We start from the raw sequence: 128,668 nt of genomic DNA, 5'->3' as shown, positions 1-128,668 counted from the left end.
CATTCAAACAACACATGCACAGCGAACACGGGATTCAAACATTTATGCCAACCAGAATATGCATTACATTACATGCCACCCATTACATTACTTGTTCAGCAGACACTTTCGCCCAAACTGATGTTGAGAATCAGAGTGCAAGATAAGCCACTCCGTGGAGCAACTGTACCTCAGGGCCCTACTTTAAAGTTACTCAGCCGACCACCGTATATGTAGGCGTATTTTCACGGTGTATTTTACCCGTGAAATTATTTTTAACTGACAATACTCGTAAAAATAACTAAAGATTATACTTGGGAAATGGGAAAATCATATCAAATTTAATAATTTAAATAAGTAATAATCTGAAACTACTGTAGTCTGCAATATGATGTCCCTACTCATATGCTACCCTCTTAACCAACCCGTGGCCTATGGTAAATAAAACTGCAAAAAGCTATAGGTATGGTTTGTAATCCTACAGATATTTTGGCAAAAAAATATCAACCGGGACATAAAATTAGAGAAAACTCTTGAAGTACACCCTATCTTTATTAAAAGAGAACTAAAATAAAAATTCTAAATTGCGCGGATTATTGTCCTTCATCGTTCATTAAAAAATTAATTTATTATGAATCAACATACATAGATACAGGTTTTTAGGTCACTCCGTTTTAGCTTTTTTTATTTTTTTGAAAGAATGTGTTCTAAGTCAACTGCTTTAACTGCAGTTTAGCCCGATCTGCAATTTAGCTTTAGCCCGATCTGCGTCTTGCCAGAATTACAACTGATTAAGGATACTAAATTACGTCCTGTTCTGGATAAAGTAAATATGTAGAATCTAGAACAAACAAAATAGTCCATCTCATTTATACAACAAATATTCTTGCACAATGCAACGTCCCCCATTTTCGTTTTTCTGTAAGTGATGTCGATCCTGAATTTACGCTGAGCTCACACTCATACTTATTATGTAATTTAAGCAAATGTGGTGTTTTTTATTCTGCTTAGTAAGCAGTAAGAAATAGATAGCAAGCTTAATTTTTCCTTTTCAGATTCTACTAATTTTAATGTTTCCGCTAAATATTTTAGCAAAAAATATAAATATCGATTGATCTATTTATAAACGTAATAATTACTCATCTCGCAATGGGCATGGGGCTTGTAAAAGCACATTTTAATAGTACTCTCTACCATATAACAAAATGGGGACAAAATCAACAGGTGATGTTTCATTTCTAAGGAACATTATTTTAAAATTAAATTAAAACATGAGGACGGTGTGTGTCTTTCTGGGTAAAGCCTCTGTACCTATGATCAGAAGGTCACCAGTTCAAGTCCTAACCCCTGCACAATAGTTGCATGTTTGTGGGCCCCTTAGCAAGGTCCTTAAGGTAACATGATTGTTAACACACAGTGCACAACAGAGATATGTGCCTTCTACATTTAACCCATATGTGACTGCGTGCCATAGAAGAGAGAAGCTATGTTAGCACCCAGGGAGCAGTGCTTAAGGGTGGTACTTTGTTCTGGGTACCTCAGCAGCAAAGATTTGAACCACCAATCTTAAAATTACAAGTGTGGTTCCCTAACCATTAAGGCACCACTAGTGCATGATATTGAACCCTTGATTGTGACACCCCCAAGCTTGATCTCACTTACATGTGCGTCTTGATGGGATAAGCGAAAAGGGACATTCGCTACAGGGATGAATAAAGTGCCACTATTCTATTCTACGTTAAGACACAAAACTCTACACTAACATCAAACTTCTGTTCATTTTATGCGCGTGGCATCTAAGTTGTTGCTTTGGCGCCCTCTTCTGTACGGTTGGCAAATAGCATTTCAGAAGATACAACGTCTACTATGATGGAGCATGGGTCAGATTTCTCACCCCCTACAGACACACGCACACACATGCGCGCGCGCGCACACACACACAAATACACACAAAATAAACTAGATCCTCTCAGTCCTCCTCAAGTACTCTACCACCACCTTGCATTTACAGCTGAAAATAGTTATTTCAAACTCGTAAGATTTATTTCCTTTTCTTTGCACTTGTTGACTACATACTACCTATTCTCCGAGCTTTTATTAAATAGAAATAAAACAACAGTTTCTAGTGCCTGACACTATGACAGTTGCTTGTAGAGTGTTTTCCGACTATTTTTCAATGTACTATTCAGTGTTGCATGTCCAATCCTTATCCCGCTAATGCCTCTCTCTTCCCTCCTGCTGGATCCATGAAAACTTATTTTACCTACTTTTCATTGTATACTTGAAATATAAATAAAATATATCTCTTCTATTCATGTTAGAATGACTTCGAATAAGCAGGAATTTTGTAAATTACAAAAATGATACTCGTTGTACGGAAGTCTGTAGAGGATGCTTAAACTTTTTTTTTTCTTTTCGTTATCTCGAGATCACGACTTATTATTCTCGTGATCTCGACATAACCAAAATCGTTATCTCGAGATCACGACTTATTTATTTCTTGTGATCTCGAAATAACCCATGTCACTTTCCCATGATCTCGTGGTTTAGTATTATCCTCATGGACGAAGGCATCAGAATCAGAATCATAATCGTATAATCAGAAGACTTTATTAATCCCGGAGGAAATTGCTCACATTGCGACTGCACAATCACATATAAACACGAAGACAAGAACAATACAATATCAGTATAAAAATAGGAATTAAGTGTAAAACAAATTACGGCACATTCTAATAAATACATTATTTATATTAAAAATAAAACAAGATAGAAAATCTCTGTACAGGAATCTAGAGTACCTTTGTCTAAAAGTTACAGGTGTACAAGTGTATATTGCACAGTAAAGTAAAAGTATATTGCACCAATATCTTAAGTGATTATATTGCACTTGTTTGTAAAACCAAGTTAGACTTCAGACTGTGGAAAACATCAAGGTATATTGCACCGAATCATGGATACGAGGAAATAACTCTGTCTGTCGGTGCTAGAAAAATGTCATATTGGTGTTCGTCATTTGAGAAGGAGGATCATAAATTTGCTGTTATACCGTCGAAGAAATTATACCGAGCCTGAACAAGTAGTCAGTTTCATTACCAACCAACTGGAGAGTCCGAGACGTCTCCCTGATTACCGGATGATGTTTGAAAGATTTCAAAAAATTAGTCGTGATCTCGAGATAACGAAAAGAAAAAAAAAGTTTACGCATGTCCTCTACAGACTCCTGTACGTTCTCTAATTTTCATTACTACTGTAATAATCTGCTCAGATCCCAGCACGTACTGAAAATTATAGAGGTAATTTTGATTGCTACTGTATATCTCTTATTTTTATCTTCACCACCCACCGTAATACCATTACTGTGATCTTTTGATCCATCTTCATAGCGTTCATTTTAAAATAAGACTTCCTTTCCCATCATGCAATGGAGACGCTTCGTTTTTGGAATAGACTAATACAGTCGACATTAAATTATTTTTGTTTCCAGTCCGATTTTATTTACTTCCAATGTTGTAAAACAATGCAAAAATGTTTTTACATTATTAATAGCGTGCTATTTTCATTTTATTATTTCTTAAAAATGTTCTGTTTGGACCATTTCATCTTGAACTTGGACTATGGCTCCTCCTTTCCCTCATAATGGTAGCGTCTTCCCCGTCCTCACTTCTTTCATTTTTCTCTAGTCGCTGTAGCCATGAGGTAAGTTATCCACAGTTGGTTTCGTGGGAATTAACTAAACTTATTTCAAGTAAAAGTGGGTATACTTTTTTCCTTATGAACGTTTTGCCTGCTCACCAATATTTAATAACTGAAAGGAAGGCATTTTTGTGAGATCGGCACTCTCGGCCTAGCCAATGTGGTTGGATACCCATGTTAAAGATGGTCGGTGACATGCTTGGACATGTCACCCTCACGTATTGCAGCACTGTTCCCATCGAAACTCAGTTTTAAGGGTGTTAAACTGTGTTAACGATTTTTGTTTGTTTGTTTGTTTGATCATTTGTTTAGTTGATCGTTGTGCAGGATAGATCATTTGTGATCTTGAGCTGTAGCACAAGCGTAAACTTTCCGGCTGCGTCTGCGCCGCAAAGGCCGCAGATCGCAGGGAGAAGTTTTCTTATCAGAAAGCTTCCATTTCATCCTTGTAACATTTGTCATCAACTTTGAAAGTTAGTCCAAAACGTGTGTTAACTCCACTTTAAGATACCCGTTAGCTCTAACATTTATCAGATCCTATGTCATCCTAATGAGAACTGAATTTATTTTCACTTTTAGAAGATAATACTATCGGTTGAGTTTTACACATTTACTTATTGGCAAAGAATTGTTAATCGATATATAATTCCGACATACTGTAACATTATGGTCAGTGTGACTGATGGCGTGAAAAACTTCTGTTGTCCTCATTAGGGTGCCTATATTTAGGCCAGTCATTTCTTGTCCCTTTCCAGTATGCTAAGGCTTCAGAAGCGGCTGGCGTCCAGTGTCCTGCGATGTGGGAAGAAGAAGGTGTGGCTTGACCCCAACGAGACCAATGAGATCGCTAACGCCAATTCCCGTAAGTCATTTTATACGATGACACACCGTCCACCCCTCTTCCAACTGAGATTCCAGTTGAGGTGGCATTCAAAAACTAATTTTTGTCTAGAATATCATTTGGCTGTATGCTTAAGATCATTGTTCTTTCAGGGCAGCAAATCCGTAAACTAGTGAAAGATGGTCTAATTATCAGGAAGCCTGTGACAGTGCATTCGCGAGCACGATGCCGCAAGAACACTCTGGCGCGGAGGAAAGGCCGCCATATGGGTGTTGGTGAGTTCTGTCTCTTGTCGACATGTGGCTGTGTCCATGAGCCTGCTTTTAAATTTTATCTATTAAAGACGAAATTGTGTCTGTATTGCTGGGCTGACACACCTGTGCCTCCCTTCTTCAGGTAAGAGGAAGGGTACATCCAACGCCCGTATGCCAGAGAAGCTGTGTTGGATGCGGCGCATGCGGATCCTGCGTCGCCTGCTGCGTCGTTACAGGGAATCCAAAAAGATCGACAGGCACATGTAAATGCAGTGATGCATTCATCACCTGTGTCGTAATGTAATGCATATAGAGGGATAGCTGTGTATTTGACAGGTGCAAATCTTTTAGGGGCTGTCAATCTATGTTACAGAACTGTTGGTAGTTTAGGAGATAAGAATAGGATTATGAATGATACTCTGCTTTTGGGGTGCTGCCATGATCAATACCACCTGCCTGAATGTGTCCTCCAGGTACCACAACCTCTATCTGAAGGTTAAGGGTAATGTCTTTAAGAACAAGCGCATCCTGATGGAGCACATCCACAAACTGAAGGCAGACAAGGCTCGCAAGAAGCTCCTGGCGTAAGTCTTGGATCATGAATGTGCATTATTGCGTAGCATGGTGACTAACAGTGGGAACTGGAGAATGGGAAACGAAAAAACTGCCTGTTTAGGTCTGCTCTCTTCTCTAAGGTACCTAACTTAATTTGCTTATTGCAATGCATTATACTGTTTAAAATTATAGACTTGTAAGTAAATTTACTTAAAGTACACTAAAGATTGGTGTATAGCTCAAACGACGACCGGACAAAATGTAATGAAATACTTTGGCAAGAACAGTCTGTCACATATTTAAAACATTGCTGCCACTATCTTTATTCTATGTTACACCACAACCCAGAATGTTTAATATGAAGTGGCACAGACAGGAGCCAAAAATTCACACAACTCTGAAGAAACAACATAAAACAGCTATGATATTTAGTATCTATATAAATGCACAAATACACATTAATTAATAGTATTTAGAGATATAAGTGGTGTGGCGCAAAAAATTTAATGCTTAATGTTATTATGTTATGTTTTTATTTTTCTACCAGGCTTCGGTTAGATTGGTGGGGGAATTAGTAAGGATAGTGTGAGATTGTGATCATTCTGTTCACCTCTGACTTTTTGTTCCCACCCCCCACAGTGATCAAGCTGAAGCTCGCCGCTCCAAGACCAAGGAAGCCCGCAAGCGCAGGGAAGAGCGTCTCCAGGCCAAGAAAGAGGAGGTCATAAAGACTTTGTCCAAAGAAGAAGAGACCAAAAAGTGATCCCATTTCTACTCTTTTTCAGTGCTAATAAAGTGTACAGAGATTTAAAGATGGCCTGCATTTTTTGCATTTTATTTCTATGACCCTGTTCTCTCCTGTTATTAACATGTGTCCTGGGTGATCTGATCACAAGTGAACACCGCTAAATACAGGTGTGAACGCAGGCAAAACGCATTGAAAATGTATCAAAATACGATCGATTTTGGTTTCTTCTCTTTTAATTTTTGGCTGATTTTGCATACGGAAGTCGTTTACATGATTAATGATAATAATAACAATAATTGATACGTTATTCATCCCTGTGGGGAAATTGTGTAAAGATACAAGTTGATACAAGTGAGATCCGATTGCAAGCGGTCAGTCAAGATGCATGTGGAGACGCATGTTATTGCCAGGTGTGAACAGGGCCTATGACACGGATATTCTCAAGTTCTCTTGGACCTTTGTTAAAGTAATTTCATTAAATGCAATTAATGTAGTTGGTTATTTAAATCCATTGCCTTCTAAAATGGTCAGTATAAGAGTGGCTAAATTTAAAACGGAAAGGGGTTTGGCAGGCAACACAAATAGTTTCACACTGAAGTGTTCTGGCGTCACATTTCTTGGATGGCATGCTCACTGGTCGGGTAGCATACTGTGGCCTCGTCCATGGCTGGGTTACCGTTTCAGCCCTTGGGACTCTGGTTGATATATGCGTGTTCTTTCTTAGTTTGTATGGGTTTCCTATGACTATTCTGACTATCTCCTACAGTCCAAACATAGGTGGTTAGGTGATTAGCAGTTCTTCATTGCCCGTTGTGGGTATTCCCTACGTTGGGATGGCACCCTGTTTGGTGTGTCACTACGTTGTGCCCTATACTTCCTGGGATAAGCTCCATGCTCACTGTGGTATTATATTGGATGAATGGTTCTAGATGGATTGAAAAACTAAAGTCTTCTTAAACGCCATTCTTTTAGTGGTGGTGTGTGGCTCTATGGGTTAAGCCTGTGCATGTGATCAGAAGGTCTTCAGTTCACTCTATTGCAGGGAGAGTGATGCTGCCATTAGGCCTTTGAATGTGGCTTTTAACCCCAGATGATCCAGGGACTGGGTGTCACACTGAAAAACTGAGAAAAATCCAACCTGTCATGGCCTGCTGGTGCCGATCCTCCTGTGTGCCACGCCCCCCTCGCTACCTCATGTGGAATCCCCATGTCATCAGCTGTTTCTCGTTGTGTTTCATTAGTTCTGTGTATTTAAGTTCGTGTTGGAGTATGTTTCCCCAGTCCGGTTATTGATATCGCTGTGTTTCCTCAGTGCGTTACCCCTTAATAAATCCCGTGTTTACCCCATTCCACGATTCCCTTTGCCTGCTTCCCTGGTCTGAACAAGACACAGCCTTTCATTAATATAAATGTATTCCAAGAAAAAAAAAAAACCTTAATCAAAAAACACGTCACGATTATTGGCACCCCTGGAAATTGTAGTGAACACAATGTAAGCATGTTTCCCGTGTAAATTGTACATCTTTGAATTGAGTGGAGTGAATAGGATCCTTCATGCTGTAATCCATGACTTCCTGGTTAACAGGGATATGAACACGAGGTGACACAGAGCCCAAATTCCCTTAGTTATCTATCAACATGGGAAAGGTAAGAGAACATACAAACCCTATAACTCAGGGAATGGGTTTTAAAAAATAGCTACTTGCCTTAAAATGCCTATTTCTACTGTTAGGGCAATAATAAAAAAGTGGGCAACAACTGTAACTGTTACAAACCTGCCTGGAAGAGGACCCAAGTTTATTTTTCCCCCACATACAGTGAGGAGGATCATAGGAGAGGCAAAAAAATCCCTAAGGATGACTGTTGGTGAATTACAAGACCAAGTAAGTTGGGTTTACCAGGTCTCTGAAAAAAATATCAGACACCCCCTTCATGCTAACAGATTATTCGAAAGGTATGCCAGAAAAAGCTTTTTTTGTCAGTTAACCACAAATGTAGGCACCTGGAATTTGTGAAACAGTACTACAACATTGACTGGAACCAAATTCAATGATCTGATGAAACAAAAATGGAGCTTTTTGGCAATAAACATAAGGTAGTTTTGGCGTAAAAAGGATGGCTATAATCAGGAGCGGTTCTAGCCTGTTTGGTGCCCTGGGCGAACACCCCCTCTGGCGCCCCCCCTCCCCTCCCCACCACACACACCTGCGATGGGCTGGCCCCCCATCCTGGGTTGTTCCCTGCCTCGTGCCCATTGTTTCCGGGATTGGCTCCAGACCTCCCACGACCCAGTAGGATAAGCGGTTTGTAAAATGGATGGATGGATAGAACTTTATATATAAAACAAGCACACAAAGAAGTCAAAATAAGACATACATATAACAATTATTATATTAAGTAAATATAAAAGGTAGATTCAATTAAAATAAGGCATTGCTAAATTGCACAATTAACATGATTGCACTTTGCACAACAGACACTGATATGAAATAATTGTTATCTAAATCAGGACCTTTCTTGCCTTGCTTGATGCAAAGTCAATAATGTCATCATATGAAATCTGGTCAGCAATTGCATGGGAAGACATCAGATATGTCTTCAGAAGTTTCAGCTTTGAAAAGCTTCTCTCTGCTGAAGCAACAGTTACTTTCATAGCCAAGTGGCTAACACATGTAAACAGAAGTTTTCCCTATCCCTACTAATTAATGTTATCTAGTTTCAGGATACATGTCATGCATAATACCTGCCATTATCCAATGACACATCTGCTTACCTTTATCTTTTGCTCATTTCTCCTCCTTTTCTCTTTTTTTATAAACTGAGCACCTGATGGCTTTCACCTTTTCTTGTTCATCTTCCATCGGTGTTAATTTTGCACTCCAGTATCAACACCCATTACCACAATGTAAACTAATAGACCTACACTTTTGGCGCCAGTAGCAGGTTTTACGCCAGTGGAAAACCGACACAAAAGAAGTAACATACTTTTGGCACTTTATGGAAGTACCGAAAGTATGGTACCTGGTACGGTGGAAAAGCGTCCTTAGTGAGCAGATTCGGTTTGTATAGGGTTTAGATGCCACTCCAGCCAGCCAGAGAAGCAAGCTATTACATGGATGACCAGAGATGCTATAAACTGCTAAGGGATTTTAGCACTGTGAAAGGGCTATCAACTTGATTTCTTTGGTGCTTTTATGAAAACCATCCAGAGCATTACTCTGATATATTGGGGGAATGACCTGGGGACCAAGGGTAACGTTGCAAAGTTTCTAATACACCTGTAAGGGGTGGTTGTGACAGCATTGTCCATGCTGGTGAGGACTGTTATCTTTACAGGAAGCTCATGCAGAGCAATGATTGATTTCAAATATCTGGATTTTGGTGTTATATGATAGGCAGAATAGACTGGACATGCTGGCTCAAGAGAAATCATTGGATATGCAGTCAGTAGACCGAATTGGGTATGATGACTCCAAGACATCAATTGGCTCACTTTTTAGCAGCTGTACATTGACAAATACTGCCTTGTCACATTACAACAAATTACGTATAATTGACCTTTTCTGATCAGAGCAATACTTACTGGTAACCTCAATTTATTTAAATTATGTTTAAATAATATAACAGAGATGCTCACTGCCATCTTGTACACATTCATATTAATACACTATATGGACAAAAGTATTGAGACATCTGACTATTGCACCAACAGGAACTTTTATGACATCCCAGGTCCCCCCTCCCCCTCCATGCAGCTAAGACAGCTGCCGGTCTTTTGGAAAGGCCTTCCACAAGATTTTGGAGTGTCTGTGGAAATTGTTGCCCATTCATCCAGATGAACATTTGTGAGGTCAGGCACTGGTTTTGGACATGAGGGCCTGGTTCACAATCTCCATTCTAGTTCATCCTAAAGATGTCTGATGGGGTTGAGGTCAGGGCTTGGTGCGGGCCAGCCAAGTTCTTTCACACCAAGTTCGCTCAACCAAGTCCTTATGGACCTTGCTTTGTGCACTGGGACACGGTCATACTGGTACAGAAAAGGGCCTTCCTCAAACTGTTCCCACAAAGTTGGAAGCACAGAATTGTCCAAAATGTCTTAGAATGCTAAAGCATTGAGAGTACCCTTCACTGGAACTACAGGAAGAGGCCTAGCCCAAACCCTGAAAAACAACCCCATACCATCATCCCTCCTCCAATGAACTTTACAGTGTAGTCAGTCAGGCAACCTTCTCCTGGCATCCGCCAAGCCCAGACTCATCTGTGCTGAGGATGGGTTTGAACTGGTGATTTTCTAATTACAGGCACACAAGCTTAGCCCACTGAACCACATGCTGCCCCAATTCAATGATTAAGTGGTGTGTCCCAATACTTTTGTCCATAGATTGTATTAATTTGCCATACTGCAAACTAGAGTACTTTGCAAAGCTCAAATACTCTGTTATCCCACTGCTGATTGAATATGCAAGTTTTACTACTGGCATGCCCCCCCGCCCCCGCCAAACCTCAGCATCCAATTAGACCTAGTTGTGCAGGGAAGGGGGAGGGGGTGTCACCAGTTGCAGACCTTCTGCAAATTTAGCATGGTTCTTACTAACCCATTTGAAGTAATGGCCTGTAATCTTCTGCTAATGTTTCAGATGATGGCTATTTTGATGTGCATGAAATTACATGTCATCAAAAACACACCCTTGTGAAAAGGTGCACTGTGCACAACTATCAAAGCGTCTCTGTGTGAGAGCATTGCAAAGTGCTCCAGCCACACTAACAAAATAAATAGATCTGAATATACAATTAGAAAATGTTCACATTCATTTGTGATCCAGCTAAAAGAAATGGTTGAAATCCTTCTTGAACATCCCGCACCCCCATAAATGCCCAATGCAACCACTGAAACATACTGCAGTAGGGGCCCTTCTCTTAGCTACAAAAGTGTCCAAGATGCTTTTTTCGTGCAGCATAACAAGCTGGCCGACTATTTTTAGATTCCTAGACAGAATGGCTGGCTACTGTCAATCAGTGCATACATTTGACACAGAAAAGACAGACTTAAAATAGTTGTAAAGAAAGTAATACTCTAGGTAATACATGTCCTAATACTGGTGAACAAGAAACAGATTAGTGGAGTGAGGGGGATCGTCATGTGACTTTTCATCCCCTGTCTATAACGTGGCAGCCCAATTTCTTCCATTAAAGTTCAATTTTTCAAAAACACATTTTTATAATTGGACAGCCTTTTCATTTTACAAAATCATTTTCCAAAGGTTCAGGTTTTCTGAACTAATCAAATTTGCAATAGGGTCAAAGAATGATTAAATATTTCTGGATCAGTTTTATTTTTGTTGGGGGAATATTTGCTTCCGTGGAGGTTGTACGCAGCTCCTGAGGGGAAAAAAATAATAGAAGAGACAAAAAATAAGTGCTTTTGCAAGATTGCTGTAAGGTTCCAATAAACCAGCAAGTGAATAGCTGGTGATAATTTAGCCCAATATGTACATTAAGAATTTATTTACATTTAACTCATTCATCTGATGCCTTTATCCAAAGCAACTTACAATAAAAGGAAATATCTCAGTTAATGGGTGCTATTTCGGATTTCAACCAACAACCTTTGGATTGTTAACACAATGCCTTTCTTGTCAAGCCACATTGTAATACAGACTCAGTCATGTTTATTTCAGTCCTGCTGGGCAATTAGAAACATTGCTTTGGGTTATTTTTTGCAGTCTAACTGGAGAAAGGCTTCATAAAAATTCTTACATAATCCATATAATAATGTATTCACAGCAGAGAGAATTCCCTAGTAACTGGGCAGCAAGTAATACATGGGTCTGTTCAGATGATTTCAATTTCTTTTTTTGGGAAATCTTAAAATGTATTTGCACAGGGTAACCTCTGCTTGATTAAAAAAGTCTTTAAATTGCAAAATCTCTAAATTGCAAGCTGGTGTGTCATTTCTTTGTTTTGCTATAGTTAAATTTCTGCCTTGTGAAATCTGTATGAGTGGGAGTAATAGACTTGGAAAATGTACACTATACATTTTAAAATGTAATATAATAGCTATTGTTTATTGTGTTTGAGCTGGTTTGACCCCATTGTAAAAATTTTTAAACATCGAAAGCAGTTTTGTCCTAATGGCTGTTCTTCTCCAGAAACAATACTTAGCAAAACAGATGTTATTACACTCATGAAGGAAACAAATCATTGAAAACTTAATTTATTACAACAAATAAGTCCTGCTCTTTCCTCTTACTTTAAACACAATGTACAGAATATTGTGTGTGTGTGTGTGTGTTTTTCTTAGCAATCATAATACTTATATTTCACACTGGAAGTGCTGGTTTCAAACTAATTTCTCTTGGGACAGGCATCAAGACCATTTTCTTGGCACTACAGGGTGAGTGTGTCTGGATGCATATGCTTAAATATCATTCACAGCAGGCAGAGCAGATCATTGTCTTCCCCTTCTCTCAAAGTAAGGTTGACCATAGGCTTCACCCCTGTTCTGTTCATTTTCCCTCTAATCCACCCCTTTATATTTCAGCGATTCAAACTGCTATTTTGGTACTCACATCAATAATAATTAATAATAATGACACATTATTGATTCTTCATGGGGAAATTTTTTTTGCCTACCCCATCTTCTCTCCATGACACCCATGTAGGTGAGAGCAAGTTTGGCAGGGAAGGGGAGCTACCTGCAGCAGGACCCATGGAGCTGGGGGTTAGGGACCTAGCTCAAGGGCCAACAGACATGTGGCTATTCTGCTGAAGCTAGGCTCAAACCAGCAACCATCCACTCACAGGCAGAGAGGCTTACCCTGCTGAGTCACATATTACATATCATAAAAGAGAAACCAACAGGCAGTTATGCACTTGCAGCAGTAAGTTGCCGCAATTCAGGTAATAAATACTCCCGATGTGGTATTGTAGTGCAAGATAATGTGTGGCATTCAGTCCTCTCAGATGATCAAGGCTGCAGCCTTATGAATAGCACTCATTACAGAATAACAGTCAGCAAGAATTGGCTAGTAAGCACTGTAAACACAACCCAAATCATCCTTTTCTCCTTCCTTTTGAAAAGGAAATCATAAGTGCTGGGTGCCACCTGCATTCAACACAGTCCAGTGCTTTTGCCTCATCTCCACACAATTCTGAACAACACACCAGCCAAACAAACAAACAAACAATAAATTAATAAATGTAAAAATGTGTGTAAACAGTACACATAGCCTGCATGTTTGTGGTTTGACCCCCAAACAATGCCAGGACATCAAGTATGTTGACAAATTCAGAATTACACCACAATGTTTGTATTTACATATTTAGCGCACCATCTTGGGAAAAGTTAACAAGTATTAAGCTAAAATAATAAGGATAAATTTCTTTTTAGGTATGTCTAAGTCTAAATGGGGTCAAATTGACTCTAAACATAATAGGTGAACAAAACGGTCACTGTAGGGTTTGGTTCAAATAGTGATTCACTTATTCAGTGAACTAGAACATGTCGATCGAGCACTAATACATCCTCTCTCATCTCTCACTCGTATACTGATGTACAGACGTCAATATAATTTAACATTATGTATAATATATCGGGACGCCTACATGTATAGTTATTTTAAATAACAAAAAAAATGAAAACAAAACTTTATTAAACATAAAAAGCACCCCCGGAAAGTATCCATTAGAAACGTGTTGAGAGTTAACTCAAAAAAGCTATTCACTAAAAAGAACCACCCTCTCCATCCCTAGGGACCAGAGTCGGAAAAGAGCGGACTTGGTAGACGGAGCCAAGCTATCTTATTGGCTGAAAAAGTCGGCCCTTTTAGCCTACTCACCCTATTGGCTGTTTAACAAACCGAACCAATCTTTCCCACCAGCCCCTCTACAGGATGATTCAGCGGGAGGCTGCTGTGTCGTCTATGGTTATGTGGGGGAGACGAAGCGACAGACTTAAAGCTGAGATTTATGGTACTGCGGAGTCTGAGACATGAAGGAAAGCAACGGTTATTTCGGAGCGACATAAACGAAGATTTTAGGATTTCTGTCGGAACTCAGGAATGTCACGCGACAGACGAGACAGAGGAGCTGGCGGGGCGAGTCGGATCCATAAAAATGGAAGAGAAAGCCGCTAATTTAAGAAAATAAACGACAGGTTGGTTAATTCCCGTGAGTGAGAAGCAAGAAGTTAAGCGACTCAAAACGGGCGAGCATATGAGAATGTCATATGACTGAGAAAGTGCCGAGGTTCTCGGCGTATGTTGGAAATAAGCAAGCAAGTAAAAAAAAAGAAGAAAGAAAGAAGGCGAAGTAGGTTAAAGAGCTGTTGTGGACAGTGAGAGGCGTATAATAGTGGATCGAAGACAAAATACTGGGGAGGTGAGAAGCGGCAGCTCAACTGCGGGTGGGGTCATAGAGATGTCAGCACTGCTGCAGAAGTTCATTATAGTTCTGATTTCCGCTACCGTCCTGATAGTGTTTATCTGGTGCTGCACAAATCAAAGGTGAGTCTCGCTACCAAGCAGGGCTATATAATATATATATATATATATATATATATATATATATATATATATATATATATATATATATATATATATATATATATATATATATTACATACACACACACACGTACATGCATGCATGCATGCATGCATACATACATACATATGTTCCAGTGTACAATTTCCTGTAAACACCTGCAGTTTGTTAAACAGTTAGGGGTACGTCAGATGATGGCAAAAGATGATTATGATCCCTTAGCAGGAACTTGCGGAGTAGGGATGATCTCGAGCACCATGGCATGCACTGAAAGATGGTGATGGTGTAGCTGTCATCAACAAAACCTTTTGCATATAAAAACCTGGATAGAATTCATGTTTGCTTCAGTCAATGGTGTGCTATGTTTTGGATTTATGAAACAAAATGATGCTTTATTGTGTCATTTACTCAAGAATAAGTGCAGATATATTGGAATTATTTAGTTTTCACATATATATGCCTATTATCTTGCTTTTTAATCAAGCATTGGGGTCACTAGGATCCTACACAAAGAGAGTTTGTGGGTTGTCTACACTACTGGCAATTGCTTGTTAGGCTAAAGCTTTTGTCAGACAGTGAACTTTATGTTGCTGTGAGCCCTTTCCACCTGCAGCAGTTTAGAGACTGTGTTCCTTTCAGAACATGGACATCCTGTAGAAAATGGGTGTCCAATCTTATACGCAAAGGGCCAGTGTGTATGTGGGTTTTCGCTGCAACTCCCGAATTGGATTACTAATTAGAGGACTGATTGGCTGAAGTCCTCACACCTGGGTTTGAACACCTGACCTACAGGTTACCCTAAAAACCTGCATACACTCCGGCCCTTTGTAGATAACATTTGACTCCCCTGCTGTAGGATTTGCTGAGATAAGGGATCAGTTGCTAATTTATATATGTTAACAGATTCTGTTTCCTTAAAAATTCTAGAATAACCTACCTGCATATATTATGGATGTAATGAATACTGAAGATCTTAAAATCACTGCTGCTCCTGGGGGAGGGGTTCTGTTTTTGCCTGTGTGTGAGAATTTGCATGGTCTCCCTACAAGGCACAGGGTCCCTCCCGGTGTCCAAAGACATGCAGCTAGACTCAATTAAGTCTCTAAATTGTCTTCAGTGTGTGCTTGTGTATGTTTATGTTTATGTGTATGTACTATGGCACAAACAGGCACCCTACCCAGAGTACACCCTGCTATCTATGCTCAGCCTGCGGCCCACCATAACCCTGTGGTTCTAAGGTTCTCATAATCATGATAAACAGCTGAAAGATGGATGATTATTTAGAGTAATAATTTTGAAAAGTACTTTGTTTCAATAGAAATTGTTGTCTTCAACAGACAACCAAACAACTCCAGCCCTTCTCGGAAGCGATGGGGCTCCAAACCGGATGGTATGTGCAAGGAATGCAGGTAAGAAATAATCTGTTTGCTATGTATTAGATCAGACTCTAAGCTTAGATGTATTTATCTTGTTTGCAAAGCACATTCAACCCCAAATCAGAAAAAGTTGGGACGGTATGTAAAATGAAAATCAAACTGAAAACAGTACTTTAAATTATCTTTGACCTGTATTACATTGAAAACAATGGAACAGCACATTATTTAATGTGTTCCTCATGAATTTTGTTTTTGTCAATATAAACACGTATTCCAAGTTTGATTCTTGCAACACATTTAAAAAAAAGTTGAGATAGGAGCAATTTAGGGCTAGTAATGAGGTAAATTGGTTAAATAATATGATTTTAAGCAGGTGATGTCAACAGGTGATTGTAATAATGGTTTGGTACAAAAGCAGCATCCAAGAAAGGTCTAGTCCTTTAGGAGCAAAGATAGGCCGAGGATCGCCAGTTTGCCAACAAATACGTGAGAAAACTATTGAATTATTGTCAGACTTTTTAAAATAATAATGAAATAAGTTGCATGTTAAACCTTTCTGGATAAGCAGGTTTTGTGGATTAGCAAGTTATTCTGTGGGGGACTTTGGAGGTCATTAAACAGTGGTACTAGTTTGTAATACGAGAGATACCAAATTTTAATGCACATAAAAGTTCATTTTCAACCCTTCAGAATATCTAGTCAAAAAACTTTAAAAGATTTCTTTCATTCAATGGTAGTTGTTAATTTCTGTCTGGAATGTACAGTAGACTGTTCACTATAACATCAGAATATTTTTTTTTGTTCTTGATGTAGCTGTCTGCTTTTTATTCAGTAGTAGTTAATCAAAAATTTGTTCACACATATTTCATTACAATGCAGTTGCACAGCAGAGGTGTCTGTATGGCAATGTCCGTTGGCTATCAGAACACAGATAGAACTTGGCTGGTTTTCAGAAGGCTGATTGTTCATAAAACCATGTTAAGCTGTTTCTGGGTTAAGAACATAAGAAATTTACGAACTAGAGGAGGCTGTTTGGCCCATCAAGCTCGTTTGGGGAGAACTTAACTAATAGCTTGGAGTTGTTAAAATCTTATCTAGCTCTGATTTAAAGGAACCCAGGGTTTTAGCTTGTACTACTTGCACAGGAAGTAGTACAGGCTAGTAGTGCAGTAATGGAGCCGTGTAGTTAGAGTACTCTAACTACACGCTGTGTAAGGAAAGTGTTTTCTCAAATTAACTTTATAATGTTCTCCTGCTAATTTCCACCTATGGCCATGAGTTATAGTATTTAAACTAATATTGAAGTAGCCATTTGGCTGAACAGCATCCAGACTTGGGCTGCAACGATTCGTCGAGTAACTCAATTACAAAAAATCCTCGATGCAAATTCTTTACTTCGATGCTTTGTGTAATCCGCACGACTATGTACTGCTTAGTGATCACCGTGTTTCACTCGGAGGATTATTACTGTCACACAGTGTGCTTACGCTGCATTACGTGTAGCAGGTTTGATTTGATGCCAAAATGGAGGAAGACAGGGAAAATAGCGAGGAAAGTCAGAGAAAAAGACGAAAAATGTTTAAAGTTTAGGACCGTTTCAAACAAAAGAAAATTCCATTGTGAAGCCGAATTAGCTTACCACAGTAGCACAACGTCAATGATTGAACATCTCAACAGAAAGCATCCAGTCTATGCATCCAATCCACAGAGTGGAACCAGTATACAAAGTAAGTGCGAGGGCTTCACTCACATTTGCCGCTAAAACAGACCTCTGATAGAAACGTATTTATGGGCATATGTGTGAATAAAAGAGTAACAAGATTCGGCCCAAGCAGCCCCTGTCGTTCCTCAAAAACACTGATAACACAACGACAGTGAAAATGATGCTGTCATAGTTTAATTAACATGGAGCTGGAGCCTGTCTCTACACTAACAGCAAAGAGACGGTTCCGTTATAGAGATGGTGAACTCAGGTGGAGTGAAGTAAAACAACAGCAGAGCTTGTGATCGCTACTAAACCTTTACTGGTAAAGAGCTGGCGAGAGTCCTTAACCAAACCAACCGTTAAACAAGCCGAAAGGTGAAGAAAAGTGATGTTTTCAGCTTCATTAGTCGCAGTGATACCTACAGCATGCAGGGGTAAGTCTAAAAGGAAGCATGGGGTGTACTCAACTTGATCTACTTTAAGGCTTTAGTAATATTATTTTGCAGATTAACATTAATCCATCCATCCATCCATCATCTTCCGCTTAATCCGGGGTCGGGTCGCGGGGGCAGCAGTCTCAGCAGGGAAACCCAGACTTCCCTCTCCCCGGCCACTTCATCCAGCTCCTCTGGGGGGAACCCGAGGTGTTCCCAGGCCAGCCGGGAGACATAGTCTCTCCAGCGTGTCCTGGGTCTTCCCCGGGGTCTCCTCCCAGTGGGACATGCCCGGAACACCTCCCCAGGGAGGTGTCCCGGAGGCATCCTAATCAGATGCCCGAGCCACCTCATCTGGCTCCTCTCGATGTGGAGGAGCAGCGGCTCTACTCTGAGTCTCTCCTGAATGACTGAGCTCCTCACCTTATCTCTAAGGGAGAGCCCAGCCACCCTGCGGAGGAAACTCATTTTGGCCGCTTGCACCCGCGATCTCGTTCTTTCGGTCACTACCCATAGCTCGTGACCATAGGTGAGGGTAGGAACATAGATCGATTGGTAAATCGAGAGCTTTGCCTTTTGGCTCAGCTCTCTCTTCACCATGGCAGACCGATGCAGCGCCCGCATGACTGCTGACGCCGCACCGATCCGCCTGTTGACCTCCCGTTCCATCGTTCCCCCACTTGTGAACAAGATCCCGAGATACTTAAACTCCTCCACTTGGGGGAGGACCCCATCCCCAACCCGGAGAGAGCATTCTACCCTTTTCCGGCTGAGAACCATGGTCTCGGATTTGGAGGTGCTGATTCTCATGTCAGCCGCTTCACACTCGGCTGCGAACTGCTCCAGTGAGAGCTGAAGGTCACGGTCCGATGAGTCCAACAGAACCACATCATCTGCAAAAAGCAGAGACCTAATCCTGAGGTCACCGAACCGGACACCCTCAACGCCCTGGCTGCGCCTAGAAATTCTGTCCATTATAGCTATGAACAGAATCGGTGACAGAGGACAGCCCTGACGGAGTCCAACCCTCACCGGAAACAAGTCCGACTTATTGCCGCCCATGCGGACCAAGCTCTGGCACCGGTCATACAGGGACCGAACCGCCCTTAAAAGGGAGCCCGGTACCCCATACTCCCGGAGCACTCCCCACAGGACCCCCCGAGGGACACGGTCGAATGCCTTCTCCAAGTCCACAAAACACATGTAGACTGGTTGGGCAAACTCCCATGAACCCTCCAGAACCCTGCTGAGAGTATAGAGCTGGTCCACTGTTCCACGGCCAGGGCGAAAACCACACTGCTCCTCCTGAATCCGAGGTTCGACAATCCGGCGGACCCTCCTTTCCAGGACCCCCGAATAGACCTTGCCAGGGAGGCTGAGGAGTGTGATCCCCCTGTAGTTGGAACACACCCTCCGGTCCCCTTTCTTAAAGAGGGGGACCACCACCCCGGTCTGCCAATCCAGAGGCACTGCCCCCGATGTCCACGCGATGCTGCAGATGCGTGTCAGCCAGGACAGCCCCGCAGCATCCAGAGCCTTGAGGAACTCCAGGCGAATCTCGTCCACCCCCGGGGCCCGGCCACCGAGGAGCTTTTTGACCACCTCAGCGACCTCCACCCCCGAGATAGGCGAGTCCACCCCTAAGTCCCCACACTCTGCTTCCATATCGGAAGGCGTGTCGGTGGGATTGAGGAGGTCTTCGAAGTACTCCCTCCACCGACCCAAAACGTCTCGAGCTGAAGTCAGCAGCGCACCATCCCCACCATAAATAGTGTTGATGCTGCACCGCTTTCCCGCCCGGAGCCGCCGGATGGTGGACCAGAATCTCCTCGAAGCCGTCCGGAAGTCGTTCTCCATGGCCTCACCAAACTCCTCCCACACCCGAGTTTTTGCCTCAGCGACCGCCAAAGCCGCATTCCGCTTGGCCTGCCGGTAGCTGTCGGCTGCGTCTGGAGTCCCACAGGCCAGAAAGGCCCGATAAGACTCCTTCTTCAGCTTGACGGCATCCCTTACCCCCCGCTGTCCACCAGCGGGTTCGGGGATTGCCGCCGCGACAGGCCCCGACCACCTTACGGCCGCAGCTCCGGTCAGCCGCCTCCACAATGGAGGCACGGAACATGGCCCATTCGGACTCAATGTCCCCCGCCTCCCCCGGGATATGGGAGAAGTTCTGCTGGAGGTAGGAGTTGAAACTCTCCCTGACAGGGGATTCCGCCAGACGTTCCCAGCAGACCCTCACTATACGCTTGGGCCTGCCAGGCCTGGCCGGCTTCCTCCCCCACCAGCGGAGCCAACCCACCACCAGGTAGTGATCGGTTGACAGCTCCGCCCCTCTCTTCACCCGAGTGTCCAAAACATGAAGTCCCCCAGCAGAACAAGGGAGTCCCCAGGAGGAGCGCTCTCCAACACCCCTTCCAAGGACTCCAAAAAGGGTGGGTATTCTGAACTGCTGTTTGGCGCATAAGCGCAAACAACAGTCAGGACCCGTCCCCCCACCCGAAGGCGGAGGGAGGCTACCCTCTCGTCCACTGCGGTAAACCCCAATGTACAGGCACCCAGCCTGGGGGCAATAAGTATGCCCACGCCCGCTCGGCGCCTCTCCCCGCGGGCAACTCCAGAGTGGAAAAGGGTCCAACCCCCCTCAAGGAGACTGGTTCCAGAGCCTAAGCCGTGCGTCGAGGTGAGTCCGACTATATCTAGCCGGAACTTCGCAACCTCGCGCACCAGCTCAGGCTCTTTCCCCCTCCATGGCCTCGCCAAACTCCTCCCACACCCTAGTTTTTGCCTCAGCAACCACCAAAGCCGCATCCCGCTTGGCCTGCCGGTAGCTGTCAGCTGCGTCTGGAGCCCCACATGCCAAAAAGGCCCGATAGGACTCCTTCTTCAGCTTGACGGCATCCCTTACCACCGGTGTTCACCAGCGGGTTCGGGGATTGCCGCCGCAACAGGCACCGACCACCTTACGGCTGCAGCTCCGGTCAGCTGCCTCCACAATGGAGGCACGGAACATAGCCCATTTGGACTCAATGTCCCCTGCCTCCCCCGGGATATGGGAGAAGTTCTGCCGGAGGTAGGAGTTGAAACTCTCCCCGACAGGGGATTCCGCCAGACGTTCCCAGCAGACCTTCACTATACGCGTGGGCCTGCCAGGCCTTGCCGGCTTCCTCCCCCACCAGCGGAGCCAACCCACCACCAGGTAGTGATCGGTTGACAGCTCCGCCCCTCTCTTCACCCGAGTGCGGCCGCAAGTCCGACGACACGACTACAAAGTCGATTATCGAACTGCGGCCTAGGGTGTCCTGGTGTCATGTGCACATATGGACATCCTTATGCCTGAACATGGTGCTTATTATGGACAATCCGTGACGAGCACAGAAGTCCAATAACAAAACACCGCTCGGGTTCAGATCGGGGCGGGCCGTTCCTCCCAATCACGCCCCTCCAGGTCTCACTGTCATTGCCCACGTGAGCATTGAAGTCCCCCAGCAGAACAAGAGAGTCCCCAGGAGGAGCACTCTCCAACACCCGTTCCAAGGACTCATAAGCACGTAAGCGCAAACAACAGTCAGAACCCGTCCCCCCACCCGAAGGCGAAGGGAGGCTACCCTTTCGTCCACTGCGGTAAACCCCAATGTACAGGCACCCAGCCTGGGGGGCAATAAGTATGCCCACGCCCGCTCGGCGCCTCTCCCCTTGGGCAGCTCCAGAGTGGAAAAGGGTCCAACCCCCCTCAAGGAGACTGGTTCCAGAACCCAAGCTATGCATCGAGGTGAGCCCAAATATATCTAGCCGGAACTTCACAACCTCGCACAACAGATCAGGCTCCTTCCTCATCAGAGAGGTGACATTCCATGTCCCTAGAGCTAGCTTCTGTAGCCGAGGATCGGACCTCCAAGGTCCCTGCCTTTGGCCGCCGCCCAGATCACATCGCAACCGACCCCTATGGCCCCTCCCAAGGGTGGTGAGCTCATTGGAGGGGGGACCCACGTGCCTTGTTCGGGCTGTGCCCGACCAGGCCCCATGGATGTAGGCCTGGCCACCAGGCGCTCGCCATCGAGCCCCACCCCCAGGCCTGGCTCCAGGGGGGGCCCCGGTGACCTGAGTCCGGGCAAGGGAAAACGTGGTTCCAAAATTGTTTTCTTCATAAGGGGTTTTCTGAGCCGCACTTCGTCTGGTTCCTCACCCAGGACCTGTTTGCCTTGGGTGACCCTACCAGGGGCATAAAGCCCCAGACAACATAGCTCCTGAGATCACTTGAACACGCAAACCTCTCCACCACGATAAGGTGTCGGCTCCTTAATAATAATAATAATAATAATAAGAATAATAATAATAATAATAATAATATCCTCCCCAACAGCCTTGGGATAGTGAAACTCTGAACTTTCCAACCACCACATGCTCCTCTAATCCAGACCTGTTAGAATCTTATATACCTGGATCATGTCCCCCCTTAATCACCTTTGTGTGAGGCTGAACATATTCAGCTCAGCTAACCTCTCCTCATAAGACGTTCCTCTAAGACCAGGAATCATTCTCATAACCCTATGTTACACCCTTTCCAAGGCAGCAGTGTCCTTTTTAAGGTATTGTGACTAAATTGCATATAATATTCTAGGTGGGATCTTACCAAGGAATTATATAATCATAGCACCACCTCACTTGACTTACATCTCTAGGTGTGTAGAGTTTAACATCCTATTGCCCTTTTTAATTGTTTCCCCACACTGGCGAGAGTGGGACCTGGAAGCATCAACATACACACCGAGATCATTCTTGTAATCAGCTACCTTTATTTCAGTGGAACCCATAAAATATCTGTACTTTTATATTTCTGCTCCCTGCATGGATTACCTTGCATTTATCTATGTTAAATTTCACCTGCCAGGTATCAGCCCAGTCGCTAATTAAGTTAAGATCCTGTTGTTGCCTCTCTGCTGCTATTTTAGTATCTGCTACATCACCCACCTTGGTGTCATCCTCAATTTTAACCAGTTTATGGTATGTATTGGTATGAATACCATTAATGTAAATTAGGAACAGTAGTGGTCCTAAAATTGAACCCTGCGGTACCCCACTATGAACGCAGGCCTACTGTGACATTGTGCCTCTAATAACTATCCGTTGCTTCCTGTCTGTTAACCAGTTTTTGATCCAAGCTGCTACAATTCCTAAAACCCCTGCAGCTTTGAGTTTAAGCAACAGTTGTTTGTGGGGGACAACATCAAAGACCTTCTGGAAATCTAAGTAGATCACGTCATAGGCCTTTTTGTGATCAATTTCTCTTGTAGCTTCCTCAAAGAACTCAAGTAAATTAGTTAAACAGGATCTACCTCTCCTAAATCTATGTTGGCTATCCCTCAGAATGTTATTTGAATCCAGTTAATCTACCATTTTCACTTGGATTGTAGCTTCCATTATTTTTTCCAGTAATGCTAGTTAAACTGATTGGCCTATAGTTTACTGGATTACTTCTATCCCCTTTTTTGAATATGGGCGTTATATTAGCATGCTTCCAATCAGAAGGTACCACACCAGCAGATATCGATTTCTGGAATAGTAAAGTTAAAGGTTGGCTAATATTATCCCTCATCTATTTTAAAACTATAGGTAAGATGCCATCATGGCCCAGCAATTTATTTATTTTGAGCTTAGCTAGGCTTTGTACCACATCAGCCTCAGTTATACATATATTGGTCATAGACGGTGCTGTATTTGTACTAAATGGTGGTAAGTTAATCATGTCCTCTACTGTGAACACCCGTATAAAATAATCATTAAACTCTTTTACTATATCAATTTCATTTTCAGTTATAAGCCCATTACTTACTATCCTGCATATTAGTGATTTCAGCCTTTACAGCTCTTTTGGAGTTAAAATATTGGAAGAAACTTTTAATGTCATTCTTAGCCTCCAATGTGATCTTCCTTTCTACATTCCTCTTAGCGAGTCATATGTTATTTCTTAACTCAACCTGTAGACTTGGATATTCCTGCTTTATTTTGAAATCGTTGGTTAATTTCCATTTGTGGAAGAGAGCCCTTTTCTCCTGACGTTATTCTTAATTTGTAATCTACCTTGGCTGCAGTTTAATATACTTAGTTTTGCTGGAAACAGGTATGCAGGCCTCTTGCACTTGCAACAATGTGCTTTTAATAAATTCCCATGGCTTTTCAACAGGTTTGCTGTTTAACTCCAACCAGTTTACAGTTTCTAGTTTCAGTCTCATTTTATTAAAGTTAGCCTTCCTAACAGTGTATATTTTTGTTTTGACTTTGCTCTTCGGACATTAAAATTAAAATTGACCTCAAATCTAATCTATGATCACTACTGTCTAGTGGTTATAAAACCTCTGATTTTCCAATCCTATCCTGGTTGTTAGAGAAAACAAGATCAAGAAGGGCTTCTCCCCTGGTAGGGGTATTAACAAACTGAGTTAAAATACAGTCCTGTACTTATACACCATCTCAAGTTCATTTACAGAAAAGCCAGAGACAGTGTCCCACTGTATCCCAGGTAAATTTAAATCACCCATAACCACCACATCATTTTTATTACTCATAATCCTGATATCGTCATATATCGGATTTTTCTCAACATATCAGTAAATTCACAGGCATTTAACGGATGTCTTTACACGTAGGTTCAGAGGTGAATTTTACAGAATTTGTGGCAGTGCACATTAGACCACTTCTGGCTGATGTTTCTGAAAACATGTTTCAGCTTTACTGTTGCGTTAAGCCTAATTACAGGTTTGAACTGGACCCTTCAGGTATGCATTGCTGTTAACCCCTGAGCTGTGTAGTAATAGTATTATTATCTCAAACTGTAACACACACACACACACAATACTTTTCTGTAAGATTATCAGTTACATCAATCACCACGGGGTACATTCCCAATATTTTTTTGTGATAATGTCTATTATTTGTTTTGTGAAGCAATGTATCTAGTTGCACATTTCTTAATTGACCTAAGGGATGTACAGTGCCCTCCATAACGTTTGGGGCAAAAACACATGCATTTTTGATTTGCTTCTGTACTCCACAATTTTAAATTTGTAACCAAACAATTCAGTGGCGGTGGGGATCTTATGACCTGGGCATATATGGCAGCCACAGATACTGCGGCACTTATCTTCATGGTACATCTGATGTACCTTCTGATTGGCAGTAGCAAAGTGAATACTAAGATGTACAGGAACGTCTTATCTGTTCAAATTTGAGCACAGCCTCCAAACTCATTGGCTGGCATTGACTAAAAAACTTAAAATGGCTGTAGTAGAGGCCCGCCAAAGCATCACCAGAGACGATACTCAGCATATGGTGATGTATGAGTCATAATGTGTCCCAAACATTATGGTGATCTAAAATAGGAGTCAATCAGGAAAATCAATTCAGATTCAATCTACAAATTTTAAAGGTGCTAATTTTTATGTCACCACATAGTTAAAACTATATTTTAAATGTATTTTACTTTTTATTATGTTGGTCACATAATTTCACACGTCCTGATTTTGTTAAGGTGTTATGGTGCTATCATGAATAAGCAAGTGTGTGTAGAGACTTTCCCAGCAAAGATTCAGTTTAGAGTGGGCAAACTTTAGATTCTTAAAGTATGTGGACACCTAGGCATGAGTGCAGCTATCTGATTGGATTCACAGTTCAGTGTAATTTTGGTACAGCAGGGAAACAAAATTTCTTTTGAAATAAATTAACTACATCTCATGTTCTCTTACTAAGTTTGATCGCATATCTGCAGATATGTACAGTAGTGATAAACATCCCTGTAACCTTAGTTTTTTTTAGCCTAGTCTGAATTTTCTGGGAAAAGTACTTTAAATGCCACAGGGAGACTAACAAACAGAAGCTGTTTCTGCCATATTACTATACCAGTATTGCTGCAATTTATGTAGACGTTAAAATGTTCTGAAACCTTTTGGAAAGATTTTGACTCTCCAGCACTAGCTGTGACCTACTCACAGCCACAGTTATAATAAAATTGTCATGTTGAACATCTATATGTGAATTTAGATTTCTCCTATGTCAAGAAATGTATTAATTCATTTAATTGTGCATCGTGACAAACCAAAAATGTTGTAACCAAACAGCACATTGCAAATGCATTTACTTGTGTTTACTTACTAAATGCCATCCTTAATTGGTTAATCTCGATACTTCTCACATTGATTTGTGTCTGCCAATTGTCACCCTTAGCCTGAAATGGGGGGACTGCATATAAAGTAATGTAATTTTTACGTGGGTCTTTTACATTTTACATGGGTGAAACCACCATTGGCTGTTTATAAACCCAGGCAGTGTGGATGTTGCTCTAAGAAGTTTCCATTTGTCAAGAAAACAAAACAAAGGACATTAGTTTAAATGTAAAAAGCAAGTTCCCTAAAAAAGTAGAAAATAATTTGCATTTCGTTTCTAGAGATGATGTCTGTCTGGGTGAAATTTATTAACAGGATGATCATTAAACGATTTTTTCTTTGTCTCATCTGATTATCTGACATTTGTATGTTTATTACATTAATATAAGGTAATAAAACGTACAGCATCTGTATTTACTTAATTTTTTTATTTCAAAATACAGTGTAGCTGTTTCAGATGCTTTTCAAATTACAGTACTGCATGAGTTAAATGACTGAACTGTGTATAATTCAAATACAATTTAATACTGTACTGTACAAGAAATATAGTTTCCATAATGCATCTCGGTGGCTCGTTTTTGACAGTTTCTCAAACTTTGAGTTTATATTTCTCATTGAGCGTAAACTTTTTTCCCCCCCATTATGTTTTCTATTTATGCAGCATTAGCCTCAGGTAGCTAGCCAGGAGCAGACATGTTACCACAAGACAAAGTAGTAAAGCAAAAGAAAAGAATTACCGTAGTTAAAATTTTTCCTATGTTATGTATAAAAAGACCCCAAATGAACATTGGACTATTTAATTACTATAAGTGAATTATTTAAACAGTATTTGTACAGGAATGATTATGTTCCAAGCTCTATGATCTATATAAGTCCTTGATCACTATAACCAACATCACTATACAGTACTGTGCAAAAGTCTTAGGCAGGCAAAGAAAATGTTTAGATTATCCTCGGGTTGGTGTAAAACTATGATATTATGCCTGTCAAAGTGTGTCAGCTTCGCCATTTCAGAACCTCTGTTAAAATCATCCTAGTATTTGCTGCGACCGTCCACTAGCACACCTCATACAGCTAGTCAATCTGTAACTGACTTTTTAAAGCAATATATTTAATTATTTAATTGAGCTGTTGGTGAATTTTAACAAAATCATGGAATGGCTGAGGTGCCCCTGAGGAGATGTTTGGGAACTGAAGCGGTGTTCATCTAGCCATCCAAATAGATATCAGTAACATTTTAGAAAAGAGAAGAAATTATTACTAGTTTTTGTGTTACTCTTAATTTGCACATGTTCTAATGTTAACTTGTTTTTTGTTCTAAGCCAAAGTACACTTTCTACCCAGATAAACAGCTTTAAACATTTCTTTGGACTGTCTAAGACTTTTGCACAGTACTGTATGTGGTTTCCACTGCATTTTAAATGTTGAAACCGATTGGTAGTATTACCTTTGGTAAATGAAACAGTTTTTTTGCAGTGTTTACATTTCACCATGTTGTATTCACTAAAGCCACAGTGTGTCCAAACAATGGACATGGTACTTTTCTTTGGTACAAGCTACTCAAGTTGCTCATTCAGCTCTGTGTTTGAGTCTCCTCCATGTTACTTTCATGTCGCAGACTGGGCGGGGTGGAGTCATGTGACAACACACACGGTCGGATCTTTTCAAAGGGACAGTACATGAACACACACTGGGGAAAGTATTAACAGAATTAAAAAACAGAGGAAAAAAAGGAAGTAACCGACATAGGTACAGATGTAGCCACATGAACATTCCCCTGTTTCCATGATGGGGCCTTGGCTGGTCTTTGGCTGTCCCCTGCTGGGTCCTGGGTGGAACCTTAACTATAATTAGATCCCCCACAATCATATAACGAACAAGGGGGCCGGCATGATCCGCCCCTTGTCTCTCTGTGTGTAAAGTACTTGCAATCCATCCACCAGGGAGAGCAGTGATTATGAAAGTATACATAAATACATAAGTAAGTACTATGAGGCAAAGATGGCCTAAAACTAGCAATATGTGTTTTTGGTCAGTTTATTGGTGAAATTAGAATTTTGTATTTTACTTCTCCGTTTGGATATGAGGTGGACCTAAGATGTGTGCAGTATAATAATTACAGGCCTAAACAAAGTAATAAGGTTAGATATAGGTCAGTACTTTATATTACTACATTGCACAAAGAGGATGGAATGATGAAGTAGCACTAGATAGATAGACTGGGAATTTTTTGTCATAGTACCAGACTCAAAAAGAGGAACATAAAAGAAACATAGCATAGTAAGCATTTACTGTAACCCCTTGGAGTCTGAGGCCTCTCACCCACTTTCAAAGTAGTCTGACATGCCTTGACATTTTACAGTTTTTCTGAATTGCTAAAACACATTTCCTAAAATCTCCTCTCCTTTAATCAAACTACTAAGCACAAACCCTAAAATTTAAGCTAAACTCACAAAGAAATGAAAACACTACCAGTCAAAAGAGTTGTTGTCATGTAAATTAGAAACTGTAAGACTATAATAAAAAAAAGTATGGTCGTCTTCTGCATGTTAATGAAAAAATGCCACATGTGAAGTGGTACCTACAGGATAAGTAATATAACTGTCGTTTTGAGTACCGTGGTGGAACAGTACTTCATACAAACAAGTAACCTGATCACCACCCTAACCGTCTGACAAACCACAAACACTCACAGGAAAAGCTACAGTAGACTAATCAAAAATGCTAACACACAAATATGCAAAAACAATATTTGTTCATGGAAATGGACTTAGGGGGCCAGCATAAACCAAATGCATATTATTAGAATAGACTAAAACACTTTTTCTTTTTACAATCATGTAAATATGAAGTACTTCATTCCCTAGTACACATAGAAGGTAAATATATACATCTACCATGTACAAAGTAAATCTATTATATAATTATATTTTCTGGACTTTGGGGAATACATACGGCTTTAGTACAATTCTGCCGATACCAGCACTGCAGACATTTTATGTGAGCCAGTACATCAAAAACTGTATGATGGATCTACTTCAAACTTTGCAGAGGCATTGAAAGCAGGAAGACCTAAAATATATTCAGTCTTGAAAGATCACCCCAAAGTTGAAGCAGTGCCACATAATGGTGGGGCAGTTTTGAGACTTGATCCCGTTAGCATGATTACTCAAAAACACTTTGGCAGACCCTTTTGCAGTCCCCTCAAACTATACAGAAGCATTGTATAGGTGCCAAACTAGAACTGATTAAATACTGAGACCAATTACCCCAAAATTACAGCAACACTGCACAGTGATAACAAAAAAGAGGTAATTTCAGACATTTGAAGTTATCACAACTAATTATCTGCCAGATCTTTTTCAACCTTTGTAGACATGTTGTAAGGTTGCAGATCTGGACCTGATCATTTTATGGCAAATCCCACTAAAATTGAAGCAATGGTGCTTAGCGACAGCAAAGAAAGAGAAGGATGACATGATTAGAGGCTCAGATTGAACAGGATCAATCTGTCTTTATTTATCAAACTTACCCTGTTCGATCTTTAATGGGTCACCCTACCACTTCACAAAAACACTCCATGAATGAAAATCTACACCTAAAATTGTAGACTTGATCAGATCTAAAACTAACTTCAATGAAAAGAGAACAGCATAATTGGAACTGCCATTTTTTCATTCCCCAGTAGGGACTGCATTCAAAAAACTAAAAATGTCAAATGTCTTGTATTTTGTATGGTTACTTATGGTTAAGGTTAGGGCTGGGTGGGAGTTAAAGTTGTCATTGTTAGGGTTAGGGTTTTTCCCATAGAAATGAATGGAAAGTCCCTACAAATTTATTTGTACAGACATGTGTGTGTTTGTCTGATGTGTTTGTGATGTGTGTTTTTTTTTTAAATTAACCATTCAAGTGAAAAAGCCAAGACTTAAACATATTTGATTTGCAAAAAATTGTTCTTGTTGACTGTAGATAATCCGTTGCATATGCTGGTAGTTCTTGCTTTCCAAGCTCCTGCTTTACGAGTTTATACCTTTCCGAGAATTTTCTTCAGCAAAAAGTTTTTGTTTTTCATATTTTCCTTAAAAAGTTTGCATGTAACTCAATGCACACTGCACAAAAATGCCATACGTGGCCCGGCAGTGTTTTCAGATAACTTTGAAATATCTGACTCTGCATGCTTGATTTGTACCTTACTCGTCCATTCTTGCACAGCATATTTTACGATGGTGCCGATGTGTACCACTTAGTTTCAAGACCCAACCTCCATCCATCCATTTTCCAAACCGCTTATCCTACTGGGTTGCAGGTGATCCGGAGCCTATCCCCGAAGCAGTGGGCACAAGGCAGGAAACAACCCAGGATGGGGGGCCAGCCCATCGCAGGGCACACTCGCACGCCATTCATTCACACATGCACACCTACGGACAATTTAGCCACTCCAATTAGCCTCAGCATGTTTTTGGACTATGGGGGGTACCCGGAGGAAACCCCACGACGACATGGGGAGAACATGCAAACTCCACACACATGTAACCCAGGCGGAGACTCGAACCCGGGTCCCAGAGGTGTGAGGCAACAGTGCTAACCACTGCACCACTATGCCGCCCCAAAGACCCAACCTGATCCTGTTAATATACCAAATAAATTTTACATACTGTCTGTAATTTCCACAAGCTCAAAATGGGGTGTTTTTTTTTCTTCATGTACCCCCATCTGCTGAAAATTAATGTGACCAAAAATAATTAAACATACTAATATTGCCACCTAATATCTAGGCCTAAAGTTATTAATATTAAAAGTTGGCAGCACCAGAATTAAAGACACAATTATTGAAATAATGGATATGATTACATTGAACAATCAGTCATTTTCCGTAGTAGATAATGAGGGATTTTATTTGGTTAATCACCACTTATAACAGGTCTCAAAAGACTAGCTCATGTCATGATTATAATAAAACGTATAATAAATTTCTTTTGGCTGGAACCAAAATAATTTTTTCTAACATTACTATGGGAAAATACCTCTCACTTTACAAGTTCTCGATTAACAAGCAATTATTTGGAATAATTTAGCAGAACTACCTGTACTGTAAATAAGAACGTTTTGGCATCCATCTTGCACATTGGACGATTAGCATTTTTTTCAAATACAGGGTAAAGGATAATTTAGTATTGTGTCGGCAGTTATCCTGTAGCTGAACCGATAGAACAGGGGTACTCGAATATAAACCTGAAAGGTCTACTTACCAAATGTCCAGTTAGGGCAAGGTCCGGAAAAGTAACAGAAAATTCCAAGTCCAGAACTCCAGAACAACTACAAAAAAAGCTGAGAAGTCCACAAACCCCTCGAACTATGTACAAAAAGCCACGTGGAAGGCCAGTTAGTGTGAGAAGTGACACCTTTTTTTTGCCACCAGTTGTTTAAACTTGGGCATAAAAGGTATGAGGGCCAGGCGCAGGCACTGTTGTAAGTGTTCATCGGTGAGTCTGCTGCGGTATGAGCTCTTCACTGTATTCACAACAGTATGTTGAGGGAAACATGGTGAGACTTTGAAGAGCCATCTTCTGCAGGACAGGAGCCACTGCTGCAGTAACCATCTTTGTCCAGAAGGTGACAGGGTCACAATGAGCCTCCTGCAGTGCAAGGTTTTCTTGAAGAACAATAACTTCTGTTTGCAGGCAAGTAGCATCAGCCCATGGGCAGACATTACGGGCCACAATTGAGAATTCAGAAACATTTCTGACAAGAAAAGGATTTTCAGTGCACAGTAAAACTTGTTTCCCCAGGACAAAATTTCCAAAGCGAGTCTGGAAATTTCCAATGAGCTTGTCCAGGAACTCGGCATGATCTTGGTGATGTTTGTCTGCAGTGTGTTCCAAAAGCTTTGGGAAGTTCACAAGGCCCTGCTGTATGTCACATTTGACTACCTCTAGCTTCCTCTGAAAAGCACGGATTGCTGATATGAGGTCACACACACTGTTATTTTTGCCTTGAAGCTTCAAATTTAGGTCATTGAGATGGGAAGTAATATCTGCTAGAAATCTCCATTTTCTCTCCATTCTTCATGAAATCCACAAACTGTTTTGCTTTTGGACTTTTTTGATCCAACAGAAACATCTCCAGCTCTTTTCGCAATGCCCAAAAATGCTCCAGTACCCTGCCTTTACTAAGCCATCGGACATCGTTGTGAAGGAGAAATCATCAAATTCTGCATTTACCTCTGTTAGGAATGAGCGCAACAGGAGATGCTGCAAAGCAGAGGATGCTTTCAAATAGTCCATAAGTTTCGTTACTGTTGTCATGACCTCAGAGTACCTTTTTTCAAGACTGGCACTCAAAACCATCTGGTGAATGATGAAGTGGTATGCGAAGAGGTCAGGGTGGTGAGCTCTCATGCGCGACACTAATCCCTTCTCTCTCCCAATCATACATAGAGCTCCATCAGTAGCAATGGAAACAACATGCTTCTGGTCTATCCTTCTGTCTGTCAACATCTGCATGACTGCTTCATAGATGTTATCCCCTCTGGTGTGCCCATGGAGGGCTGTGAGACCTAAAATATCCTCAATTAATTTCCCACTTCATTAAAATATCTGACAAAGACATTAGGCATTGTCTGTGATATCTGTTGATTCATCCACAGCCAGTGAAAGGACTTCGACAGTTTTAACAGCACTGCTAAGTTGGTCAAGTAAATCATTTGCAAGTATACTTCAGTTCTTCTTGCTGCCGTGGAATCTGACAACGGTATTTTGTTTGCTTTCTGTATTATTTCATCCCTTTGAGTCCCCTCCAACATAACATCCAGAACTTCATTCATACATTCTCTCTGACTATTTCAGCATCAGAGAAAGGCTTTTAGCATTTTCCTAAGACCCATAACACTCGCAGTGACGCCTCTGTTGTCCGCTCTTGTGCAGTAGTTGACTTAAGTATTATATTGCTGGTAGCTTTGTATGATGTACTGGTTTATTTTTGTGGTCCTAACCTCTGTGTTCTGGGGATAATTTTGTTCAAAATGCGCATGTTTCGTGTCATAGTGACGTTTCACATTAGCACTTTTCACAATGGCTACCATTTCGTTGCAGATTAAACACATTGGTTTTGTGCTTTCCTTGGGGAGTATGAATGTATATTTGTCAATCCACTTAGTCTTAAACTCACGGTTCTCAGAGTCAACATTTCTCTTCTTGCTCATGGCCAGTTTTGAGCACACCATGTCACATTCAGAATGAAAAATGCAGGATATTTGACTTGAATGTCTACGTATGCAGCTCGCAAAAAAGTGAAATGATTTTGCCCGATTGGTACATAAACTTTCGGTTGTGAGTGATGTTGCTGTAGTGATGTTGCTGTACACCTTCTTTGATTGGGTCTGAAGCTGAATGAAGATGAGTGGAATGGAATCTCTTAAAATAGCATTGAATCATTGATAATAATTGATTGGATGATTTTTTAAAATTATTATATATATATTATAATTTTTTTTTTTTTACAGATTTTCGTATTTTACAGAATTGAACTTTGTCTGGGTCCGCCTATTGAGTACCCCAGTGATAGAACATTATGCTAACAACAAATGTACTTTATATTGTCCCTGTCCAATGCTGCCAGAGAGCAAGCCAGATGTGGGATGGTGTGGTCCAGTAGCAAGCAGGTGAGAACAGCAGGTGTAGACAAGCTGGGTTGGCAGGCAGGGTACTTCCCACCATCAGGAACCCCAAGAGAGTGCATTACTAAAACTGCGTAACAAATAGTTGAAATTATATGAGGTACTTTGTTATAGCTCCCCGGTAATGCGCAGACAAGAAGTTTATTTTTAAATACAGGGAAATTCTTTATTTCTTCCTTGCTCGATTCATCCCGTGAAAACTGGTAATAAAACAACAATCAAAGTGATGATAATCTCACTGAACAGATATCGCTAAATTAACATAGCTAACTAGCAGGTTACATTAGCTAAATTATAAACATTAGATCACATACCTCGCTGGCAGCTTATTACCAAGGGAACTAAATTCTTAAGAACAATTCTCAAACACCAACGCCATACAGCAGCTCAGAACACCACCTTCACCGTCACACTCAAAACTTGCTTTTTTGCTGTTCCCTCACAAAACTACATCCTACCGGAAGTGACTCCCAACAAATGTTCCGCTCCAATACTCTATACAAACTAGGCACATCACATGTACATGCAAATACCAAAAACGAATTAAAACAAAAAAAAGGTAGCCTGATGACAGTTATACTCCCACCAAAAATCCTGTGTGATTTTTAAATATCTTAATGGAAAAATATATAAACTTTGCTATGAATTTGAATTACATCGTTCATACTCTTCTTTCATTATTTATTTCCAATTAATTACTGATCCAGACTAAAAGCAACAGAGAGCAAGTGCAAATACAATCCCTCACACTGCCTCCACTAGTGTGACAGTCTTCTGAACAGGGCGTTCAAGGTAAGTAGGCTTGGAAGTACGTCTACCCTTTGGATCAAGTGTAGGATCGCTGATCAACAGCTTCAGCTTTCTCACTCTTCCATCCCTTCCTGGTAGCGCTTCAGTGACCTTAGCCAACTTCCAGTTGCTGCGTGGAGCCATGTCATCCAGTAGAAGAACAATGTCATTAACCTGTGCGTTTCTTTGACCTTTGGTCCACTTCTGCCGACATTGAAGATTCAAGAGGTATTCCCTTTTCCATCGCATCCAGAAATTGTTGGCCAAAAACTGGACACGACGCCATCTTTTACGAAGATAAAGATCTTCCCTGACAAACCTTCCAGGAGGAGAAGCTATTATTGTTGACTTCATGGTCAAGATGTGATTTGGAGTCAGGGGCTCTGGGCAAGACGCATCACAGAGATAATCAGTGGTTAAAGGTCTGCTGTTAATAACAGCCATGACTTCATACAGGAATGTCCTGAGAGAGGAGCAGTCAAGTTGTCCGGATGACTGTTCAAGAATAGATGTTAAGACACTTCTGATGGTGCGGATTTGTCTCTCCCAAACACCACCCATATGACTTGAAGCCGGTGTGTTCATGATAAACTCACATCCTTCTTCCCTGAAGTCCTCTTTCTTCATTTCACCTAATGCCTCAGCTAACTCTCTTCTGGCACCAACAAAGTTCGTACCTTGGTCACATCTTAACTGACGAATTGGTCCACGAATGGAAATGACAGCGCGTAATGCATTAATGAAGGAGTCAGTGGAAAGATCTTCAAGCATCTCAATGTGCACTGCTCTAGAAGCCATACAGGTAAGCAGTAGTCCATAGCGCTTTAGCTCCTTCCTTCCTTCCTTAACGTAGAACGGTCCAAAACAATCCATCCCACAATAAGTAAAGGGAGGAGCCACTTCTGTGCATTCTACAGGAAGATCTGCCATTCTTTGTTGTTCCGGGGACCTTCTTAACTTCCTGCACATAGTGCACTTGTGAATGTATGATGACACTGCTTTGCTACAACCGAGAATCCATATTCCGTTGGCACGAAGATTGTTCATTGTCATTGCGCGTCCTTGATGGTACACCTTTTCATGATAATGCTTTATGAGCAGTGATGACAAGTAACTGTCTCGTGGAAGGATTGCAGGATGCTTCACATGTGGATGGAGGGCCGCATGAGTTAAGCGTCCTCCCACTCTAAGGATACCCTGCTTGTCCAGGAACGGACTCAATTTATGTAAATTGTTCCTTTCTTTAATGTACTCATCACTGCAATGTTTCAGGTGCTGGATTTCTTGAGAAAAGCTGCCCTTTTGGACCATCTTTATAATGCTCAGCTCTGCTTCTCTCCTTTCCTCCAAAGTTGTGGCTTCACTGGAACTCTGCTGAAGGCCCTTGGCTTGTTTTACTCTGCGCTTAAGCCTAGCTATAGCCCTTATTAGTCTTGACCAGTCTGAAAACTTGTGCAGACGATCTAAAGTTGACGCTTCTTCCTTGACTTTGGTGTCATGAACGTATGCCTTCTTGAGCTCAGGATCAGCACTTGAAACTTCTCCCACCATGACATCTTCACATGGGAGCTCCCTTTGCCACAGAAATGCTGGGCCTCTGAGCCAGTTGGATGCCTTTAGCTGCTGTGCTGTGAGACCCCTGGACGCATGGTCTGCAGGATTGTCTTCAGAAGCCACATATCGCCACTGAACAGATTCTGTGCTTTGTTTAATTCGCTGCACTCGGTTGGCTACAAAGATATGGAATCTTCTGGCATCGTTATTGATGTATCCGATGACAACCTTAGAATCTGTCCAGAAGTATTCATGTAAACAGTCAATTTCTAGTTCTCTTTTCAGTAAGTCACTGATACGAACAGCTGTAACAGCTGCCGACAGCTCCAGTCTTGGTATAGTAGTGACCTTAATAGGTGCAACTCTTGACCTTCCCATGATTAAGGAGCAATGAGCTTCTCCCGTTGTGCTCACTGTTCTGAGATACGAGCACACTCCATAGCCTGATGTGCTGGCATCCGAGAAATGGTGGAGCTCATAATGCTGGACATTAAAGCCTTTGGGAATATAGCATCTTGGTATCATGATGTTAGCTAGGTGTTGTAAGTCCATCAGCCAGAATTCCCACAATGGCCTAAGGTCTTCAGGTAAAGCATCATCCCAATCAAGCTTGTCTCGACACATCTGCTGCAGGATTTGCTTTCCTATCAAGATAAACGGTGCCGCAAAGCCAAGTGGGTCATACACTGAGGCGACTGTGGACAACACACCTCTTCTGGTAAGTGGATTGTCTTTGACAACTACTCTAAACTGAAACTGATCAGAGGCGACGCACCATTGAACACCAAGTGCTCTTTCTACTTGGGGCCCTCCAAATGCCAGGTCCAAATCTTTGGTTCTTTCTGCATGTTCTTCCTTGGGAATTGAGTCTAGTACTTCCTTGCAATTTGAGACAAACTTATGAAGATGGAGTTTACCCATGTTGCAGAGGTCCCTTGCTTCCTTTACTAACTGGATTGCTTGGTCTTTGGTTTCTGTGCTCACTAAACCATCATCCACATAAAAGTTCCTTTGTATGAACCGGATAGTGTCGTCACTGAACAGACCACGTCCTATTGCAGCAAGATGCTTGAGTCCATAGTTGGCACAGCCTGGCGAGGAGGCTGCGCCAAACAGGTGAACCTTCATCCGGTAGATGGAAGGCTGTGTCTCCAAGTTTCCACCATCCCACCAGAGGAACCTCAAGTAATCTTGGTCCTCTTTCTTGACATGGAATTGGTGGAACATACGTTCAATGTCACACATAATTGCCACAGGACCATTACGGAAACGGCACAGCACTCCCACTAAGGCGTTTGTCAAATCAGGGCCAGTCAGGAGATGGTCATTCAAAGAGGTTTGTTGAAATCTTGCTGCGCAATCAAACACAACGCGTATCTTGCCTGGCTTCTGTGGATGATACACCCCGTGGTGTGGGATGTACCATACTGGGGCTTTGCATAAGTCTTGCTCTGGGACCTTCTCAGCATCTCCACTTGCTATTATTTCGTTCATAAAGGTTGTGTAATCTTTATAGTACTGCTGATTTCGCTTCAACTTCCTTTCCAGACACGCAAGACGATGAATAGCACACGGCTTGTTGTCAGGCAATTTGGGTCTTTCTTGCTTGAATGGTAGTGGCATTTCATAGTGTCCGTCAGTCCTTAATCTGATACCAGCCTTCATTTTGGCCAGAAATCTGAGGTCCTCTTGAGATATCTGCCCATCATCTGGGTTTCTTTCAATAAAGTCTGATTCAAGAATGTTCATTATCTCTGAAGGTGAGACTACTTCCTTAATCTCCATTCTGTGGACAAAATGCACTTCACATGCAAGATTAGGCAAGGGCTGCAAACATGGCATCACCTGCTTCACAATGATATGGTGACTAATTCCAATCAAATCTCCACATTCAGTATGAGGGTCGCCACAACCAATCACACTCCAGCCTAAGTCTGTTTTTATTGCAAAGGGTTGATGTTCTCTTCCTGAAACGACTTGTCTTGGAACAAGAGCCTGAGGACAGTTATAGCCAATAAGCAGGCCGACATCACAGCTTTGCAGAGGAGCAATCTCATCTGAAATGTGTTTAAGGTGAGGCCATACCTTTGCAGTGTCCGGCGTAGGAATATGATCTCGATTTGCTGGGATAAATTCTCGTGAGTACGTTACCGGTAGGGGTATTGTTTTGTTTGAGTAGAAACCCCTAACTTGTAGATCTGTTAGTTTCTGACAAAACACTCTAGTGTTCCTTGAGGCTAGGGTTGACAACTTCAGCTGGACTGGCTCACTCCTAACATTGAGAGCCTCAGCAGTTTCTTTCAGAATGAACGTTGTATCACTTTGGGTGTCGAGAAGTGCGTACACAAGGACTTCATGCTCTGGTTCATGAGTAGCTGATACCCACACTGGTATAACTGTGGAGGTATGAGTGCCCTTGACATCTTGCACAATTCTGTTTGAAGTTGCCCCACTTGACACACTGACTGCTTTATCCTGGGTGCTGTACATCCTCTTTTCCATGGAGTTGTGACTACCCACGGGTCTAGCAAGGCTTGCAGAGTGCCGTGTATCACTGGTGCGATTCTCATGGAGGCATGTTGGATGTTTTTTGTTACACATGTCACAGGTACTTCGATTTTCACATTCCCTTGAGTGGTGCCCAGGCTTCAGGCAACCAAAGCACAACTTATTTACTTGTATAAACTTATGTCGTTCAGAAACCTCTCTTTCCATAAATCTGCTACAATTGTCCAAACTGTGATTGGTCTTTTCGCAAAGAATACAGCTTGCTGGTGCAGGCCTCTCATCCGAATTGGTTGCTAATGTCTTTCTGCTAGGGCTTCTGTTCCTCTGGGCCTTAGTCTTATCGCCTTCGCTTGATTTTATAGCATATAAGGAAGTTACAGGGTTACCTGGAATCTTGGCTTCGCGTGTAAGAAATGCTACAAACTGGCTGAAGCTTGGGAATATTCCGCTTTGTTCTTCCACTTCCATAACCTTTCTATTCCACCTTAAGGTCAACCAGTCTGGAAGTTTGTTGAGTATCTTCTGGTTTTCATTGCAGTCGTTTAGCACATCAAGCCCTTTGATCTGAGACATGGCTGCTTCACAGCTACGAAGGAAATCCACAAATTCCTGTAATTCCAGGCTGTTCTTGGGATTTAGTTTAGGCCACGCACTTAGTTGGTCTCTAAAGGCCTTGGTAATGAGGAATGGATTTCCATATCGTTCTTCCAAGATGGTCCATGCAGAAAGGTAGGCTGCCTCCGTACCCAGCATAAAGTGGCTTTCGATTGCTTTCTTAGCAGGTCCACCCACATACTTTCGTAAATAATAGATCTTCTCTTCGCCTGGTATATTCTTCCTATCAATGAGAGCTCGAAAGGACAACTTCCAGTCATTATATCGAAGGGGGTCACCATTGAATACTGCTGGCTCAGGTACAGGAAGTCGATTTGCAACAACTGATTCTGCAAGCGCTCTAATAAGAGCTGTAATGCTGTCTTCTTGTTTGACATGGTTTACAGCTTGTGGAATGGAACAATGCTGCCTTGGGTCGTATTGAGGTGTGACATCTTTCTTTATCCTCAGAGAGCCACAGCAATGCAGTAGCTCACCCATATCTTCATCTGAGCATACACTCTGTGCATATACCTGCTGCCGTGCTTTGGCGGCCTTTAGTTTCTTAAGTGTCTCCAGTCGATCTATCTCTCTACGCTTGGCTTCTAATGTCTGTCTTCTCTCTGCATTTGCAGCCTCTTGTTCAGCTTGCTGCCTCCTATCCTCAGCTTCAAGCCTTTGCAATTCTTTAAAATGTTGCTCTTGCTCAAGAAGGATTTCTAGAGTAGCTTCATTGGCAGCTGCTTCAGCTGCTGCATCCTGTCTCTTCACTGATGATAGGCCTGAGCATCCTGAGCTAATTACTGAGCCAACTCGAGAGAGATGGTCAGATTTCGAGCGGCTGGAGACTATGCTCTGTGTAGCAGGCAGTAGCTTAAGAGACCTTGCACTTCTAAAATCTTCTTCCTGATCATGGTTTTCCAAATAGCACCTTGCCGCTTCGATGATTTCCTTAGTCACTTCTTCACAAGTGTCTACTCTACGGCGTGCGTCCTGGTGTGGGGTATGAACACGGCGTATATCTTCATAAATCAGGTGTAACTCCATTGAGGCCTTTCCTATCTTAGCAGCATGCTCCTGCAACAGGTCATTTGAACAACAAGCATTCAAAGCTCGCTTGGCATCTTTAGCAATAGTCTTCCACCTTTCATAGTTTAAATTAAATCGGTGTTCAAGTTTTTTTATTTGCTCTTGTTGCAGTTCTTGGCCCTTTTCCGTTAACTTACGGACTCTTTGGCCTTGCCGTACTTCTTGAGGGCGGTGGGGATCAAATGCTTTAACTTCAGTCACATGTGGTTGTTCCTTCTCATCCAACTTAAAACCTTGTTGTTCTTCACAGGGTAACTGTACTGTTTGTATTACACGCTCTCTGACATCCTCCATTGGAGTATCTAATTCTGACATTTTAACAGACATCACCTGCGCTTACTTTGATATGAATTTAAATGAAGCCTTATGGATTAAAGAACTAATTTATCCTGTTTTTGCAGTTTAATGTTAGAACCAGCTCATTGAAATAACTAAACAAAATAAAATAGGGATCTGTACCAGAACTAGTGCTTAGCTAAATTATTCCTCTTCTGAGAACCTAACTTTAAGTTGAGTTTATAATAAACAAATTTCTGTTAAATGATATTACTATTACCCATAAACAATTAAGTGTTTGTGCACAAGGAGTACAACAGCTCACCACGTTAGTGAGATCGTTAGCAAAATCGCATTTAAACACTTAAGGCTAAACCAACAGTCTCTTACGGTAACGAGTCTCTGTCAAGCTCTTCGAAATGAACGTAGAGTCCTTGTGAAAGCCTGCTCAAAATAAGCATACAGCTAGCGATAACATAATGGCACCTGAACCCTCCTGCAGACCGTGCAGACACTCTGTCTGCCACTTGCTTCTCAAATGTGGCGCTGATAAATGCGCTGCGCAACGCTGCGTCTTCGGTTCTTCGTGCCGGCTTCTCCGTGTTTCTTGGCGCCGAGTTTTCACTATAGCTCCCCGGTAATGCGCAGACAAGAAGTTTATTTTTAAATACAGGGAAATTCTTTATTTCTTCCTTGCTCGATTCATCCCGTGAAAACTGGTAATAAAACAACAATCAAAGTGATGATAATCTCACTGAACAGATATCGCTAAATTAACATAGCTAACTAGCAGGTTACATTAGCTAAATTATAAACATTAGATCACATACCTCGCTGGCAGCTTATTACCAAGGGAACTAAATTCTTAAGAACAATTCTCAAACACCAACGCCATACAGCAGCTCAGAACACCACCTTCACCGTCACACTCAAAACTTGCTTTTTTGCTGTTCCCTCACAAAACTACATCCTACCGGAAGTGACTCCCAACAAATGTTCCGCTCCAATACTCTATACAAACTAGGCACATCACATGTACATGCAAATACCAAAAACGAATTAAAACAAAAAAAAGGTAGCCTGATGACAGTTATACTTTGTAGTGTAGAATGGAGATAATGATGCTTCAAAGACACTGATCCTCAACCAGCTCTGCACCGCCAACTATAACCTATGCTTGGGTGAAAACTAGCTATCAGCTTTGTCAACATATACTAGACTAAACAAGGGAGTGAATCTTGGATGTTTACTGGTAGACTATTCCATAACTTTGTAACAGATTGCCAGGTAACACGTGCTTTGAGAGCGAAATCAGTGGGAGGCTATACGGAAGCAGAAAACTACTAATATACTCTGGTGCTAGACCATTTAGTGCCTTGTAGGCAAGCAGTAGTACCTTATAGGTGATATAGAACCTAACCAGAAGCCAGTAGATTGAGACCAGTACAGGACTAATGTTCCCATGTTTCCTGGTCCTTGCTGGGACTCTTGCTGCAGTATTCCGCACCAACTGGAGTTTATTTAATGATGCAGAGGCACAACCAACTCATTGGGTGTTTACAGTAGTACAGTCCAGAAGTTATAAAGGCATGCACTACTTTTCTGCATCCTGAAGGGAGAAGAACTTTTTTTACCATGCTACTTATGTGTGCAACCAGAGACAAAGCTGAGTGTATAGTGACACCAAGGCTTTTAAACACTATGCCTACAATGACTAGGCAGCCATAAAGCTTTATGATGTCAAGAACACCCTGGGCTGTCCTAGAGCCCAGTAGTAGGATCTCTGTTTTGTCAGGATTTAACAGAAGAAAGTTACTGGACCTCCAGCTCCTAACTTCAGAAAGCATTCCTCAAACCTTGAGGAGGCTTGTCTGTTTTAACAGTTATGTACAGCTCTTTGTCATCTAAAGTGTAGAGTGTGGAAGTTTATTGACAAGAGCTACAATAGTAGAAGGCCTGATCAAATTACTAGACTAGTACTTAGGAGCTGACAGTGTTGTCTTGTCTGAATCTCAAATGTCATGATGTATGGTAAGAAATAGCTGAGTTTAATGGGAAAATTTCCACATGTTTTATAGAAATACCACAAATAACAACCAAAACTAGAGTATGATTAATCAGATGAGTAGGCTAGGGCTGGACGATTTATTGATTTCAAATCGAAATCGTGATTTGAAACAACGTGATTAGCAAATCGCAAAGGTTGCGATTTAGGATATACATTATACAGCACGTCAGACCCAGGGTTTAAAATTGCTGTGAGAATCGTTTTACAGATTCATACTGTGCTCCCTGTGTGACAGTTATTCTCACCAATCACAAGTGTTGTGCATCTCGCTTGCCAGTCATGCTCACCAGTCAGAAGTAGCCCAAGAAGATTGCGTATAGCCCCCCAAACAGAAAATACGTGAAACCCAAGGAAAATGTTACATTTGCGGTGCGGAAAAATACTGATTCTGCTACTGAGCTATAAGTGAATTGCCTTCCTATTTCATGGTCCATGATTGTTTCAGAAAGGTCCTTTTGATGGATAGAACCGGCAAGCTCCTTTTAAATACCAACTACGATATACTTCAGCATATTATACCTTTTGTTTTTGTTAATAGGCAATAGCATTAGTATACTGCTAATCCATCAAAACAACAATGAGACAGTCAGTAATTCTTGCAGCAGCGGAGTCGGTGACCCCCAAAAAAGCCATAAAACCCATAATACAGTTTTTATATAATACGTGTTTATGTTTTTGTGCTTATTAATTTAAGTATTTCCAAAAATTAATCTCAATCCCACAACCGCGATAAAATTAAAGCCTTGCTTTAACATAAATACTAAAAGAATAAATCCCGTTAATCGCTATTACAGTTGGGTATGGTCACACGGTCTTATTTAAAAAAGATACAAAAAGAGACACATATAATGTTTATTCATTCGTTTTGTATTTGTCCGAGTAACAAAGCAAAGGAATGGTAAGCTGCTTCAGTCGAAAACTGCATTTTACTTCTCATTACAAATAAAATGCAGGGTTGGCAACTTTAGTCAGTTGCATGGAGTGAGATTTTCTCTTCTCTGTTCTGCACATATATCTACATGTATGTAAGTTTTATTACCTTGTAAATAGCCTGTAGGGTTTGCAAACTGCCATAACGTTTTTGATGCAGCTAATTTTAAGTTTAGAATGGAATATACATTTGCCGTAAGATTTCTTGCGTGAGAGTTTGCAACCCTGAACATGTACATTTTTTTGTTTCACCTGAAAATAACAGTATACAGTTGTTAAAAAGCAGAAACTTTCACCAACATGAAATCACCAATAAGTGACTTCTATTTATTCAACATTTTCTAAAATGCATACTACGTTTAAAAATTTCCAGCTTTACAGACAGAACAGCCACTCTGTTATGAACATTACAGCTTTTTGAGTGTTGTTTGCTGCTGTTATTAACACTAATAACACATTAGCGCAAACAAAATACAAATACAATGCTGTAAGTTCTAACAGCACAAAAGCTAGTTAAATGACATTTATGTATTGTGTGATTACATTGAATTTCTTTAAATTTAATTAAATTCTCCTTCCTGTCATTCCAATTCAAATTCCAATGTACCATCTTGTGGGGTGTGGCCAATTCAATTCAGAGTCCTATTCATGAATGGAATGTGGCACAATTCACAAGTTCAGGAACAATCCTGGTACATAATGAGCTAACCAGTTAAACTGAAGATGCATTAAGTCACATCCTTTAAAGTTGGAAGGTGAATCACTTCTTGCTACCGTCAACGAAATAAAATCAAGTCATTCACTTGTATTGTCATGTCACTTGTCACCAGTATACAGATACTGTGCATGTGAGTGAAATGTATTGTGTGCAAAACCTTTTGAAGCAGCCGTAGTATGGCAACAAATTCACAGTCAATTTAAGTATAAATATTTAACGCAACATAAAATATTTGACAAATCTTTGTATTTACAAAAGTGTGTGCAATAAGTATAGACAGTTAAATAATGTGCAGAAGAGCTTCATGTGCAATGTGTGGTAAATGGGAGAGTGTTGGTGCTCATCGTTAATGGTAAGAGTTCAGCAGTCTGATGGCCTGGTGGAAGAAAATGTCCCTTGGTCTGCTAGTCTGGGACCAGATGCTACAGTACCATCTGCTTGATGGTAGCAGCCTGAAAAGTTTATGACTGGGGTCTTTGATCTTCCCCGTTTTCCTCAGGCAGCTCTTGATATAGATGTCCTGGAGGGAGGGAAGCTCACCTCCTATAATACCCACAGAACACCACACCACTCTCTGCAGAGCTTTGTGGTTGTAGGCGGCGCTGTTGTTGTACCAGGCAGTGATGCATCCAGTAAGAGTGCTCTCACAGCTATAAAAAGTTCTGAGGATGTGGGGGCACATTCCAAACCTCTTCAGTCTCCTGAGAAAGAAGAAATACAGCTGTGCCACCTTCACTGTTTTCATGTGAACTATCCATGTGAGGTCCTCTGCCAAGTGTATTCCGAGGAAACAGAAGCTGCTCACCATCTCAGCAGTGCCATTGATTGTGATGGGGTTTTTTGCTCCTTTCTGCTTCCTGAAGTCCACTATCCACCTGAAGTTCCTTGGTCTTATTGACATTGAGGGTGAGGTGGTTCTCCTGGCACCAGTGTGTCAGGATACTAACCTCCTCTCTGTATGCCATTTCATTGCTGTTGGTGATGAGACCCACCACTGCGGTGTCATCTGCGAACTTCATGATGATGTTCATGGATGAGCAGTTGTGGGTGTAAAGTAAGTATAGGAGATCCCTTGGGAGTGCCGGTGTTCTGTGTAACAGAGGGTGAGTCTGACTACCTGATTATTGAAGACTTGGGTACAGGGACAATGATGGCCAATTTGAAGCAGGCAGGAACCACTGACATAGGTTGAAGATGTTCATGAACACTTCAGCAGAGACGTGCATGACCTGAGGACAAGGGCAGGGATTCCGTCAGGGCAAGCAGCTTTACGAGCATTCACTCACCTGAAGCTCTCATGAACATCAGACGTGAGATATGCTATGCCGTCATCTGCAGTGTGCACGCTGACCGGTCTCACGCTGTTCACAGTGTCAAATTGAGCAAAAATCTCATTTAGCTCTTTGCACACGATGCTGACGATACTGTCAGCGGCCGTCTGAAACATGTCCCTGTCCGCATGATCAAAACAATCATATGGAGAGGATTCAGATTGGTCCATCCAGCGATGCACTGCCATGAGGGTTGGTGCTTCCCATTTCACCTTCTGCCTGTAGGCAGGCAGGAGCAGAATGGAGCTATGATCTGATTTGCCGAATGATGCGCAGGAAATGGCTTTGTATGCATCCTGGAAGGGGGTGTAACAATGGTCCAGGACCCGACCTACTATGGTGGTGTGCTGAATGTGTTGATGGAGTCTCAGTAGAACTTTCCTCCGGTTGGCATTTTTGAAATCCCCAGCTGTAATAAGTGCCACCTCTGGGTGAGCGGTTTCCTGCCTGTTGATCACACTGTACAGTTCCCTGAGTGCCTGGTCAGTATTGGCTGTAAAAGCCAATGTAAAGAGCCACAATAATGACTGCTGTAAATTCTCTTAGAAGCAAGAGGGGCCAGCATGAACCCTTTGGGCTAACAGAGAAATGCAGGCTGGCCTGGGGTGAAATAATGAGCCTCCTTGATCTAGTGCAAGATACATTGAAAAGGGAAATACACTGCTTTCTATTTTTATGCAATCGGTGGAATCCTGCAAACATCAGTGATACACAAAACCTCAGCAAAGCTGCTGTGTACGAATCTGTGCATGCATTGATCACATGTGTATTGCATCATGCACACAACTACATACAATTTTGAGCAGAAGGGGATGCCTTGCATGACACTAAAATTGGTTTTCATGTCATTGCAGGTATAACTGGCCTTTTAGGTTTAGTGAAGAGAACCGTCAACCCTATTCATACTCTCAACCTCTTTAATCCCATCTGAACCTATCAAAAAGAGTTCTCGGCGCTAGACCTAAATGTGACTTGCACTGGGTATGTGCAAGGACTCAGTGGAGGACTCAGATTTTCCCTTAAATCTGCTGTGCTGTTACTGTTGTGTATCCTATGCTGCATTTGTCACGATGCGGGTATCGGGTAAGGCGAACAGGCAGGCAAGGACCAGGCAAGCAGGTGAAAATCGGGGAAAACGGGGATTTATTCGAGGTATGGGCAGGGCAGGTCAGAAGAACAGCACTCAGACTAACTAACATCAATGACGGACAAAAACCAAGGCAAGACATGGACTCAAATAGACAAGACTGGGCGAAAATAATCAGACACAGCTGGGCAAGATCGGGGAGGCACACGTGGATAATCAGGGGGCGTGGCACACACAAGGATCGGACAAGCCGGGCATGACAACGTATATGTTTTATCCAAAATATGTGCTAAGTAATAACATCATTTTAATAACATTATCTAGAGTCCAGGGTACTAACATAAATCTAGAGTCTAGTGTGCCTAAAAAGAGCCACTTTGAACTTCCTTACCATGTATTACACTATATATAGGATATATTAATACATACCTCAAAATTATGTAAAAGTATGATGACGAAGTCAGTCATTTTTAATAAAAAAAAACTAAATGAAAACTATTTTTGATTACATTGTGAAGACAATAATATAATGTGAAGTTGCAACAGTCGTACAATTGCCTAATTTAAATACGTTTAACGTTTGCTAATAAGTATTATAGTTGTGCTTTGGTACTGGCCTTAATACAACATTTTTACTATGTTAAAAAAAAATTCTAAGGAGCTGTTGAGAATTCCTTTAAATTTCTACAAGAAAAACTACTATTCTAGTTATATATAAACTGTGTTGTTTTTAATAAAAATTTATTTTTTTCTCACAAAACGGCAAAAGGAAAGCTGTTTATTTTTCAAACCCAACAAAAGACAGTATAAAACAACACTTAAATATATTAACTAATTTTAAAATGACGACAAATACTATATACAAACAAAAGAGATCTTTGAAAATATATAGCAATTTAGAGTACTGCAATCGATGATTAAGAATTTTTTGCTAAAAACAGATCCATGTCCTATAACTAATTTATAAAATAACGTAATGTACTGTACACATGCAATGATCCTTGAAACTACATTAAACAAGCTACATTAAACTACAAAACACGATTAAGCCCTTGTCCGTTGTGTTTTCTAAAAACAAATGCATATCCTTAACATTTGAAAACCGAAATAAAAAGGGATAGACAATGGTTATATATCAAAATGTTCATATTGATCTCTACTGCTGGAATTCCGAAACTAATTATAAACTCTCCACCTGATTGCTGTAATTCCCGAAACTCAAGTAACTAAGATTCTTATATCTATTTTTAATCTTCTTGTTATTCTTTATCTTTATGTTTATCTTTAGGCAAAAATGTATGTTTTATATGTATTATTTATATGTATATTTTAAGTGCCTTTTCTTGTACTGTGTAAAGCTGGAGACTCGTCTCGTCTCTCTATATACTTGTATATACAGTAGCTGAGATGACTATGAAGTTTACTTTGACTTTGGCTGACATTATTATGTGACCGAGCACTAGTATTAGGACTTTTTTAAGGTAAACACCAGTTGCCTGTAGTAAGGAGAGTTCAACACGTGCTGTGTGATGATTAATTTTTAAACTGTTAAGCCATACATACTGCGTTTTAAGAATTATATGTGTGACATGATGGATTCTATAGTGGCAGTTGGCAAGTCGTAATCTATCGCAACAAGACGGATTCTGTTATTCGACGGAAATGATGTAGGGGCTTGAGAGTGGATGGGGCCTGACAGACGACACGCACTCTCAGGCCCCTCTGCAGCCAGACACTCGTGGCTCATAACATAAAATAACATGGATTCCAAAGTGCATTTTTAAATTATTACAGTAAAACTTGACCAAATTTTGTCTAGAAATATCCTTGGATCTTGCCTTTCAGATGCTTTTTACTTGTTTATACATTGAAACCATGGTTTGTCAAACCTGGCTCATGTAGCACAGAATAACGGATTCAAAGTGGATTTTCTTGAAAATGGTACAGTAAAAGTTGACTAAATATTGTCTGAAAATAGCCTTGGACCTTACCTTTCAAAAGACTTCTCCATGCATTATAGGAAAGTACGAAATTAATTGCATTTAAGTACATCCTGCACTATGAGTATACATCACCCTTTTATAAACGCGATCTGATACTGTAATGTTAAGTCTATGTGTGCACCACATATTTTAAGTGCGGATAGCTAAAGTTTTTTTTTTATTTTTTATTTTTTTGTCTGTCTTCATTTTCTCTTATCTTTCATGGATTTTTCCTCTAGATTTCCAGCAGCATTGCTGGTCTTTCTTGCTCTTGCTGTTTCTCCTGCTGGTTAGTCAGGACAGAAGTTAACATCATCTTGTAGTTCCAGGTTTCCACTTTCCACTATCACCATGCTTTTCTTTCAGGGAATTTATCCTCAATCCAGGGCAGCCTAGGTTCCTTAATTTTGTGAGGTAATTTTTCATTTTGTATTTTGCATTTCATAGTAAATTTCCAGCTGCAGTAGCCAGGAACTGATCCTGGCTCCTTTAAGCAAGGCTGCTTTGTTATCAGCCTGATCATCAAACTCTGAACTTGAAGGATGCACCTTATATTTTATTATTTCTGAGGTAACAGTAATAAGATACTGTCACGATCGGCGTTGAAGCGGGTGATCGCTGGGCAGGCGAGTGGACAAGGAGCAGGCAGGCAGGCAGAATACGGGGCAAACTAGGGGTTTATTAGAGGGATCGGACACAGGGAACATTGAACGCCAACTAACTTCAATGACAGACAAGGAACTGAGGTAAGACACGGACTGAAATAGACCAAACAACGGGGTACAGCTGGGTACAATCAGGGAAGCACACGTGGATAATCAGGGGGGCGTGGCACACACGAGGATCGTACGAGCTGGGCGTGACAGATACAGCATATTTTGTTTATTTATTTAAATATTTATGGGCCTCCGCAAAAAAAAGCTCCCATAACGTCAACGAAAGTGAGATGGGATTTTTGCATCCAAACCTTCCACATACCCGGAAAATTCAGTCCATAACTGATATTGTTTTGTCTAATATTGCTGGTGCCAGCAGTGAAACAGCTAGCCAGCTTATTAGCGGAATAACTTTAAATTAAAACCATGCCTCAGGTCTGAATAAATAAAATATTCTGGCGAAGAGATTATGAGCTGGACTGTAAACTTCAGTTATTAGCAGGCTCTTTTACTGGACAATTCTTTAAAGGACAGTGGTAAAACTGCAAGCGAGAATAAGATCACTTACACACAGAAGGGGAGCCTTTACAAAGACAAAAGTGGATACGGGCAGTAGAGTTGTATTTTGAAAACATTTTTTTCGGTTCAACATCTTACATTAACTTGAAAATCTGAAACAGATTAAAATAAATCCAACATAACAGAATACATACAGTATTACTTTACTCTCATTTTGGCCTACGTTCATTTTGGAAACAGTTAGAAATATGGGCAGGTGCTCAAAAGGCAACAAGCAACAATCAGCCCAGCACCAGCTCCCTGCTGGTGGAATGAGGCATATGTACCGTTTTTTAGATAAACCTGTAAAGCAGAGTGATACAGTTGATGTGAAATGTCCCAGTGTGGTTATACTCTGATAACCGCACTCATAAAACGCCTCTTGTCCAGTCAGAACTCTTGGTCGGAACTAACTGTCGTATAATTGTTTTTTCCAAAGAAAACCTTAATAAAGTAAACATTTAAGTGTGTATAATGCATCAGCAGGATGTCATCACTGGTCCATGGGTGCAATGCCTCAATCCACCCTACCCACCTAACCCTCAGGCCCCTGGCACTGCAACCTCTGAAATTTCACTCCACGTAATACCATAGTTATGCTCCACCCAGCTTATCTGGTGGCTTTATATCCAGTCCTGAACCTTGGAGAGCACTGCATTGATGTTTGTGACAGTGTTGCTAGCTCTTCATGAAGCTCCTTTAATATGATAGCAGTACCAGGAATGTCCGTGGCATCAGCTTGTCTCCAGCTTCCTGGAGTTGTTGGAGATTCATTCACCATCTACCACATCGACATGACCTGTACCCATTTCTGAAGCAACTGCCACTTGGCAGGGTTGAACTTGTGCTGCCATCTCTAGTGGAGCCTCGTACATATTCCAGGGACCCTGCAAATTGTTCAGAGTCACTGGGCTGCTTGGTTTTGCCTACTCTTCGGGCTTTTCCACACTTTTCAGTCCCTTAACACTGATCCTGTGGGATTTCAGTCTTAGCAAATCACTCTTCAGTCTTGGGGGGGATTTACACACGATCGTCCCTCCTGCATGGATGACACAGGGAACAGATATCTTCCATCCCATTTTTGGCACTACTGTGGTGTGGTAGAAACCAAAAAAGGGCCACATTATTTTTCTTTTTTGTAATGATAGCACATTTTGCTACAGGCTTCACTGACCTCGCCATAGGCAGCAAACTCTCTATCTACCCTGTGCTATCACTATTGAACACTTTCACATTTACGTTATGTACACAAAGTGTAATATTACCTCAGGGGAACAGATGTAAGTGGTCTCTCTACTTATCTCCCCCCCCCCTCCAGCTTCCTGTCCAGGGTACTGCCATGTGGCCAGCTCATCCACTTCATCCTCATTTTCTGACAGAACAGATTGCCTGCAACAGCAAATTGTAGGCAAAACTCCATTGCATTACTGATAATGCTTTGGGTGGGTCACTTCCCCACTCAAGCTGCCAGTATATCTCACTGGCATTAACATATTCTGGGAGCACCATCACCTTGCTTCTGGCTCACATGGTAACTCCGGGTATGCCCTAAAAGCTGGCTGCCACTCATCTGTGTCCGTAGGAATTTCCAGAGGGTTCCTTAAGGCCCCATGTCTGATTAGAAATTAAAATGATTAATTCTCATTTTTGATACACCACAGCACAACTATGAAATGTGTCCTCTGCATTTAAACCATATGTGACATAGCCTCAGGCAGCTAATTCAGTCCCTGGGTAGTAGAGCTTGGGGGCAGCCCCTTGTTCAGGGTACCTCAGTTATACCTTGTTGGTTGTGGAGTCAAACCTGCAACCTTTAAATCACGTGCACTTTCCTAACCATTAGGCCACTACTGCACCCGAGGGCCAGCTTGTGACTTGGGACCTGAAAGCTGGGGTAGAAAAGGAGCAATAAGTACCTCATTCTCACATAACAATTTAAAGGTGACCACAGTTGGTGCAGACCTAATAATGGGGACAGCTACTGTAAAGGCACGGTCACCTCTGAGCATAAATCTGTACCTCGGCACAATGAGCAATGTGCTGCTAGTCAGACGACCTACAGGTAAGTGATTGGGAGGAAGAATAAGTCTGCAAAAGGTCTGCAAGACACGAGGAGGCTAAACCATTCAGAGACTAAAAAACAAACATTTCATTTAAATCAGTCCTGTAGTGAAAAGGAAGCCAGTGAAGATTGGTGTGATATGATTATGCTTCCATGTACCTGTCAAAAGCCTGGCTGCAGTATTTTGGTCTAATTGTAAATGAGCAAGGGACAGGTGGCTGACTCCAGTGTATAATGAATTGCAGTTATCTAGCCGAGAGGAGACAAAGGCATGAATTTAGTTTTTTTTTTAAATACAAAAAGAAAAGGCTTAACTAAAGCTAATTTCCTGACCTGATAGAAACAGGCCAAATAATCCACTAAGACCAAAGCCTGACAGGCAGCTCCTCTCCCACCCGGCCTCACCAGTTTGGAGTGAAAAGCCTCTCACCTACACACACTTTGTGAGTTGCTCTCTTCTCTCTCTCTCTCTCTCTCTCTCTCTCTCTCTCTCTCTCTCTCTATATATATATATATATATATATATATATATATATATATATATATATATATATATATATATATATATATATATATATATATATATAATAAATAAAATATACGCACACACACATACCTCTCCTGGAGCCGGCACCTTATCGTGGTGGAGGGGTTTGCGTGTTCCAATGATCCCAGGAGCTATGTTGCCTGGGGCTTTATGCCCCTGGTAGGGTCACCCAAGGCAAACAGGTTCTGGGTGAGGAACCAGACGAAGTACGGCTCACAAGACCCCTAATGACAGACAACATTTTGAATCTGCGGTTTTCCTTGCCCGCACGCGGGTCACCGGGGCCCCCCCTTGGAGCCAGGCCTGGGGGTGGGGCTCAATGGCAAGCGCCTGGTGGCCAGGCCTACACCCATGAGGCTTGGTTGGACACAGCCCGAACAAGGTACTTGGGTTCCCCCTCCAATAGGCTCACCACCTATAGGAGAGGCCATAGGGGTCAGGTGCAATGTGAGTTGGGCAGCAGCCAAAGGCGGGGACCTTGGCCGTCCGATCCTCGTCTGCAGAAGCTAGCTCTAAGGACATGGAATGTCACCTCTCTGATGGGGAAGGAGCCTGAGCTGGTGCGCGAGGTTGTGAAGTCGGGCTCACCTCGACGCACGGCTTGGGCTCTGGAACCAGTCTTCTTGAGGGGGGTTGGACATGGGGGTTTTCCACTCTGGAGTTGCCCGTGGGGAGAGGCGCTGAGCGGGGGTGGGCATACTTATTGCCCCCTGGCTGGGCGCCTGTACATTGGGGTTTACCGCAGTGGACGAGAGGGTAGCCTCCCTTCGCCTTCGAGTGGGGGGACGGGGCCTGACTGTTGTTTGTGCTTATGCGCCACACAGCAGTTCAGAATACCCACCCTTTTTGGAGTCCTTGGAAGGGGTGTTGGAGAGCGCTCCTCCTGGGGACTCTCTTGTTCTGCTGGGGGACTTCAATGCTCACGTGGGCAATGACAGTGAGACCTGGATTGGCGTGATCGGGAGGAAAGGCCCCCTCGATCTGAACCCGAGTGGTGCTTTATTAATGGACTTCTGTGTTCATCACGGATTATCCATAATGAGCACCATGTTCAAGCATAAGGGTGTCCATATGTGCACTTGGCACCAGGACACCCTAGGCCGCAGTTCAATGATCGACTTTGTAGTCATGTCATCGGACTTGCGGCCGCATGTCTTGGACACTTGGGTGAAGAGAGGGGCGGAGCTGTCAACTGATCACTACCTGGTGGTGGGTTGGCTCCGCTGGTGGGGGAGGAAGCCGGCAAGGCCTGGCAGGCCCAAGCATATAGTGAGGGTCTGCTGGAAACGTCTGGCAGAATCCCCTGTCAAGAGGAGTTTCAACTCCTACCTCCGGCAGAACTTCTCCCATATCCCGGGGGAGGCAGGGGACATTGAGTCCGAATGGGCCAGGTGACCGGAGCTGTGGCCGTAAGATGGTTGGTGCCTGTCGCGCAGGCAATCCCCGAACCCGCTGGTGGACACCGGTGGTGAGGGATGCCGTCAAGCTGAAGAAGGAGTCCTATCGGGCCTTTTTAGCCTGTGGGACTCCGGAGCCAGCTGATAGGTACCGGCGGGCCAAGCGGGATGCGGCTTCGGCGGTTGCTGAGGAAAAAACTCGGGTGTGGGAGGAGTTTGGCGAGGCCATGGAAAACGACTTCCGGACGGCTTTGAGGAGATTCTGGTCCACCATCCGGCGGCTCAGGGCGGGAAAGTGGTGTAACATCAACCCTGTTATGGTGAGGATGGTGCGCTGCTGACCTCAACTCGGGACGTTTTGGGTCAGTGGAAGGAATACTTCGAAGACCTCCTCAATCCCACTGACACGCCTTCTGATATGGAAGCAGAGTGTGGGGACTTGAGGGTGGACTCGCCTATCTCTGGGGCGGAGGCTGCTGAGGTTGTTAAATAGCTCTTTGGTGGCCGAGCCCCAGGGGTGGATGAGATTCGCCCAGAGTTCCTCAAGGCTCTGGATGTTGCGGGGCTGTCTTGGTTGACACGCATCTGTGGCATCGCATGTTGCCGGGGAGAGGGAAGTCTGGGCCTCCCTGCTGAGACTGCTGCCCCCGCAACCCGACCTCGGATTAAGTGGGAGATGATGGATGGATGGATGGATGGATATGTATATATACACACACACACAAAAGAGTTTTTGTGGGTTATTTGTATTCCCTGGATAGAGTGTACATTATATTGACACCTATGGAACATCTAGCCATTATACCTGTTAGAACTTTTATGACACCCCATTCTAAATCCATAGGCATCAATATGGAGTTAGTTCCTCCTTTTCTTATGAGAAGCTTTTCCTCAAGATTTGGGAGTGTGTCTGTGAGAATTTTTGCCCTTTCATCCAGAAGAGCATTTGTGAGGTCAGGCACTGATGTTGGACGTAAAGGCGTGGTTCACAATCTCCGTTGTAGTTCATTCCAAAGGTGTTTGATGGGGTTGAGGTCAGGGCTCTGTGTAGGCCAGTCAAGGTCTTCCAGACCAAACTCACCCAACCATGTCAATATGGACCTTGCTTTGTGTACTGTGGCACAGTCATGCTGAACAGAAAAGACCTTCCCCAAACTGTTCCCACAAATTTGGAAGCACAGAATTGTCCGTAATGCTGAAGCATTAAGAGTTCCCTTCACTGGAACTAAGGGGCCTAGGCCAACCCCTGAAAAACAACCCATGCCATTATCCTCCACCGAATTTTACAGTTGGCATAATGCAGCCAGGCAAGTAACTTTCTCCTGGCATCTGCCAAGCTCAGACGTGTTCATCAGACTGCAGACAGAGAAGCGTGGTTCATCACTCCACAGAACACATCTCCATTCCTCTAGTGGTGGTGTACTGTACACCACTCCATCTGACACTTGGCACTGCACTTGGTAACATGAGGCTTGAATGCAGCTGCTCGGCCATGGAAGCCCGTTCCATGAAACTACTGGTGCACAGTTTTTGTGCTGATGTCAGAACAAGTTTGCAACTCTGCAGTTACTGAGTCAACAGAGCGTTGGTGGCTTTTTTGTACTATGCATCTCATATGGTCTGCAACTTTGTTAGCAGCACGTCCATAGATAAGTTGGACGGTATAGTGTGTGCGACCGACTTAATGAGCCACAAATTAGAAGTAGTGCTTAAACAGTATAAAACTACAACTTTCACTTCTGTTGATATAGGGCGCAGCCTTCTTGGATTCTGAACTCGGGATCCTTTGTGCTGCTCCGAGATAAGTACCTGGAGTGCACGTGTTGTCACTTCCGACTTCAAAACTTGGAATCTGACTCGTAATCCAAGTTCCGAGGGCAAATAGAACACACCATAATGCTCTCTAGTGGCAGCAAAGGGAAGAGTAATTGCAGAAGACACTTGACTTTGTGATTGTAATAACTCAAAAAGTCCTGTTACCACTTCATAAGAGTGTAACAGTACACAGAATTCATGGTTATTAGGTTCACAGTCTAATGCAGTATCGGTACTGCAGGGAAATTTTGATTAGAGATTATTTATTAAAACTGCAAACATAAACACGATTCGGAACAGTTTTAATGCATCTGTCAACATGTATGAAGAGCAAGAAAGGCTTATTTGCTCATTGTAAATATGTAAAATAAAAAAATCACAAAAGTAACCTAGCAATCATGATGATCTAAATCCCATGTTCTCTGCTACTGAGTATGGTCGCATATCTATAGCGATAAACACCCCTATAGCCATAATTATTTGTTTAGCCAGGTCTGAATCTTTAAGGCCTTTACTGGCTAGCCACGCAGTGGAGTACTTTGATGCATGTGATGTAGCATTGTCCTGCATAAAAATCATGGTCCTCTTGAAAGATGCTGACTTTTTCCTGTACCACTGCTTGAAGAAAGTGTCTTATAAAAACTGGCAGTATGTTTTGGAGTTTGAGTCCATCTTCAACCCGAAAAGGTCCAACTAGCTCATCTTTAATAATACCAGCCCAAACCAGTGCCCCACCTCCACCTAGCTGGCGTCTGAGTCGAAGTGGAGCTCTGTGCTTGTTACTGATCCAGCCATGGACTCATCCATCTGATCCATCAAGTGTCACTCTTATCATCTCATCAGTCCAGAAAACCATTGAAAAATTTGTCTTCAAATACTCTTTGGCCCAGTCTTGACATTTCAGTTTATGTGTCTTGTTTAGTGGTGGTCGGGTTTCAGCTTTCCTTTCCATGGCCATGTCTCAGCACAGGCACACCTGCCGCAATTAACCAAAAAAGAAGGCATGGCTGTGCAAGAAATATATATATATATATATATATATATATATATATATATATACTCAACAGTCTACAGAAACATGTTGTTTGGCAATTTTTGGAGAAATGCATCCAAATGAATCGGGAGGAACTAGATTATGTAGCGAGACAGTAATGCAAAACACTATCATCTCAGCAAAGGACTTCATCAGGAGGAACAAATAGATGTTTTCGACTGGCTAAGTCAATCACAAGATCTTAACCCAAGTGAATATGTATTTCACCTCTTGAAGAATTTCACCTCTTGAAGGGAGAAACACCACAAAACAGAGAAGAAGAAAAAGATACTGTGTTGAATGCCTTGAAAGGCATAACCAATGAAGAAACAATATTTACACACATAATTCACTACATATATACAGTCCAGGCCTCTTGTTTCTCATTGCTCTCCATCCATCCATTTTCCAAACCACTTATCCTACTGGGTCGTGGGGAGTCCGGAGCCTATCCCGGAAGCAATGGGCAAGAGGCAGGGAACAACCCAGGATGGGGGGCCCATCGCAGGGCACACTCACACACCATTCACTCTCACATGCATTCTATGGGCAATTTAGCAAGTCTAATTAGCCTCAGCATGTTTTTGGACTGTGGGGAGAAACCGGAGGAAACCCCACAACAACATGGGGAGAACATGCAAACTCCGCACACATGTGACCCAGAGGAGAGAACCCGGGTCCCAGAGGTGTGAGGCAACAGTGCTAACCTCTGCACCACCATGCCGCCCCTCATTGCTCTCTGTTTTGCATATTAAGCTATTGTGAAACTCTCCCCTTTCCACTTGCTCTTTGTATCTTACACTGTGGTAACAGACAATGTTATTTCATCCTACCTTTGTATGGATGACATGAAAACAAAACCCACTCTACCTGCAAAGGTCAATTTTAATTTCCAGTCAAGTAGTAATGATCTGGTATCACTGGCAGCAGGTAAGGACTGTCCAATAGGAATGTCACTTATCTCTCTTCCTACTATTAATAATCCCGACTACGTATCTATGCTGTTTATCACCAGCACGCCACGCCCCTTGTAGGTGGAGCCTGCATGTTAGTTATAGCTGAACCAAACTACATCAAAAATCGGCACTGGGGACCAAATTGTCCATTATAAGTGAAATTCTGTTATATGCAAGTCCACTATAACAGGATTTTACTGTATATGTAAATTTAAACCACATCTGGGAGATTCCACAAAGCAGGATTTCCCAGTCAGTTAAATAACTTAAGCCAAACATGTATGTGTGTGTGGTGTGTGTGTATATACAGATAATGTGCATCTGTTGTTCTGGTTTGCCTTAAATATCTCACTCAAGCTGGAAATCTCGCTTTGCATTTCCATTTTCTCACAACTTTGTAGAACTGTCACGACTGAGCGGGACTTGATGAAGATGTACAATCCTTGGTGGAGAAAAAAGGAGGATCGCTCTGCTGAGTTTCGGTAGGGGAAATTCTATAATGGGTAACATGATAAATAGAGGAGAAACATTTTCATCTCTACTGAATTAATTCTAAATTAGTATTGAGTCTTGGGCCATAAGGCTGAAACATAACTGCATTAAGGCTCATTAGTATTTCGAATGCTGAATTTGTTGCTGTTACAGATTGTAACAAAACCAGCTGCTACGAGTGTGACTCACAAACCATCTTTTGAGGCCATAAACATGACCTCAGAAATGCCTGTCCACCAGCTCTAACCTGACCAACAAATGCAACGCAGTATCCAAAGCCATCATCACTCAGGCGAACACCCCAGTCGGAAAGAAGGTCGTATACGATGGTGAAAAAGCAAAGATGGAAGAAGTAACACGCAAACTCTTCAGCATCTTTGTTAAGGTACATGCGGATTGGGGTTGGGGTGGGGTGGGGGGGGGGGGGGTCAGCTATCATTGTGTATGCATTTGCTACTGTGTTGGCATGGTCACACATGTACCAAAAAATATAATAATTATAGTAGGTTTTGTATTTTTGTGATGCAATGTGTTATCATGGTGGCTTAGTGGTTAGCACTGTTGACTTACAGCTGTAGTATTGGGGGTTTGAATTCTCCATCTCGCCCCCGCACTGGCCAGGAAAAGTGTCTGGAAGCTGAATAGATGCCATGTTAGTTTAACTGATTCAACAGTTTTTTTTCTCTTTTGTATTATAATGTTTTTTCATATTTTTATTTAATTCTTCACCTGTGATAGTTGTGTTTATACGGGAGCATTGTGTAAATGGAAATGCATTCTCAGAGTGGTGGTGTGAATTAGTGGGTGGCTGTCATAGGTGTCACCCTTTGGGAATGTGACATGGGAGACATGTGCTGTCGTTGGAAATGGCGGGATCCTCAGCAACAGCAGCTGCGGACAGGAGATAGACTCTGCCCAGTTTGTCTTCAGGTAAGTTTTCTTTACCCCCCCCCCCCCCCCCCCCAACTTTTATTAGGTTACCATTCAGTACAGAAAGCACTCAATACAAGTGTGCTTCTTTGGCCTGACACAGGTGCAACCTCCCTCCTCTGGGTAAGGATTTCAAGAAACATGTCGGCAACAAAACAAACCTTGTGACAGCCAATCCCAGCATCCTTTTGGAAAAGTGAGTCAAAGGAGTGTGGCAACATCACTGTAATCTAAAATGTCTCTCTTGCCCACTCCATAGAGTCTAATCGGATTTATGGTGTTCCTATATGGTCTAAGGCCCTTCACAGGTTAGTGTAGGTTTCTGCAGCACTAATTTGCCTTCTTGCTCCTCTTCTATCTGCCAAACATCTGAAGGTTCGAAGGACTCACAGAAAGGCGCCGACCCTTTGTGGAGAGCATGGCTAGCTATGGGGATGCCCTGCTCCTGATTCCTGCATTTTCTTACACGCGCAACATGGCTGTGTCACTGCGTGCTGCCTACACACTAGAGGAGTTCCAAAGCCCGGCACGGACTGTCTTCTTCAGCCCGTCATATTTGCGGAGCCTGGCTCAGTTTTGGAAAGAACAGGGCCTTCAGGTCCCCCGGCCCAGCAGCGGGCTGATTGTGGCCAGCCTGGCACTGGAGCTGTGCAGCGAAGTGAGGCTGTATGGCTTCTGGCCGTATCCACTGCACCCTGACACTCACCAGACTCTCACAAACCATTACTATGACAACCAGCAGAGTATGCGGACAGTGCACAATATGCCTGCCGAATTCAGGCACCTGCTGCGGCTTCACAGCCAAGGTGTGCTTAGGGTTCACCTCGGGGAATGTGCAGCTAGAAGAGCAATGAGCTTCTATGAGGTTTGACAGCTTGGCAAAGCATAGCTTTCTCTGGGATTTTTTGAGTAAATATACTCTTCTGTTGTATATTGTCTCCTGATGATGGCCTCTCTGTTAAATTGTTTCCAGGTACACATTTAACACTAAGGACTTGTCTGTAAAGTTGTTTTCTATTGCACTGTTGATATTTTATCAGTTTGATCCAAAGTTGTACAGGGAAAAAAAATCTAATCAGAAGAATTACTCATAGATTTTAAAATGACCATGTTAAATCATTGCAGGATGCAGTCATTCTAAAGCAGCATATCAGCTCATATGTTCCGGGTACTGTGTGATGGATGCTAAACCGGCCAAAGATTTATTTTAAGGATAAAAAGGTTTGGAAATAATTTTAACAAAATGAACTTATTTTGTACCACATAATATTACCTAACCCCAGGCAAATTTAGCCATCCATTTTCTGTACCCGCTTGTTCTATTTAGGGTTGCAAGATCTGGGCACGAGGCAGGGTACAACCCAGGATAGGGTGCCAGCCTATCATAGTACACACTCACACATTTTCGCATTCACAATTTGGTAACTCCCACTGACCTCAGCATGTTTTTGGATTGTGGGGGGGGAAACTGGAGTGCCTAGTGGAAACTCCACGATGACATGGGAAGAACATGCAAACTCCACACACATCAAGCCAGGGTGGAGACTCAAACACTGGTCCCAGAGGCAACAGTGCTAACCACTGCACCACCATGTCATCCTAGGCAAATTTATGGAAAACATAAATGGGAAATTTTTCCTTTTACAATCTATAGAGAGGGGATGCCCAATATTGTGTAATGTAGCCATAATAAGTTACCCTCCATCCAAACTCAAATAATATTGGTGCAACCATTAAGCTTATGACCACTAAAGGGCACCAATTCATTATTTACCTAAAGTTGTTAGTTGTGAAAGTGCTTCACTGCAACAAATATGATTTAAAAATCATTATTGGGTTCTCTTATAATGAATAGTCACAAGAACATTGTTTAAGCGGGTACCATTTTTATGTTTTCACAGCTCTTTCCCTTCATAATTCAACTATTCATGAAACTGAATAATCCCTTAACATTGCTGTACATAGACTACTCTCCAACCTTTTTCCCACTGGATGATTATATTTTATGCTAATAACTATAACAATTTAACATGTCAAAGATGTCAAATGTCATTCTGAAATGGGTGTTTTGGCATATCTGTGGGTTTATAGTAAATAAGTTATCGCCAGACTTATTTTGGAGTGTACTTTCTCCTCAATGAGCATAGGATATATTTAAGCTTAATGTAGTCAACACGTAATTTTAACTTCCCCGGGGCCTTATTTATCAAACTTTGCGTAGATCTCATCATGAAAAAATGCATACAAACAAAAACAGAATTGTGTATGCACAGAAAAAAAGGATTTATCAAACCTGGTGTATGCACGAATGGAATTTCCCCTTGATGAATCAGAACTATCTTGTAAATGTGGGTACATGGACAAGCCTGAGTCCCTTCCCAGTTGCCACCCACAAATGTCCATAAAAAGTCAATGGAAAGGACCTGCATGCTCATATAATTTGCAAATCAAGCATGTCTGAATTCAAATTCCGGCAACAGGAACTGTAAATTTTTAAAAATAAGGAATTTTGATCAGTGACTTGTAGAGGCACTACATTGTTATATTTGAGGGCATAAGCTCATTTATCACAAACAAGAAAATATGTAGACATACATTTTCTAAGTATTTATTTTTCACACATGTATTTATCGTACAGTTGTTTCTAGCACTTTTGTGCTATTTTGCACTTTTGGATTAGATGCCAACCTGCATTACATTGTCTGAGTGTATGTTCTTTGTGCAGTGGTAATAAAGTTCAGTCTAAAATAGTGTTTTGGCCAACAACACATTGATCTGAAGATAGAGGGAAAGAAATGACTCACTGCACCTTGGGCCAGTGTGACTAACGGTCGGGGGCACACCCACATCTCCGCCCTCCAACTCCAACATGTGCAATAAAGGAAGCTCTATTATTATTGTGCCAAAGCTGTTAGGAGATATTGATGTGGTACGTGAACGGATAATGAGTTGACCCAGGCCATCAAGCAACTAAATTTGTCCAGCATCGCAGATTGACTTGTGCATTAACAGAATGAAATGGTTTTTAACTGATGAAAGCAGGTTCATCGGCACTCATTTCACTGCCTGCGTCTGCTGCTTCATGTTGTATCATTATGCATATGATAAATTAACAGATTTGAGGTGTTCATACACATTACGCCCTGATTACATTAGGAAAACCGAACATCAGAAAAAAATATTATATAAAATAAGCAGAATATAAACAAAATAAACAGAACACAATATAAGTAAACAGAATATAAAATTGAATATAAAAGCAGCAATAAAAAATGTAAACAACGTATAAATAGAAAAAAATGACACAAAGGTGTTTAAGTGATAACACTCTCTGAGAGTAGTCAGAAAGTCTGTGATGTTGGTTGGGTGGGTATGTATATATGTATTAATTAATTAATTTATTCAATTATTTCATTCATTCATTCATTTAGCCAATGACAGACAGGTTGGAAACATCTAGTCTAGCCTGCTAGAAAGAAAAGAAAAAAAAAAAGAGAAGCCTTGCATAGCCCACCTGTCATTAAAAATGGGTCAGAGCTATGTGAAGAACACCTCGGATCACAGATCATTTAAAAGAACTCAAGCTGCAATAATCCATCCATCCATTTTCTGAAACTGCTTCTCCTATTTTGGGGGGTCCGGAGTCCATACTGGAGGCTACAGGCACAACGCCGAGAACAACCCAGGATGGGGCAGGCTGCAATAATTTGCTGGAATAATTAGTAATATGGATTGATCTTTTGTTTTTATTTTGTGAAATTTGTATTTATTATATTAATAAACTGTATTTGTCCTTGATAAATGTTGGATAATGATTTGATGAAATGTGAAGATTCTCAGCTCACTGAACCCTTTACCAACTTCTGACCACCATAGACAATGACTCCAGGCAGAGGAGTCTGTTTAGTGGCAGACTGCAGTCACAGTCCTGCTCGACAGACAGACTGAGGAAGTCTATTGTACCCTGGGACACATAGCTCTACAACGTGTCACAGAGACGGAAGAGCAAATCAAACCTTTAGGCATGAGGCTGCTTCTCTGTTCCCTCTGTATTTCTACAAAAGTGTAGAAAAGTCTCCGCCTGGGTCACATGTGTGTGGAGTTTGCATGTTCTCCCCATGTCGTCGTGGGGTTTCCTCCGGGTACTCCGGTTTCCCCCCACAGTCCAAAAACATGCTGAGGCTAATTGGAGTTGCTAAATTGCCCTTAGGTGTGCATGTGTGAGTGACTGGTGTGTGAGTGTGCCCTGCGATGGGCTGGCCCCCCATCCAGGGTTGTTCCCTGCCTTGTGCCCATTGCTTTCAGGATAGGCTCTGGACCCTCCGCGACCCAGTAGGATAAGCGGTTTGGAAAATGGATGGATGGATGTATTTGCATATCATATCATATCATATATATATATCCACCTACTCAAAACTATTTAAAAAAACTATTTTCCTGCCCTGACCTCTTAGGGCTTCTGTAGCAATATATCTGTCATGCCCGGCTCGTCCGCTCCTCGTGTGTGCCATGCCCCCTGCTTACCCACGTGTACTTCCCTGATCGTCTCCTGCTGTGTCTGATTACTTTGATTAGTCTTGTCCTGTTTTAAGTCCTGGTCTTACCTGTGGTCCTCGTCCATCATTGATGTCAGTCAGCGTTTGATGTTTCCTGGACCCTGTCCTAAGAATAAACCCCGTTTCCTCGTCTTTTGCCTGCCTGCCTTTTCCTGCTTGCTCGCCTGCCCACCCGCTCGCCCTGCGATCGCGAGCGTATCATGGCGTCCCGTGACAATATCATTAATCTTGAACAAATATTGATGAAAATAGGTTCACAGAGCTATTTATATTAATTTATATATACTGGATATATCTAGTCATTATCTTGTGCTGTTGACGTACATCATTTCTGGAGGCATAAAAAGGGCAACACGCACACCGTCCTCAGGCAAATAAAAGTGCATGCGGAAAAAATAAATAGCATAACAAATAATGGATAAAAAGCATAACAAATAATACCTAGACAACAATATGCAACAGCCAGCAGTTGGAGTACATCTCTCTAAAAAAATAAAAGTATTACACAAAATACATTCAATTTCTTAATTAAATAAACATTCATCCATCCATTTTCCAAACCGCTTATCCTACTGAGTCACGGGGGGTCCGGAGCCTATCCCAGAAGCAATGGGCACGAGGCAGGGAACAACCTAGGATGGGGGGCCAGTCCGACGCAGGGCACACTCACACACCATTCACTCACACATGCACTCCTACGGTCAATTTAGCCTCAGCATGTTTTTGGACTGTGGGGGGAAACCTGAGTACTCAGAGGAAACCCCCACGATGACATGGGGAGAACATGCAAACTCTACACACATGTGACCCAGGCGAAGACTCGAACCCGGGTCCCAAAGGTGTGAGGCAACAGCGCTAACCACTGCACCACCATGCCGCCCCTATGACTTTACATATTCATTTAAAAGAAAGATACATTTTCCTTAAATTAACTTTTTCCTTTCTCTTTTCTTCGTTAGTCTTTTAAGGTCACAAGGGAGGAATATAACATTACAGTTTTGACAGCTTTGGCATTCGTGGACTGATGGAGTGTCCATATCTGCAGTAAATTCATTCCTAAAAACAGGGAAGAAAGGCTTGTCATTGTTTTAATTTAAACATGTGGATATAATGTTTTATAAGTAAAAAATAAAATCTGTTATAAAATATTTGTATAACTGGTAAAGTTATGGAGGCTATAATCAAAGAGAAAATGGTAGATTACCTGGACTCCAATAACATTTTGCGGGATAGCCAGCATGGATTTAGGAGAGGTAGATCCTGTTTAACAAATCTGTTGGAGTTTTTTGAGGAAGCTACTCAGGAAGTTGATGATAAGAAGGCCTATGATGTCATCTACTTAGATTTCCAAAAGGCTTTTGATGTTGTCCCCCACAAGAGGCTCCTACTTAAACTCAAAGCGACAAGTATTTTAGGTACCGTAGCGACCTGGATTGATAACTGGTTAACAGATAGGAAACAGCGAGTAGTTATAAGAGGCACGATGTCACAGTGGGCTTGCATTCATAGTGGGGTACTGCAGGGTTCGATTTTAGGACCACTATTGTTCCTAATTTACATAAATGATATGGATACCAATATATACAGTAAACTGGTGAAATTTGCAGATGACACCAAGGTGGGTGGTGTAGCAGATACTGAATTAGTGGCTCAGCAGCTACAGCGGGATCTTGATTTAATTAGTGACTGGGCCGATACCTGGCAGATGAAATTTAACGTCGATAAATGTAAGGTACTCCATCTAGGGAGCAGAAATATAAAGTACAGGTATTTCATGGGTGTCACTGAAGTAAAGGTAGCTGATCATGAGAAAGACCTTGGTGTGTATGTTGATGCTTCCATGTCCCATTCTCGCCAGTGTGGGGAAGCAATAAAAAAGGCCAATAGGATGTTGGGGTATATCTCCAGGTGTGTGGAGTTTAAGTCAAGGGAGGTAATGCTAAGATTATACAATTCCTTGGTGAGACCTCACCTAGAATATTGTGTGCAGGTTTGGTCACCATATCTTAAAAAGGACATTGTGGCCTTAGAAAAGGTGCAGCGTAGGGCCACAAAAATGATTCCTGGTCTTAGAGGAATGTCATACGAGGAATGGTTACTTGAGCTAAATCTGTTCAGTCTCAAGCAAAGGAGACTGAGGGGGGACATGATCCAGGTATATAAGATTCTAACAGGTTTGGATGCTGTTCAACCAAATAGTTACTTCAGCATTAGTTTAAATACACAAACTCGTGGCCATAGGTGGAAATTAGCGGGAGAACATTTCAAGCTGGATTTAAGGAAGCACTTCTTTACACAGCGTGTAGTCAGAGTATGGAATAGCCTTCCTGATAATGTAGTGCAAGCTGAATCCTTGGGTTCCTTTAAATCAGAGCTAGATAAGATTTTAACGACTCTGAGCTATTAGTTTAGTTCTCCCCAAGCGAGCTTGATAGGCCGAATGGCCTCCTCTCGTTTGTATAGTTCTTATGTTCTTATGTTCTTATTTGCCTTCATCATCATGTGTATAGCTGCAAACACCAAAAAAGACATCTTTAAAACGGGTATTAAATGGGTGTGAATAAATATTAAAATATCTCACCAAAATTTCATAGTGTGGGTACATTGTCAAAACAGTTGTTCTACATTTTCTATTGCCTTTTTACAGAATGAGTAATTTGAGTCTATGTCTAGCTTGTATTTCTTAATAAGACATCTGTGGATTAGTTTGAAAGTTACTTCCTTTACTTTGTTTGTGATGAGATATTTCATTGATACGGCCCAAACCTTTTTCCAAGATATATTCTCTACAGCACTATTCCAAAATGATATTGAGCTTGGAACTGTAATAATGTTTTTTTTTTTTAATCAAGGTTGTTATTGTCACGTTTCGCTCGCGATCGCTAGTAAAAGCGGGCGATCGCTAGGGCAGAAAGCAAGCAGGCAGGCAAAGTCGGGGAAACTGGGGATTTATTCAGGGACGGGAAACAGATAGCAGGAAGCATCTACTGATGCCAACTAACATCAATGACGGACCAGGAACAAAGGCAAGACATGGACTGAAATAGACAGGACTGGGCGAAAATAACCAGACACAGCTGGGCTAGATCGGGGAAGCACACGTGGATAATCAGGGGGATTGGACGAGCCGGGCATGACAGTAATATTTCTGTTACTGCATTTATGCTTTATGAAGAAGCAAATATCGCCAATACTTGTGTCTAATATGTTAAATGTATAATCAGAAAATGGAAAAAATGTTGTGCCCTTTAAGAACATTCTGGCTCCAGAGGGAATTGCATCAGAAACAATTACAGTCTTTAATTCAATTTCAATTCAATTTATTTGTATAGCGCCATCTCACAACATTACATTGTTTGAAAGCACTTTACAGTATCCCCACCTAAAGCCCCCAGTAAACAAGCCAGAGGTGACAGTGGCAAGGAAAAACTCCCTAGAAGGAAGAAACCTTAGAAGAATCCAGACTCTGAGGGGGAAACCAGACTTTGAGGGGGACCCCATCTTCCTGGGTCTGGCAGGGAAAGTCAAAGTCCCAATTCACAATTTCCCAATCTTAACATTTGAGTACAAAGCGGAAGGCAGGGAGGTGATAACAGGCAAGTGCTGGAGCTGTTACCTGTCAGAGGAATATTGTATTTCTGCAAAAAGCCAGAATAACTCTAAGGTTTACCACTGGAATCAAGAAGTTACCCAACTAATTCAATGTTGTTTTGTAACCAGTTTTTTAAAAGAATGTCCTTATTATTCCAGATGTAGTACCTGTGTGTGGAAAATTGTGTTTGTATATGAGACACCATGTCAGTTTTATCTGTTTGTGAAAATCTGGTAATTTGATAGGGATTATATCATAATTGCACATTAACAGAAACCTCATGCCACCAGTTCTAGAGAAGATTTGGGATGATCTTCAGATAGATGATGAATGGTGGATAAAATGCTTTAACCATTTAATCTTAAAGGTATTGTTTAAAGTTGTGAAATCTAAAAAATCTAAGCCTCTATATTGATTGGAATTTGATAACCCAGATTTTTTGATGAGGTGAGTTTCGTTTTTCCATGTTATCATAACACGCTATCGCTTTTAAAGACTTCATACAAACATCCAGAGAGTGAGCCACATAAATGAGTCTGGATAATACTTCAGCTTTTGAAAGCAATATTCGACCTCTAATTGACAGGTTGATTTGCAACCACAAATTCATTTTTCTATGTTTTTTTTTTTGATAATATGGGTAAAGTTTAAATGACACCTGGTGTTTTGTTCTTTGGTAATTATTATTTCTAGGCAAGTAACCTGGTCCTGTACTTGGATATCACAGATAGATTTAACGACAGACTCCTTAATAGCCATCAGCTCACATTTTTTTATAGAAAAAAAAGATCAGCTCTAATGCTATTGGAACTTGGAGAGCATTCCTCAGGAGGAGTGCGGTGTCATCTGCTAGTTGGCTAATAACAATGTTTCTCCTATCAATTGTAATGCCGTTTGATACACTTTCAGAGATATGGATAACTAGGAGTGGGGAGATTAGTAAAAATAAGTATGGCAATATACAGTAGGGCACCCCTGCCTTATACCCCTTGATACACTAAATGTGGGAAATGTGCCAAGCCTCAATTTAATACAATTAATTTTTTTATAATCCGAATGATTCTACAGAAAAAAATCCCCAAAGCCAGATTTCACAAGAGTTTTAAATATAAATTTGTATTCTAGTGAGTCAAAGGCTCAAAATCTTTAATTAGCTCATTGTAGTCTAAAAGATGTAATATTAGTCGTATATTATTTGCAATGTATCTCTTTCTCATAAAGCCTGATTGTGATTAATCTACAATAGAGTTCATAAAGCCTTTAAGCCTGCAAGCAAGAACAGAGGCCAATATTTTCTAAACATTATTTAAAAGGATGGCTGTATGCCAATTTTCCAAACTCTCCTTGCCTTTGTTAGGTCTATGAATTAGGGTAATAATGCCCGAGTCATGCAAGGGGGGAGTGTTTTTATTTCTATACTTTCCATGAAAACTCAGAAGAAGGGTGCTAAATCAGCAGCAAACAACCTGCAGAATTCAGATTTCAAGCCATCAGATCCTGGGCTTTTATTAATTTTAAGGTTCTTCAGCCTCTGTTTTAAACAAATCTTCCTGGGAGATACAATAATTACAATAGGCTCTGTCTTCTACTGAAATAACATTATTGTGATTGATTGATTCCAATTGATTCTAATAGTACCTAGACATATAAAGACTGCTGTAAAAGGGGTGCTAATTCTTTTGGATCTTTGACAATTCTTTCTTTCAGTTGATTAATTGTAATATGTTCTGCATTAGGTCTCTCCAGTCAACAAAAGAGAGTTTTGTTCCCCCTTCTCTAACCATTTTTTTTTCGAGTTCAAGCATACCTCTATGCACCTGTCACTTTCATTTTATAAATTTCATCTAATTTGTTTTGCATTTTAATATATTAACATCTTTCTACATTAGACAACAAATCCAGCTGCGAAATTACCTCCTCTTCTACTATCCTATTATTTTTAGCTAGAATACTCCCAAACCTCAAGAACTTACCCACCTCATATTTTATTAATCTAAATCTGAAGTAGAACTGTTGGATATGTTTATAAATACATGGATTGCTTTATGATCAGTTAATGGACTATTGTTATTACTAACTGAAAGAATTCCATCTTTAAGCTCTCTGGAAACTAACCATTAATTAATTCTAGATTGTTTGGAAAAGTCCTTGTTTGAGCAGGTGAGTTTACGTTTATCTGGGAACATCTCTCTCCAAATGTCAAGATGATCAAATTTTTCAACTAAACATTTTATCCGGGGATTAAGAGCCACAGATTTTCCATGTGGGTACCTATCCAACATATTGTTCTTTGTCATGTTAAAATCACCACCCACAATCAGTTATGGCAAATAAACATAAAGCTTTTTATTTTACATTATTTTTAATACCCCTGGCATTAATAGAGAATAAACACATGTAGGAAAAGAACACTTAACTATAATCAATACTAAGTACTGCACAATACTATGAAAAGAATATGCTAAGACATCTATAAAGTATAATCAAACTGAAAATGGAGTATTCCTTTATTTGAGCAGGTCTGAGGCTCTTGCACCTCTTCAGATTCTCTTGGACGGTGCGTGACAAGAGCTGCACAGTGATGCAGTGATGCATGTATCGGGGTCCCAGTCTCTGAGCAACATCCACGAAGTGGGTCAAGTGATCTGTTATGTCAGGTGAGACTTGATAACTCTGAATAACTCTATGAGGATCCGGGTAATATTCTCTCTTGGTTTTTCTGGAAAGTTTGACACTCATAGATTCTATCTTTTGTGTAGAGAGACTGCATTCACCCAAGTTATTCAAGTTGCATCTCTCCAATCCTTTCTATTACTGCAAGCAAATGTGAATTCGATATAGTGTGATTCTCAGGTTCACCCTTTTTCCACTTATTAGCAGGTGGTTTTGGAGTTTATGGACAAGGAGTTAGCTCAGGATCCACTGGTTCAGGCACCATATATGCCATAAAATCACTTACAAGTGGTTTCTTGGCATATAAGTGCATCACATCTCAAATATCTTCCATATTTGCTAGTCGCAAAACTAGTTATTAAACAAAAGAGCAGAGGATGGTAGAGGAAAAAAATACACACAAACACAGTATATAAAGTTGTAAATCTTTACTCTTTCTAATTGTCATGCCCGGCTCGTCCGCTCCTCGTGTGTGCCACGCCCACTGATTACCCACGTGTATTTCCCTGATCGTCTCCAGCTTTGTCTAGTTACTTTGATTAGTCGTGTGTATTTAAGTCCTGGTCTCCCCGGTTTCCCTTGTCCGTCATTGATGTTTGTGAGAGTCAATGCCTGTTTCCCGACCTGCTCCAAATAAACCCCCGTTTTCCCCGTATCCCGCTTGTCTGCCTGCTCCTTCCACGCCTGCCCGCACGATCGCCTGTTTGCTCGCTCCAGATCGTGACACTAATGTTTTCGTAAACTTCTTTCTCCAAAAAGTTAGAGTAGGTTTTATTCATCCTATTGCATAGTACGGCAAGAATGATCTTGTTCCAATGGCGCCATCATGGCTCCTGAAAATGTGAAGTATGAATTGGGGGCGCTCCACATTATGAAAGGTGGTGGAATTTGAGGCTGTATGGCTACTAGTATGTGAACGAATGAGAACGTGTGTGCACAGGCAGTCAATATATGTCAAGAGGTGCTACCCTCAGAAAGGGAGAAGTTTTGACACCGCAGATATTGTTCATCATGTAGGGAAACTGCTACGAGACAACCAAAAACCCAGGTGGCACCGGGATGCAGTTTGGAAAGCTACCAAAAATATCAGTTTCATTCAGAGCAAAGGGCTGCGTATAACTGAAGATTTGTCAAAAGTGGACAGGGAAAACAGAAGTAAACTGTGACCTATGATATAGAATGTACAAGTCAGGTCAAGTTGAGGAGCATACACTAAAGCACTGCGTTACCGCACCCACCACACAGAACTCCTTGGGATCCTGGCTGGCAACCCCCCAGGTAGACACACAGTCCAGTCCCACCAATGGCCATGCATCTGCAGCTGCCAGGTGTTACATAGGCTTCCTCTCAACCTGGTCCAGCTGCTTGGGTCCTCAGCAATGCGAGCCGGATCACCCTCGGGGAAATGTGCTACATGGCCGTAGTGCTGTAACTGATGCACCCTCACAATGCAGGTAATGTGCCACATTCAACCAGCAACCGGTCGTTCAACACAAAGTCAAACCAGCGATACCCAGGGATTCTCCAAAGTGACACAGTACCAATGGAGTCCAGTCTTTGTCTCAGCTCACTGGATAGGGTCCATACCTCACAGCCATGCAGCCAGACCGGGAGCACCAGGACTCTAAAGACTTAGACCTTTGTCCTCTTGCAAAGATATCAGGAGTGCCACACAGCCCTTTCCAGTGACTTCATGACCCCCCATGTTCTCCAATCCATCTGCTAACTTCATAGAAAGAGTCACCAGAGACATGAATGTCGCTGCCAAGCTTAAAAAATATCTCGACAAGGTCGATATTCTCCCTGCAAGCAAACACACTACTGATGGCTGCATTAAATGTCTGGATCTTGGTTCAGGACACCCACAATCCCCAACACTCAGTCTCTCATGAGCCCTGATCAGAGCCTCCATTGACTCCATTAAGATCACAGCATCGTCGACAGAGTCAAGATCAACAGATCTTCTCCAACAGATGCCCCACAGCTGCCGGACCCCAGGACCCTGCCCAAAACCCAGTCCATACAAGCATTGAACAGTGTAGGAGCAAGAACACATGCCTGGTGAACCCCAGAATCACACACACGAGGCACACACAAGGATTGGACGAGCTAGGCGCGACAGAACCCCCCCCCCCAAAGGCGCACACTCTGGGCGTGCCTCAGGGGAGGCGACGGATGAGACGAGACCGGGGATACGGGACCTGAAAGACAAGAACAAGATTAGTACTGGGGAACAGGGAACAGAACAAAAAAGGAGAACAGGCACAGGGATGGGAAGTAGGACAGGACCTGAGCTGGAGGAGACCTCTGAGGGGCTGAGGAGACAGGCCACGGGACAAATGCAGGGGACGAGGAGGGAGTTGGAGGGGGCACCAGGGGAGGCGATGAGGAAGCTGGAGGGGACCCTGGCAAAGGCAAGGAGGGAGGGGGAACCGCAGCAGGCGACGGTGTGGCCACAGCTGGCCAAGGCGACGTCCCCTGTCGCGCCGGAGTGAGGGGACCCGCAGGCAATGGAGGAGCTGCAGCGGGGGAAACTGCAGGTGACCGATGAGACATCAGAGGCGGGACCGAGGCAGCTGGACAAGGCGTTGAAGGGGGACCTGTAGGCGACCGCCGACCCAGAGCCCTAGGACCCACAGGTGCCCCGCGCGCCCTAGCCAAGGCGAGGGCGAACCAGGGGGCAGGGCGGGTGAGACTCTAACCCTGCGCCTGTGTCCTCTCCCCTTCCAGGACACAGACATATGGGGTATAGGCCGGGGTCGACCTTGCCGGGGCGAGGGAGGAGGAGACACTAGGGAGGTCCCCGAGAAGTCCCATGGAGCTCCTCCTCCTCCAAGGAGAAAGGAGCAATAGTCCGATTGTCCGGGACCTCCTCGGGGACTGGAGCGGAGTCAGGGGCCGGGACAGGAGCCACACAGGCAGCAGTCACAGGCGCGGACGGAGCCATGGGCTGAGGCAGAGGGGCCTCGAACGTAGCTGCAGCAAGCGGCTGCTCGGGCTGCGGTACTGCAGCAGGTGGCGGAGGCGGCTGCTCGGGCTGCGGTGTTGCAGCAGGCGGCGGAAGTGGCTGCTCGGGCTGTGTTGCTGCAACAGGCGGCTGCTCGGGCTGCGGAGGCGGCTGCTCGGGCTGCGGTGCTGCAGGCAGCAGGGACGGCTGCTCAGGCTGCGGTGCTGCAGGCGGGACAGGACGGTCGTGCGCAGGCGGGACAGGCAGGTCCGGCGCGGAACAAATGGAGTCCTGGGGATTCGCGGAATGGCGTCCCACATTGCTCTAGGTCCCCAGTTTGCCAGCCGTGCTACCCGATAATGGTAAGCCGCCGGAGGCGGCGGCTGCTCTGTGGCGGCAAAATCAGGGGCAAGCCATACCTGTGCTTTGAGAGGGAGGTGTTCCTCCCGATACTCCGCCGGGAGAAAGGCAGAAGAGAGAGAGCAGGCACCCAGGAGGATCGTCGGGTCCTCCGCTGGCCTCCCCTTCGGTCTCCTCCTCTTCTTCCAGCCTGCAGCAGTTTCCTCCGGGATGGGAGGTGGAACCGCAGCCTCCGCAACACACCGAGCGGCCAACTGGGCTCTCCGCTCAGTAAGCCGCTGCAGCAGCCGCTGGAGATTTTCGCGTACCTCCGCCAGCAAGTACGCATCTTCAGCTGGGGACATCTGCGCCAGCAGGTCGCCGCTCTGCTCGACCACTTCCAGCGCCACCGGGTCCTCCTGGACCTCGGGCTGTTTAAGCTAATGGATTACCTCTTGTGGCAGACCAAGACGCTGGCTCTCAGTCTGCTGCGGCGGCTTGGCTTGTGAGTCAGTCATTCTGTCAGGATCCCAGGAGAACGGGCAGGCTGGAAGTGGCGAATGATGAAGCAGACAGGCAGAATAAAGGCAGACAAGGGGAACGGGGGAAGAGAGACACACATTCCAACCATAACAATAACAATGACCGAAATCAGACAGGGCAAGACATGGAGTGATATACAGAAGACAAGCCGAAAATAACAGGCAACAGCTGGGCACAATCAGGAAAGCACACGTGGATGATGAGGGGGCGTGGCACACATGAGGATTGGACGAGTTGGGCGTGACAATTAGTGCCGACATGGATAATATTAGATTATTTATGCTTACTGTTAGCCAGCATTTTTAAATATTTAAAGATGTTGGTCGCTCTGGCACAAGGGAGACAATTTACTATGGTTGCTGGAGTCGCTACTCTCACATTTCTTAGCGTAGAATCGCCAATTACTAGAGCCCTTCCAACAAGTGTCTCAATGGGAGTTTCACTGTGTGGGGAGAACCTGTTGAAAACGCGAATGGGCGAATGTTGCCGGCGTGAGTTAGGTTTGGATTTACGACTATGCCGCTGGGTCGTCACCCACTCACCTTGCTGCGAAGGCGCTGATGCTGGAGCGGGGGAGAGACTGACTAGCTATTACGAACATATCTGGAGCCGCTAACACTGAATTAATAAAACCCTCATTCACCTGAATGTCCCGTAATGTCCGGATACGTCCCTCTAACACTACAATCTTCTCCGTCAACTTAGCAACTAACTGACACTTCTTACATGTAAACGTAGCCCTAATGATTGGAGAAGAATAACTAAACATATTGCACTTGGAACACAGAACAGGAGACATGGCATTGTATTCCAATTCGACTGACAAAATTCTGAGTCGGATAGAGCCCTACAGCTTTCGCTACCTACAGCTGATTCACCACCCTTGCAATCTAAATGAGTTTGAGTGGGTCACATATAATTGGAGGATCAGCCTCAAGAACTGTGGACCCAGAGATCTCAACATCCTAGCTGGAGGATCGACTTTAAAAAAAACTGCTCAAAGTACCCAGCCCAGCAGGTCACAACTGCAGTGTCATCTGTAAGGACTGTTCCATCAACCACACTGACAAGTCTCAGGGGAACAGATTAAGATGTGCGTAATGCTTTGATTCCTCTGTAAGCAGGACGTGAGCAGGCAAGCTTTTGGGTCTTATCAGGGAAGGTCTCCCACATCACATTAGAGTCAGCAGTTGCACCCAAATCTGCTAGTTCCTCACACAAACTGCATGCAAACTCATCAGAAACAGCTTGATCTTGAAGTCTGGCCAAGTCCAGCCTCACCCTCCTAGTAGGTGGTAGCCTACTGGATCAAGGCTGATTCTTCAGAGCAGAGTAGTCAGAATTCACAAAAAATATATCAAACAGGTAATCAGATTAGTTCTGCATATTTTGGATTACTCAGATTTGGTGGATGATAATGGCTTTCTTATTTTTAGATTTTTACATGTTACCTGTGTTCGTGTACTTGTTACTTAAGTGAATTAATTACACATGTAGTCAAAGGTAATGCCTTTTTTAGATGACCGCACCACCATCTATCTATGACTCGGGTTACCATATTTGTCGAGATGAAAAAGAGAATGTGTCCGGGGATCAGAATACTAGTAAGTTTTCACTCTCACTGGCCAATAGGGAAGTGCTTCTCTATGAATATTAATGAGCTTTCCCATCGGGGGAAACCCGGACGCATGGTAAACCTTACAGTTAACTCTCAATTTACAATCTACACACAGTTGAAACAATATACGTGTATATATTTTTCAACATAAGTTACAAAACACTAAGCTAAAGTTTGTTAAACTTGAAGCAAACGGCACGATTAATTGTTTACACAAACACAAAAAGTGTGTTAATGGTAACAAAGTGTTAATGGTTTCTGGAAGTTGACGTCACTCGTGAGGAGTGTATCACGTAGGGGATGTGCATATTGTTTAATAAACAATTAGTAAATGTGTACATATGAGCTTAGTAATACGCTACGTGATGATAGAATGGTTGCTATATATTGAAATTAGTACCTTTTCCTTTACTTGGTCCTCTTCTGTAACTTACAATATTGCGTCATACGGGTTGCAGCACTAAACTTGGACAAACCGATTTTTGAAAAACCGCCCGAACTAGGCACCAAAAGGAGCACGTGTCTACTAGCTATGACTGTGGAAATTATGTAAAGGCAATTTTACTTTTTCCCAATAAAGCCACCCAGATAGCAAAAATCATTTGGCCCAGATCCTTCCTAAGTTCTGGGCCAGATCTGCACAACGGACTTGGGCCGGTGTCCTTTGGCACAACGGGCCAATACCGGCGCGGATCCGGTTTTCTTTATCTGAACCAGAACTGGGCCAGCTCCAGACCAGATGAGGATTCTTTTATAGTGATTTGGCCCAAATCTGGGCCAAATGTGGACCAGTTCTGTAGTGAATCTGGTCCACATTTGGGACAGATCAGGGCAAGTCTGGTCCAGATCCGTATTGAATCTGGACCAGCTCATTTCGTGGATTTTATAAATACTTAATATTACTAGTAAATCAAGTAGTAGCATACATTTGCTGAATGTCAAGCTAATTTTATTATGCCACTAATTCAAATTAGTAACTAAATCACCACTAGGAACTAGATGCTTGAGGAACAAACTCCTTTACGACAATAAAGTGGCAATTCTGGGAATTTAGCAACATGACAGCACCACCTTGTTAAAATACATTTATATTTCAGATTGGAAACGTAGCATTTCTGGCATTATGAAATATGACTCAAGAAATTTGAACATTTGAAATTTATTACAAACAAAACTATACAAAATTACAATGGTTTTACATAAACATTTTGCTTCCCAACGTAGTGATTAATCCCCAAGAGGCATCTGCAAACAAAAAGACCAAGAAAAAAAGCTGTTAGTTGAATATTAAAGATTTCAGCCAAAAACAATTCAATTTCAGGGCTTCTTAAGTTTCAAAAAGTTAAATTTAAGACTAAGATCTCTTTAGACTCTTTGGAGACATTTCACATTCATACTGGCAAAAAAGTACAAAGGCTATGAAACAAAAGTGATCTGAAGTTTTAATCAAATTTGATTTATAGGTGACATGAGGGAGAGGTGGGTGATTAACCGATGTTCAATCATTTCAGGCAAATGAAGTTTTTATGTCGTCCAGCTCCTGTTTCTAAAAGGGTTTACACGGGTCCTTAAGTCTTAAAATATCTTATTTTTATAGTTCTTAATGTATTGATCATGTCTTACGAACATGCTTTTTAATGTTATGTAAACTTTACCTCTATAATGTTGCATTAAATGACGTGACACCTGTGAGCTAATTCAGGCAGCCACACTTGAATCCTGCACTGTGCACTGCATTCACATGGCACTTCCTCTCATTGAAACATAAAACATCAAAGCGCATTAACCATGGCAGCAAGGTAGAGCACTGGTGTTGCTTTGTCACCCGGGCCCAAGATAACGGTGCATTTTGCTGGTCCAGAATACAATTTACGGTAGGCTAAAGTTTCGCTCAGTGTCAAGTGGCTGCATGACCCAGCTACAGACAGCCGTTTAGGAAATACATTTTGTATGGTTATACTGTAATATTATATCTTGCCATACAAATGTGCTGCAGCTGCATTCAGGGAGCACTGTTATTGTAGCAGGGTATGACATTAAATGCTAAATGTCCTTTTCCTTTTGGAGGTCAGCACCTATTGCTCAGAATATGATTCCACATACTTACTGTACTATGTTGTGAACACGAGTCAAGTCTAAGTCTCAGACTAACCAAGACAACCCAAGTTACATTTTTAAAATTGAACCAAGTGCAAAAATCAAAGCTAAAAAAACACACACTGCCATAATGCTTCTTCCATAGAAATTTCACCTCAGTTGATGCCTCTTTGGCTCTTGCACGTTCTTTCCGGCCACCTCCACGGTCAGACGCCAGGTTAAACCAACGGATGGTGTAAGAATCGACCTCACTATCTGCTACACCGGAGGAAGACTGGTTCTTCCTTACAGCTCCTGTTGAGAGAAAACATGCAACACTTGAGAAGCATCCCTAAAACCCCAAGCTAATAAGGCCTTGATTGAAAGCTCTGGTGTGATGTAGTTCAGGTAAGGAAAAAACAGCTATGTCAGTGATTAAAATATAAATTTTAATTGATCAAAATTGATCACATGATGCGCAACTTGAGGAAATACTACACATGATGAATTACTACATGCTGTGCCTTTCTGTTTGCAAGGACAGAGTTAGAGGTTTATGGACTCGTGTTGTTTTGCTCTCCAGGGCTAATTCTTTTGGCAATGAGTTGGTTCATTATATTTTACCTGTACAGAAACTCTGTATAGAAATAGAAACTCTCAACCATCAGTCAACTCAAAGACATGCATAACCTAATGCTGAGACAAAACAGAGCTGCCCAAGAAACATTTATAGCCAATTGTCCAATTATTTGAGTTCTTGCAATGTTGAAATGTTTAAAAGAAATACTAACTCGCATAGTTAAAAAAAACTGTTTTAAAAAAGTAGCATCTTTGCCCCATGTACCATGAAATTCACATCTTTTATAACAGTCCTGCAAGAAAGGTGTCTAATACCCAGCTTCTCTGTATATACCATACTTACTGATCAACAAACTTCTTGTATGCATTTCTTTAAAGCACTTTTTCCCATTAACTCCTTTCCAGTTTATTTTTTTGGCTACTGCATCCGAGAAAAGCCTTGAAAGTATGTTCCATGTGACTCGTTTAGCGTTTTGTCCTCCTGTAGCACCCAGAGCAGAAATCTGAAGACAAAAATATTTCATATAAAAAGGCAAAGATAAGTATACATACTAACTGAAAACCAACTGTAGAAGATCCTGATCGTACATCAAATCATGTCATACAAACAATTCAGGGTTTATTAAACCTAATTTATTATTCGGTTTTGCTGTTTTCATTAACTATGTTAAAGTTAATCGATGAAAGAAGTCAGTTTTCAGAGATCTGATACAATAAGCAGTATATTGGCCCAGCAATGATTGTTTTATTTAAAATTAAAATTTAAAAAGTTACAATACCATGTTTTGCTTAGCATGCGAGTTTCTTGAATCTTTAAGCCACTCCTCCAACTCCTCAACTTCAGACATGGTGGCCAGTGGCAAACTGATATTGGGAGGCATTTCAGCAACAACAGTGTCTGTCGCCATACCTGCAGCAAAATTATTAACGATAGCAGCAAGCTGCATCTGCTGTTCCTTGATATGTTCCAACAATGTTAGGATGTGCAGTTGAGCGGCTACAAAGAGTTGGGAAAGTATTTAATTAAAATAGTTGATTTACATATTTTTTATAATGTGGTCACAAGGTCAATATTATCTACCAAGTTCTCAACATTTATTATTTTAAACATCGTTTAGTCACAAACTCAGTTTCCAAATTAAAAGAATTTTACCAGAGCAAGGAATAGGTCCAGTGCCTGTCCTCCCCAGTCTAAACCTGGGGTTAAATGAATGGTCTTGATGTTCTTCAGAAAGAGGTATAGCAGAGACCTGGCTCATAGAGCTTGAGGGCATGTGAGAGATGGGGGTGGTAACTGCATGCACTGGAGCTGGAGAAAGAAAAGCAGAATGCATGTAAGTGATCGCTTTCATGAGCAAAGCCTTATAAAGTAATCATAAAAGTATAGTACCTGTGTAACGGCCGTGTTCAGAATGTCTAATGGAGAAGTGGTGAAGAGGACTGGAAGGCATGCCAAGTGTCGTAATGGGGGCAGGTGGCACAGCTGGGAAAAATGACAATCATTATTTTTATGTGAATATTAGAAATAAACACAGCTATTCGTATATAAAATAATTCACTATCATAGCAGTAAATTAAGTTTCAATGACTCATCTGGCTGAGTTCTGCTAAGCACATGAAATTACAGTAACTGTCAGTCCTTCAGAACTAAGGTGACTGAATAGTAATATTAATGTTTAATAGGTGGATATTAGCATAACCGGTGCTTACAGAATAATTCAATGAAAACAGAGGAACATACTCGTAAAACAGGGATATTCAGTATGCCTCAGGTTTAGCAGAGGTCCAGTAGAGGTCTGGCAAGCTGAATCAGAGGGTATGTCAGGAGTAGGTGGAGGAATAGGTGGTGCTGGTGCAGAGGAGATACCGCTGCATCTCCTCTTTTTACCCACTTCTAGTTCATTGTCTGAGTCTGTATCACCAAAAACGTGCCTAACAAACAAAACAAATCAAAATCAAGCACAATTAATTTTTTGGCAGGACTAAAAACAGTCAAAACCGACAGAGACTCCTTGTATCAGACTGTGTTCAGTTTGTTTAAACTACATCAATAAACTACATTAAAATGAGTAAGAATTGCTTAAATTCAACCAGGCACTAAATATTCAGTCTACTCTATAGATCTTGTCAATGAATCCCTGTGTCATTTGAAGTTGTGCAGAAGTAATAACCACACTACAAACTACCTTTTACTTAATTATTTGATAATTAGGGAAAATTACCGTAGCAGCACAACATATCAGTTTTGCAACACCTAGTATGTCCTCTCTGGTTAAATATATCTGCCTAAATGTTCTTATATTTTCAAATGTTGCCTATGTCTCACATATCAAACCTTGGCTTAATTTTTCTTTTCCTAATCACTTCTTCCTCATCGTCTGTTTGTAACTCAGACGTGTTACAGGTCAGTGAGGCCCTCAGTTTCTCTCTTGCCTTTCGATAATCACCTGATCAGAATTCACAAAATGTCAATAAATGCAAACTCACACATAAGAAATGCTTAAATGTATCACTTTACACAAAATACACAAGCAGTTCCATTTTGTGGCATGATCTGGCCCTTTAAGTAATGCTGTTTTCATGCATGCGAACTCCAACATGAAGGCTACAACCTTACCTGCTGTTGTGTCTTGCAAAGCAGATTATTTACACACTGAGCTCTAGTTGAACTATTATTTTCTATTGGTCACTATACTAGCTAAGTAGTTTATTAAGCAGAGTACATTTTTAAGATTCCATTTAAGAAATAATTTACACTGCTGTCATTTTCTCTTCTTTGAAAAGAAACTAATGCCAAGTTTATAGCAAAAAAAATAGTATGTGTTCCAACTCAACCAAATGCAGACTTAAATTTATGTAAATTAAGGGATACATTAACATAGTAACAGACATTTGTATAAACCAAGTAAGCAAATCTTGGTAAAGCAAGTTCATAATTAGAATTTTAATTGTGTTCATAATGGAGTCCGTATATTTCAGAACACAGTTGGGTTGAATTTTGTCTCTACAAGAGATCCTTACCAGTTCTTGAGAGGCCTCGAACATCATACTGTTTCCAGCCTGTTCTTGGTTCCTCACACTTTTGTACAGCTCTGTTTATGCGTTCATCATTACTATAATTTGGCCACCAAGTGACACCATCCTCCAACCATGACTCGGCTATAATATTAACAGTCTTGGTTTCCAGAAATTCAACAACCAAAAACATCTGAAAAAGAAATTGTTATACATTTAAATACACAATCCATAAAATATTACTACCCCTTTTGAATCTATGCTCAAACCTTTTTGACCAAACCTCAACATTTTCTTTCAATAGTAATTTCATGTCTTTACATTCTGTGATGAATTCTATTACAAGCAGAGTCTGCCTTTTGTTGCAAACGCATGCACGCATGCACACGTACAAGGAATTGTACAGTACAATGCTGAGCTGTACAGAATTGTACAGCTCATCGGGTAGTTGAAGAAAGTTTCCATCTGTGTAAAAACTTTAATTACTACATATATTCTGTCCACAGACTGAATGATGTTATGTATGACACAAATGTCTCCATCTATAGCAAAAACATTATCACCTGTGGAAACTTTCATTGACCATTGCTCAGTCTGCAGCTCCCTGTACTGTGCTGTTGCTTGAAGGCCATCAGGAACAGGTCCAACATAATGTTGCATCCTTAAATTCCTACAGGGTATCTCAATAATACTGATCTTTTTAACCTCAGATAACCTTCTTATAATTTGTGCAAGGGGAAATTCTGGCTTTCGTACAAACCTCTTCAATTTACGGAGATAATTTTCATATGGAAAAGCTGAGACAGAGTCCAAACAACCATGCAGTTGGGCATCTGCAGATAGGTGGACCAATGCATGGACGTTATACACTAAGGCATCCTTGCCATAAAGTTCCCCAAAATGACTTACAAATGTTGTAAGTAATGTGTTTGCATAGTTACAGTACAAGGAGCACAGCTGAGGACTGACAAGGATGCAAATACCTGTATAAAATAACACGAAATTGTTATATAAATTACTATCTAAATGTGGTGCCAGAGCAATAGAGCCAGTATACAACAGAAACTGCCTTAGTTCAGTTGCTGTCCAACGGTCTCTCTCTCTTAGAGACCTTGGCTTCCTTGCAAACTCCACTGGTATATATGTACGCATCTGAATCAGACTTTGAGAAATTCTATCAACGACATTAGAGGATAAGCGAAATTTCAAAGGCCCCCTCAGCCAAACATTTAACAATCTACGTGTGACACCTAAACATGCGAGGTGCATGTAATCTAGAGGGAATCTAGTTACCATACCAACATCTAGACCAGAAAATCCATGTGGTCCATTGTGGTGATGGTCCTTGTCAACTCTGTCTAAAAATGATGAATCATTGCGCAATACAAAATTATTTATGGGGTATGTCATTCTGTTGTTAACGTAAACACCTGGCTGGCAACACTTGTCACATCCATGATATGCATTGTGAGCCTTTGTGTTTTTTACAAATGCCCTAGCAGGTATATCACATACAACCGAAGCCAGTTCAATGAAGACCTTTTTCCCTCTAAAATTAAATCCTTCCTGCAGCTGCTTTAGCTCATGGGTAAAATCACTTAAAAATTCATCAGGGGCATTTGGTTTTTTTGTACCACAAAAAAGGCCAATAACAATGGGTTCCTTCATCGGGACACTTAACAAAAGTCCTAAAATGGGCCATAACTGTATATTTGTGCTCTTGAACAATGGCAAGCCATCAATATTTATCTGTAATCTAAAAGTAAAGCCATCTGCAACATTCTTAATTAGCTGGGTTAGTGTGTCATGCAGTGCTGTCAAGATACCTCTATAATGATACAAACCACCACATTTTTGTTGGATTTTATATTCAGTGTTTGTTTGAAGGATGGTTCGAGCATCCTTGGGCAGTTCTGGGTGGTACACTCTCAACAAACTAAGGAGGGCTGTGAGTGCTACTAAAGAAACTCCAAACTGTACAGACCAATTGGCTAAGCTTGCAACAAGGCTGACTGGCTTATCAACAAACTGAGACTCTGACTCAGAATCAGAATCTAAAGCATCTAGTCTCTCTGCCTCTCCTCCAGTATCATCTGTGCAAAGTGCATCTAAATGGTCATCTATCGGAGAGAGACTTGAGTCACTACAGCTATCGGTGTCATTGGTGGTGAACTGAGCGTCAACTCTGTCAGCTGTTGTTTGCTCTGATTCTATCAGACAGTCTTCTGCAATGTCATGCAGTCGTTTTTCTAAAGAAATGCGAGCCCTCCGCCTGACTCCAGAGCTTGTTAATGGAGATTCCCTCCTTTTCATTGTCTCTAAAAAGATTTAAGAAAAACAGCTTTACAGTGCATATGTACTGTAGGAATATGTTGCCACTAGCCAGTATAATTTAGCTGCACGTGCCTTTAATGCATGTGTGTGTGATATATATCTCAATGACTGAAGTCATTTTTACTCTGTAAAAAAAAATTTCACATTCAACTAAATGAGCAAAGAAATATGAAGAATAGAAAGCATGAAATATACAACTATGGTACAGTTACAGAAAAAACGTGAATGGCTTTTTCACTCAGAACTGATATCACAATTCTCTCACGATTCTGCCTCGAAACGCTAATTTATAATGTTCAGTATAAATACAGCCTTCAATACATGTCTGTATGATTTCTGAAGGTATATGCGAGTGGAGCATCGGTTTGATTTACAGGCGAATCTAGCCAATAACACTCAAAACAAAAACCAAATGACACAGACACTGACCGTGCACTGAGATTCTGACCTATTCATTAACGTTTAAACGTTTCCCCCCTAATTTGTATTGTATAATTATCAGACAACAGTTTTACACGGTGGTATTTCTAATTTTTCCAGATAGCTAGAATATTACAATAAAAAAACACTTACCCTTGGATATGTGGTCGAACCTAAAACGGAGACAGAGTGTGCTATTGAATGTCAAATGTCTGCACTTTCTCTCGATTAATCTACTAAATCACCCGAAGAACACAATTAATTGAAATACAAAACATATTTCATGGTATTATAACTCTCAGTTACCTTTTATTAACCGACCCACGCTTATTTTAGTAAGAGCTATAACTAACAGTCAGATCAGTTGCCGGTTAACAAACTATATAGCGACAAAAGTCACACATTTTAAGATTAACTTAACAATTAACGACCCACCATAATCAAAAAGGTATTAATTTACTTCTAACACAGTTTAACCGCACTGTGTGTCTTGTACGTACCGGAATAAAACTGTTTCCTCAAACTTTTCCTGCGTCTCGACCCAAGCTGCGGTGATCCTGTCAGATTCCAGAAAATGAAAATTCGCGCGCTCGTTCCCCGGATCCGGCCCGTAGCTGCTTTGATTCTGCTGACATTATTGCGTTCCCGCCACTGAAGCCTAGGTCCGGCCCTTGTCCGTATCGCAGCTGTAAAACGGATTTGACTGTAACGCGGATTTGCCGGCTTAGAGGCGGATCCGGATCGGAGTCAGCTGCTGTCTGAGGCATCATCTAGCTACTCGATAGATGACTGGGGTAATTATAACTTTAAATATTAATCAGCCAACAAGTGTGTTTTTTAGACTATAAATAAGATATTTTAATACTTAGTTCCTTACAAAGACAGCATGGGACGAAGACTTAAGCACGTGATGGTGTGGCCAAAGCATCCGATCTGTCCGGAGGTGTTCCGCTGAAATCTCACTCCTTGTCAGAAATAAGGATGGACATTGTTTTCTTAACTTATATTATTTTAAACACGAGTTTTTTTAGTACCGCTCAAACACAGAAAAACTATTTTCTACAGATCAATTTGTTTGGCGGGAGATTGTGTTTAGAGAAGTACTGTCTTAGCTTATAAGTAAATCTTACTGATTTTATTAAAACAGCTATGAAGTGATGTCCGGTTATTTTCAGTGTATGATACAAATACACAAGCTTTCTTACACGTTTTAGCCAAGAATTAAGAGTGGCGCACTCAGCTGCGGTCAAGCTATCCGCGCTTTGCCGATACACGATCAAATCATCCGCGTTTAAAATGTGTGGTGCACGCATAGACCTAACATTACGGTATCAGATCGCATTTAGAAAAATAACACTGGATCAAGCATCTGAGAAGGGTGATTTATAGTCATAGGTATGAAGTACAGGATGTGTTTAAATACAATGAATTTCTGCTGTCCGATAATGTATAAACAAGTCTAATACATTCTGAAAGACATGGTCTTAAGCTATTTCCAGACAAAATTTGGTAATCTATGTGACAAGACGTAGTATTTGAAATAGCAAATTAAATCTTCGAAGGCAAATAAATGGAACAACAATAAATCCTACTTAACTTTTTTTCGATACACTTTGGGTTGGTGATATGAATTGTTGGGATGCTCGCGGTAATTTCATTGGTTTACCTGCAGTTTGTTTTGAATGCCGTCTTTTCCCGATTTGTCCAAAATGTTGCGTACACCAGTTGCCTGTATTACGAAGCTGGGTTAATGGCTTATCGGTGTAACTTGTCGGATTAAAGGTAGTGTGGGCAAAATTCAAGTGAACGAATATTAAGTCCATTTAAACTGTGGTACCTTAAATCCGACAAGTTACCCCCGATAAGCCAGTGACCCCCATTCGTAGTACAGGCCACTTTTCACGAGTTTCAGTAAATATACGCACATTTTTGCGCGTTTGCAGCTTTGTTAGATGAGGCACCTGGTGTTGTGAAGATAGATTGAATCAATTACATGACGTTTACGTTGTATCAATGTTTTGCGCGTTTACAGATTCTTTGAATATTTAGGCCTACTAATTGCCAAAACACAGCAAATTACTAGTAGGATATTCTACCATTTTCATTGATTCAAGTCATCCGATACGTTAATATTTTTAAACACTGATCTAAAATAATTAGGAAGAGAGGTGCAGGTGACCTTAATAAATAACTAATGAATCCCAGGTTTCGGTTTAAAAAGTATAAAGCCGGGCCAAATGGCCACTTATTTTCCTAGAGGCGGGTTTTGTTCATCAGAAACAGGCGAAGCAGTCGTGTTATTCTGGCTTGTGGACAATGTGCAGTGTGAACATCAGCGAAGTGGAATTGGTTTCAGGTTTACGGCGGTTCGCCTGTCTTCATATCGATTGCGAAGCGAAGTTTACCAAAGAGTGGCGTTTAAAGGAACACCAGACTCTGCATACCGGGGAGGTAAGTGTTATAATTTTATGATGTAGGCGTAGCTGTTTAAACTGGTTACCGAATTTTACTTTTGCTGGATTAAATGAGCTACCTTGAACGATCGTGACTTGTTGTTTTAACTATGGGTTCCCAGACTTTTTCAACCCACCATCCTAAATACTGGGCTCGCGGCCCCCGTTCTCCCGGCCTGGGTTGCGCGTAAAATGGAGATTTTCCGAATCATTTCACGACTCCCGTTTTGGGAACCCCTGGATATAACATGGTACTTCTAATGAAGTTCTTTAATAATAGTTTGTGGCACCCGACAGCGGCCTTTGCTATGCCGGGTACCGGGATGCGGTCACCGTTTCTCTCGGAAGTCCCACCTGAGGCGGCATCATCTCTGCCACAGCGGAGAGAAGCGATTTAGGTAGTCTTACTCGACTGCGCTGCATGAATTCCGTCCTGTTGGCGGTAACTGAATACTTGTCTGCTTCAAATAGGTGTGCCGATGTTAATTGTGCCATGGCCTTCTTTAATGCGGACAAATTGAGGAGACATGTCCGCTACGCCCACGGTGATAAGGATAAGTATTTTAAGGTTTGATCACTAAGAATTCTGGTAACCCTGGCCTTTAGTGTATGTGGAAGTTTTGCTAGTTTTCTTTAACGTTGTCTTTTGTAGTGCCAATACCCTGACTGCACAGAGACCTTTAGTAAAAGGAAGGCATACAAGAGGCACCTGAACCTGCATAGCCCCACACCCAGCTTCAAGTGAGTGGTTGCTACCTGTAGAGGGTGCCAAGAGAACATAAGTTTATCATTGCAAGCAAATTCATCTCCCTCGGTCCCTACAAGCTCAACATAGCCAGATTGGAGAGGTTTATCAGATGAATATTCTCCCAAGACTGGTAGTTGTCTGTGGATTGTGCCAGAATACATAACCCAAATTGCACTAGGGGAGGGCTGTTAAATTTCAGAATGCTTTAACAATGTCAGTCACAGGTGTTGCTTGAAGCAGATCTGTTTTGTCTCTACACTATTGTCATTTTATGAAATGGGGTTATGACCTCATAGTTTCACTAATTTGTATTATGCAGGGACGGATTATGTGTTGTGTGGGCCCATGGGCAAAATGTTCGCGAGCCCCCCCCCCCCCCCCCCCCCAGCACCACAACCACCACAATTCAAGGGCCCTTGGCAGCCAGACGCCCTCCCTAGTGGGTCAGGGGCCCTTGTATGCAGAGGATCAAAGAATGTAGGCCCTCTAAAATAGACAAACGAAAATACATTGTTGATAAGCGTTGCAAATTGTTTTGGGCTAGGGGCCCCACTGACCCCCTGCACCCCAAGGGCCCCTGGGCAGCGGCCCCACTGGCCCGGTCCGTAATCCGTCCCTGCCTGGATGCCTAAAGAATAAATTGTACAATTGGAGGCTTTGGTGATTGGCCTAAAGGGCATTGTGGAGGCACTAAATGGACTGACTGCAGGTCCATAATTGGATCTCACTTTAGGGTTTCTACTTAGGATGGATGTCTTGGGTGAAGCGTTTATGGGTTAAATGGTGAGGGTGATCTTGCCACTTGGGATTAACTCGTTTTTTGCTTATGACTGGGTTAGCTCTGGTGGGGAAGGATCAGTGAAGGCCATATAGTGAACAGTTGACTTGTCTTTTCAGGTGCACAAAAGATGGATGCCAAGCAATCTATACCACCATTGCTGCTCGCCACGCTCATGAGAGAACCCATGCAGGTGTGGTTTGCATTTCGGTGCCCCCTTTGGAAGGGGGGGGGGGGGACTGCTCAGATGGCCAAATTTGCTTTTATATATATATATACCCCCTGACCCCCCCACTTGGCTCGCTGTTCCAGGATACGCCTGCCCATATCCTGCCTGCCATGTAGTGGAGTATACCTGGGGAAATCTCTGCAAGCATGTTAAAAGGCACCCAGGTAATCTGATATAGCAGGGGCCTGTTCATTGTGCTGTATTGGTGATAGCCAGTTGTGAAACTAGTTCAAAACATCTTGGCATAATACCCAACTTCAGAATAGCTATTCACTGTCTCCATGGACAGTTACTTTCTCCTGTAAGAAATGTGAGAAGACCTTTGGAAAAAGGTCTGCGCTGCGGAGGCACGCCCGTTGCCATGCAAAGAAGCCTGTACTGCTGTGTCCCAGTGATGATTGCCACGCCAGCTTCTCCACCCCCTTCAACCTGGAGCACCACATTCGCAAGGTGCACCTGAAACTCTTGAAGTTCACATGCTACTACCCTGACTGTCATCGTGCCTTTGCCATGCAGGTAAGGGTCTACTCTGCCCTTTGGTCTACTGGTGTGTAGTGCTTGTATATGTATTACAGGGAGTCCTCGGGCTATGATGTTGAGTTTACACCGCTCACTTCCTTAACTTAAAAACAAAAAAAAATGAGGCTTGGGTGTTTTGGCTTACACCGTTGGCATCGTACTTGCTGCGCACTATGTGGGCGAACTAGTGTGGTTGCACGGAGTGGAAGAATACACAGTAACATGGCGTTTGAGTTGGCGTCCCCAATATGCTTACCTATGCCATTTTGGACGGGTAAAAGCAAAGTGTTCTGTGTTCCATCATGATGGAAGTGAAATTAGACAAAGACCAGAAAAAGGGTGTGTTTGACTTGCAGCAAAATTCACAGTATGTCACTGTTGTAGGAACGGAACTGTTGTAACCCAAGCACCCCTTGTATATGTGTTAAACTGGTTTGTGTAAATATGCCTAATTGAGGTGAAGTGGTATTTCAGTTCCTGTTTGCAAGATCTGATTAATGGCTGACCCTCTGTTCTAGAGAATTGGGAGTTGCTTGTACCAGTCATGATATGCTAGTGTAGCAGTTGCTCATTGGTTTATCACTCATTTGAGCTATTTTGTTGTACTGGAAAGCCATAAATCCTGGGGGGTTTGGATGAGCTCATTAGGCTGCCTGTGAACTTACTCGTATGCTTGATTTCAGTCTTGCTGATTTTTGTATTGATTAACATGTTTTTAGCAAGCTGAAGTTGTTGAATAGTCACTAATGTTTTAAATCCAATTTCACCCCCCCTGTCCACAGGAGAGCCTGAACAGGCATATTCTGCACCATGATCCAGAAAGAAGCACGGTTAAGGTGAGCCTGGCACAATGGGCTTTGGGAATCTCTCTGCTATTGTATAACAGTAAGGAAATGCATCTTAGGATTGGCCTAACCTAGGGCTATTATGCTATAATGGTAGTCATGTTAACTGGATTTCAAGGTATACTGTCTGCATCTTGTAAATCTGCTTTCCCATTATCTTAAAACGTACCTTGTAGGTCCCTTTCCAGGGTAATGTTTACAACCAAAATCCTGAAGCAATGTGCAAATCTCAAGATGGAGATGTACACCTCCAGTAGCTTATTCCTTAATGGGTATTTTGACTTTTCCACCTGGCTTCATAAAGTTCCTTTTGGATTGTGTTGCAGTAAATGACAGGGGTTGGTTTTTGTACTGCAAAAAATGGTGACTTTCAAGTCTCTTCTGTACCAGCAGCTGCCAGCCCAGAGAGACCGTAAGATTTGGCAAAAGTCTCACCAACCCCCCCTAGTGGAGGATGACCTCCGGCGCCTCTTCTCCCTGCACATGCGATTTACTCGCCGGGGGAAGCTAGAGGCAGACCTTTCTGGCCTTTTCAATGAGCGAAAGATCCGTCATCTTGTTGACCCAGAGGTCAACTTGCATGATCTTTTCAGTCTTAAGCCTCCATGTTCTGTGGCACCTGACAATGAGGCCATGCCTGTCAAATGTTAAGTCGAACGTACAGCTAGCATGCATACGAGATGCAGAAGGTACATTCAGCAACATCTTAATTTTCATGTTTTGACAATTGCAAGTTTCAGTAGAAAACTGACTTGGAACTGAATTTCTTTTTCATGTGAATTAGTTTTAGGTTCAGCATCAAAGGCTTTTTTTTTTTTTTTTTTTCTCCTTTAAGGATTTAGGTAGCAATGGCTGTAGGATGACTGTCTAGCTTGGTTCAAGGTTTAAATTTAATTTGCCTAGCCATACAGTTCTATTCAAATGTACAGTAAACTGATCTGGAACTGGCCAAAGACTGATCTCCTTGTTTTCTGACAAAATAAAATGAAGAAATGGTAATGCTTCAGGAGTCCTTGAAGGCTTGAGCTGTGTGAGGGACTACAGAAGTGTTATCACAGAACTGTGAAGTGGTCTTCTGCTCCCCTTCAGGGTCAATTTAATGTCATTTAAATGCCATGTTTGTGCCCGTTGCCTCATCCTTTTCAATTATTTTTTTTTTTTTTTTTTAAACTTGTAAACTTTGAATGGATTTTCTAAACAAGTTTCTCTAACACAGCTCTGGTTCAATGCGATTGCATCGCCAAGTACTGATGGGGCTGGATTTAAAAATTAGTATTTAAAGTCTTTGAAAGTTTATTCTTCGGTGGTCTTCTAGTTTTGGTTCTAGTAATCTCTGTAGCAGTGTAATTGGTTCAGGTTGCTCATGCAGTGTGTCCTTAGCTGAATGAGCGTTACACCTCACATGAGTCTATTATTTGGGGACCTGGGGCCTCATGTATAACGACGTGCGTAGGATTCACACTAAAACATGGCGTATGGACAAAACTAGGAATGTGCGTAAGCAAGAAAAAATTCAGATGCATAAAACTTTGCGTAAGCACAGATCAACGCACATTCCCTTTATAAATGCCAATGAGCGTGAAATTTTACGTACGTGAAGGAGCCCACAGCCACCCCCCCGACCCGCCCATGATTATGCATATTTGCATATGTAAATCTGTATAAATACCAGCTTTGTTCTGTTTGTCTTAAACAACAATGGATAAACCACGTGGGAAAAAAATTTAGTGAGTTTGAAGTGGAGGTCATGTTAACAGGAATCGAGAAGTTATATTTGGTGGTTTAATTAGTGGCATCAGCACTGAAGTTGACGGAGCGGCAGAACGTGGTGGAGTTAAGTGTTTTTATCTATTCGCACGCTGGCCGAAATTGAAGTCGACTTGACAAAACAAGTGGCCGCTCACCGTAAGAGTCTTAACAGCACAGGCGGAGGGAGTGGAATCCCCGGTCTCTCACTTTATCGGGTGAGGGGGACGCCGATGTCAGCGCGGGTAAGTTTTTCTCCTAGCATACTTGTTTGAATTACTTGCATGTTTATGAATAACAAGTAGGGCGCAGATGCGGTGTTACTTTTGTTTGTTCTTGCAGACAATAGTACAAGAGGTGCCCCCAATGCGGAGGATGACACAGGCGCCGATGGTGCTGCTGGGCCGAGCACATCTTTGGGCGCTGGCTGCACACATTCCTGTGCCTCGGAAACCGGGGGGCGACCATCCAGCCATGTACTGACTGAAGCTGTGCTGCAGTCACAAAATGCAATAGCACACGCTGTAAGAGATGTTGCCAATGAATTAAAACATCTAAATGATACGATGTGTGATTAAAAGAATTAGTTAAATAAATGTGGTGATTGGCTACCTGCTTCACATTCATGCTATTACATTAATGAGAAGCATGTTCAAATCGCACATAATTTGTACATTAGGGTGAAAGTGCTTCCTATTTACATAAGCAAGTTCGTTCTCTGAAGGCTTTTTTATAGCAATGTGAGTGAAGTCGATGGCTCCGATTACATTGGGAAAACCGGACATCGCTGCAAATTACGCTTTAATGTTTGCCTGTTCAACCACAGTGTAAGAATTTTATATATCTTGGTGACAAGTGGATTATGCCGTCGCATACAGCAGGCATGGCGCGACTTGGTGTTGATTAAATCACCTGACTATGATCCCTGAATACGCGCTCTCTTCCAATTCTTCCATAAGCTACGTCTTCCAATAACGCAAGAGCTGTCACAGCAGTTGTAATAGTTCGGTCATTTTCTGCACCGTTTTATTGTTACAAATTGAATAAAAATCAGGTTCCGTATATTTGTAAACAACATACAATTAATGTCGGTGTATTGGATAAAGTCAACGTCATGATTGTGAGTTAAAAAAGGAAAACCACAGTAGCAATGATTTACCACTGAGAGCCGTCCGTGTACAAAACCGAGCAGAAACGTGCGTAGGCCATGTGGGTAGCTGTCGTGAGAATGTGCGTAGCGGTACGTCAAGTTTCGTTTTTATACATCTTGACGTGAGCGTGGAAACGGACGTACGCAACATTTTCGTACGTACGCACCGTTTATACATGAGGCCCCTGGTGAGTATGTAAACATGCTATAAATTTGTTTTGCAACGCTGCATTGTCTCAAAGCGCTTCACAGCATCCCCACCCAAAGCCCCCATTGAGTAAGCCATAGGTGACAGTGGCAAGGAGAAACTCCCAAGAAGGAAGAAACCTTGGGAGGGACCAAAGTCAAAGGGGGAGCCCAACCTCCAGGGGCCAGCAGGGAGAGTCAAATAGAGTTAAGTTCCAAGTCAATCTGAATCGTAAGATTTGAGAAGTGGGGAGCAGAGGTGATCACAAGCCAGTGCTAACTCTCCCTCCAATCGCCAGGCAACTAGCAGTAAGGCAGTGGGTCATACTTGCAAGATGACAGGCAGAACGTCCTCGCATCCAGCTTGCCGTCATGGGTAGAGGCGACGTCACATGGCAGGGTGTGCTGAACATCTTGAGTGTTCCAGGCAGCACACCCCAGGAGGGTTAAGGGAAATAAAATGTGCAATCAGTCAAAGCAGGGGGGACTATAGGCAGTGCTAATAGTTAGGTGAGTGCAATATGAAGTGCAAAGTGTCACTCTAGCTTTGCAATCCCACCATTAAAAAATGTAATAGTCATCACTCTTAACAGCTTAAGTTTAATGAATTCTGTACTAACCAAGACATGGATTCAAATAGGAGTTTAGGATTGGTTTTGTTCACGTCTATTAATCTGGAGAGATAGTGACCTAGCAGTCACTAGTGCTTGTCTATTTAGAGAGGCTCTTTTTCCAGGTAGATTTGAAAACTTCTAGTTGAGCGCCGTTTGCTCTCTAGCTTGCGCGATGCCTGTTTGAGTTCATATGTATGATCAGAGTACCAGGGGGCAGGTTTGTTATCACTATGCTTTATCTTAAGTGGCGCTACAAGATCTAGTGTGCTGCGAAGGGATTTTTCCTTTTTTGTTGTTGCCTGTTCAAGTCCATGTGCACACGATGCTTCAGATGTAAGGTTGACGGACTGGAAGTTGTTTCATAAATGTAGTTAGTGAGGCATTGGAACGTCTGATTCTGTACTTTGGAGCTGTAGTCGGAAGGAGGCTATACTGGATTTCAAACGTTAAGTAAGCTGAGAGCAGAGTCCTCTCAGGGATGCTTTTTAAAGGATCACTATCGTTCTCCATATGAATGTTAAAGTCACCCACAATAACAGCTTTGTCAGTACTGACCACCAGGTTTGTTAAAAAATCAGCAAACTCCTTAGGAAAATTACTGTACGTCCCAGGCGGTCTGTACACAACAACAATGGGGATTTGGGGTGAAGAGCTACAAAGAGATGATCCCGTAAGGCTAAGAAGAGTTTCAAATGTGCTGAAGCTCAAACTACATTTCTCAGACACTCAGCACGCAGCAGTACCACAACCTTTGCAATTTGGTCGAGGGTTATGCTTATAACTGTGTTCAGGTGGAGTAGATTCATTTAGTGCCATGAATTCATTCGATTTAAGCCATGTCTCAGTAAGGCATAGGGCACCAAGAGTAAAATTGGTAATTTCATTTATTAATAATGCCTTAGGAGCCAGTGATCTTACATTGAGAACTTTAAGTTTGAGCCTTTCTAGTAACAGATTCATTGTAATTTTTAGGCATTTTAGGCTTCCATGATTACAAACGCGGGGAACAGACAGTCTCAATAAAATGAACCATAGGTGACGACTCTAAGCGACTGGCAGACGGTCACTAATGCTAGTTTGCCTGCCGCCTGAACTTGGCTCTAGTTAGCCTCGAGGCAAATCGCTGACTATGAGCTATCCTTATGGACAGGGGATCGGCACCAGCCTACGAGGGGCGAATACCATTCCTCTTCAAAAGCCCAGGCCTATCCCAGAATGTCTGTCAGTTGCCTATATAACCCACACCATTTATCGGGCACCATTCCAACAGCCAGCGATGTAGCGACAATAATCTGCTGTACATTTCATCACCATGCCTAGCAGTGATGGGGCCAGAGCACATTACTGACACACACATCTTCTTCGCAAGGTTGCACACGTCTTTAAAATTTGCCTTAGTGATCTCCGATTACCTCAATCATTAGTGCAGACGTGGATAATAATCTGAGTGGATTTACGCTTACTGTTTGTGATGCCCGTCCGCTCCTCGTGTGTGCCACGCCCCCTGATTACCCACGTGTTCTTTCCCGATTGTACCCAGCTGTGTCCGATTATTTTCAATCAGTCCTGTGTATTTCAGTCCGTGTCTTACCTGAGTCCTTTGTCTGTCATTGATGTCAGTTGCCATCCTATGTTCCCTGCCCCGGATCTCCTAATTAAACTCCCGTTCGTCCCGTATCCTGTCTGTTGCCTGATTTTTGATCGCTCTCTGAGCCGTCCAAGCCGCGATCGCCCCTCGCTTGTCTCCTAGGCGTGACACTGTTAGCCAGTTCTTTTAAATTTGCCGAGATGTCGGTCACTCTGGCACCAATGAGACAATTTACTATGGTCACTGCTACTCATGTTTCTTAGCATAGAATCGCCAATTACTAGAGCCCTTTCAACAGGTGTCTCAGCGGGGGTTTCACTGAGTGGGGAGAACCTGTTGGAAATGCGAATGGGTGAATGTTGCCAGTGAGAGTTAGGTTTGGACTTACAACTATGTCGCCGGGTCGTCACCCATTCACCTTGCTGCAAAGGCTCTGATGCCGGAGCAGCGGGACTGACTAGCTATGGCGGACATATCCGGAGCCGCTAACACTGGATCGATAAGTCTCCGGAATGTCCCGTAACGTCTGGATACGTCCCTCTAACACTACAATCTTCTCCGTCTTAAGCTTGACCACAATTAAAATTTTGCCAAGAGATTCAGACGGCTAAAAAAAAAAAATGGCTATAGAGGTGTTTATTGCTACAGATATACAATCATACCCAGTAGTGGAGAACGTGGGATTTAGTTTATGATGATGCTGTCTTATTTGAGGTACTCATTTGCACATTGCAAAAATAAATGTTTTAGGTCTTGTTATACATGTTGGCGTCAGACATATTGGTTTATAACACTGCACAACAATTTTTTAGAAATTTGCTTTCTGGAAAATTTTTACTGATTGAGACAGGCACCTGTTGGGTATGCACAAATATAATTTTGGTTTTGCTGCATCATGTAGGAACTTTGAGAAGTAGGTAACTCTTTACCAGCAATAACTTACTGTGTTTCTCATACGCTATTAAATTCAACATAATTAGAAGTGTTTTGCTTTTGATTTTCCCATACATCACGTTGCAGTGTTATACCATAGTTGGCAGAAATATTCGTACCTGGTGACATCAAACTACATTCCAACAGTTGCAAACCCAACAATTTGGCTTTTGCTTTTGACAGACCCAAATCTGACAAGATTGTTTAATTCTGACTGTGTTATGAGAGGTGGATCACCTGAGGAGCATGGTTCAAAGTCTGGATCAATGTCCCTGCCAGTTCCCTGCATTGCAGTTTCTTTACCTGGCTCGTCTAAGGTACATTCCTTTGGTGGTTTCGGGATTGGAAAACTGTGGTTATGTGGCACGGGTCTCATTGCTGAAGGCAGATTAGGGTATTCTGTCACGGGAAGGCTCGGGTGGACAGGCGATCGTGCGGGCGGTGGTTCAGAAAACCAGGCAGACGAGCAGGATCGGGGTAATCGGGGTTTATTCGGGACAAGGAGACACGGGAGGCGAGGGACCACCAACACCATGTGCACAGATCACGTAATGACGGACAACGATCACAGGCAAGACTCAGACTTAAATACACAGGACTGATCACGGTAATCGGACATAGGTGGAAACAATCAGGGAAACACACGTTGGCAAGCAGGGGGGCGTGGCACACATGAGGAGCCGACGAGCAGGGCATGACAGAACCCCCCCCCAAAGGCGCGCTTCACCGGGCGCGCCAGGGAGGAGGCGACAGACGGAACACGGGAACCCGGACCTGGAACCAAACGGAACAATCACCGAAGCACAGGAAACAAAACGGAGACGCAGAACACGGCAAGGGACAAGACGTAAGACAGGACCTGACAAAGGGCAGGGAACGCAGAGAGACAGACCAGAAAGGGCGGAACAGAGGGAACAGGCGGAACAAAAGGAGCGGGAGTGACGGGAGGGAACGACGGGAAACCAGGAACCGAGCGGGGCAGAACAAAGGGACCAGGAACAGAGGACGGCGGGACAAAGGCAGGAGGCGGAACAAAGACAGGCGGGATAGGGGCAGGAAAGGGAGAGAAGGAGGGGGAACCAAGGGGAGCCCGTGGGAGCCCCAGCGGGCGACGGGAGGCAGCCGGAGGGGCCGCAGGCGGCCGGGAGGCCGGAGCCGGAGGGGACCTCGGAGGGGCCGAGGAGCCAGGGCGAGGGACCCGCGGAGGGGCCAGGGAGGGAGCAGGAGGGAGCACCGGGGAAGGGGACGAGGGAGTAGGAAGGGGCCAGGGCGAAGGCCCGGAGGAGGGGGGAGCCGCAGCAGGCGGCGACGTCCGGGAAAGGGCCGGAGGTAAGGGCCCCGCAGGCGACCGAGGAGCCGCCGTCGGGGAACCCCCAGGCGACCGACCAGGACCCAGAGAGGGGAGCGAGGCAGGGCGACGAGGCACCGGAGAGGGACCTGCAGGCGACAGCCGACCCGGAGGGCCAGGACCCGCAGGCGCCAACCGAGCCCCAGCGCAGGCGAGGGAGGGCGAGCCAGGGGGCAGGGCGGGCGGGACCCCAGCCCTGCGTCTGTGTCCCCTTCCCCTGCGGGACACAGACAAGCCGACCCTAGTTCGGGGTCGATCTCGCCGGGGCGAGGGACAAGGGGCCACGAGTTCCGTCCCCGAGGGGTCCCATTCCAGCTCCTCCGCCTCCGAAGAGGGAGGAGCCAAGATGGAGTTGTCCAGGACCACCTCGGGGACTAGGACAGGGACTGGAGCTGCTGCAGGCGGAGGGGGCGCCTCTGGAGCTGCTGCAGGCGGAGGGGGCGCCTCTGGAGCTGCTGCAGGCGGAGGGGGCGCCTCTGGAGCTGCTGCAGGCGGAGGGGGCGCCTCTGGAGCTGCTGCAGGCGGAGGGGGCGCCTCTGGAGCTGCTGCAGGCGGAGGGGGCGCCTCTGGAGCTGCTGCAGGCGGAGGGGGCGCCTCTGGAGCTGCTGCAGGCGGAGGGGGCGCCTCTGGAGCTGCTGCAGGCGGAGGGGGCGCCTCTGGAGCTGCTGCAGGCGGAGGGGGCGCCGGGACAGGAACACGGTCAGGTCGCCGGGGCGCCGGGACAGGAACACGGTCAGGCCGCCGGGGCGCCGGGACAGGAACACGGTCAGGCCGCGGGGGGGGGCGCCTGCCCGGGAACTGGAGCGTGGTCAGGAACTGGAGCGCGGTCAGGAACTGGAGCGCGGTCAGGAACTGGAGCGCGGTCAGGAACTGGAGCTGGCTGCAGTGGGGGCGCCTGCCCGGGAGCTGCAGCAGGTGGCTGCAGTGGGGGCGCCTGCCCGGGAGCTGCAGCAGGCGGCTGCAGAGGGGGCGCCTGCCCTGGAGCTGCAGCAGGTGGCTGCAGTGGGGGCGCCTGCCCGGGAGCTGCAGCAGGTGGCTGCAGAGGGGGCGCCTGCCCGGGAGCTGCAGCAGGCGGCTGCAGAGGGGGCGCCTCTGCAGGAACAGGAGCACAGTCAGGAACAGGAGCTGGCTGCAGTGGGGGCGCCTGCCCGGGAGCTGCAGCAGGTGGCTGCAGTGGGGGCGCCTGCCCGGGAGCTGCAGCAGGCGGCTGCAGAGGGGGCGCCTCTGCAGGAACAGGAGCACGGTCAGGAACAGGAGCTGGCTGCAGTGGGGGCGCCGGCCCGGGAGCTGCAGCAGGCGGCTGCAGAGGGGGCGCCTGCCCTGGAGCTGCAGGTGGCTGCAGTGGGGGCGCCTGCCCTGGAGCTGCAGCAGGCGGCTGCAGAGGGGGTGCCTCTGCAGGAACTGGAGCGCAGTCAGGAACAGGAGCTGGCTGCAGTGGGGGCGCCAGCCCGGAAGCTGCAGCAGGCGGCTGCAGAGGGGGCGCCTGCCCTGGAGCTGCAGGTGGCTGCAGTGGGGGCACCTGCCCTGGAGCTGCAGCAGGTGGCTGCAGTGGGGGCGCCTGCCCGGGAGCTGCAGCAGGCGGTTGCAGAGGGGGCGCCTCTGCAGGAACAGGAGCACGGTCAGGAACAGGAGCTGGCTGCAGTGGGGGCGCCTGCCCGGGAGCTGCAGCAGGTGGCTGCAGTGGGGACACCTGCCCGGGAGCTGCAGCAGGCGGCTGCAGAGGGGGCGCCTCTGCAGGAACTGCTCTCCGGAGAGAGATCAGCTTCCGGAGATCCTCGGCCAACCTCTCAAGGTCACTCAGAGGCGAGGTAGGGGAGAACGCGGCGAAAGCCTGCCCCAGGTGCACGGCAAGTTGTTCCCCCTCCGGGAAGCCCCGTGTGGCAGGTTCCTCCATCATCCTCCAGTACAGCCCCTGGAGGGCAAAGAACCGATTGGCGATGGCCAGGGGCTCACTCGGGACCTCCAGCCGGGACGCAGCGCATGGGGGAGGCAGCGGCGAAGGAGGCGACTTGGGCTGGGGGGCTGTAGCAGGCAGAGCGGTTGCCTGCTCGACCTGAGCAGGGGCTGCAGGCACAGGGGTGGCCTGCTCGGCCTGAGCAGGGGCTGCAGGCAAGTGCTGTGGGGAAGCTCGCCCGGGAACTGCAGACCGTCGTCGTGGGGGCGCTCGCCCGGGAACTGCAAGGGACTGCAACGGGGGTGCCTCAGGAGCGGCTGCAGCAGGCGAAGACGGGAGCGGCTGCGCGAGCGGCGCAGGCGGCTGCGCAGGCGGCTGCGCGAGCGGCGTAGGCGGCCGCGTGGGAGCAAAGTCCGAGGGCGGCGGCTGCGTGGGCGGCAAGAGCAGAGGGAGCTCCTCAGGCTCACCAGCTGGGAAGGAGGCGGGGACGAGAGCGCACGCCCCTAGGACGATCGTCCGGGCGACCGTCTGCTTCTTCCTCCTTCTCCGCGTCACCGTCAGGGGGGTAGGCTGCGCACTGTCCGAGAAAGCGGACGGCGGGAGGATGGTCCCCGGTTCGCGTGGCGCAACCCACCGCTCTTTACGGAGCTCGGCCACCCGCTGGAAGTTACCGCGCACCTCTTCCGCGAGGTGCGCGTCCCTTTCCAGGGACAGCCGATCCAGGATGTCCCAGCTCCGGCTGATGAGATCCCAGGCCGGGGGATCTTCCCGGATGCCGGGCTGGGCGATCCAAAATAGCAGCTGATCGACGTAACTGCGGTAGTCCTCCACAGTTACGGAAGCTGCTTGTTCGTGGTCCGTCATTCTGTCACGGGAAGGCTCGGGTGGACAGGCGATCGTGCGGGCGGTGGTTCAGAAAACCAGGCAGACGAGCAGGATCGGGGTAATCGGGGTTTATTCGGGACAAGGAGACACGGGAGGCGAGGGACCACCAACACCATGTGCACAGATCACGTAATGACGGACAACGATCACAGGCAAGACTCAGACTTAAATACACAGGACTGATCACGGTAATCGGACATAGGTGGAAACAATCAGGGAAACACACGTTGGCAAGCAGGGGGGCGTGGCACACATGAGGAGCCGACGAGCAGGGCATGACAATTCAACTGACTACTTGTTTTTGGCAGAGAAACCAGACACATTATTCAAACAGAAGTAACAGTCCGTCACATAGTCTTTCTGTTCTTGCCATATCGGACAGCAACCGACATTGTGTTTCGAGTGTCTCTGAGGCAGGGTCTCAGACAGCACATGTGGCACAACAAATATGAGGCGCCCATTACTTGTTTTGATCACTGATTTTACAGCTGTACAGATGATATGCTTTCTTCACAAGAGCAGTTATTGAGCATCTGTGAGGCACAAGCACATATTTGCAACAAACATAGCAGAATGTATTGGGGCTGTTAAGACATTAACAAGACGTATCGACTGAAACCAATCGTCCTGAAAATATCTATAGCATCTACCTTAATTGTGACATTGCTACTGAGGCAATGCTATATTCTGAAACAATACATACACACTATCAGTTCTATATTAACCCAATGAGCAGCATCTGTGTATGCAAGCCACTTTTATAGTCTGCAGAGGTAGTGTCAAGCTGGCTCCGGCCTGTCCAGGCATGCCCAGGCTGCAAACATCCACAGAACAGTTTCCAATCTGATCTGATTCCATTCTCAGACTGTACAAAACATTGTTTATAGGTCTCTTACAGAAATGAAAATTTTTGGACACAAATATGAGAAAAATACATGACAAAACTGAAGATTTCAATGAACTGGTATGTGATGGGCAAATTTGGATGTGATTTTCATGATCAGCAGCCAAAAATCTATAAGGAACACCAAACAGTGTTCAGGAAGCAATAACTTTGTTGTGCAGTGTAATTTTACTGATTGTTTGTAGTTTTAGTAATACAGACGTTCCACTACTTACAAACTTTCAACTTACGAACTTTCAGACATACGAATGAAAGTTTGTATATAATAATAATATGACTTGAAAATTAGCACTAACACTGACAGCTCTGCTTAAAACTACAGCCCCTGGACAACAAATCCTAACTGTATGCATGCATAATGGAGGGCTCTAGCCATAAAAAGATGAATGATATACTCATTCCTCAACCCGAAGTGCAGACTGCTGCTGTAGTTAAGTCTGCTTGAGCAGATTGACATTGCTACAATGTGACAGAGAAAGGTTTTATGAAGCATTGTAATTGGAGGATGCAGAATCCATTGAATACAGGGTTCCCTTAACTATTAATCGTTTTTATCGTAATTTAAGATTTTCCCTGTAATTTTTTTTGTGTGTGTAGTTCCAGAATCCTGTCTGGTAGTACGGGATTCCACAAAAGTACTCCTCTGACAGTCTACAGAGAGCTTTGTCTGCAGTCACTCTAAATGTGTGTATATTTCTGGGAAGATTGTGGGTCACCATGGCCAAGCCAAAATACGTAATTTGGGTTATGGTAAGATGGAAAGTAACTAGAGCTAGGCATCAGGGTGTGTTTGTCAGGGGCTTAAAGAAAATTCAATCTCCTATAGCACGGGTGTCAAACTCCAGTCCTGGTGGGCCGGAGCCCTGCACATTTTTGGGTTTCCCCTCATTTAACACACCAGATTCAATGACTTATGCTAATTAGATGCTGTGTTTCCTCCTTTTTATTGCTGTGCCAGCCCTTTACTGCAGCAGCTTCCAGTTGCTGTTTGTTTGAGGGTCTTTCTGTTTGTAGTTTAGTCTTTAGCAAGTGAAATGCATGTTCAATGGGGTTGAGATCTGGTGACTGACTTGGCCATTCGAGAATATTTAATTTCTTTGCTAAAATAAAGTCCTGGATTGCTTTTGTTGTGTGTTTTGGGTCATTGTACATCTGTATTATGAAACGCTACCCAATGAATTTGGCTGCATTTGGCTGGATTTGAGTAGACATGTTCTATAAACACCTCAGCATTCATTCAGCTGCTTCCATCCTGTGTCACATCGTTAAGAAACACTAAAGACCCAGTGCCACTGGTAGCCATGTGCACCCAAGCCATCACACTGCCTCCACCATGTTTTACAGATGATGCAGTGTTACATAAGAGTATAAGAACATAAGAAATTTACAAACGAGAGGAGGCCATTTGGCCCATCAAGCTCATTTGGGGAGAATTTAACTAATAGCACACAGTTGTTAAAACCTTATCTAGCTTTGATTTAAAGGAACCCAGGGTTTTAGCTTGCACTACACTAACAGGAAGACTATTCCATATTCTAACTACACGCTGTGTAAAGAAGTGCTTCCTCAAATTCATTTTAAAATGCTCTCCCGCTAATTTCCACTTATGGCCATGAGTTCTAGTATTAGTTTAAATATTGAAATAGCCATTTTGCTGAACAGCATCCTGACATGTTAGAATCTTATATACCTGATCATGTCCCCCCTTAGTCTCCTTTGCTCAAGGCTAAACAGATTCAGCTCAGCTAACCTCTCCTCATAAGACCTTCGTCTAAGACCAGGAATCATTCTCATAGCTCTATGTTACACCCTTTCCAAGGCAGCAGTGCCCTTCTTAAGGTATGGTGACCAAACCTGCACACAATATTCTAGGTGGGGTTTTATCAAGGAATTTTATAAACGTAGCATCACCTCCCTTGTCTTAAACTCCACACACCTAGAGATGTAACCCAACATCCTATTGGCTTTTCTATTGCTTCCCCACACTGGCAAGAGTGGAACATGGAAGCATCAACATACCCACCGAGGTCTTCCTCGTAATCAGCTACCTTTATTTCCGTGGAACCCATAAAATATCTGTACTTTGTATTCCTGCTCCCTGCATGGATTACTTTACGTTTATCTATGTTAAATTTCATCTGCCAGGTATCAGCCCAGTTGCTAATTAATTCCAGATCCCATTGTAGCCTCTCCACTGCTAGATCAGTATCTGCTACACCACCCACCTTGGTGTTGTCTGCAAATTTAACCAGTTTACTGAATGTGTTGGTGTCAATATCCATCCATCCATCCATTTTCCAAACCGCTTATCCTACTGGGTCGCGGGGGGTCCGGAGCCTATCCCGGAAGCAATGGGCACGAGGCAGGGAACAACCCAGGATGGGGGGCCAGCCCATCGCAGGGCACACTCACACACCATTCACTCACACATGCACACCTATGGGCAATTTAGCGACTCCAATTAGCCTCAGCATGTTTTTGGACTGTGGGGGGAAACCGGAGTACCCGGAGGAAACCCCACGACGACATGGAGAGAACATGCAAACTCCACACACATGTGAGCCAGGCGGAGACTCGAACCTGGGTCCCAGAGGTGTGAGGCAATAGTGCTAACCACTGCACCACCATGCCGCCCCGGTGTCAATATCATTAAGGTAAATTAGGATCAATAGTGGTCCTAAAATTTAATCCTGCGGTACCACACTATGAACGCAGGTCCACTGTGACATTGTGCCTCTAATAACTACCCGTTGCTTCCTGTCTGCTAACCAGTTTTCGATCCAAGCTGCTACAATTCCTAAAACCCCTGCAGCTTTGAGCTTAAGCAAGAGCCATTTGTGGGGGACAACATCAGAGGCCGCTTGGAAATCTAAGGCGATCACATCATAAGCTTTTTTGTGATCAATTTCACTTGTAGCTTCCTCAAAGAACTCAAGTAAATTAGTTAAACAGGGTCTACCTGTCACGACAACCAGGACTGAGCGATCGGGATCCTGGTATGCAAGCCGCTAAGCACTTGATTTGGATAAACCAAAAAGAGGCACTGAAAGGGACAGGCAAGAGGCAAGGTCGAAAGACAGGCAGGGAGGTCGTAAGCCGGGGGGTCAGTCCTACAAGGAAGCTCAAGACAGGAACACACGAGGGTGCAGGAACAGGACGAGCAGGAGCAGGCTGGGAGGACGGGTCAGGTACCGGGAAGGGTCTGGAACGGGAGAGAGAGACGGGTAAGGAGAAGACACTAGGTAAACAGGCAGGGTTGGGTATCAGGGAGAGACAATCGACAAGAAAGTGCTTGGTATGGCTTCTATACATCAGCGCAATACTTTGCAATGTGTAAGTGACGTCTGGCTTGTTTTAACTCTATACTCATCCTGCGCAATGAGCCGCAGCCGGTGTTGTCCGCCTCCGTGGGCGTGACACTACCTCTCCTAAATCCATGTTGGATATCCCTTAGAATGTTATTTGCATTCAGGTAATCTACCATTTTCACTTAGATTATACCTTCCATTATTTTTCCAGTAATGCTAGTGAGACTGACTGGCCTGTAGTTTGCTTGGTTACTTCTATCCCCTTTTTTGAATATGGGCGTTATATTAGCACGCTTCCAATCAGAAGGTACCACACCAGCAGATAACGATTTCTGAAATAGTAAAGTTAAAAGTTGGCTAATAATATCCCTCCTCTCTATTAAAACTATAGGTAAGATGCCATCAGGGCCCTGAGATTTATTTATTTTGAGTTTAGCTTGGCTTTGTACCAAATCAGCCTCAGTTGTACATATATTGGTGAAAGACAACGCTATATTTGCAGTAAAACGTGGTAAGTGGTGGTACTCATGCTCTCTACTGTGAACACCCATGTAAAATAATCATTAAACTCATTTACTATATCAATTTCATTTCCAATTATAAGGCCCTTACTATCCTGAAAATTAGTGATTTCTGCTTTTAGAGCTCTTTTGGAGTTACATTATTGTAAGAAACTTTTAATGTCATCCTTAGCCTCCAATGCAATCTTTCTTTTTACATTCCTCTTGGAGTATCTAATGTTATTTTTTAACTCAACCTGTAGACTTCCATCCTGACTTTATTCTTAATTTCCTTAGTAAACCACCTTGGTTGTAGTTTCCTAGATGTAGTTTTGCTGGAAAAAGGTATGAAGTCCTCTTGCACTTACAACAATGTGCTTTTAATAAAATCCCATGCCTCTTCAACTGTTTTTGCTGTTTTAACTCCATCCAGTTTACCGTTTCTAGTTTCAGTCTCATACTATTAAAATTAGCCTTCTTCACATTGTATATTATTGTTTTGGACTTTGTTCTTTGGACACTAAAATTAACCTCAAATTTAACCATGTTATGATCACTACCGTCCAGTGGTTCTAAAACCTCTAATTTTCCAATCCTATCCTGGTTATTAGAGAAAACAAGATCAAGAAGGGCTTCTTCCCTGGTAGGGGGTATTAACAAACTGAGTAAAAAAACAATCCTCTACTAATTCCACGATGTCAAGTTCATTTACAGAAGAACCAGAGACTGTATCCTATTGTATCCCAGGTAAATTAAAATCACCCATGACCACCACATCGTTTTTATTACTCATAATCCTGATATCGTCATATAACATTCTGCTTTCCTCTGCAGCTACATTAGGTGCTCTATAACAAATCCGAACAATTAGGCCATTTGAGTTTTTAGCATCTAGTTTTATCCATACAGCTTCTGTACTTTTATTTATATCAGTGAGCTCCCTTGCCTGCAAGTTTTCTTTTACAGTACGTATACTGCAACACCACCTCCCTCCTTGCCTATCCGGTCTCTAAAGAACAACATATAACCATCTACATTATATTCTTCTCCATCATTGTCACTCATCCATGTTTCAGTTATTCCTATAATGTCGTAACTATCTCATGAAGTTAAAGCCTCTAAATCATGAATTTTTTTTCTAATACTCCTAGCATTTAGAGGGTAGGCCTTTTAGAGTGCCCATTTTTAATATCATTTGGGGCTTTCCGTCTCCCTCCACCTATATTCTTAACTAACCTCCCTGCCCCCCCAGTCCGTAGTTTAAACATTCCTCAATTATTCTATATATACGCCTCCCCAATACACTGGTTCCCCTCTGGTTCAGATGCAGCCCACCCAGCTTGAATAGGTCCCACCTGTTCCAGAAGGTCTTCCAGTGCCCCATAAACCTAAACCCCTCTTTCCTATGCCACTCTTTTAGCCACATGTTTAATCTCCTTATCGCAGTTAACTTAGCCTGGTTTGTACATGGTATGGGAAGTATTCCAGAGAATACCACTGTGGATGTTCTGCTTCTAAACTTATCCGTGACTTCTATAAATTCTATGGCCTGTTAGAGAGGCTGTGTACACTTCCACGTCAACACAGTCCTCCACTCTTTAAATACTTAAAAATATCATGATGGATCTGGGATGAACTCATTAACTGTAGTTAAATTGTTGCCAATGTGTGGTGCTGCAATGTGACCGTTTTCACTTGTTGGGGTTTAGAGGGTAGTTTTTAAACTGGAGAAATGGGGGACTGAGGAGAGAAAAAATGAGCTGCTGACACCTTTGGCAGTAGCTTGACAGTCTCTCGGGGGCAATGAAGATATTTAGCACACTGAGGATGTATTATTTCCATATGACCGATGACCGAGTAATGCAAGCCTAGCCAGTACAATAATTAAAAATAATATGACTATAATCATTTAGATTTATGTTTCTAGCAGATGAATAAAATCTAAACTGATTCACAAGAGAATTGGAAACCTAAATTAACAAGCAAGGCACTAATAATAATAATAACTAATTTCATATTTTGCCATATCAATATTCATTCATCTTATTGAGAGACATCAACTCAAACTATTTCCAAACACTTGAGGATCACCTCTTGTCATTTCTAGTGCTACTTTCCATAATGAATCAAAAGATGTTGTATGTAGGGAGCTAAGCCTCTGAGCCTGTGATTGGAAAATCGCTGGTTTGAGTACAGCCTTAGCACGTCTGTGGGTCCTTGAGCAAGACCCTTAACCTCCAGCTACCTAGGTGCTGCTATGAGTGGCTGCCCATTGCAGCCAGCTTGCTCTCATCTACAGGGGTCAATAAAAAGTTTCTATTACTATTATGGTGTGTTCAATTATCTCTACAAAGTCAGAAATTCCAAGGTTGCGTGACGTCATGTCTGACCAAGCTCCCGCTCCCGTTCGTTTTTGGTTTTCTAATGAGCCTAATTAGCCTTAGTAGCATTCCACAGAATGTATTTTCACATGAACATCATTTCTTATATGACAGGACAAACCTACTCATCAATTTTCTTCCAAAACACATACATAGTGAATCTTTCCAGTGTTTGGTAATTACCATTCAGTGATGAAGCTGAATTTTATTCCTGTTTCTGACGGTTCCAGTTCTATTACTCGTCGGGCCCTATCATCTGCCTCAGAGACACAAACACAATTCCCATAATCAAGAGTGAATGTGCAAGGAATAAATATTGTACAAATCTTTAGTACCTTCTGAAAGTATTCACCACCTTGATTTTTTTAACAATCTGTCATTAAAATCTAAAAGCAGGAAGGTTAATGATGCAAAGAAGGGTTCTTTATACCACAGATTTTCAAGGGTATTTTCAAGAGTATTGTGGGCAGTGGTGTCCTAATGGTTGTGGAAGCGCACTTGGAATTGAAAGATTGCTGGCTCGAATCTCTGACCAACAAGGTACTGCCCCCAAGCACTGCTCCCCAGGTGCTGAATTAGCTGCCCCCTGCTATGTCACGTATAGGTTAAATGCAGAGGACACATTTCATTGTTGTACACTGTGTGCTGTGGTCTGTCAACACTGATCACTAAATTCTTTGACTGGGTCCTTCTGGAATGCTGGTCTTCTTGCTTTAAGCTATTTCTTTATCATGTTTTGTTGTTTTGTTCTGTTGGAACTTATCTTATCACTCTAAATACGGATCTCCTCTTGGATATGCTTGTATTTGTACCTCCATGTTTCCCGTGATATCAATGGACTGCCAAAAAAACAAGCGTGGTACCACAGCACTGTGCCTTACCACATTAACTTGGTGTTTGGTATATACCAGTGCTTGAAGTGGGCCAGTACTCACCAGCACATAGTTTCAGCACTTCTCTGTTTTTCTCTTCAGAGTTATGGCATCTGGTACTGAATAAGAAGGGGAGTATCAGCACCTATTGCTAAATCACAAGTGTAGTTCCAGCATCTGTTTTTCCCCGCTACAAGCATTGGTTTATACCAGACATGTAACTTCATTTTCAGGGCAAAGAGCTCATGACTTCACCTGACCATGACCTAAACGTGTTACCCTTGTTTATCTCTCTTGAGGCAAAGCCACGACAGCGCACGAGCATCAGTACGCCAGTTGCTACCATTCAGTTAACAACCCGCGCTATAACTCTCTTTTCATTTATTTCATCTAATTGCTTTTGTATTCATGTATTTTAGTATTAAGCACTGTTTATTTTATACAACCCTGACTGTCATGCCCCACTAGTCCACTCCTCCCTTGTTGTTTTCTTATTAAAATCCCTCGTTTGTCCGATTTCCGGGCTCCGTGCCTGAGCAATTTCAGGAGACCATCAATGTATAAAATGCCAATAACAATAGGATTTTTTTTTTCATGGGAATGGATTGATCATTTTCCCTTTATTTCTTATGGGAAAAATTTGTTTGGTATAAGTCCAAGGATCTGGAATGGATTAAGGATGTACACCAAGGTACCACTGTAGCTCTGAATTTTCTTATAGCTCTGAACAAGTCTTATACTTTCTGAAAGGCATTGTCCCAGGCTATTTCCAGACAAGATTTGGTTAACTTTTACTGTTATATTGTGTTATATGAACCAAGTTTGACAGGTTATTCCTCAGAATTTTCTGAAAGGCAAGGGCCTATGCTATTGCAAGATAAAATTTGGTCAACTTATACTTTAAAACTAACTTTAAAAAAGGCACTTTGAAATTCTGGAGTTTATGTGCACTTGGTTATGAGGCAAGTTTGACAGGACCTTAAGGTCTTAAATCTTCTGATAGGCAAGGTCCCAGCCTATTTCCAGAGAGAATTTGGTCAACATTTACTTTATTATTTTCAAGTAAATGCACTTTGAAATCCATGTTATTTTGTGTTGAGTCCAACTTGATACAATAGCTGAACCGCGATATAGTGGGGGATCACTGTACTCCTAAAAATATAACTGAGACAAAGTTTCCTGAGATATTGATGTTTATTGTTTTGAACTAAATGAATTGAAAGTATACAGTTTATATGGAAAGTTTACAAATCTCAAATCTAATGTGCTAATTCTTGAAAGTACCATGTATGTTTGTAGTAGGGATGTACTGAACTACACAATTTTGTCTTTATTTAGAAAATAATGCTCATGGATGCCAATGCAATACCACATTAATTTATCTTGCGAAAGTCCTGGGTCAACGTGGTGATAGTATCACTACCGTATATGTACTGCCATCACACAGAATGGAATCCTCCACTGTCATGCCAACCTGGGTCACATATTCAGATTTTTGGATAGAATAGAAAACACAACATTGTTACAGCAGAAGGCCAAATGGAGGCAGAGCAGATACATTGTCATCTGGGACAATGTATATTTCCATCAGTCTCCTGTGGTATAGAACTGAATTCATCAGCATCCACAATTTGTACTGCAATACCTCTCACCATACTTTTCCTTCCTGAATTCCACTGAAGGGTTTTTTTCAGCATGGCGGCAAAAGGTTTATTACCTCAAGCCAGAATACCACTCATTCAAGCCATGGAGGAAGCTTGTGAATAAATTTATGCTGGGTCTGTGCAAGGATGGATTTTTCCTTCATTGTCTTAAGAACATAAGAACAAAAGAACATAAGAACTATACAAACGAGAGGAGGCCATTCGGCCCATCAAGCTCGCTTGGGGAGAACTAAACTAATAGCTCAGAGTCATTAAAATCTTATCTAGCTCTGATTTAAAGGAACCCAAGGATTCAGCTTGCACTACATTATCAGGAAGGCCATTCCATACTCTGACTACGCGCTGTGTAAAGAAGTGCTTCCTTAAATCCAGCTTGAAATGTTCTCCCGCTAATTTCCACCTATGGCCACGAGTTTGTGTATTTAAACTAATGCTGAAGTAACTATTTGGTTGAACAGCATCCAAACCTGTTAGAATCTTATTTACCTGGATCATGTCCCCCCTCAGTCTCCTTTGCTTGAGACTGAACAGATTTAGCTCAAGTAACCGTTCCTCGTATGACATTCCTCTAAGACCAGGAATCATTTTTGTGGCCCTACGCTGCACCTTTTCTAAGGCCACAATGTCCTTTTTAAGATATGGTGACCAAACCTGCACACAATATTCTAGGTGAGGTCTCACCAAGGAATTGTATAATCTTAGCATTACCTCCCTTGACTTAAACTCCACACACCTGGAGATATACCCCAACATCCTATTGGCCTTTTTTATTGCTTCCCCACACTGGCGAGAATGGGACATGGAAGCATCAACATACACACCAAGGTCTTTCTCATGATCAGCTACCTTTATTTCAGTGACACCCATGAAATACCTGTACTTTATATTTCTGCTCCCTAGATGGAGTACCTTACATTTATCGACGTTAAATTTCATCTGCCAGGTATCGGCCCAGTCACTAATTAAATCAAGATCCCGCTGTAGCTGCTGAGCCGCTAATTCAGTATCTGCTACACCACCCACCTTGGTGTCATCTGCAAATTTCACCAGTTTACTGTATATATTGGTATCCATATCATTTATGTAAATTAGGAACAATAGTGGTCCTAAAATCGAACCCTGCAGTACCCCACTATGAATGCAAGCCCACTGTGACATCGTGCCTCTTATAACTACTCGCTGTTTCCTATCTGTTAACCAGTTATCAATCCAGGTCGCTACGGTACGGTCTTGTAAGGGACACCATAGCCTGTGATGCAGATGAAGTGGTGTGGCCAGATCCAGCAAGGTGAAGAGATGATGCTTGGGTTTCTTTTTTCTCTTATTTTGTCTCTACATTTTTTTGTTGTTTTTACATAGTATGTACAGTCATACCTCAGCTCAAAAACTTAATTCATTCAAGGACTCGGTTCACGACCTGAAAAGTTTGTGACCTGAATCAATTTTTCCCATTTAAAATAATGTAAATACAAATAATTCATTCAATCCGCAGAAACACTGAATTGTTCAGTTTTTTATGTTTTTTTTATGACCAAGAATATAGACTTAAATTAAAAGAACCTTAAACAGCAAAAAAAGAGAAAAGAGAGATGTTTACAGAAGGCGGACCAGTACACAACTGAGCACGGGCTGGTCGCTCGAAAGACACAAAAACGGAAAAAAAACACAAAACATCCCCTCAAAAAAACTAAACAATTAACATTAAAAGACTGAGTAACAGTCAAAAACAATACAGTAATTTGGAAAATGTGTTTTTTTTATTATACTGTACATTATTTTCATATGCCTATATTTTTTTTGTACATTTTGTGATACCATGCGTTGTATGGTGATGAACTTCTTTGTACTGCAAACAAACAATACGCAGTTGCCACTATGTGTGAATGGAGAATATATCACTTAAATAGGAGTTACTTAATAATTTATGTTATTAATGAAGTACTGGAATTTTATGTATAGATATGTGACTGTTAAAAACCATCACAAACATGTTTATCAATCACTGAAAGGTTCTATAACAGAATGTTCTCTCTCTATCCATTTTTTTCCTTTTTCAGACATTCAACCTCTGATGAGATATAGTACATATACAAGACATATGCAAGAAGTTTTTTTTTATACATTCCACAACCGTTCTTGGGCATAATGTACATTTCTTCCTGTTTCGGATGTTTTCAATGGACCCTTTTGGGGGATGTTTGTGTGTTCGCAGCCTGAAACACGGTTTGCGAACCGGTACAAATTTTTTTCAAATATCTGGTTCGTAACCCAATGTGTTCATGAACAGGACTGTTCGTGGGTTGAGGTACCACTGTACTATATCTGATTTGTATAGAATATATTCTATTCTGATTTTCAGTGCAAAGTGTACATGTATGAATGTTTTGACTGATGCCTGATTTGTAGAGAGAAATAAATATTTTACGGTGCACTATGGCCTTGTGGGTTGTCGTTAATATAGTTGGACTTATTGTGAAAGAAATCCCCAGCAATGATAGAAAAGTGAAGAAAGTGGAGGTGAAAATTATGAAAGATGGCAACCCCAAAGTATATCTCAGACCTGTAACTTAAGTTATTGTTCTTGTTAAAGGTGGTAAGTAGATTATTAATAGTGGTATTATAATTATCATAATAGGCGTGGAGTGTTTTGTCTCTTAAAATCTTAAAATTTTCTTTAAATGTTATATACTGCCATCTAGTGGATGTTTCCTTAAAAGAAAAAAGGAAGTAGGTTTCGTTTATCCAGGAGGACAAAGACAAGGAAAGTTGCTTTTGTGCCAGCCACGCTGTTCCTGTTTTCTACACATTTTGAGCCTGGGAAATCATATGTATGGAACTACAACTTATATGTATATATGTATATTTTATTTTCTGCCAATTATAAGTACAAAAAGTCCTGTGAATGCATTCACTGGGTTCTAAAAATATTTTTTTTTCTTTTCAATTTTACAAGTATAAGAATACAATATTGGTATCTTGTACAAGAAAAGCTGTCGTCAGACATTGCCACAATAGAAGTAAAGGCAGTGCAAATAAATAAACAATATCCTTTGCTGTTCTTGTGATGTTGGCTGTCTGTCTAGCCTTGTAAGGAATTACACAAGTATGAGTACAGAACATGTCCCATTCAGAAGGCTCCTTGAAATGCTATGTAGGAATGCGTCCTTCTTCTGTCAAGTCACAAAGAATCCGCATACTGGATCCTTTGCTGCCCAATGTATCCCAAGATTCATTGCGTGGACATTTGAAGGATGCATCTTACAAAGGCTGTCCAAATTCAGGGGCTGCAGTCTACAAAGGTGTAGCCTTTGTAGGATGTGGTCTTTGAAAGTCGAACAGAAAGCATTGGCAAATGGAGTGGTCTGGCCTACGGAGAATTTCCTATTTGCATCACCAGCTGTTCCTGCCCTTACCCTTGAGTCACAAAGCACCACTCCTATTGCCTAGCCAGGTCACAACCACTTCACCTCTCTGCAATGAATCTTGGGATATATTGGGCTGCGAAATATCCATTGGGTGCATTCCTCTCAGAGTGGGACAAGAAGGACAGATTTCTAGACCGCTTTTGAAGGAGCCCTTGAAATGGGACAGTCTTATGGCACTGCTGTGATGCATTCAGTCTTTGAAAGCAGCCTTAGAAGGATATAGCCCCTGAATTCAGACCCTGTCATAGACCGCGTCCCTGAATTGTTTCAACTCTGAGCATGTTCGCAATCCAAATGCATACATGTACACTATAGATGAACCACATCTGGTAGGAACAGATTGGGTAGCAACAATGCTCTGCAGAGCTTTCGTTTGTGTGCGGAGGCTGGAGATGGTAAGCTGTAGCTTTTTATTGAAAGTTGTGATTTTTAAATGTCTATATTGTAATTAGTAGAAATTACGGATAGTGGTTGAAGTGTTGGCCATGTGGAGCTTTTCCAGCTCCCATGTCCAACAGTATTCTAATGTTAGTTTTAAGGTTTTTAAATTTGTGACTTGCATTTATTTGTTGCATTTAGAAAGGCTTATGAATAATTAAACGTGTGCACATGGTTTTACGAGTACTATTTGCAAGTGTGTAGTGTTTTAGTTAATTGGTTGGTTTTGTTATGTTGTGTATAAATTGTGGTGGTATGCACAAAAAAGCATTGAGGCTGGACTAATCATTCAAAATAAACACAGTTATGTTATTTTATCTTTGCTTTTGTGTGCTTTTATGAGCTCTTCTATTTACTTATCATGCAGCACTTGTACAACTTACAACGGAATGAGGAGTATCTGGTGGGGGATTAATTCATCTGAGTAGGTAAAAGCCTGGCAAACAGACATGTGGTATTGATTAGGCTTGCTTCCTGTTTCTGAAACAGGATTTCTTGGTAGTGTGGGCAGTTGAGGGGGCATGAGAAGTACATACAGGTAGACACCTTGGGGTCTAATTGGATTCCCTTTCTGCACCTCTTTCATCACAGTTGTCATGCAGGTGTCAAAGTTCATTGGACTCTGAACAGAGGAAGAAGACACACTTCTGTGAGTGTCAAGTGGCACAGGGCTATGAAGCCAACAGTTCCCGCCAGGAGCAGGCTTCAGTTTCCATTTCATTGCATTGACTCATCACATCTTGGCCTGTGTGTACACCAGGGCTGGACATCATATGAGAATGCAGAGCTGCTATGGTTACATTTCACTTCCATCTCATACAAAAAAAAGCAATAACCTAGTTTGTTTTTAGGAAGCCTGGAAAATTTTTAGGTCCATACATGTGTCACAGCATGACAGTCAGAGAAAAGAACATTCTGCATCATGTCTTAAAGAGCTTTTTTACATTAATTTTAATAAATTGTACCTCAATTTACCTGAATGTTCTAAATCAGAGCTATAAAAGGAGGGGAGAGAGTGATCCAGCTTGGAGCACCAGAAGTTTAGCGGCTAAAGCAACTCTGCTGCAAAACCTAAGCATAGTTAAAAGCTACATTCTTCACCTTGACTAACTATAATGATGGGACTGCGAAGGAGGATGTCTGAAAATAGAATCTAAAGATTTTCTGAAAGCTCCTAGGTGCTGAGCGGTACCAAAGAGACAGGAAGCCTGAAATGAAGCGAAACATCTAGCCAGGCATTTGAGAAAATGGGGTTTTGCTGACGCATTGAGATGCTGCCGCAGAATGAAACTCCTCTGTGGGCTGGTAACCAAACAGCATCATCAAGGGGGGCTGAGAGCAATAGCATATCAGCAATATATATCATGATCCTCGAGGTTTGCTGCACACATTAATTGGAATCGGGCAATGCATTCAAACATGACCTCCTGGCTGACTAATTAAACAGGCACTAATTGGGATGCTTGTGAACTTACATACCCATGAAACCCAGAGGGCTCAGGTAGGAAGACATCTGATCCACAAATGATGCCCCCTACTGCTGTTATACAGGGTTTCATCTGTTATCACTGCTTAATGGCACCTCTGGGTATCTTTCTTGTTCAAAAGTCACAGTTATTGTCCATGATCACTGAAACATTTGAAGCAAAGCAGCACTAAATTAGGATTCGGTTTGGCAGGTTGACTAGTTTCCAGACACCAGCAAAGAAAAAAATCAAGGAGCAAGACATCAACCAGTCCTGATCTACAGTCCCCCCTCCCCCCCTCCTTCCATATCTAGTGCTGAGACTGACAGGTCATACATGACTCCATAACAGAGTGCTCAGAAGGAAGGAGGCAGAGCCGCACAAGCAGGGGGCAACTGTGGCAGGAAGACCTGTTGTTTTTGTTTGCCTCTGCTTTTACTGCCTTTGTATTCCTGTGGCTGATGTATCTCCCCAGCCCCTGACTTATTACTTGCTCAGTGTCACTGAGCGCAACATCAGACCATCCTCTGGACTCATTCTGCCCAAACTGCACATATAACTCCTTCAACGAGATTCACTCAGAACTGAAGACGGTTATAGAATAAGTTGATGTGTTACATATAAGATGTAGGGTAAGGTGGGATAATTCTAGCCCCTGGCCTGTTTTCTACTCTGTACCAGGGAAAAATGCCATTAGCTGACCTTCTTGTAAACAATTTCCAGAAATAGAAATACTTGCTATCGGGATCAGATCCATGTGTCAATGCCTACAACCAATATCGCATAATGACCTGTCAAATATATCATTAATGGGCAAAATAAATGGGACAGAATACCTGTGGTGTGGAAAAACTTCAAAGTTAAATGAAGTACCCAATTAGGTGGGGGTTTGGGGAATTTCAATATTAATGATCATTCCAATATTTTTAAGTTACAATATTACATATTTTTACTGCACAGCCCTAATTTGCTTTATTCTGTTCATAGATGGCAAGACTTGTGTTGAAGTGAGTCATTTCTTAGTTGGTACTGCACACATTCTTGTAAATAATAGTGAAAGGGGGGCTAGCATTACTCCTTAATTAATCTTGCCCTTGTCTGCTCAAGTGACACCCTGCAAGGCCCTAGCTATTCAAGTTTAGCTCTTAACTTGGCCAGATCTCCTGTATGGACAACCTGGGTGAGTGCCCATGGCTCTGTGTTTTAAGAGGCCTTTATATAGGTTTTGGTGATATAAAGAAAATACAGGGCTCCTGCATCTTATGCAGTCAATTGGTTCTACAACCCACCGTGATGTGTCAATATCCTTATATTTCATACATGTTGCATAATTTCAATCAAGCCTTAATTCCAAGTACCCATGCAATGTAAATTCTATATAAATGCAGTACAGTAGTTGTTATGATGTAATAAATGTTTTGAGAAAATTAGTACACTACAGTGCATGTCCTATACTGTACTGTATAATGTTTTTTCCCTAAAAATACAATATAAACCTATTAAAGCGCATTATGGTACACTAAACATCAACATTGTTTCCCCTTCAACCATTACTGAATCCTTTAGTAATGTAACATTATGCACAGGTTTAACTAAACCTCTGTTTTTTACACATTTTCGAACTGTGATCATTTAAAAACATATAATATGAGGTAAGAAAAGTTAAATGAGGCAGTGAGTGCCTCAGTGTGTGATGTACAACAGGAATGGAGGAGGCAGACCCGAAGTGCAGTGGCCAAAAGGTTTATTGAATAAACTGAGGGTAATCAAGTCCGACAGGGCGATCCAAAAGAATAGTCGAGGGGCAGGCAGAGGTCGTTCACCGGAGGGATGAGTCCTACAGAGAGAGACGAGATGGGGAGATGACGGGATAGGGAGAACAGGATCGACGAGGCAACAGGGCAGGATGGAGCAAGCGGGTTGGGCAGGTGGGGCAGGCGGAATGGCAGGGCAGGATGAATAGGACGAGACAAATTAAACGTTCGGTACGGCACATTGGAAATGGCAACAATACTTCGCAACGGTGTTCCGGTGTAGCTATCTTAAAAAGGGGAGTGATCAGGCGTTAATCATCAGCAGGTGTTGGTTCCACCCGTGTGGGCGTGACACAGTGGGCTAAAGGCCAGGTCATATGTCACATTTTCGCATGAGCCCTCATGCACTTTTGGCCTGCGGATGGTCGTGTGCACAGCAATTTGTGTTTATGTTACATTTGACTGTGGATGCAGATGATTGTTGTCAGTGCATGCATACAGCAGTGATATTCCACCAGACCAGGGGCCCCACGTATAAACGGTGCGTCTGCATGAAAATGTTGCATACATCCATTTCCACGCTCATGTCGAGATGTATAAAAATGAAACTTGGCGTAGTGCTACGCACATTCTCACGGCAGCTCCAGACATGGAGTACACACGTTTTTGCTTGGTTTTGTAAACAGACGGCACCCAGTGGTAAGTCCTTGCTACTGTGGTTTCCCTTTTTAAACTCACAATCATGATTCTGACTTGATCCAATACACCAAAATTAATTGTATGTTGTTTACAAATGTACGGCACCTGATTTTAATGAATTTGTAACAATAAAACGGTGCAGAGGGGGCGGCATGGTGGTGCAGTGATTAGCACTGTTGCCTCACACCTCTGGGACCCGGGTTCGAGTCTCCGCCTGGGTCACACGTGTGTTGCATGTTCTCCCCATGTCGTCGTGGGGTTTCCTCCGGGTACTCCGGTTTCCCCCCACAGTCCAAAAACATGCTGAGGCTAATTGGTGTTGCTAAATTGCCCATAGGTGTGCATGTGTGAGTGAATGGTGTGTGAGTGTGCCCTGCGATGGGCTGACCCCCCATCCTGGGTTGTTCCCTGCCTCGTGCCCATTGCTTCCGGGATAGGCTCTGGACCCCCCGCGACCCAGTAGGATAAGCGGTTTGGAAAATGGATGGATGGATGGAAAACGGTGCAGAATATGACCGAAATATCACAACTGCCATGGCAGCTCTTGCGTTACCGGAAGGCTCAGCTTATGGAAGAATCAGAAGAGAGCGCGTATTCAGGGATCATAGTGATTTCTTGGCCTATGATGATGACTAGCTTCTAAGTTGATTCAGATTTCCAAGAGCAATCCTTTTGGAGTTATGTGCTGAACTGGGGCCAGCATTACAAAGGCAGACGATGAGGAATTGCGCCATACCTGTTCCTTTACAAGTTCTGTCCACTCTCGGGTTCTTTACCAGCGAAAACTTGCAGACCGATTGGGTATTTCTTAGTCAACACTATGTCACGCCATGCCAGCTGTATGGGATAGCATAATCCACTTGTCACCCAGATATATATCCTTACACTGTGGTTGAACAGGCAAACATTGAAGCGCAACTTGCAGCAATGTCCAGTTTTCCCAGTGTAATCGGAGCCATCGACTGCATGCACATTGGTAAAAAGGTACCTTCAGAGAAGGAATTTGCTTATGTAAATAAAAAGCACTTTCACCCTATTAATGTACAAATTATGTGCAATTCGAACATGTGTCTCATTAATGTTGTGGCTAGATGGCCTGGCTCAACCCATGATTCGTTCATTCTCAGAAACAGTAGTGTTGGAAACAAACTTGAAAATGGCGTGGTACGTGATGGCCGTGCAACTCAGTCTACTTTCGTTTATTGCTGATGCCACTACTTATACTACCAAGTAATATCACTTTTCTTTTCTTGATTTCTGTTAACATGACCTCCACTTCGCACTCGCTGAAATACTTCTTTTTCCCACGTGGCTTACCCATTGTTGTTTAAGAAAAACACAGAACAAAGTTGGTATTTATACAAATTTACATATGCAAAGACACATAATTATGGGCAGGTCGGGGGTAGCTGTGGGCTCATTTACGTACGTAAAATATCACGGTAAGTGGGATTTATAAAGGGAATGTGTGTAGATCTGTGCATAGATTTGTGCATCTGAATTTTTTCTTGAGTATGCACATTCCTAGTTTTGTCCGTACGCCATGTTGTAGTATGATTTCTATGCACGTTGTCATACATGAGGCCCCAGGAGAAGGCACATGTATTGCAACATACTGAAATACAAGCAGTGTAGTGAGACGGGGAAACTTTTATCAACAGTTTAAAAGTCAAGGCTTTGGTGGTCTTACCCTAATAAGGCATATCATGGTATTTTGAAATCCTTATGAAAAAATTTGCCAGCCCAAACCCCCCCCCCCCCACACCCCACCCCACCCTGCTTGGCAAATTTTATTGCCAATATTTCAATATCTCTTCCTCTACTCTTTCGTCGTTGGCCACTGATCTGCAATGCCGCCTACCAGAAGTAACTAATCATTTACTTGCACATCTGTGGTTGATGAGCATGCACATGCAGGGTTTTTGTCACACATAAGTAAATTATGGTACACGCACTGACCACAATTGTTCACAGCAAATTACTGATGGCGAAATTTACGTCGCTTCCCCTCATTTGCAACTGAAAGTACAGGCAAAAAATTGAAGATTGAATTGCCCTGAAGCCTCCCACCTGTCATTGGAAGATTGCTGGTTTAAGCCCGGCTTCAGCAGAATAAGTCACATGTCTGTGGGCTCCTGAATAAGGCTCCAGGGTTTATTTACTTTATAGACTTGATATGCTCCAACCATTTAAAATCCCAGGTCCAGGGTTGCAGCATGCTGGCTGGCTCAGCACTGCGACCCTCACACTTGCATTTAGTCCATTTGTCTCTTGGAGAGTAAGATGTGAAGAAGATGGGAAGAAGTGTGTAGTAACATACTGCAGTTACTTTTTGAAAAGACTGTACTTTACCAAGTTATTTTAACAGTGAATACTTTATACTCTTACTTGAGTATAGTTGCAGAAATACATGCACACTTTTACTGCATTACATTTGCCTGCATCCTTTTCACTACTAGCTACTTTCTCTCACATTTTTCACCTTTTGATGATGTCTCTGCCATGTCTGTCTCACCAGTGGAATTTAGCCATCGTATACCGACTTAAGAGCAAACCATACCCAGATTTAATTGGATAAGAGTATGAGTGCTAGTCCAAACTGTAGCGTAAATGTATCTCAATGTCCCCTTTACATCTTTGATGTGAGGGAAGGCCAAGATTCTGCCCGACAAAGAAGTCTACTCCAGTTAAGAATAACTAAATTTAGTTAACAGCAAGTACTAAATTGGTTCAGATATGGAAGATAGGGTTAGCCCAAAGTTTAATTTGGGATTTATGTTATAGGGACTGATGCACTTAACTTACCACCAGATCCAGTGATATTAGTCTGACAAATTTTGTTGATAAATTCAGATATTACACAGAATACTTTTGGTGTTGTAAGCTAATTAAATGAAAAATAACTCACTTATAGATGTATGTAGCTAACGCAATGTTTTACCATGTAGTGCATCTATTTATTAAATAGAATAGAATGGAATAGTGTTGTTTTACTAACCCCAGGGGGGTAATTCTCTTTTTTGTTTCCCCCATCTTTCTCTTCATGAATTACACACAGACATATGCAGGTGAGACCAAACTTGGGGGTTTCAGCAGGGGTGTGGCCACCATGGGAGCTGGGTGATAAGGCCCTTGTTCTGGGCCCCATGTACATAACTAGGCTGGAGTCCTTCAGATCACAAGCCTGCTGAGCCCTCCCCCGAGTAAAAATTATTTAAACGTAAAGTAGGATTTTTTTTAACAAAAACAATTCTTAACAATCAATTTATACATATAATACTGTCACTCCCACGCAGGCGGACACCACCGGCTGCGGCTCATTGCAGAGGATGAGTATAGAGTTAAAACTAGCCAGACGTCACTTACACATTGCGAAGTATTGCGCTGATGTGTAGAAGCCATACCAAGCACTTTCTTGTCGATTGTCTCTCCCTGATACCCAACCCTGCCCGTTTACCTAGTGTCTTCTCCTTACCCCTCTCTCTCTCCCGTTCCAGACCCTTCCCGGTACCTGACCCATCCTCCCAGCCTGCTCCTGCTCGTCCTGTTCCCGCACCCTCGTGTGTTCCTGTCTTGAGCTTCCTTGTAGGACTGACCCCCCGGCTTACGACCTCCCTGCCTGTCTTTCGACCTTACCTCTTGCCTGCCCCTTTCAGTGCCTCTGTTTGGTTTATCCAAATCAAGCGCTTAGCGGCTTGCATACCCGGATCCCGATCGCTCGGTCCTGGTTGTCGTGACAGAATACTTCGCCGTTGGCATATAGATCCAGCAAGCCCCTATGGTTTTGAGGCTCGCCTACCCCACGCCCAGCATCCCCACTTCGCCCGAAGACGTCCGCTCCGATCCCGGTTCCTGAACGCTATGACAGGGATCCCGACCAATGCCGCGGCTTTCTAATGCAATGCGGCATTTATGTTGAAGAACACCCCGAGATGTTCACCACCCAGGCGGCAGAGGTGCGGTTCGTTGTCTCACTCCTCATCGGCCGCGCACGAGAGTGGGCGACGGCGTTGTGGACAACTCACAGCCCGCTCATTGAGTCAACCCAGGACTTCCACCGCGCTCTGGTCGAGGTATTCGACCATCCGGCTGCCGGGCGCCTGACCGGAGATCGTCTCCTGGAGTGTCGGCAGGGGAATCGCTCCGCAGCGGATTTCTCCCTAGAGTTTCGCACCATCGCCGCGGGGCTCCAGTGGACGGACGATGCCCTCCTTACGATCTTCCGCCGCGGTCTTAACCAGGAACTCCAGGATGAGCTCGCTTCGCGAGGGGAGGCAGTAACCTTCGATAACTTCGTCCACTTAGCTGTGCGGCTGGACAACACGGTGAGGGATCCCCGTCACCGCCGGCTCCGGAGCGAGGCTCGTCGCGTCTCGCTGACGTCAGCTTCGGAAACACCCGAACCTATGCCGCTAGGACGAACGCCGTTCACTGCGGCAGAGCAGCGTATCCAGGCGGGTACATGCCTCTGCTATGGAGAGGCAGAACACCCACTCCGAACCTACCCCGGGCGCCCTCGCCTAACAAAGGAGACGCTTTCAGAGGAGTCGATCCGCCTGCTGTATTCCTCACCCGCCGACAACTTACCGTTCCGGTGAGCATTGGGACCGAGGAACGAGGACCCTCAATTCAGGCGTTGGTTGATAACGGTGCGGCCGGGAACTTTATCAGTCTCTCCCTCACACGCCAATTAGGGCTGCCCTTGCAGAGGCTTGCGAAACCTCTCGCAGTGTTCGGAGTGACTGGAGAACAGATGAAGGAGGGGACCATCACTTACTGCACTCGCCCCTTCACTCTGCGCATCGGAGTCCTCCATAGGGAGGAAACAACTATGTATGTCCTACCCAAAGCTAAGGACCCCATAATTTTGGGGTACCCGTGGCTACTCCTTCATGATCCCAGACTCAATTGGAGGACGGGCGAGCTAGCCGAGTGGTCCACTGCATGCCAGTCTGCCTGTATGTCTGTTCCTTGCAGGACCTCCAACGTCGAGAGCCCCAGACCCGAAGACCTCAGTCAGTTCCCGGAGGCTTACCAGGAGTACCAGGATGTCTTTAGCAAGGCAAGAGCATTCGCCCTACCGCCCCATCGTGAGTGTGACTGCGCCATCGAGACCGTGGAGGGAGCTAAGCCCCCTAAGGGTAGATTGTACCCAGTCTCACTCCAGGAGCAGGACTCTTTGGACACCTATATCCAGGAGAGCCTGAAGCAGGGAATCATCTGGCCCTCCACGTCTCCCTACTCCGCGGGTTTCTTCTTTGTTAAGAAGAAGGATGGAGGTCTACGTCCCTGCATCGACTACCGGGCCCTGAATGCCATCACGGTGAAACGGAGAGAGCCCCTTCCACTGATTCCCTCCTCCCTAGAGCAGCTGCGAGAGGCGCGGGTCTTCTCCAAACTCGACCTACGCAGTGCTTACAACCTTATCCGAATCCGGGAGGGGGATGAATGGAAAACCTCGTTCATCACCAGTAGGGGGCAGTATGAGTATCTCGTGATGCAGTACGGTTTAGCTAACAGTCCCTCTATCTTTCAGGCCTTTATGAATGAGGTGTTCAAGGACCTCATTCATCGCTGTGTGGTGGTGTATATCGATGATATACTGATCTACTCACCGGACGAACAGCTACACCACCAACACGTCCGACAGGTCCTACAGAAGCTAAGGGAACATCACCTCTACGCGAAGCTCGAGAAGTGTGAGTTCAATCAAACCCAGATACAATTCCTAGGTTACCTCATTGGACAAGGAACCGTCGCCATGGAGGAGAAGAAGGTGGCAGCGATTCACAACTGGCTACCACCTCGCAACCTGAAGGAGCTGCAACGCTTCCTTGGATTCGCTAACTTCTACAGGAGGTTTATCCGTAACTTTAGCCAGGTGGCGGCACCTCTCACCTCCCTGACTCATAGTACAGCCACACGATGGATCTGGACCACGGAGGCCGATGCCGCCTTCAGAAAGCTCAAGAGAGCCTTCTGCTCCGCCCCCGTCCTCGCTCAGCCACAGCCCGACCTTCCCTTTGAGGTGGAGGTAGATGCCTCTGAGTCCGGAGTAGGCGCGGTGCTTCTCCAGAGAAATCCCCAAACCGGACGACGGCACCCGTGTGCGTATTACTCCAAGAAGCTAACCCCCGCTGAACATAATTACCCCATAGGTGAAAGGGAGCTGCTCGCCATCCGTCTGGCACTAGAGGAATGGAGACACTGGTTGGAGGGAGCCCGTCACCCGTTCGTGGTGTTCACGGATCACCGCAACCTAGAATACCTCCAGTCAGTCAAACGCCTCTCAGCTCGGCAAGTTCGCTGGGCCCAGTGGTTCTCCAGATTCGAGTTCCAGGTCCGTTACCTCCCGGGAAACCGGAACATGAAAGCAGATGCACTCTTTATGCAATCTCGGCAGTTCGACCCCCCCCGTCAGTGCTGAACAGACAGAGCCCATTCTCAGCCCTGCCTGCTTCACTTCTACTATTTCCTGGGACCTGGAGGAGAACATCCGACGAGAGAACGAGGTGAGGGCTCCCCCTCCAGGTTGCCCACGGGGACTCCAGTTCGTCGCATGGAAGCATCGGGAGGCCCTGCTCAATTGGATCCATGCACAACGGGGAACCGGACATCCAGGTATCGCCGCCACACTACGTCTCGTGTCTCAAATTCTGGTGGCCCGACTGGTGGAAACAGGTGACTGGATACGTGGAGTCCTGCCCCGAGTGCGCCCGAATGAAGACTCCACCTCAGGCGCCCGCCGGCCTGCTGCACCCCTTACCGGTCCCCGCCCATCCATGGTCCCACTTGGCCATGGATTTCATTACAGATCTTCCACGCTCTGCAGGACGAACCATTATATTTACGATTGTAGATAGATTCTCAAAGATGTGCCAACTCGTCGCTCTCCCTAAGTTGCCATCTGCTTCTGAGGCCGCCGACATTCTAATCCAACAGCTATTCCGATACTACGGAATCCCTGAGGACATCGTCAGTGACCGGGGACCCCAGTTCAACTCCCGGGTCTTCAAGGAGATGTGCCGTAAGCTAGACATTTCTCTCAGTCTGTCCTCTGCATATCATCCCCAGTCTAACGGGCTCGCCTGCCGAGCCGAGCCCTGCAAGTGGACCACCCATCTGGTATGGGTGGAGTACGCCCTCAACTCCCGGGTGAGTCCCGTCACGCAGATTTCCCCATTCCAATGTGTGTTAGGCTACCAGCCCAAGCTCTTTCCTTGGGACTCCCTGGAGGGACCTGTGCCTAGCGTGGAGAAGTGGTTCCAGGATGGCCGACGGGCGTGGCAGCAGGTCCAATGAGCACTGACGTCCCACGTGCAAAAGGAGAAACTTCAGGCGGATCGACGGCGTCGGGCGGGACCCACGTATCGGGTGGGTCAGCTGGTATGGTTGCCTACACGAAACCTGCGGCTAGCTGGATGTAAACAGCTGACCGCCCGGTTCCTCGGCCCTTTCCGCATCCTGCGGCGAGTGGGTCCGGTGGCCTACCGCTTGCAGCTCCCCAAGGTTTCCCGTATCTGCCCTACCTTTCACGCGTCTCTCCTCAAACCAGTAAAGCTCTGTCCCCTGCGACCCGAAGTCCCTCCACAGGAGGATTCCCCGGAGGACATACCGGAGGATGATCTGCCCCCCCGAGCCCGTGTCCTCCTAGACTCCCGCCGACGGGGCGGTCAGCTCCAATATTTGCTGCACTGGGAGGGGGAACCCGTGGAGGACAGTAGCTGGGTGCCGGCCAGCGTGGTGGTCGACCCAGAGCTCAAGGCGGCTTCTCACCTGGCCAACCCCTCCCGTCCTGCTCCGTGCCCTCGGGGTCGTCCCCGCAAGCGCCCTCGGCCTCCAGGAGGCGGCCGTCAGGGGGAGGGGTACTGTCATGCCCACGCAGGCGGACACCACCGGCTGCGGCTCATTGCGCAGGATGAGTATAGAGTTAAAACCAGCCAGACGTCACTTACACATTGCGAAGTATTGCGCTGATGTATAGAAGCCATACCAAGCACTTTCTTGTCGATTTGTCTCTCCCTGATACCCAACCCTGCCTGTTTACCTAGTGTCTTCTCCTTACCCCTCTCTCTCTCCCGTTCCAGACCCTTCCCGGTACCTGACCCGTCCTCCCAGCCTGCTCCTGCTCATCCTGTTCCCGCACCCTCGTGTGTTCCTGTCTTGAGCTTCCTTGTAGGACTGACCCCCCGGCTTACGACCTCCCTGCCTGTCTTTCGACCTTGCCTCTTGCCTGTCCCTTTCAGTGCCTCTGTTTGGTTTATCCAAATCAAGTGCTTAGCGGCTTGCATACCCGGATCCCGATCGCTCAGTCCTGGTTGTCGTGACAAATACAAATAGCAAGGAGTATTCCTAACTTGTGCCAACATATTTAAATAATTTTTTTCTTCTGAAAGACCTTGGTCCAAAGATCTGAGATTATCAAGAGAAAAACTACTACCTCAACATTCTGACATGTTATTGATGATGTTATTACAGCTAACGTCAGTTTTCCCTGACTTTATTATTCTTCATGCTGCAAAGAGTCTCAGGCATCTTCGAAAGCGATATTTTATTTATAGATTTCATTCTTTGGCTGTGCTGTTGATTGGGCAATTCTGTACCTGTACAGTTTGTTAATAAATTCAGATTTTGAAAAGTAATTTGCTACTCAAGTAGTATTTTTCCTAGATGCTCTTCTACTCTTACTCAAGTAGTGAGATTGTTGAGTATGGTTACTCCTACTTGAGTTATTATATTTATTATTATTAATAATTTTTTGTTAAATTAATTATATTTAAATAGTATTTTGGCTACTCTACCCACCTCTGGGGATGGTGTGGGTGAAGACAAGGATTCAAGTGTATTAGTACATGAACATGTGCAAATGACAAATGAAGGATCATTTCATTTCAAAATGAAAGACTTGAGTAAGAAACATTGCTTAATAGGTCGCATCACAGAAACAAATATAATTCCAGCCACTCACGTGACAGTCTTAAATGTCAACAGACAACCAATGCCCAATCAATGGAGATATTGTGGATCAGTTAGGTAAAATGATGTCAGTTGTGTGGTGGGTATTTCAGCTATTTATAATCCGACATGCAACAGACGGGCTCTCGGTATTGAAAACCGCCAAAAACTTCTGGTTCCCGTCAATAAAATTTGCTGAGTGGGCTGGCAAATTGGTTCAAAATGGGGGGGCAGCATTTTATTTTTTAATTCCACCAGAACCTGAAAAATGAGTGGCAACTCTACCATATCAAACCTGCCGAATGAGCAGTGCTTTCTAGTATTATACCCTATGACAAAAATGTTATTGCGGTATGATTTGATTATTAAAATTAGATTTCAGTGCAGTCCATTCAGTTCAGAGCATGTGAGCGGAGCGGAGCTGAGCGTGAACAAGGAGCGGAGCGGGCAGATTTTGGTCATAATGTGGAGCGGTTTTTTAAATTAAGGCTGGAGCGGTCGCTCTGTCTCGCTCCAATTTCGCTCCGATACCGCTCACACTACGACTCTGAGGTGTGCCCAAATCTACCCAGAATTCATCTGTAGAATTATCCAGACTGTTACACAAATTGGCCAAGATGGAATTCGCAAAGTATTTAACAAAGGAAACTGATAGGTCATACAAGTGTACTATTCTTATCAAACGTATAGATGACAATAATGTAGAGCAAGAAAAAAACAATGTGGTGAAACTGTTTCAGTGAGTGAAGATTCACTTCGGAATATAAAAAGATACCTTTCTCAGAAACATGAGAGTGTGCTACAAGAAAACGCGGAGGCCAGAGCAAAACGTGAGCAAGTTTTATATGGTTGGAGCATATCAAGTCTATAAAGTAAATAAAAGTATAAAAGCCTGTAAAGTAAATATTGGTAATCAAATAAATTAGTTTTGTCATTCAAAGTAGATGTAATATGATTTTTAAAAAGAAAAAAAATAATTTTATAGTGAAAGAGACACAACAGAAAAAAATTGAGGAATTTAAAACGTGGATGCTTAACCTGTATATTCTTTACGTTGTTAAGCCCACTGATTCCTTTTTTAAGACCATTTTTGTGTGGAATGCCATTGCCAAACATGTCCGTTGTTGCCTATATGTTGTATAAAAATAAATATTTTCTGTTCTGAGCGACAATGTTACCATTGCTCATATTTCTTTATGATATAAGGCTTCGGTTTAAGGTGACGGTTGTTATGCATGCAGATTATTTGTCCCTCTTTTCTAGTGGAATGAGCGTGGAGGGATTTGATTGGAGCGGGAGGAAATTTTAATGGAGCGAGGAGCGGTGTTGAGCGGAGTGCCTTAGTGCGAATTAGAGCGGAGGAGCAGGCGGAGCCAACAGCATCTTGAGCGAGGAGCGGAAATTCTCATCGCTCCACTCCGCTCACATGCTCTGATTCAGTTTGTCATTTTTTCATGTTCTAAATCTGTTTAACATTATCATCATATAAAACTGAGAAACTTTGATAAGTAACTTTGCTTGATAGCATCTTAAGAGAATTTTAAGCAAAAAATAACTTTTAAAATTTGCCTGTAGGGTTGTCTCAGACAGGTTAATGAGGTGAGGGGAGCCTTATTGTACTGATTCCCCAGGGGTCTGTAGTGGCCATCTGTTCCCCTGGGCTGGTGGGCTGTTCTAGCCCCTTTGTGCCCCAGCATGTGAGCTTCCTATGTGAAGCTGAAGCATGCCAATTGAGTAAGGGCCATTTTATCATTTTTGGGCTAATGAAGATGTAATGGATTGCAATTGACATTAAGCAAAATCTGATTAAAAGATTTTAATATAATTTGCACAATGCCAAATGAGGACTGTTAACAGCTAATCCTTGCACACCTTACACACTTCACTTGCATATACAGATATATATTTTATTGAAATGGTAAACAAAAATCTATATGATATCTCTGCCAATTCCCACCACTATTTTTAACATCCATCCATCAATCCATCCATCCATCCATCCATCCATTTTCCACTCGGTTACAGGGGTAGCAGCCAGAGCAGGGCCCAAACCTCCCTCTCCTTCCTCAGGTCTCCCAAGAAACCCCGGATGTTAAGGATCATGTAACCTTGAGAGGGTGAGGGCAACTGGGTCCCCACCCTGGAGCCAGGCCTGAGGAACAGAGTTTGGTGGTTGGGTTTCTATCCATGGGGCCTAGCTGGACACAACCTGAAAGAGTTACATGGCCTTCACTTTCGGATGTAATGTTGTGATAATGCGCTATACAAAAATAAATGTATTATTTGTTGTTGTTTGAATCACCAAGCTATGTTATTTTGTCAGAAGGTAAAACAAATCTTATGAGACCCATAAGTCATAA

At 43.3% G+C, this 128,668-nt stretch overlaps 4 protein-coding genes and 1 long non-coding RNA gene across 10 annotated transcripts; 3 read left to right on the top strand and 2 right to left on the bottom strand.

Moving 5' to 3' along the window:
- The first annotated feature begins 3,591 nt into the window (after positions 1-3,591).
- LOC125724139 (60S ribosomal protein L19) lies at positions 3,592-6,137 on the top strand. Its single transcript, XM_049001106.1, has 6 exons — positions 3,592-3,678; positions 4,431-4,537; positions 4,669-4,791; positions 4,913-5,033; positions 5,244-5,354; positions 5,965-6,137. The coding sequence occupies exons 1-6, from the start codon at positions 3,674-3,676 to the stop codon at positions 6,086-6,088; spliced, it is 591 nt and encodes a 196-aa protein (XP_048857063.1). The 5' UTR covers positions 3,592-3,673; the 3' UTR covers positions 6,089-6,137.
- Positions 6,138-13,934: 7,797 nt separating this feature from the next.
- Positions 13,935-61,448, top strand: LOC125724126 (alpha-2,8-sialyltransferase 8F-like). Of its 3 annotated transcripts, XM_049001087.1 has the most exons (7): positions 13,935-14,577; positions 15,954-16,025; positions 58,314-58,394; positions 58,645-58,789; positions 59,222-59,334; positions 59,438-59,530; positions 59,710-61,448. In XM_049001087.1, the coding sequence occupies exons 1-7, from the start codon at positions 14,492-14,494 to the stop codon at positions 60,203-60,205; spliced, it is 1,086 nt and encodes a 361-aa protein (XP_048857044.1). In that variant the 5' UTR covers positions 13,935-14,491; the 3' UTR covers positions 60,206-61,448. The 3 variants fall into 3 exon arrangements, with proteins under 3 accessions (XP_048857044.1, XP_048857045.1, XP_048857046.1); XM_049001088.1 differs by lacking the exons at positions 13,935-14,577; positions 15,954-16,025 and adding an exon at positions 52,797-53,093; XM_049001089.1 differs by lacking the exons at positions 13,935-14,577; positions 15,954-16,025 and adding an exon at positions 53,103-54,428.
- A 15,297-nt stretch (positions 61,449-76,745) lies between these two features.
- On the bottom strand, positions 76,746-82,228 carry LOC125724119 (uncharacterized). 2 transcript variants are annotated; one of them, XM_049001071.1, is made up of 10 exons: positions 81,836-82,228; positions 81,279-81,465; positions 80,593-80,704; positions 79,999-80,189; positions 79,648-79,740; positions 79,411-79,566; positions 79,037-79,254; positions 78,601-78,760; positions 77,854-77,993; positions 76,746-76,847 (listed from the first exon to the last, which is right to left on the bottom strand). In XM_049001071.1, the coding sequence occupies exons 2-10, from the start codon at positions 81,463-81,465 to the stop codon at positions 76,830-76,832; spliced, it is 1,275 nt and encodes a 424-aa protein (XP_048857028.1). In that variant the 5' UTR covers positions 81,836-82,228; the 3' UTR covers positions 76,746-76,829. The 2 variants fall into 2 exon arrangements, 1 of the variants encoding a protein (XP_048857028.1); XR_007387155.1 differs by lacking the exons at positions 76,746-76,847; positions 80,593-80,704 and having other exon boundaries at positions 77,794-77,993.
- A 455-nt stretch (positions 82,229-82,683) lies between these two features.
- LOC125724146 (uncharacterized) lies at positions 82,684-84,734 on the bottom strand. Its single transcript, XR_007387174.1, has 3 exons — positions 84,527-84,734; positions 84,180-84,199; positions 82,684-83,590 (listed from the first exon to the last, which is right to left on the bottom strand). It is a non-coding gene; the product is annotated as an uncharacterized LOC125724146 (long non-coding RNA).
- A 1,465-nt stretch (positions 84,735-86,199) lies between these two features.
- Positions 86,200-91,953, top strand: LOC125724123 (P43 5S RNA-binding protein-like). 3 transcript variants are annotated; one of them, XR_007387156.1, is made up of 10 exons: positions 86,200-86,477; positions 86,777-86,877; positions 86,951-87,047; positions 87,132-87,220; positions 88,125-88,198; positions 88,318-88,398; positions 88,524-88,750; positions 89,536-89,589; positions 89,989-91,589; positions 91,687-91,953. XR_007387156.1 is itself a non-coding variant. In XM_049001083.1 (9 exons), the coding sequence occupies exons 1-9, from the start codon at positions 86,343-86,345 to the stop codon at positions 90,247-90,249; spliced, it is 1,119 nt and encodes a 372-aa protein (XP_048857040.1). In that variant the 5' UTR covers positions 86,200-86,342; the 3' UTR covers positions 90,250-91,953. The 3 variants fall into 3 exon arrangements, 1 of the variants encoding a protein (XP_048857040.1); XR_007387157.1 differs by having other exon boundaries at positions 86,217-86,477; positions 89,992-91,589; XM_049001083.1 differs by having other exon boundaries at positions 89,989-91,953.
- The last annotated feature ends 36,715 nt before the right edge of the window (positions 91,954-128,668 follow it).

Source organism: Brienomyrus brachyistius, unplaced genomic scaffold (assembly GCF_023856365.1).
Source record: "Brienomyrus brachyistius isolate T26 unplaced genomic scaffold, BBRACH_0.4 scaffold55, whole genome shotgun sequence".
Classification (NCBI taxonomy): domain Eukaryota; kingdom Metazoa; phylum Chordata; class Actinopteri; order Osteoglossiformes; family Mormyridae; genus Brienomyrus; species Brienomyrus brachyistius.
This window is presented reverse-complemented; position numbering and strand designations above follow the sequence as displayed.

Coding starts and splice junctions, on each gene's coding strand:
- LOC125724126 (XM_049001087.1), top strand. CDS start 14,492: ATGTCAGCACTGCTGCAGAAGTTCATTATAGTTCTGATTTCCGCTACC. Junction 14,578..15,953: donor TGGTGCTGCACAAATCAAAG/GTGAGTCTCGCT, acceptor TGTCTTCAACAG/ACAACCAAACAACTCCAGCC. Junction 59,335..59,437: donor TCTGCCCAGTTTGTCTTCAG/GTAAGTTTTCTT, acceptor GGCCTGACACAG/GTGCAACCTCCCTCCTCTGG.
- LOC125724139 (XM_049001106.1), top strand. Junction 4,538..4,668: donor GATCGCTAACGCCAATTCCC/GTAAGTCATTTT, acceptor TTGTTCTTTCAG/GGCAGCAAATCCGTAAACTA. Junction 5,034..5,243: donor AAAAAGATCGACAGGCACAT/GTAAATGCAGTG, acceptor TGTGTCCTCCAG/GTACCACAACCTCTATCTGA.
- LOC125724119 (XM_049001071.1), bottom strand. CDS start 81,465: ATGTTTTTGGTTGTTGAATTTCTGGAAACCAAGACTGTTAATATTATA. Junction 80,705..81,278: donor TCGAGGCCTCTCAAGAACTG/GTAAGGATCTCT, acceptor AATTCTGATCAG/GTGATTATCGAAAGGCAAGA. Junction 79,255..79,410: donor TGGACCTATTCCTTGCTCTG/GTAAAATTCTTT, acceptor AACTCTTTGTAG/CCGCTCAACTGCACATCCTA.
- LOC125724123 (XM_049001083.1), top strand. CDS start 86,343: ATGTGCAGTGTGAACATCAGCGAAGTGGAATTGGTTTCAGGTTTACGG. Junction 88,199..88,317: donor TCATGAGAGAACCCATGCAG/GTGTGGTTTGCA, acceptor TCGCTGTTCCAG/GATACGCCTGCCCATATCCT. Junction 88,751..89,535: donor ATCGTGCCTTTGCCATGCAG/GTAAGGGTCTAC, acceptor CCCTGTCCACAG/GAGAGCCTGAACAGGCATAT.